The sequence below is a fragment of the Schistocerca nitens genome, chromosome 6 (genome assembly GCF_023898315.1).
Source record: "Schistocerca nitens isolate TAMUIC-IGC-003100 chromosome 6, iqSchNite1.1, whole genome shotgun sequence".
Taxonomy (NCBI): Eukaryota; Metazoa; Arthropoda; class Insecta; order Orthoptera; family Acrididae; genus Schistocerca; species Schistocerca nitens.
This window is the reverse complement of record NC_064619.1, coordinates 231,292,881-231,437,059: the sequence shown is the minus strand read 5'-3', so window position 1 is coordinate 231,437,059 and position 144,179 is coordinate 231,292,881.

The window sequence follows — 144,179 nt, the reverse complement described above, 5'->3', positions numbered from 1 at the left end:
CGGACCGAAACTCGAACTCTGGACCCTTGCCTTTCGCGGGGCAGGTGCTCTACCAACTGAGATACGACTCACGACCCGCCATCACAGCTTCATTTCTGCCAGTACCTCGTCTCCTGCCTTCCAAACTTCACAGAAAATCTTCTGCACTCGCCAGCGAAAGGCAAAGGTCCCGAGTTCGAGTCCAAGTCCGGCGCAGAGTTTTAATCTGTCAGGAAGTTTCATTTTAGTATAATCTGTGTATTGCAACGCAACAGAAGGACAACGTGTCTGGAAAGGAAATAAAAGACTGATTGTCATTTCATATTATAACACTGAAATGAAATGATCGTATGGCATTGTTGGCCGGGAGGCCCCATGCGGGGAAGTTCGGCCGCCGTATTGCAAGTCCTTTTTAGTTGACGCCACTTCGGCGACTTGCGAGTCAATGATGATGAAATGATGATGAACACACAACACCCAGTCATCACGAGGCAGAGAAAAATCCCTGACCCCGCCGGGAATCGAACTCGGGACCCCGTGCGCGAGAAGCGAGAACGCTACCGCAAGACCACGAGCTGCGGACTAACGTGCCGTGAAACACGCTAATGTTACCCTCTGCGAGGATTTCAAGGTTTGACCGTGTGTGTGTCAAATGGAAAGAGGTGTGGGACTATACTTTCGAATTTTGTGAAGTTAACATTAAAGCCTAACTGTTCTTAACCTCGTGAGTTAACAGGTGTGGTAAAATAATAAGCGAATAAAAAAAATGAGCGATCGCCAGCCTAATTAGGCACATCAATTTGATAATATATATTTGAGAAAACTGGATATCAGTTATTGCAGTTACTTTTGTTGAGATTCCCTTTTAATAGTAAACAGGATACAAACTGACACAGTGCGCTTACTACAGTGTCTAGAAGCTGTTACCAATAACACACACACACCCGGTTCCCAGAACTCGTGGAGATAGACGCTGACTATGGACTTTGTACCGCAGAACAGTCCATTTCACTGTTCAGAGATGTCACTAAACCCACCCAAAGATGTAAACTACCATGCCTGAGCAGTGTCTATTAGACGGAGGGGGTCCGACAGCCGATCAGTTACAGTCATTCCACCAGTAAAGAGGTACTCAGCTCGTGTTGTCTGTAGTTCAACCATGCCTAGACGGTCAATACCGTTGTTCGATCACGTCCACATTGTTACCTTGTGCCAAGAAGGGCACTTAACATGGAATTCTCCAGGCGTCTCGGAGTGAACCAAAGCGATGTTGTTCGGACATGGAGGAGATACAGAGAGACAGGAACTGTCGAAGACATGCCTCGCTCAGACCGCGCAAGGGCTGCTACTGCAGTGGATGACCGCTACCTACGGATTATGGCTCGGAGGAACCCTGACAGCAACGCCACCATGTTGAATAATGGTTTTCGTGCAGCCACAGAACGTCGTGTTACGAATCAAACTGTGCGCACTAGGCTACATGATGCGCAACTTCACTCCCGACGTCCGTGGCGAGGTCCATCTTTGCACCCATGACACCATGCAGCGCGGTACAGATGGACGCAGCAACATGCCGAATGGACCGCTCAGGATTGGCACTACGTTCTCTTCACCGATGTGTGGTGCATATGCCTTCAACCAGACAATCGTCGGAGACGTGTTTGGAGGGAACCCGGTCAGGCTGAACGCCTTAGACACACTGTCCAGCGAGTGCAGCAAGCAGGAGGCTCCCTGCTGTTTTGGGGTGGCATTATGTGGGGCCAACGTACGCCGCTGGTGGTCGGCTGTACGATACGTGAATGCCATCCTCCGGCCAATAGTGCAACCAAATCGGCAGCATATTGGCGTGACATTCGTCTTCATGGACGACAGTTGGCTCCCACATCCTGTACATCTATTGAATGACATCCTTCAGGATACAGACGTCGTTCAACTAGACTGGCCAGCATGTTCTCCAGACTTGAACCCTATCGAACGTGCCTGGGATAGATTGAAAAGGGCTGTTGATGGATGACTTGACCCACCTATCTTCTGAGGGATCTACGCCGAATCGCCATTGAGGAGTGGGACAATCTGGGTCAACAGTTCCTTATTAAATTGTGGATAGTATGCCACGACGAATAAAGGCATGCATCAATGCAATAGGACGTGCTGCTGGGTATTAGAGGTGCCGGTGTGTACAGCAAACTGGACTACCACCTCTGAAGGTCTCCCTGTATGGTGGTCCAGCATGCAATGTTTCATGAACAATGAAAAGGGTGGAAATGATGTTTATGTTGATGTCTATTCCAATTTCCTGTATCGGTTCCGGAACTCTCGGAAAGGAGGTGATGCGAAACGTTTTTTGATGTGTGTGTATTTCGCTTGTCTCAAGAAGGAGATCTTAATATCCCTTTCAGACCTGAATTTTTTCTGGATGAATGAATGAATGAAAATTTTTCTTCATGTGGTAATGCTATTACATGATTTTTAATGATTTTATATGCAACGTTTACAGAAAAACATGAATCCATTTTCAAAACATATATTGTACACTTGGCTTCATTTTATGATCTAAAATAACTAATTACGAAAACTTCTCTAATTGTAATAACTAGTAAAATGATCATTGAATAAGTACCATCTAAAATAATAATAATAATATTCAATTACACACTAGGAATACGGCGAACCAACCATATCTGTGTATTCTGGTGTTCGTGAGCTGCTGCGCACAGCTACATCGACTTTCTGATATTTTCATAGCGAATCTCAATTGACAGGACTTGCAAACGATGAATACGCTGAACATTCACAAATGTGTAACTCAGCTTTCCATAGGTGATAAATATTTCGGTTCCAGCTAAGACACAGTTAAAGTTAATGTACATAATTGTAACCAGAGAGTCTGGAAGTGATATACGCCAGGCTCTACACTACTAAATACGTAACTTGGATTGCCTTTCATATTCGTTGGAAATTAGGCAACCCGTCAGGTTGGCCGAGAGCGCTAACGCGCTGCTTCCTGAACTCGTATAGGCGCGCCGGCCGCGGATCGAATCCGCCCGGCGGATTAACGACGAGGAACGGTGTGCTGGCCATCCTGGATGTGGTTTTTAGGCGGTTTTCCACATCCCGCTAGGTAAATACCGCGCTGGTCCCCACGTCCCGCCGCAGTTACACGCGTCGCAGACATTTGAAACACGTCCGCACTATTTCACGATTTACACTTGACACAGACAGTTGTGGTACACTGATTCCGTCCTGGGGGGTACGGGGTGGCGGCAGGAAGGGCATCTGGCCATCCCTAAGAATAGCATTGCCAAATCCGTTGTAATCACGCCGACCCTGCGATCGCTGCAGGACTATGGCGTAAGCGAAAGAGAGAAATAAATTCGTTGGAGATTAGGCACACCCATTGTTGATGCATTTTATCAAATATTACAGTAAATGTGTTTTAGATCCATGGAATGAATGTTTCTACAAACACTTTACCTGATCATTTTGAATAACAGAATGTACTTTTGTATAATGAGCGCTAAGTGGCGCATGTTTTGGAAGCTAATAGAAACTTTACAAGGATTTGCTGACGATATTGTGAAATGTAATTGTTTTCCACAGCACTCCCAGTGTCCTAAAAGGATCCCTGAATGTCGATGAGCAGCATACAGTAGACGTCAAGTGATCTATGAAAGGTATTTATCAGACGAAACTTTAACAGAACTTCTTATTAATCTGTCCGAATGACGCAGATTTGAATCTTTTCTCTCATAATAAAACACGATTTTCATGTGTTTCTCAGTTATGCTATTTTAGCTCTCCCTTTAAGACAATGACAGAAACAAGAGACTAATGAAATGCCATCTGTACCTACAGTCCGTAATTCTGCTGACACCTCTCCACATAAGTTGTCCAAAAAGAATCAGATGTGGTGCATGGGGGCTTAATTAAAATAGAATGCAAATAATTTTAATTTTTTGTTTTTAGTAGCTGTTTGTCCGATTACGAAGTCTCGTAACGGTTGGCCCTGACTAGTATTATTACGCTATCTGACTGCATAGAACAATAACAAAGAATGAAATGGAAATTTTCATTAACACAATTAATTAATTAAGTCCCCAGCAACTATAAAACCTACGAAACCAAAGCACAAGTGTAACTGTTCTGCGTGTGGAAGTATAACTCAACGTACGCATCTGGCACGGTTCTTCTTCAATAACACAAGAAATTTTTAATATCATTTATACTGAATTAATTAAAGAAAATAAAAATACCATAATTACTCAAGAGAACCAGAATTACACTCTAATCCAAGAACACAAGCCAGATGCTTTGTTGACTGAACCTGTAATTACGCATTATTTAAAACATGGAAATAATGAAAAATAAATCAAGTTTCGTTACCTTCATATATTGACCAAAATCACCCTAATCATTACAATATATCTCCACACCGACTCGCTATTACCACATCTCAACAAGAACTTTTCAGTATCACATCTCAGCAAGCACTCCCTACTAGCACATCTGAACACGAACTGACTACTACGAGTCCTGGACAAGCACTGCCCACTACGAGTTCTCAATAATCACTGCCAGTGGAGGCGGCGGAACAATGCTCTCTAGCGATCTCTGGCGCTGTGGCTCAGTGTAGCCACCTTTCATATGCCCTTCCTCCACGGCTAGAATTTGATGGTATTTTTGCCAGCATTGGTGGTGAAAATACCACCAAATTCGTCAAAAAAATACAGACAAAAATAAAAGATAATATTAATACGTAAATATCATATAACTAGATAAAATTTTGTCTTTGCACTGACCTTTCAATAACCTAATATATAAAATACAGTAAGCAATACAAATTCTTTCATACATGTGACTTTACATAACAGTTAACACAAATATTACGTGGTTAAACAGTTCAATCAATAGCGTCAGCAATGGCGAATATGTGCAGGTAAGAGTCTCATAACTTTTCACAAACAGTAATACACAGAAAATCAGTTTATACAAATATTCACATAAACGCTTTCCATAGCTCAAGAATAAGCAGTTGACAGTTCCAGCAGTAGCACCCAGCAATGGTCAACAGGTGCAAAACCAACAAATGACATTTTTTCAATAGAAACAGTCCATCAGTGGCACCCAGTAATGTTGAATAGGTGCAGACACCAACAAGTAACACCATTTCAGTATAAGCAGTTCCATTAGTGGCACCAGCAATGTTGAGCAGGTGCAGACAGCAACAGGTGACATCTTTTCAGTAGAAGCAGTCCATCAGTGGCACCCAGCAATATTGAGCAGGTGCAGACACCAACAAGTAACACCATTTCCGTATAAGCAGTTCCATTAGTGGCACCAGCAATGTTGAGCAGATGCACACAGCAACAGGTGACATCTTTTCAGTAGAGGCAGTCCATCAGTGGCACCCAGCAATGTTGAGCAGGTGCAGACACCAACAAGTAACACCATTTCAGTAGAAGCAGTCCATCAGTGGCACCCAGTAATGTTGACCAGGTGCAGACAGCAAGAAGCAACATCATTTCAGTAGAAGCAGTCCATCAGCGGCACCCAGTAATGTTGAGCAGGTACACACAGCAACAAGTCACATTTCTCAGCAGAAGCAGTTCCATAAAATTCAGTATCACTGATCACACTGTTCATCAGAATTTATAAGCAGAAATTAAACATGTCCTAGTGGCATCATGTAGAAAAGGTACAAGTAACAGTCCATAATTTTTACAATCACTGATCACACAGTTCATCAGCAGAAATTAAACATGACTAAATGTCACACATCATGTTGAAAAGTGCAGCACCATCACTAATCAGACAGTTCAGGCATGAACAATAGTTTGAATACACATACAATGCTTTTACACTAAACATACAAATCATAACAAACACACAAATGATATCAGATAATTGTCCTATTAACTATTACAATACACAAATACCAGTAAACCTATAACATTTATGGGTGTCAGTGCAAGCCACTACCAACAAATAAAATAATATTTAGGAGATAGGTGGGTAGGATTAGGAAAGGAAAACACACAAAACACACTCACTCATCTTTCATCCACATTAAGTACTACTGTGTAATTGAATAGTGTTAACTGTGTAAATGTAACTCTGTCCAAGATTTGATGTTCATCATGTGTACCAAGTAGTAGTGGCAGCAATGTATAACAGTCAATAATAGTTAAGTCAACGTCATAGTCATCATGTCTAGACCAATGTTTGCCAAGCCAGATCAAAATGTACGGTTGCTGAACAACTGTCAGTGAGCCAAGATATGCACATGCTTCCTCTCTCAAAAAAAAGTATATACTGCTTAGTGATTTGACAAGGTGTGTGTGTAGACAATCTTCCTTCTACTTGAGTGTTCTAGTCTGCCATCTTCATCCTCCTTGTTCCATATGGACCAACAAAAAAAAATATGCTCCTCACTTACTTTACCTCTTATCCACCAAAACTCCAATAATCATCAGCATAATCTCAATACTTCACTAATACCTCTTCAATACGTCGATACATATAAACCTTAACATCAATATCATTTACCTTACCTCTTGTCCACGAAAACTCCAATAATCATCACTTAATCTTAATACTTCAATAATACCTCTTCACTACGTCGATATATATAAACCTCAGCACCAATATCATTTCACTTCCATAACAACTCTTTCCTCTAGTCAGTCTCCTCGAACAAGTACAGACAAAATCCTAGTGCAACTTCAATTCATCATCTCATACGATCCGAAGACACAATGTCAACACACAACCTCTCGTGTAATCCATCTGATCCAAATCTGCTACTCATTATAAATTATAAGACACATTTTGTTTACCTTGTCCATCATTAAATAAAAGAAATGCGTACATGACCTCTAACAGACTTAGTTCGAATAACTCTCAGCAATTAAGTACGATTACGGAGTGTGAATGATCATAATATTTCACAGTGTGTACACCACTTCAAGAATCATAGCAGAAGCAAACATGTGGAGTATTTTTTGTGTCAAGTGTCACTTCCTATTTCAATTGCTCACGAAAAATGCCGTGTAATAACTGTCAATGGTCTAAACCTAGTTTTGGTATGTCATGTCGTTAGCTTCCTTCCTATTAGCATAAATTTATACAGCTTCCATAAAACCTCCAACTCATGTGACTTCTATGAAGTTTCTTGTACTAATGTCGTTCGTCGAATTACTGCAGTTCATTTTCTTATCTTAAAATATAAGGCACTGAGCATAAGCAAAACATGCAATAGTGAGTAAATATACCAGTAGAGAACAGAATGTCAACAAGTGGATGCAGCACAATTCCTACAACGAAGCTCTGCCAAGCGAACAATCTATAATTAATACCACAGTGTAAGCTAAACTCTATATTTGTACACAGTATATCAGCATTTCTATATACTAAATTGAAGAGTAGTTATGACAATAAAACAGAAATGTGTAAATATGCAATCCATACGCACAGCAGCAAACATATATCTTACGTAATAAACAAGTCATTAGCATCATATCAGCATAAGCAAATAAATGTTTGTATGTAATCTTAATAAGTAAACATGAAGGCGCAAGCAGAGAAATCACAAAGTGTAACCTACATACATAACCATATCAGCACAATTAATCAGGTGACAATTACAATTTAAATAAATAAGCACAGCAGGCACATAATTAAAAAATATGACATCAGTGCAGCCAAGCAATGCATAATATATACAAATAACAACCCTCTTCATTAGTCAATCATTGTCAAAATCAGTTAATGTGCGCAAGCACGTCGCTTCACTAGTAAATTCATAGAACATGAAATTTAGCACAAAGTATGAATCACGTAATCGCGAGCAGCAAATTACGTCTAAAGTACGTACCCAAGTGGAAATATGTTACCTGAAAAATAAACTCAATTAATCGTTACCTTTTTAGTTTATTAGTTTCATCTTCGAAATTACATTCTTCCTGAAATTTTCTCCATAGCAAGTCCTCTTAACGTCGGACACACATAGAATTTACCTGAAGGTCTTAAATATTTTATACAACCGTATCCTGAAAAATACTGAACGTTAATAACATAATTTATCAAGTCACTATAGCTTTATACTGAATTTAGTCGGAGAAATTAGACTGTGTATTTGTTTACGGCTGTCAGTGCATTCGCACTGAGCGCTCGATCAGCTGTAGGTGCGTGACGTAGGAAGTGATTGTTTGCGGTCAACGACTGCCTTGTGCGGCGCGCAGACTTCACTGTTGCTTTGAGTATCTGCCGCCGCCGGAACACGGCGCGGTATCCTTGCATTCTCCGCATGTTTACGTATAACTGTTGGTTTCTCAAAAGTATGTCATTCCACAAAAATTTTAACGTTAGATATGTGCTGTATTCCCTTAGAGCGCCGAGATTTAAGAGTTTCTACTTCAACAGTGTTATCATGAATAATTTTGCGAATTCTATATGGACCATTATAAAGCAGGAAAAATTTGCGATATAAGCCTTTTCCTTTATGAGACAAACGATGAGACTTAATTAACACCTTCTGACCTACTGACAAGATTTTTAAACGAACAGGACGTTTAGCTGATTTCTCTCTTTTAGCAGCCGCAGATGCAATATTTTGTAGAGCCAGGTTGACAACTTCAGAATGCCGCAGTTTCCGTGAAGGCGGAAAAGGAACGATTTCAGAAATGCGATTTGTTGGTACTTTATTTTTTAATATCAATAGAGGCGGTAAAGAAGTTGAGTCATTAGGAAGTTCATTCAGAATGTTTTGAAAAATATGAAGATACTGATCCCAAGTTCTGTGATTCTGATGACAATAAAGACGGCACAATTTATTGATTTCCTTCATCCATCTCTCTGAAGCATTCGATTGAGGGTGGAAAAGTGAAATAAAAATTGGTTTAATCTTATGACGCCGTAGAGTACGAAGCCAAACTTTAGAGCGAAACTGTGATCCATTATCTGATATAACCTTATCAACATGACCAACTTCTTTAAGAAAATGTTTGATGAAAGCATTAGATACTGAACGAGCTGTTGCTTTGCGTAAAGGTGTAAAACACACATATTTTGATGTCAATTCCACTGCTACGAAAATGTACGCAAAACCATTAATAGAACGAACCACTGGACCGAACAAATCGACTGCAGCCATGTCTTTTAATTTCGCTGGAATGATAGGAAACAACGGTGCTCTGTGAGAAATTGTTGGCGGCTTAGCCTTTTGACATAATTTGCATTTGGCAAGAACAGATCGAATACGTTTTTCCATATTACTGAAGTAACAATTTTCTCGTAATTTACGAAAGCATTTTCTGGGACCAAAGTGCGCATAACTGAAATGTGTAAACGAGGTGTGGCCAAATCATCCAATCTAACAAAGCGTCTAAGAAAATTACAGACACCAAGGAAACTACGAACATCACGTTTTGTGGTAGGAACAGCATAATTACGAATAGCGTCTAGTTTTTCTGGATCAGGAAGAATACCTTCTGTAGAAATAATGTGACCGAGAAATTTCACCTGAGAACGACCATATTCAGATTTTTCCAAGTTCACTGTCATGCTAACTCGTGCAAAAATACGTAATAATGAATCCAAAATTTTGTTGTGCTCACTCCAAGAACGTTTAACAATAAGAATGTCGTCAACATATGAAGTAATATTGTCACGAAGATAAACAGGTAAAATTTCGTTTAAACTACGAATGAACGCTGCTGAAAATATAGTAAGTCCAAACGGTAATTTCCGAAGTCACTTTTGGGTAAAACAGTCAAATCCGGTTAATCTTTACCTACTGTCTAGATAGATGGATAGTAGAAGAATTGTTTTTATAGATGCAAAGAATAGTAAAAGAGTAGGCAGCGGTGCAGAAAACTAAAAGGGAAATAGCACCACTACAGCTCAGGGCCCTATGCTCGCTACGGCACATATTCACTTAGTGTAGTGAATCCCCTGAGGACTTTAATAGCTGCACATAATTTCCAGTTTGTGACACTGTGGCAAATCTGGCGGAAGTGCGCACGTAAATCGATCCAACCATGAACATGGACGTATGTCATTCCTAGAATTGCAAAAGATCTTAAATTTCCGAACAGTCAAGAAGTGTTTACAGTCAAAGCTTCCGCCTCGCGGCGACAAAGACCTACCGCGTCTGTCCCAGTCCCAATGTCGATTATTGTCAAGTTCCCGCACCTGGCGCTCTCTTGTTACATCCCGTAAATGAAACAAATTACTTTCTTCAAAGCCCTCTGCTATCTGTGATACAAAATTTCGTCTGCTGTCTTTCCCTGCGATTTCGCTTTCAATATATTTGTCTTGCTTTTGTAATGCCTCAGATTCCCTTTTGACGTGTTCATTAACTTTTCCCTGATTTTCAACATGCTTATTTATGTTCTGGTACTCTTCGGTTTCTGCAAATGGCAATGGTGCTGTATCATCTGAATCTCTGTCCCCATTTAAGTTAAGACTTGTCAATTTATCTGGAATCTCCTCAACTCTTTCCGATAAGTTTACGTCTTCCATCAGTGTCGCAACTCGGGTTTCGGTATTGTCACATTTAGTAGTTGACTGTTCACACTGTTGCGTTAAGTCATTTGTTACGGATTCCTCGATTCTCTCAAATATTTCTTCCTTATCATGTGCAAGTTGTAAATTTAACTCTGAAAATTTTTGAACTATCACGCAATCCTTTTCTTCCCGTTCTCTGTCCTGTTCCTCTTGTCTGATTTCTGTTGAAATTAAGCTATTATTGTGAGCATTCAAAACCGGTTGTACTTCTTCTCTAATTTCTTTGTTTCATTCATCATTCGTATTTTTGAAACATGTCCCTATTCGTGAGTCTAACCGTGTTGTCATTGCTTTCATCGTGGTTCTAATTGTTCCTATATCTGTTTTAAATTCAGATCGAAACTGCTCCATTGTTCCCATACCAGTTGTAATTATTCCTATTTGTGATCCCTGTGAGTCTAACCGTGTTGCTAAAGTTCCTATCTCTGTTTTAATTGTTTCCATTCGTGCTCCCAAATTTAATATAGCACTCATCAACTGCTCCGTAATAGCCGTTTCGAAATTCTTTTCGCCCCCAACATTTCCCGCGAAACCAACTTCTTTCGTCATGGCTGTAAAGCTATCTGTGTTCGATACTATTTCAGAATCTTCTGTCGTTAATCTCGGATTCTGTGAATTTTCTGATTGAGAAAAATTTTGAAATGGTGCCGGACTATTTTCCCGACTTATTACATTGTTTTCCACTTCATTATCCATCATACTGTTTTCCTCTGTTGGCGAGTTCGCCATGTTAACAATTTCGTCATTCTCACTATCCATCATTTTCGCCTTTTTCATTGATCGCGTAATCATTTACAAAACATACAAAACTCGTCACTGTACGGAAATTATACACAATGACTCTTTATCTCCAACAATACCATTCACTCGAAATGTTTCCCTCAAACACGATTAACGAACAATTGAAATAATTGCACTAAATCGTCAAACGCGTATACAAGACAACAAATCAAATTCAGAGAAAAAAAATACCATTAGAAGAATGACAATTACCAAATCTACACAAGCAAAATAGACTACAATTACTAAATTACAAATTACTACAACAATACTACTGTCTACTATTTTTACAATCAGAAGAATTCCAAGGGACGATCCGAAGCAGCGGTCGCCACGTGCATGGGGTCTTAATTAAAATAGAATGCAAATAATTTTAATTTTTTGTTTTTAGTAGCTGTTTGTCCGATTACGAAGTCTCGTAACGGTTGGCCCTGACTAGTATTATTACGCTATCTGACTGCATAGAACAATAACAAAGAATGAAATGGAAATTTTCATTAACACAATTAATTAATTAAGTCCCCAGCAACTATAAAACCTACGAAACCAAAGCACAAGTGTAACTGTTCTGCGTGTGGAAGTATAACTCAACGTACGCATCTGGCACGGTTCTTCTTCAATAACACAAGAAATTTTTAATATCATTTATACTGAATTAATTAAAGAAAATAAAAATACCATAATTACTCAAGAGAACCAGAATTACACTCTAATCCAAGAACACAAGCCAGATGCTTTGTTGACTGAACCTGTAATTACGCATTATTTAAAACATGGAAATAATGAAAAATAAATCAAGTTTCGTTACCTTCATATATTGACCAAAATCACTCTAATCATTACAATATATCTCCACACCGACTCGCTATTACCACATCTCAACAAGAACTTTTCAGTATCACATCTCAGCAAGCACTCCCTACTAGCACATCTGAACACGAACTGACTACTACGAGTCCTGGACAAGCACTGCCCACTACGAGTTCTCAATAATCACTGCCAGTGGAGGCGGCGGAACAATGCTCTCTAGCGATCTCTGGCGCTGTGGCTCAGTGTAGCCACCTTTCAGTGGCTATAGTTTATTCGATGTTCGCGTAGAGAATGCTAAGTAAGAATAGCTGCTATCAATGATTCCGCAGCTACCATTTTCTTATCAGTACAACAAAAGAAACAAAAGGGGCGGCCAAAGTAATGACGCTGCTACCCGCAGCGAGAGCCACATTCTACCGGCGCTGCCCGACCGCAGCCGAAGTCACACGAAGCTCGCAACAAACGCATTTGATTCGTTCAGTGCCGCCCCGTGCCGCCCTGCTTGTATCGCCAATACAGTCACGGGCACTGAGCATAGAGTAAATATCTCAGGAGTGAGCATTCACATGTGCAGCACAGATTTTGTGTTGTCAACATACATTGGCGGTCTGGTCACGTGATCTCGGGGCGTCATGTGTTTGTCCGTATAGCGCCCTGTATATTTAGAATGTCACTACATCCCTAGTACAGACGGATTATTTATAAATGTTCCGCAGACATTTTATCAGTATCCATTTGATAGCGGGAATAAACCAGCTACGTAAATTTTAAGGGCAAGTGATATTACATCCTGCTTCTTTGCGATAGGTGTCACAGTTCAGATGCACTCGATTTCTGGTATTTTTTGGTATGATGCTGCACGTTATGGTATGACAGAGCCTGACGTACATTTTTGCAGTGATAGTCTTGCAAAACGACTTGACAGTACGCTAGTACTTTTGCAAGTGTCCGAAAAACATCGAATTTGACACACATTAGCGATTATATCCGTGCTAATTCGTCCTTTTTTCTGCTATTTCTGCGTATTTATTTTCTCGTTTTTGCGACCTAAAGCACAATTTTTCTTACTGGTGACACTTTGAAGTATTTATTTAACGCATTTTACGTACTTGCTCCCAGTTTATTAAATAAAGAGTAGACTGAGTAATCTATATACATAATCGACAAGTCACTGATAAATGCATGGAGGATAGTATTTGCTGAAACAACTAACCATTACCTTTCCTGTTCCACTAGCAAATTTACGAGAGGAAGCGATTGTTTGTAAGCTTTTGTACGAGCCGTAATATCTATTATATAGTCATAAAATCGTAGAAAAATAGGTCTACAGAATCAAGCCTTAATTATAATGCGTCTCGAAATTTTAAACATATACAGTGTCTCTTACTAATAAGATAACTATAATTACAGCTACATGGTATGTATCCACGAAAAGTTACTATCCCTCCATTCACATATTTTTCTTTGCATCTGTAGCAACAACAGTAAATCAACATCACTATTACACTATCAACAAACGGTGAAACACAACAAAAACTCTTGATATTATAAACTTCAAACGCTGCCGAAAGCAAACACGCACAGCGAAGTCCCGAAAACACGTGACATTCCTGGTTTAATGTTGACAACATGCGCAGAACACAATGCTCACTCCAGAGATATTTAGTCTATGGCAATGAGCAGCACTGGTTTGTTTCGCCATCGCTGCTCGGCTCGCCGCGCTGCACTGCTCTGATCGTGCCGCGCCGCTCCACTATAACCGCAACCTGAATGTACTTTTGTACTGCACATGGTCGACAGACATTCCAAACACCAAACATGAAAATACGATGTGCAGCGAACCAGTCTGCATGGTTGGTGCTTGAACGGTATTCACTGTGTATACAGCACGAAGTGTTTCGATGTGTGTCGTCAACTGTATGAGATGCTGGTTGAGTATTTTAGCATGTCCTTAAGATGCTATAAGTCCGAAGCCTGGTGAACCTCACGTTCGTCGGCCGTCGTAATTTAATTTATTACTTACTACAGAAATTGACTGGTAATGGTGATTGTTGCCGACTTACGTGGTGGGCCTTAATCAAAACGACATTTCATTCAATTTTGATTTCCAATTAAATGCTTTTGTGAAGTTCTCTTTTTTAACAATATTAATCTTCAGTGAAAATTATTTGTTACGTTAATGAACGTTAGTCTCACTGAATCTTAAAAACATGAGCATATAAGTCGAACAATGGAAATAAACTTTTCACATGAATTTCCTCGGCTAGTCAGCTCACTTTAAAGCAAAAAATCTTTAGTTATTAATTACAATTACTGCCCACACGCGTGCGAGCGTATTTTTTCTTATCTCCGTTAACCATTGCATCGTAGTCGGAGTCCTGGCTCTGGCTCTCGGCTGTGGTACGAAAATAAGAATCTTAAAGCTACGTATTTTCTGTAACGTTGGGCAGCTGTGGATAAAAATGTATATTATGTTAATAGCGGGCGAGTTTTTCGCTTCCGCAAATTTTTATAAGTTAATATCGCCACGTAATGGCGTCGTTGGCTGCATCGGCGGCTGCGATTGTTGCACTGTAAATTACTCGAATGCAGGTTAATTCAAGGAAGGCGGACATGAAATCGGGATCACCTCTTACAAATTAATAGAGAACAATAATATTAAATCAATATATTACCTGCTTAATTAGAACATATATGCTTACATTTGCTAGCACTCGCAACATGTCCGTCTACACGCAACCAAGACTAGAGAAGAAGTGAAGACGACTCAAAAATTAACGAAAGAGCGTATCTTGTCGTCTCTTTAGATTATTTTGCTATATTTCTTTGCCGTCGAAACTTACACAGAGAAATTATTATAATACGGATACATGAGAAAAATGTATGTTCGCCTGAGCGGCTGGTGTCTGCTTAATATTCAATTTTTAAATGTCTCTTTTTTATAAATACTGTTTTTTAAGTCTTTTCTTATTATTTCACTGGGGACGCTATATGAACTATACAGAAGGGAAGCTACCCTTGAGACGACGCAACTTTTAAGGAAATAACAATGTCGCATAACTGAAACATCTAACTGAATGATAATTATTAGGGGTGGTATATCGAGGGTGAAATTATGGATAGCACATTGCTCATGGAGATATTAATGAGAGGGGGGGGCTCATAAATCTGCAATAGAAACCAATTGGTCACTGTAACAGTTGGGCTTATTACCCGCTGAAACAAGTATGTGAATATTTAATAAGTAGGCAAGGGATTGTAATAGCAAAATCTAACCCTAACACAGGTGGGTAAACACAATAAAAGCGTAAGCATGAGAATAAATTTTGTATACGGCCAATTATTCCGAGAATGGTTAGTGGTTTAAAGAAAATACATGGAAAATAAGTCCAGGCACCAGAAGAGAGCCAAAGTGCATGGTGGAAGTAACTAGCTGGCTGCAAACGTGAAAACTTTGCTATAGGCCACTGATGAAAGTTAGCATTGCGTCCCCCTCGTCTTGGTTACATTGCCAGCTCATTCTTATCACATTTGTACACCATGAAGATGGAAGACAGTGGCAGTAACAGCTTGCAATTATGAGCCCAGTTCACCCACTATACTAAGTAATAAAGTGGAGACATCCTTCTGTACAACAGTAAGTCTCGTCTCATTGATTATCTGGCAGCAAGACTTCACTCTCCCGTCTCACGGCATCAGGTGCTATCTGTCTTTAACTTGTCAAACTTGGCTGTTTCTGCCAGTGTAGGAATCTTAGCCAAATGCAGCAGACCTTGCAAGTTACAAAACTATTAATAATCTTGTAAATAAGTTAAACAAACTCCTACTCCTGTGAATTTCGTTATGGTTAAAATGACGCCGTGACATACGTCAGAAGGCAGAAAATCTCTTCCACTCTGTGACAGAAAGCTGAATACTGAATGTCACGAATCAAATCACTTACACGTAGACACATAGTAGAAAGGAAGCGTGCTGCAGAAATAAAATAAAAATTAGGCAGTCAGGGAAACCACCGCAAGGATTTTTAAACGAATATACTTGCATGGTGTGGCTGCCAAGAAAAACAGTGAGTCTTACGCTCCACCGATTTTAAAGGCTATACCTGGCTTAACATTTACTCTTTCTAAAATGATACCTCCTAGTGTCTTGAAGAATACTGTTTAACAGCAAATACCTGGTCTTAAGGACAGAGTTCATCACTGAGCAAATTTATGACTCTCCCACGTTGCGAGACAGCTAGAGAAGCCATCCAAGGCCACAAAAAAGGGCAGGCCTCTCACCATAACAAGAGGAGGAGAAGAAGTAAATTAAGCGGATAGTCACATTAAGTACAGAATACTACCTCAATTTATTAAGTACCGTTAGGCGATCGACTACATTGGCCATGTGCATATATTATTATGAAATATTTTTCAGAACAGTTTTGGCGTAAGCTGCCATGTAATATCTGCAGATCTATAACATGAACATATGAATGTACTGTAAAATCATGGGCAGTCGTCTTATAAAGTAAACTTGTATAGTGTTTTGTGTCGGCAGTGCAGTAAGATGTTTGTCGAGTGGACGGCTTTTGCCGAGCAGAGTAAACTAAGAATTTTCTGAACGTACAGCTTGCAATGGTAACGTGCCGCAAACTGATAACGTGAAAGCTGCCTACTGGGACTGTGAATAGACAACGATGCCCAGCTTATTGCTTTTCATGAAAAGTGAAGACTGAGACCGTGGTAACAGAATTAACTTCTTTCCACAGACTAACATTTCGTGTAAAAACAATCAGAATACGACAATGTTGGAATTGTGAATTAATCTGTTTAACAAGTGAACGATTTTTGAGACACATTGCGGACTGTAATACAGGAAGTTATTCTAGCCACAGCCTGATATGAAACTGCATATTTGAACTGTGACTATAAATAATTAACATGCTCTGTGATATCGGAATACGCCATGTGTTTGGAGGGTGAAGCTCGTCTGGTCTACATCGCCGCCTGCAGATACTTTGATTAAGAGGACACCGTAAAGTCGCATTTTTATGCCGTACCCGAGAGCGAGAGATCTTTTCGGAAGGACAATTAAGACACCTATTATTTTGAGAATGACGCTAATGGATTACGGCCGGCAGCGTAGGACGACAACACAATGACTTACACACGGACTATACTAAATGATAGAAAACAAACATCTCGCGGAAAAATGTTAGAAAGATTTGTAGAATAAAATTATAATTTGTGCTGAATCTGCTTTTGTTTATCATTGTCTCTGCTTTCTCACATGAATGAAACTCCAAAAATTGTAAGTAATGTTTTCCTTTATTTTCAAAAATTTAAAACAGAATTAATTTGATTTGTTAAATAACTTTTAATAACCAATATTACGCTTTTATAAATACTTTATCAATTAAAACTGCCTTCATTGTTATAACATTTATGAGTACTATTATTGACAGCGATATAAAATTTCGCAGTCTTGATTTTTTTTCCGTCTACGAATGTATATTTGCTGTATTTGAGAGAGTTATTCGTGCGTATTGCATGATTTATAGGTCGATATTTGTGCCTTTTATTGTGATGTGCTCGTATAATGCGTGCCTCGTGTAATGTCCTCTATTACGAGTGTTGGCTATAGCCCATCAGAAAACAGTACCTTTTTTTTGATTGGTGAAGCGTTTACATCGAGTGAAAGCTTTGAATCAGACAGCTTCTTGATGCATTGCATTTATTTACGTGTCGGAATTCATCATGTTATTGAAACCGATGGCATTCTAAGGCCTTGCCTAATTCTTCGGGAAATATTAGTATTCATTTCATTCTGAGCAGTATAATAATTAATTAATTCTGGGAACACTTAAAATGTCTTAGTTTTGTTTATTTCAACATTTACATAATTAAATGGGTATGAGGCTTCCTCCGCCTTCGTTCAGTGAGCACTGTAATTTCTGGTAGGTCTAATATTATGGGGATTCCTGTTTTGTCACATACAGCGCAGTGTCGTAACAGGACAGCATTGTTTTTAATGCTGTGAAATCGAAACCTTACAGTCTTTGGGTTCGAATTTCGATATTTAGTGGACGCTGCATGTTGTTTTTATTTGTTTTGCTTATTTTGGGCCTGCAATATGACCATCAAAAGTATAATGGAGTAGCTGTTAAAGAAAGTGAAAGAAATGTTAGCAGTTGTAAGCTCGATTAGAGAGTCTGAAAAAAAATTTATACAACGTGTACAATAAAATGGAAATTTTAAGAACACAATATATTACTAAGCCTAATATGGCGTACGGAAATAGTTGGCATTCAAAACTGCTTCCAATCGTGTCGGAATGGATAAATACAGTTCCTGTAATGTTTTCATGGGAATCGTACAACATTTTTCCTGAAAAATTGTGGCAGTTTCGGGTAATGATGATGGAGGTACTTAGCGACCACACAACCTTTCTCTCAAAGTAAACACCTTAGGCTCAATAATACTGGTGACTTTGCTGGCCATGAGAGATGCTACAATTCATACTCGTTTTCACATACCCATTCCTGGAAGATGTGGACAGGAGCAGTGTCACCTTAGAACACAACATTGTATCATCTGACCGGCCACATCAGCCAAAACGATCACGTAATCCTTGGCAGTAATGCCACCTTGCACAGTGCCACGATATTGCAGCCTAAATCATTACAGGGAACCCCGCCATTTTCTTACCTTTAGCTGCAGGCAGTCTGAATAGAAGACTTTGGACTGGCAGACACAAACACGGCCAGAACTTCGAAACAACAAGAGAGAAGAGTCATGAGACCAAATGTCTTCTTCCATTGCTATATAGTCCACGTTTTATGGCTTTGACACCACGTTTTTCCATTTTTGGCATTTATTTACATAAATGACGAGTGGCTTTGGAATTGCAGCTCTCCCTGCAGTTTCCAGCCTTCAGAGCTCCCTTGGTTTTGTTATGTGCTAACATGGCTCACGAGTGCGACATTCAGATCAGAAGTGACTTCTGCAGCTGTCGTCCTCTTATTTTTCGTCACAGCCCTCTTCAATAACCATTTGTCACTGTAACTTAATTTCCACTTACGTCCACCTTTTCCCTTAACGGATGATGTTTTTCTGCTTAGCCCGTAGGCGGTGTAACTCTTCCATACGATGCGGCCTGAAACGCCAAACACTTCGGCCACCTCTATTACGGAAGCATGCACCATAGGAGCAGCAACAATTTGCCTATGTCTGAATTAACTGCGACATAATGCACTCATAACTACACGGAACACTGTTCGAAGTACGACTGACACGATCAACCCATTGAGGACATTGCGCAGGTGCCGTACCTGGTCGGAGGCAAGAAAGCCACCTGCAGGCTTGGAGAGGAAATGCGTTTATATTCAAGCATGCATATCTCTTAGTGCTTCCATACATTTGTTCGATCCCTGTAGATAAATTATTTGAAGAGAAGGGGAACGATGCTTGGATAAAAGCACTGAAGCCCAAGCTGTTGAGGATAAACATTAGAAAACTGAAGTAAAGAATGATATTGATCAGCCTTTCCGAGAATGTAGTTGAAGAATGACTCAGAAATGGAGTAAATTAAACAGATCACTTCTGAAACTGAGAACAGAGGGGATGATTTAGAAAAGAATGTTAAAATCAAACACTTCTTGGGAGCACTTTCAGCGATGCATGTAAACAGTAATATTAGTTTGAATAATACTGTTGGTGATGGCACTGGAGAAGAACACTTGAGTTCCTTCGCAAATAATGTTAGAAGCCCAGCTGCAATTGAATGGTCATAAAAGAGAAAGCTGAGAATGGATATTTTGGGAGTATATAATCCAGAGAACAGTAAATAAATTAAAGAATTTATCACAGGATGTTTTAGTAAGTACTGGTTCAAGGATTGAAAGAGTGAAGTATTGGAAGTTTTTCAAAAGGCCCCAATGTGTGATAGGAGTACTGGGAAAAGTGCGAAAGAAAATAATTAGAAAGTTAACATACTCAGACTGCACGTCGAGTGAAAGGGATATTGTTGAAGAGTTAACAATGAAGCTGCTTCATCACAAGAGATGTGTGTTGGTGGGTCAGAATCACAGAGTAAAGAATTTCTGGAACAGAGTAACGGAATCCGGTAAATGGCACTCTCACTACGATCTACAAATGACTCTGTGGTCTGGGTATCTACAACCACGATTGTAGTGTTGGCAGAAGAGCCAACACCGTGTTGCTAGAGGAGGCCGAAATGCACGCGTTTAATTACACGCTGACTGGCGTGAGGTCTGGAACAGGACAATGTCTTGAGAATTGCAAATAAAGTACGTAGATGATGTAATACTTAACTTTAATCCATAATTGGTGTACATAGTTCTTGACTATACATGCTTCAATATAAATATCAATTGAATACGGCGCCTTGCTAGGTCGTAGCAAATGACGTAGCTGAAAGCTATGCTAACTATCGTCTCGGCAAATGAGAGCGTAATTTGTCAGTGAACCACTGCTATGAACGTCGGCTGTACAACTGGGGCGAGTGCTAGTAAGTCTCTCTAGACCTGCCGTGTGGTGGCCCTCGGTCTGCAATCACTGACAGTGGCGACACGCGGGTCCGACGTATACTACCGGACCGCGGCCGATTTAAAGGCTACCACCTAGCAAGTGTGGTGTCTGGCGGTGACACCACAACGATAGTGTATTTCGTAGTAAGATCTTCACATACAGCTGTATTTTGAACTAGTTTTATTAAGACACAGCCGGATTTGTGTTGGGTAGTAAGCATCTCAGGACAAAAAGTGTAAAACCTGCCTCTTTCAACCCTGGCAAACTCTATGAGAGGCGAGACATTGAGACAAAGAGAGAAGCCGCCTTTTCCACAACCATGTCAAAAGAGTTTATTGTATCTAGTGTGATGATTGCCTTATGCGTTACGTGTAGCAGAGCGGCCGTGGGCTACATGTGATGTTCGGAGAGCAAGCAAAATTTGATAAGTTAAAGGTCTGCCTCGAGTACCAAGCTACGAGAGTACGGTCACTCTGTGACGAGGATGGCTGAGAATTCAAGAATTTTACACAGGCAGAAAAAAAGTCAGATCCTTAATATATTACAAGGAGCAGAGATTGTGAGTAACATGAAACTGTATCCACAACTTATGTCCAACAACCAGATCGAGCTACGGCATGGGGACATTTTACATAATCTTGAGCGTATAGCAAGAGCCTAGTGGTCCATCAACCTGTTAGATTAGAATTGGTCTGTCTTGTTTACCCCCAAGCATATTATGGTTTTGCGGTATATTTTCTTTACTGTGTATTTGGTCGCGCTACCACTGTAAGTGTAATCCAATTAGCTTTTGCGTCTGGGTATATCCCCTAGACATCCAATACGTGGTAAGTGCTTACTTTGTCAAAAGTGATGTAACGAACCGCCAATGCCATTGTACGCCAAGAGTATAGGGGACGCGGATTTGGTTTATGTCGTCCGACGTCACGGTGGCGCTCTTTCGCCGGCGACTCGTGCGCCACACACTTTGCTTCACCGCCTCGCTCCGTGCGTGAAGTGCGGACGGTGGTTGCTACGGTTCACCGAGTTGTATTGAGCTGCCTTGCTGGTAAGCGCTCTGCTTCCTGCCTCCACAATATGTTGCTTTTTGTCAAGTATCTCACAATCGCTTTGTGGTTATAGGCGCAGCCTTGTTACGTGGCATTCGATGTTTCCTGTTGCCCAATTTTTTATGCATTGATTATTCGTCCTATCAGACACTGTAGTATCAACAATGAGCTTTGAGTCTCTTGTATTCTCCACCATGTTGTTCACCATTTTCAATGTTTGTAAGTACACTTGTGTTTTGATCTGTTCTCATAATTAGGTGCTTATAGCGCTAGCATTACTTAGCTATATAGCGTTTCATACAATATCAGTGTTTATTTCTTGTCGTTTAGATATGAAGCTATTTTCTCTCGCCCAACTTTTCATTCACTGGCTATCCATCCTGCGGACGCTATGGTTTTAACTATTAGCGTTGGGCTTTCAACATTTTTTACCAAGTTGCTTACAACGTTGCAATGTTTGTAAGTACATTTGACCTTTAATCTATTCTTATAATTAGGTGATTATAGCTCTGATATTACTTCCATGCATAGGGGTTCAGTTACTATCACTGCTCATTTTTTTTTTGTTGTTTGTGGTTTCAAGTTAAAGAAAAAGGCAGTGTCTTAAAATTGGTTCAAAATACAACTGTTTTCAGTGTTCTTGCTACACAAAAAAATCTGTGCTATGCAGCGAATTAAAAATTCTGATAAAGGCTACGTATTATTGGAGCCAGGAGGGGAAATCGAACAAGTGGACCTCAGACATGATAGTAGAGAGGCGATCAGCTGTGACAAAACTTATCTCAGAGAATTCGCTATTAATTGGTGAACAAGTGCCATGAGGTGCATGGGCCCCAAACTGCTCCAGTGTTGTTTCTCTCTTTACTTTCAAAAGTCGCTCCCTAATTTCCTGCTATCCCATGTATCTGTCAGAAGAACTATTCAATTATCAGTGCATATAGAGGGAGAAGTGAGTAGATATCAGCTAATGTGACTGGATTCCCAAGACGGACGCAATTTCTGATGATGATAAAATGATAACGATAGGTGAGTGGCTAGGAAAACGCCCACAATAAGAAGTTATTTTATGAACAGTTTTTGTTGAAAATTTGGTAGTACTGATAAAAAGCCAAGACTAGTGTGATGGTGTGACAATATATGAATAAATTTGGTTTGGGCTGTGTAATTTTCAGCAATAATGACCAAGAATTTTGTTGCTGAGGAGGAATAAAGTTTGAAAATACAAAGGAGATTACGGGGAATTCCCACTGTTTTGCTGATGTGTACGACTGGAAGGTAAGAAGTGATTACTGGATGAAGTCAGGAATTTAATGGACAGTGACAAGGAAATGTTTTAGCCACTTAGTAGAACGAAAAAAATATAGATAAATAATACTTAATGGTTAAACGAAAATAAGACGGGAAATGATGATCGAGTGAATAAGAGATAAAACAAAATAACGAAGAGAGATTTTAGATAACAGGAAAAGTGGAGAATGTTGTAAGGAAACGTTGTTAGGGAGCTTGCTATGATGTAGTCCAGAAGAATGAGTGGAATTCAGTAAAGAATAAAGTGGTAGTAATGTGAAGGTGTGTTTTATGAGGTGAGCAAATAATTTGGAAAGTAATGGTTAATGTAGTAGTGTGCATCATGAGAAATTCAAGGGGGTGCATAAAAATGGAACACGGAAAAGAAGTTACACAGTAATAAAAAAATGTAACATTCTAAGCACTGGTGAATCTAAATCACATACAATGACGTAAAAGCTTTTATGAACCCTATGATGTTATGTGGTCAGAAAACAGGTTGTTCAATAATAAAAAATAATCTACAACTTTTCGCAGCAAATCATGGCATTCTTCGAATATAAATAAGGCAGGGTTTTGTACAATGATCCACAATTAGATGTATTTGCCCACGAACTGTTGAAACGTCCCCTTAGAAAAATTAATGAATTACTGTGCTGGTAAGCCCGTTACATTATTTGATTTTCAAACAGCTGAGCAAAACTGAACGTACTCAGACAATACTCTCTTTACTTATTCTGATCAACACTAAACTGACACACAATATTTTTAGCGCAACGCAATCTGACTTTCAATAATCCCTACAAAAGAATGGCCCTGACTAACATTAAACTATACCTTTCACAAATCACTTACCTCACAAAAATCTTCGTTACTCGAACTACTGCAATACAGCGAGCGCCAACACTGCCAGCTAAATAAAAGATTCAAACTACTGAAGGCACTAACTACTGATAAGCATAGTTAGTAAAAGAAAGATTTTGATAGCGAACAAACAATGTATTTACCTTAATAGTGTTCAAAAGTCATAATATACATATCAGTCCATGATATCCAATATTACAAATTTACTGTCTCTGTCCAAAACTCCGCCATCTCACTCCCCACATCCACCACTGCTGGCGGCTCACCTCCAACTGCACACGCGTTACAAATGTGTAGAAACAAAATCCTGTAAATATAACAGTTTCCAAAAAATTTTTGCTGGCATTGTGATACATTCAGGCATATACACACATTTCATAATTCTGAAAGTACGATTCTTGGTTTCCAACATCCTTTTACACAAACCAGAGTCCCTAACCACTATTCATTATTTCTTACTTTATTACACATATACATATTCGTTGACATGTCAATCTTGCATCGACACTTCAGTATTTCATCATAATAAATATGTAGCATAATCAGATTCCTCATATAGCATCAGCTTATTGATCATGAACATACCTCAACAGCATAATACACATTGTCATCGTAATAATAACATCATAACACCTCAGTCAAATCTCAAAGTCGTCGCAGCTTTCTGCAATAATAGCATAACCTAAAAAATTCTCTGCTCATTTCAATAGTGTCATCTACCTCAAACGTACTTTAAAAATCATGTTCCCATACCAAATACATCATTCAGAGCTCTCATAGTATAACAATGGTTCTGAAAAAAATATGAACAGTTCACAAAGTACACACAAAATACAGTTTCATAAGTGTGAAGTTATCCAACTGTGTAATTGTGTAAACATCTGTCACTGATGTAGTAAAAAAAATGTTTATCTCTCAGTTAAATTATCAGATAGCTGTGTAATTTATCTGTTAGAGAAATATGGTACCGATGTGTAAAGTTGTATAAGCAAATACTATATTAGCTAGGGCTCCTTGTGCTTGCCAGACACATGGTACACAAAGTAAGCGTGTACCCCCTGAGGATTAATGTAATTATACCCTCAGGTGTTACAGATTACAGCAATGGAATGAAATATATCACGGAAAGCCTTTGTATCTTTGTAATTCAAAAATATTTAAAAATAAATGTTTTAAGTACACAATTAATCACTCAAATACGTGTACTGTAGCGCTAAACTGTGCGTCTTGTAAGATAATTCAGTCGAAGTGTCGTAGTTATCATACTCTGCAAGCAAAGTTCTGCAGAAGTCAATGTATTTACCTCGTAATAAACAAAAGGGAAATGCTATGCGTATAGATACCGTAGTTATTACATACATGATCGTGATCAAGAAAGTACTGTAATGTAATGTATTGTTGTGCTACGGAAAAGACTGTCTCATTGTAGCTATACCACAAAGTTACTACTTAAACATGTTTTCCTTTCCAGAAGAATTCAGAAAAACTGTGCAGATATGAAACAGATACACCGCAAATGCAACAATGTAAATTGTGTCACACATTAGTAGCGTCATGGTATAATCGTGCAGCTGTCAAAGAAACCAAATACTAAGTCGTCTTTAATCTCACAGAAACTACTTCAAATAAAGAAAGTCTTTTCAAGTAAACCAAAATGTTGCATTAAAATCTCATTAGCAGTGTATGTTCTAAGTATGTGAGCCTTATAGTCGGTATGTGATCGTGCAAATAACAAGCAAGAATGTACAAATAACAACACTGTGTCGTCTGTTCACTATAACAATGCATTCGTAATTTCTGTTTAAGTAAGTTCTCTTGGGTCTTGACTGGATATTTAACTTCAAACATTGTTGCATGTTAACAGTTTCTAAGTCTGACAAAGCATTCTAGTAACGTGAAGTGAAAAGTTTTATGGCAAAGACAAAGTTAATAAGCAGATTATCTTTCAATAAACGGTTTTACATGTGAAATGTGGCGCAATCTTTTACCCTTTCTAGTGCGCAGAATTTCAAGTTAAAAGCAATTATCATGTTGTATACGTCGGTAAGGAATGCTAAAATTTTTCTCATGGTTAGCGTCTATGTTATTTTTCTCTGAGCCAGCACGTGGCTGCCTGCGATGCGAGTCATTGTCTGTCTCTTTGCTGGCGCGCGTCGTTATTAGGATTTGGAGACCTAACTTCTACAAATTCGACTTGTTGGGAGGGCCATGCCTTGTTTGAATCCCACCAGTTCTGATGAAATTCAGGTCTGTCGTTTTGTCGGTAAGTTCTGCAATTAATTTTTTGTCGGTCATCTGAGTCGTACCTGCGCGGTGGACCGTTGTGTCTGAAGTTATTCTGTCTCCCTTGATAATAATTGTTTTGGTTCCCATATTGTCTGTTTCTATGGTTGTCTCTGTCACATTCATTACTACGGAAGTGCGATCTTTCTCTTTAATTATTACTACTATGCCAACGGTTGTGATACGGGTGGTGTCTGTTTTGGTCACGATTTACGTTGTAATAATAGCCATGTCGTGTCCAGTTATTATTTCTTTCATCGCGGAATTGTGACGGATGTGACCTGTAATTGTTGTGATCCTGTTTTCGCGTCCCGCGATTGTCAGTGTCAATTTCCAATTCTTGTAACAGTCCCTGAAAAGCTTCAATGTCGTCTTTGCAACGTCCTGCCAAAATAATATGTCGTAAATGTTCAGGCAATTTGATTAAGCAAATGCGGATGAGTTCTGAGGGGCTGTATGGGTTTGACAGGTACCGATTCTTGTGCAAAATGTCTTCAAAATACTTCACAAGACTGGAAAATTCAGATTGTTCGAAAAGTTTCGTCATTATGATGCTATGTTTTACTCGGTCTTGTGTAGATTGAGACCAATATGCTGATAGGAAGGCATGATAAAATTCTCCTTCACTGTGACAATCGTGAATGACCGATCGCATTCTTACAGCTGGTTCATTCTCTAAATAGCCACACATAAATTCTAATCTGTGCTCAAATGAGCAGTTGGGAGGAAAACAATGAGAGAATTGATGGAGCCACGCTTGTGGATGAATGTCGTTGCCAGAATTCTTAAATGTTTTGAATTTACGTTTAGTAATGAACAGCTTATAGTCAAAATCATCATGTCGGCGAGTCGCATATCGGTCATTGTTACGTGGTGTCGGCGGTTCCATCTCAAAATTCGGTGCACCTTGTCAATTTCTTTCATAATTTCCGAAATGCCCTGTGTTATTATTTTGCCGCTTTTCCGTATTTCAATTTCTTTCATAATTTCCGAAATGCCCTGTGTTATTATTTTGCCGCTTTTCCGTATTTCTAAGTCCCTCTTCCCGTGTTGGAGCGCGAGTGTCCGCTGAAATATGTAATTTTTGTATTACTTGTGCCAACTGATCTTGTACTTCCCGGATTTCTCTTTTGTGTTGCGTATTACTTTGATTCTGATTTTGTTTGAATTTCTTAATTTGTTCATACCCTTCTGTGTCAGTGATGGCTACAGGTCTTGTGTCATTCAGATCATCATCTACCTTTGTAGATAAGTTAGTGAACTGATCCGAAAGTTCGGCTACTTTCTCCGATAGTGTAATTATTTCCTCAGTGTGTTTTTCTGAACCACGTTTCAGAGTGTCCATTTGTGTTGAAATCGTATCTACTGTGTCCTTTAAGTTTTCCTGATTTTTTGCAAGTTGCGTAACCGAATCGGGAGATGCAACTGAGTCACTTTTAGCTTTCAAGGTCTCATTATTTTCATGAACAATAGTTTGCAGTTCTTTTATGGCTGCTTCGTGATTCTGTAATGCATTTTCATGCCGCGAAAAAATAGGTTGGAAATGCTCACAAATTTGTGTTTTTATGTCATTACAGACTTTTTGACATTTCGATTCGATTTTATGTAACTCAGTAGTTAAATCTTCACGTGTTTGTTCAAGCGTGGTGTGAAGATTTTGTTCCATTGCGTCTAACTGTTGCTGTGTTTGTCTCTGGTGTTGTTCCATTGTGTCTAACTTTTGAAAATTTTTTTCCATTGTGTCTAAGTTTTGAAGCTTTTGTCCCATTTATTGCATTAATTGTAATAACAATGCACTGGTGTCTGAAACATGTTCCTCAGTGCTATTCGACAGTGCATTTGAACCGGCAATATTCGCATTTTGAAAAGCAGAAAATGTGTCTTGACTTATTTGAGAAAACGGTGAGGACGCAAAACCCGAATCTACAGTATTTGCAAGATTGTGTCCTGTCATTTCGGATTCCTGAGGCGAGCTGTTGCCGACCGATCGATCGATAATGCTTATCTGTTCACTAATTGTTTCACTCTCTACACCATTATTTGCAGCCCGTTCCATTTCCCTCTGCACAATTACCAAATTACTACTTTGAACATTAGTTAAAGCATTACACGGTGGCGCTAACACACTGCTTTCGTCTTCACTGTCATTTCTTAGTTTACTTTGGAGCCTAGTATTACACACACCATTATTGTCACAATATTTCACAAGATAACACAGAAAAGCACAATTTGAAGAGCAAAATAAGAAAACTCATATGCATAGCACTGAAAATAATATCTAGTTAATTGGAAGCGCAGCTGCGAAATACTTAGTGCAAATCTGCATGCATTCCACAACTGTTTTACTGTACAACAATGAAAAACTACAACTACAAAGGAAATTCTCTCTATAATGACGTGCTAACAATAAACAATAGCTACACTAATTACACAAACTACAAAAAAAATCAGAAGATTCCAGTGAGGTATCCTCGGCTAAGGGTCGACATATGTAACGTCCCCTTGGAAAAATTTATACATGACTGTGCTTAAACTGACACACAATGTTTTTAGCGCAACGCAATCTGACTTTCAATAGTCCCTACAAAAGAATGGCCCTGACTAACATTAAACTATACCTTTCACAAATCACTTACCTCACAAAAATCTTCGTTACTCAAGCTACTGCAATACAGCGAGCGCCACTACTGCCAGCTAAATAAAAGATTCAAATTACTGAAGGCAGTAACTACTGATAGGCATAGTTAGCAAAAGAAAGATTTTGATAGAGAACAAACAATGTATTTACCTTAATAGTGTTCAGAAGTCATAATATATATATCAGTCCATGACATCCAATATTAAAAATTTACTGTCTCTGTCCAAAACTTCGCGATCTCACTCCCCACATCCACCACTGCTGGCGGCTCACCTCCAACTGTGCAACGTTACGCGCTGTTCACATCCAACTGCCGAACACTACAGTAGCCAACAACAATGCAAACCAGCCACCGACTGCACACAGCACAGCCAGTGATTTTCATACAGACCGCTACGTGGCGTTACAAATATAAAAACCTAAACAGGCTACTTACACTGTGTCAGGACGGAATAAATTGAGGTGGCGTCTGCAATTTGTTTTTCAAAAGATAAATGAGTTATTTTCTGTATTTGAAGTTTGTAAGTAACTCGAGGCAGAAGGTGTCTCATAGCTGTAAGTGTTTAATGTACACTCCTGGAAATTGAAATAAGAACACCGTGAATTCATTGTCCCAGGAAGGGGAAACTTTATTGACACATTCCTGGGGTCAGATACATCACATGATCACACTGACAGAACCACAGGCACATAGACACAGGCAACAGAGCATGCACAATGTCGGCAACAGTACAGTGTATATCCACCTTTCGCAGCAATGCAGGCTGCTATTCTTCCATGGAGACGATCGTAGAGATGCTGGATGTAGTCCTGTGGAACGGCTTGCCATGCCATTTCCACCTGGCGCCTCAGTTGGACCAGCGTTCGTGCTGGACGTGCAGACCGCGTGAGACGACGCTTCATCCAGTCCCAAACATGCTCAATGGGGGACAGATCCGGAGATCTTGCTGGCCAGGGTAGTTGACTTACACCTTCTAGAGCACGTTGGGTGGCACGGGGTACATGCGGACGTGCATTGTCCTGTTGGAACAGCAAGTTCCCTTGCCGGTCTAGGAATGGTAGAACGATGGGTTCGATGACGGTTTGGGTGTACCGTGCACTATTCAGTGTCCCCTCGACGATCACCAGTGGTGTACGGCCAGTGTAGGAGATCGCTCCCCACACCATGATGTCGGGTGTTGGCCCTGTGTGCCTCGGTCGCATGCAGTCCTGATTGTGGCGCTGACCTGCACGGCGCCAAACACGCATACGACCATCATTGGCACCAAGGCAGAAGCGACTCTCATCGCTGAAGACGACACGTCTCCATTCGTCCCTCCATTCACGCCTGTCGCGACACCACTGGAGGCGGGCTGCACGATGTTGGGGCGTGAGCGGAAGACGGCCTAATGGTGTGCGGGACCGTAGCCCAGCTTCATGGAGACGGTTGCGAATGGTCCTCGCCGATACCCCAGGAGCAACAGTGTCCCTAATTTGCTGGGAAGTGGCGGTGCGGTCCCCTACGGCACTGCGTAGGATCCTACGGTCTTGGCGTGCATCCGTGCGTCGCTGCGGTCCGGTCCCAGGTCGACGGGCACGTGCACCTTCCGCCGACCACTGGCGACAACATCAATGTACTGTGGAGACCTCACGCCCCACGTGTTGAGCAATTCGGCGGTACGTCCACCCGGCCTCCCGCATGCCCACTATACGCCCTCGCTCAAAGTCCGTCAACTGCACATACGGTTCACGTCCACGCTGTCGCGGCATGCTACCAGTGTTAAAGACTGCGATGGAGCTCCGTATGCCACGGCAAACTGGCTGACACTGACGGCGGCGGTGCACAAATGCTGCGCAGCTAGCGCCATTCGACGGCCAACACCGCGGTTCCTGGTGTGTCCGCTGTGCCGTGCGTGTGATCATTGCTTGTACAGCCCTCTCGCAGTGTCCGGAGCAAGTATGGTGGGTCTGACACACCGGTGTCAATGTGTTCTTTTTTCCATTTCCAGGAGTGTATTAGTAAACCTCATTTCTTTTAAATTTGTTTAAAACATGCTGATGAGAGAGTGAAGCTGCGAAAGGTAACAGTTAAACAAAATAAGCTATGTTTTAGATGATATATGAATTTGTAAGAACTTGTGGTATGGAGTTATTTATGTTACGTTAGTAACAAGGAGTGGGTTGACAAGCTACCTCCAGTTTTTGTTTTATATTGCGGGTATGAACAAACGGATGCAGAAATCTTTTATACGAGGACTGTAGCAACAGGAATTAAAGTTCAGTGGAAAAAAATGTTTGCAGGCAAGCACTAATGCAAAAGTGAGTATGATGACTGAATATAAAACCTGAGTGGCGTTTCTTTTGTTGTAAGGTACATGTCTTTTCTTCTGTCATAGACTGTATCACTCTATAGGTATTACTGCTAAAATACACTGACGGAAAATAATCGCAACACCAAACAGGAGTTGTGCCACATAAACGAAAGTTTGTAGGTGTGTTCATACACCTGAAAGGTGATCTCTACTCCAATTTTGTGCCAGTTGCCACTAAGAGGATGAAAATCACGTTTGTTTCAAATACAAGCGGCAACGATCGTGAGCGTTAGTTACTTTTGAGACTGGATGTAGTGTGTCGATGTCAGTGAAGAAAGCCTTTAAAGCGACAAAGACATTATCAATTCCTCACTGAATTTGAACGAGTCATGTAATAGTGCTACGAGGAACTGGATGTTCCTTCTACGACACTGCAGAAAGGCTTGGCAGGAATATGGCTGCTGCACGTTATTGCTGGCAGTAGTGGTCACGGGAAAGTACGGTTGCAAGAAGACTGGGCTCCGGAAGCCAGCGTAGCACTACCGAGAGGGAGGACCGTCATGTTTGGCGAATGTCGGTGGCCCATCGTACTGCATCCGCAGTAACGATATGAGCAGCAGTTGCCACCCTAGTGACACGACGAATTGTTACAAATCGGTTACTTCACGGAAAGCTCCGAGTCAGAATATCAGTAGCTTGCATTCCACTGACCCCAAAACACGGCCATTTGCGATTTCAGTGGTCTCAAACGGGAGATCATTGGAAGGCTGGGCGTAGGTCTGTTGTGCTTTCTGATGAAATCTGGTTCTGCCGCTGTGACAGTGACGACCGGCTGTTAGAAGGAGACCAGGTGAGAGACAGCAACAAACCTGTATGTAATTCTGCAGGCTTTTGTGGCCGTCGTCACTGAAGTTAAAAATCTTCTGGGTTATTAGGCCACGTCGTATTTCTACTAAAATGATCGACGTTTCGACCCCTCTGCTTTGATCTTCCTCAGGATCTTATGGTGTCCACTACTATGCCGTAAGATCCTGAAGAAGATCCCAGAGGAGGGGTCGAAACGTCGATCATTTTAGTAGAAATATGATGCGGCCTAATACCCCAGAAGATTTTAATTCCAGAAACAAACCTGTCGTGTGGCCAGCAGTACGTGGGCACTGTTGACACAAAAAGGCAAAACTCTGCTCCCACCAGAGGACAGGCATACTCAGCTTCGAAAATTCTAGAAGCCAGCGATGAGGAAGCATTACGATTTACTACATCACAACAAATAAACAACCGAAATTCTTACATGTCCAGAGTATAATTTTTCAAAAAATGACAGAACAAAATTTTTTGTAAACTCAAAAACGAACCTCAAATTAAAAAAAAAAAATTCAGCCTAGCAACAACATCCCCAGAGAGCAAATGACCTCACCCTGAAGGCAGCTCAACAATGGCACTGTCCTCATAATACTATTATATAATAGAAATACACTATGTGATCAAAAGTAGCCGGGTACCTGGCTGAAAATAACTTAGAAATTCGTGGCACCTTTCTCCAACGGTAATGCTGGAATTATATATGGTGTTGGCCCACCCTTAGCCTTGATGACAGCTTCCACTGTCGCAGGCATACGTTCAATCAGGTGCTGGAAGGTTTCTTGGGGAATTCCAGCCCATTCTTCACGGAGTGCTGCACTGAGGAGAGGTATCGATATCGGTCGGTAGGTCCTGTGACGAAGTCGGCGTTCCCAAACATCCCAGAGGTATTCTATAGTATTTATGTCAGGACTCTGTGCAGGTCAGTCCATTACAGGATTGTAATTGTCGTGTAACTTCTCCGCTACAGGCCGTGCGTTATGAACAGGTGCTCGACCGTGTTGAAAGATGCAGTCGCCATCCCCGAATTGCTCTTCAATAGTGGGAACCCAGAAAGTGCTTAAAAAATCGATGAAGGCCTGTGTTTTGATAGTACTACGCAAAACAATAAGGGTCAGCAAAGCGAAATACTAGTGGAAAGAAAAACAGACACAAGTAGTGAAAAAGAGAAAAAATACTGAAACTCTGAAACTAGCTCACCGTCTTCATTAGATGCAGACACTGTAAAAAATTACGAAAATAACGTTCAAGAAGCTATGAAGCTACATGTGTTGGATGTTCTGAAATTTATTACGAAACTAATGAAAATAACGAATGGATGCATCGACTTCCCAGTTCACGTTAATGGTCACATGAGTGTTGTTCAACATTTGGTCGTAAACGTAACTGCTGCGGTAGGAGAAAGATAGACTAATTCGTGAAAAAACAGCAACTCATTAGAAAAGCCAATGTTCAAGAAAGCTATGTTATAAATTGACAATATTGTTTTGTACTAAAATATTTAATAGCATAATTATGTTGCAAAACAATATATTCAAAATAAAAATTAGTAACTTTAATTCACTCTCTTTTTCTGTAGAGCCATTTTTATATGGTCCATCTCTCCCAGTACCCTGGTTCATCTCAACCATACACCTGCGGATGAGACGGACCATTCATGCATAACTTCATTCTACGATATTGCTTATATTTTAAGTGGCAATGCCTCAATAGTATATTGTACCATTCTATGACGTTGCTTATATTTTTAGTGGCAATGCCTCAATAGTATATTGTAGTTAAGTTCAAATGGCTATCTGTATGAGCCTGCTGCCGGAAGTCAAAAAAGGTGAAAAAACACACCAATTTTACACTAAGGAGAAAAGTGGTCCAGCTCTCCCGGGATTAGCGTATACACATGTAAACATTCAGTAACTGCGGAAATTGTGTCGGAATTACTTAACGCACACTAACAAAATCTCTGTACCATACTCACTATCGTAATCACCCAGCTTTCCTATGTTCTACTACAGTAAATACAGCATCATATAAATCTACAGATGGTATGTGCACAGCCTCGATGGAAAAAACGGTATCATTACGAAATCGTCACCTCCTAAAGAACACAAAAACATTGCATACCTTTCTATTATCAAGCTGAACATCACTGAAAATACTCACTGGCTCTGTAATTATATGTGACAAGTTTCTACAAGCTGAGCAATTAGTATATTTCTTTCGACATCTATACTTAAACATTTATCAGGAAATACTCTGCTGCTACATAAGAATCACGCTTATAACGGTGGCTTAGTACATCGAAAACATATATTCATAAAACTGGAAGTTAATAGTTACTAACTCTTTACATCACATAGTAAAACGTTTTGGAGCTGTACATAAAGCAGAGTGTCATTGCTCAAGTGAAAATCAAATTAATTTACACAGGTGAAGTCATCGAGCCAGTTTCGTGCTGGCTTAGTCCCACGTGCGATAGCTCGATTTCATTTTACGTGTGGTATCATTCCCCTAAAGTGGGCGTTTTGGCGTAGCTTCCTCTAGGGTGAATTGAGGCTCCTGCAAGGAGTCGACCCATAAACGGAAAGTCGTACCCTATGGCTGTAAATTCTTCTTGGTATCACTCATTTTTTATCTGTAGAGTTTGTGCTCAAAGTCCTTAAGAAGCGTTGGTTTGTCCGTGACAAAGTTGATGTCCGAGTCTGCTAGTGCAAGGGGCAAACCTCATTCTCACTCCGCTATAGGAAGCTGCATCACTTGTTATTTACGTGACGCGGTGGTGTCCTGGAAGAGCTGAGTCATTTGTTGGACGTCGACCGTTCTTGGTAATTTTGGGACGAGGTGTGGCCTCGTGCACTCTGTAATATGGTGGCAGCAGATGAGGGGCCCGTTTGTGGAAACTGTCGACCCAAACTGCTGGATGCACCGTCTGGCATGAGTTCGATTCATGAACTGTTCGCTTGAAAACGAGCTGTCTGCCTGGGCCATGTTCTCCGGGTGTCATTGGAATTCACCATGAATATCATTTGCATATGTTATTATAGTTTTAAATGTCATTTTCTGATGCCCATTTTGCTCTCTCCTTAACTTCCAAGTAGTTGAACAGAAATCTTTCACAGACTGTAGGTTGTGGAACTTCTTGTTTACCTCATTGTGATCTGTTGTGCAGTATCACAGTTTTATGATCGTTGGTCATTAGTAAATGAGCGGTTTGCTATAAATAATTTGTTTGCTGTGGTGCAGCAACAGAGATATTGACTTTGCTGTGAAGTTTTGCTTTGTTAAATTCATGAGGTTGAAGTTTTCCAGTATGTCAACATCAATATTCGTAATTGTTCATTAGCTACATTTTAGATCACAAGTCTTCAATGTTACTTGTTGTTTAGTCTTTTAAGGTTCCTTGTTTTAAAGATTTGTTATTATATGGAGCTAAATTCAAAGATTTCATTATTTAAGGTCTGGTTGCTCAGTTGTTAAAAGGAATCATTAGAATTTCACCGTCTAGGTTATTTATGGCCGATCCTGGCTGGCCTTCAGTTTTTACGTTTTGCATCTTCTGCAATGTCTGTTTTAGTTTTGCCTTAACTGTGCAAGGGGCGAATCTGAGAATCCATTCCCTGTATATCGGATATGTATTATCGTAAAATTAAATTTGAAGCTTCTTCCAGTAATGAAATGATAAATTTGATAATACGAAGTTGACCTCTTTGTTCATCGATTCACTTGTGCCGGATGTATTAAATATTCTCAGGGATCTGTCAACAGTCTAGTTTTGTTGGCGCAGACGCTTACCGCTCAACATAAGTCCTCGCTCCACACCAAACTGGATAGCTGGAAAATTAAGAACATGAGTCTTTACTGTCGGCCTCAGTGCTTCTAAGCAAAGGGAAGAAAAGTTTTGGAATATATTGCCCCATCTATACGCACAGAAACCTGGTTCTAAGAGTTTATACCGCGAGGGCGAGCAACATAAGTAAACACTGTCCGAATAATGGTTCAAATATATTAGTTAGCAAAGATGAAAGTTTATTTTTTTGTATAAATTTAGTAAAAGAGGCAGAAAATGTGATTTTTACAGTTGGAAAAGCATTTTGACATAAACAAACACAAGATGAGATCAGTTTTCTGTACTGGAACATTAGCAGAACCATGTTATATTTTTCCTTTTATTTTGCCACACAGCTCTTTGAACAACAGGCACACTCACTTACAGGTGGTCCTAGCAGCTGGTTTTGACGTTTACTCTGCTGCTAGAAAAGCCGTTGCTAGCACGATCGGTCTGCGATCATCAAGGCATTGCAGCAGAGTATTGTTATTCTTTTCGGTGGCTGGCTATACCGGTGAAAGTCGGCGACCACTCTGTTGTTAAGAAGAAATTTAAAGAGAGCGAGCGCACAGCCCTTCTATAACGCAAACCCACCCCCATCCCTCCTCTCTGCCAAATCACCTTTCCTGGCCGTCGTCTACAGCAAGCGAGGCACAGGCAAAGGTCATTTCACAACACTCACTTTCTGCAATGACGTCATACGCAGTATCGAAGACAGATAGAGCTGTCTATCGACTTTCACGATGGTACGTTTCAGAACACGTGAGGCGTAAAGGCTTTCAAAACAATAACATTAGCCTTACAGATAAATGGAGGTTACGCTTTTTCTTTGCTGTATGGTATGTTAGGCGTTGTTTATAAATATGTAAAGTTCTCCATTAATGTAGACTAGACTGTGGACAAGAAAGAGATCAAAGTGTTTGCAAGAATTAATTCCGAAATAATTGTATCGTTTTACCTAATACGTCTTCATCAAACACCCCAGTGTGAAACAACTTGTTGATTTACAATCAAAAAGCGTGCTGTAACTAGTCAGCCCTGAACTCATTTGTACCTTCAGTGTGATTTGTTAAGGGGTCTCAACGACATAGGGTTATTTTTAGAAACTCTGAAAACTAGTTCCAGGAGTTGGCCTCTAACTAAAAAGAGTGGTTAGCCATTCCAGCAGTTGAAGCTGCAACTCATTTAACTTACATTAAATTCGTAGGCTCCCACGGCCGGCTTCACGTTGGATAAAATAATTCTGGGAGCCGTGTCGCGTCATTTAACCTCTCTGAAGAGCACCGCAGCAAGTCAATCGAAACGTCGGCAATTTAGCTGTTTCAGTAGTTACACAATGATGCGGTGCAGCACTCAGAAATACACTCCTGGAAATGGAAAAAAGAACACATTGACACCGGTGTGTCAGACCCACCATACTTGCTCCGGACACTGCGAGAGGGCTGTACAAGCAATGATCACACACGCGGCACAGCGGACACACCAGGAACCGCGGTGTTGGCCGTCGAATGGCGCTAGCTGCGCAGCATTTGTGCACCGCCGCCGTCAGTGTCAGCCAGTTTGCCGTGGCATACGGAGCTCCATCGCAGTCTTTAACGTGAACCGTATGTGCAGTTGACGGACTTTGAGCGAGGGCGTATAGTGGGCATGCGGGAGGCCGGGTGGACGTACCGCCGAATTGCTCAACACGTGGGGCGTGAGGTCTCCACAGTACATCGATGTTGTCGCCAGTGGTCGGCGGAAGGTGCACGAGCCCGTCGACCTGGGACCGGACCGCAGCGACGCACGGATGCACGCCAAGACCGTAGGATCCTACGCAGTGCCGTAGGGGACCGCACCGCCACTTCCCAGCAAATTAGGGACACTGTTGCTCCTGGGGTATCGGCGAGGACCATTCGCAACCGTCTCCATGAAGCTGGGCTACGGTCCCGCACACCATTAGGCCGTCTTCCGCTCACGCCCCAACATCGTGCAGCCCGCCTCCAGTGGTGTCGCGACAGGCGTGAATGGAGGGACGAATGGAGACGTGTCGTCTTCAGCGATGAGAGTCGCTTCTGCCTTGGTGCCAATGATGGTCGTATGCGTGTTTGGCGCCGTGCAGGTGAGCGCCACAATCAGGACTGCATACGACCGAGGCACACAGGGCCAACACCCGTCATCATGGTGTGGGGAGCGATCTCCTACACTGGCCGTACACCACTGGTGATCGTCGAGGGGACACTGAATAGTGCACGGTACATCCAAACCGTCATCGAACCCATCGTTCTACCATTCCTAGACCGGCAAGGGAACTTGCTGTTCCAACAGGACAATGCACGTCCGCATGTATCCCGTGCCACCCAACGTGCTCTAGAAGGTGTAAGTCAACTACCCTGGCCAGCAAGATCTTTGGATCTGTCCCCCATTGAGCATGTTTGGGACTGGATGAAGCGTCGTCTCACGCGGTCTGCACGTCCAGCACGAACGCTGGTCCAACTGAGGCGCCAGGTGGAAATGGCATGGCAAGCCGTTCCACAGGACTACATCCAGCATCTCTACGATCGTCTCCATGGGAGAATAGCAGCCTGCATTGCTGCGAAAGGTGGATATACACTGTCCTAGTGCCGACATTGTGCATGCTCTGTTGCCTGTGTCTATGTGCCTGTGGTTCTGTCAGTGTGATCATGTGATGTATCTGACCCCAGGAATGTGTCAATAAAGTTTCCCCTTCCTGGGACAATGAATTCACGGTGTTCTTATTTCAATTTCCAGGAGTGTATTTTATCCAAAATCATTTAACCGATGTTCAATAAATAAATGCTACTTCAAAACACCGTCACATTGAGACTCTCTTGAAAACACGTACGTGGTGGTACAATTTGTTAGAATAAAATAACATAAAATGTAATTTTGTTGGCTAAAGATGTAGTTTAACTGAAGAAATTTTTGTTTGGTAAAGAATTGACCATAGAAGAACCAGCTCGTAAATTTTATTTTAAACTTCATAGATAGGTGACACTAAGTTAACTTTTAATTCTTTTGCAAATGGGGAAGTGTTTTCTGTGCTTATTATTACAAGCGATAGTTGGTTTTACTGGATGACCAACGTGTGACAGTGACAACACACTTCTGAGAGAGCACTCTTATATGGGTAAAAATATTGGACCAAACCTGCATTTTTCAGTATGGCGTGGACGTAAAAATTAGCATTCGCTACCGGTTAATTTATTGCCGCAACCTGTTTTTCGGCTTTCACATTCACTGGCATCGCCAGCTCATTGCCTGATTATCACGTTCCCACCTAACCTAGACCTCGAGGTGCACTACAGATCAATCCGTCACCGACAGCAGGATTTTCGTCGGAGGGGGTTGGGCGGGATTAGGGGGGGGGGGGGGGGGGAGCGGGGGCGAAGCTCCAATGCGTAACTCAAGCTCGCCTCCGTAGCGCATCGGTGCGTTACCGTCTACCACGAAAGGGTGCACGGGTTCGATTCCCGTCAAGGGACTGGGTGTTGTGTGTCCTTCATCAGCATTGACACGCAAGTCGCCGAAGTGGCGTCCACTAAATACACTTGCAATACGGCGACCGAACCCCTATGAGGACATCTCGACCAATAAATACCATAACATCATTTCATTTCAGTTCTTATAAGTATGTAACAGCGAGTATTGCAGAGCATACTTCCGTTAAATTAGCAAGGAAGTCAGACAATATTTCGAAGAGGGAAGAAAATTAGGAAGGAACAAGACGCGAACCAGCAACCAGCAATCTCCCACTGCACGATTCCACACTCACGATGAGATTACGGACGTTTGGACACTTTTCTGTAACTCACGCCTCATAAAACTTTAACCACCGATATGTCATTATGTGACGTTTAATTATAATGCTAATTATACTAAATTGTACCAAGAACGACGTACTTTATGAATCTTCGATGCCGTGTGTGACATCAAAATGACGTCTAGTGTGCACAAATTCTTGTGAACAGTCACCCATGTGAGAGACACCCGCGTCAAATCCTCACGAAGTCGAAAGCGGTTCCTGCGGCTGTCGATATTTAATACAACGTTTCCAGGAAGTCCTGTGAAATGAGCGTTACCCGCGAGACGCGGTGTGGCACTGAATTGTGTGTCACCGGAAACCTACACTTTGCAGCATTCGGTAATGCAGCGAACCTGGAAATAATAGCGTGGGTCAGTGTCTTCACTCACGGGAAAAACTCAAAATTTGAGGCGGATAACGTTCTTAGGCTCTCGATAGGTTTTGCAATTAAAAGTAAAGAAGAGGGAATTATATTGTTCGCAAAAACGATAGTCCTCATTGCTGCTAGCACTGCATGTACAATACGCCACCACAAACTGTAGGCCCAAATTAGACAAATCATTGTACACAAATGTTTGACTGTTATATATATTTTGGGGGCGGCACTAATTCGTTGTTGCCTTACATCATGCCCAGTAGCATCGATGTCGACAGTCTCTCCCCCTCGACTCTATATAATATTAACGTCCTTGTAAGCATAAGTGCGATGACGCGCCGCTACAGGTCCGTTTATTCGGCTTTGCGGTTGACCTGAGCTCTGCGTACTGCTTTCCTTCCACCTCCTCCTCTGTCACTGTCTGTGATTACGAGACTCGTTCAATGAATAATGCAACAAATTCTATTCCTCGGACGATTTCGATTGAAAAATGCGGAATATGTTGGGGCAATCGTGTAATATTCCCGATTCAACCCATCTAGTTTCATGAAGCTGCAATAGGGGCGGCGCTGTACGTAGCCTTCAAAATGACGTTGTAATAGAGGGGCGTTCCAAGCAGAGCGCTTTCATTTCTTTTGGAAAAAGACGGGAGCATTGCAGATACTCAGAGGCGCTTATAGAATTTCTATGGAGACCTAGCAGCGAAGAAAAGCTTTGTGAGTATTGGACGAGGTGTCTGCCATAATTGTAACGAGATTGTGCAATATATACATACTAAGATGGTATCTGTTCTTTCGGACGTGTCCGAAAGATCAGATACCATCTTAGTATATATATATATATATATATATATATATATATATATATATATATATATATATATATATATATATATATATATATATATATATATATATAAGGCTCCCCGGCCACTTGACTACTCTACACCTCCCACCGCCTTGATCCCCCTCACCCCCTGGTTGCTCCTCTTGTCTCCCATCCCCGCCCCCTGTCACGCAATCACTGTTATGTCCCCTCTACCCTCCATCTCTACACCCTTCATCTCCTTTCCCAAGGTGGCTTCCATCAACTCCCCCTCCCAGATGATACCCTCTCTCCCTCCATTTATCCCTCCTATCAACTCTGATCCTAACCCCCCTCCTTTCCTCCATCCTTTTCTTGGGCTCCCTCTCCCCCTCTTCCTTCCTCTTTTTTCCCCACCTACCCTCTCTCTGCCCCCCTTCTCTCCCCCGAGTCCTTTTGCGTTTCCCCCTTCTGCCTTTTCCCATTCCCTCTCACGTCTGCCCCCCCTTATGAGTCTTCTCCCTCCTTTGGTTCCCCCCCCCCCTTTCGTTTCTCCTCTCCTCCCTACTTTTTCCTTCCCTCATCTGTCCAGGTCCCCCCCCCCCCCCATCTGCCCTTGGCTAGAGTATGTCATCTCTGTGCTGACATTTTCGTGCAGTGTTTACAGTGAGTGTTCAGTGTTGTGTGTGTTTTCGAAAGTGTTGCGAACGGACATCATACTGTCGCTGGGTGTGATTTTTATATCTCTTGCGAACAGAAACCAGACTGTCGCCATGTTTTTTTAATTGTCTGTCTGCTGTCTTACATGTCTGATTTCTGTGTATTTTATTAGCATTGACAACCCTTTGCTTTATGTTTTAACTTTCCCCACTTTTTCCTCCGTTTTACAATTTAAGTCAACGTTTTATCGCCTTTTTATTGTTTCTTATCTTCTTCTTACGTTTCAAATAGTCTGTAGACTGCAGAGCAGCACAGTAAACTGCTGCCAGCCCGCCCCCTTCGGGGGGAACCGAAATTCAATAAAGGAAAAAAAAAAGAAACGACCACTTGACCATCTTCTTCTTCTGTGAAAATGCACAAACAGTGCCCGAACTCTTACGGGAATCGGCAACGCGCCGCGAGTAATGAGTATAATGCGCGGGGGCACTACGAATGTAGTGCGGGATAATACGTTGAGAATGTGGGTTTCGCGGGGGACGCGCCAGAGATAAATCCCTGCAGTCGCGCTATCCTCTGTGTCCTCGGTGGCTCAGATGGATAGAGCGTCTGCCATGTAAGCAGGAGATCCCGGGTTCTAGTCCCACTCGGGGCACACATTTCCATCTGTCCCTGTTGACGTATCTCAACGCCTGTAAGCAGCTAAGGGTGTTCATTTAAGGGTTGTGCAAACCGTCCGATCTACCGCATGTCGACCAGCAGTACACAGCTCTGACGCCCGCAGTGTTGGAACGTTCGAACAGTCTCATTAACGTGTGAAATGACTGATCAACCAAAAATTGTAAACACTTCTTGTGATCCGTTTCTGCTGCCTTTGCTTCAATTTACTGTTTTCAGTGTATTTTCATAATATTTGATAGAAGTGTGGTTGCAATTATTAATGTAGTTTTTCCGGTTTGCGACTATGTTTGAAAATTCCGACTCAGTGCGTCGAAACTAGTTACGAAAACCTTTTAAAAAATTCAGTTCTTTAGTGTCTGTGACTCGACGACCGTTGGTGGTGTCAAATAAACATTTTAAATTTCATTCAGTCACACTCATTGATGATCAGTGCGGCTCTCGCAGCCGAGCGAAGCAGACGTGCAGTGTGTGCTGTCCGCCATTAGCGAGGGCCCGCGCGCCTTGTTTACTTTCTTCGGCCGGCACTAACGTGACGCCGTAGCGCTACAAGACCATAGCAAACCAATACAGAAGATCAACCTTGAAATTCACATTTCGGAGCGACTTTACCCAACCAAAGGCGCTCAAAGTTGAACGCTTTTTAAAAGAGGAAGCCAAGATCCCGGCTGCCAACAATGTCGGCATTCACTTTTCGATCGTCAGTAGCACGGTCTATGTAAAGCTCATAAACGAAACTACATGCGACAAGGTGCTTCGTGAGATGAAACAAGAACTCCGCTTCTACCACGCCGATGGAAATGTTGGCAACGTCGAGTTCTGCCATGCCGCAATGGGACTGCGGACTATACGCATATTCGAACTTCCATTTGAACTCCCGGCGGCAGAAGTTGTAGCGGCGCTCCGCCCCTACGGCACGGTACACGAACACGTGGCTGAAAAATGGACCCAGTTTAAGACGTATCCAATACTCAATGGAGTACGCTTAGTGTGCATTGATCTCCAACGACACGTGCCATCCTACCTATAGATAGGAGGATGCCGGGCCATAGTTATTTATGACGGCCAGCCGAAGACGTGTTCCGGATGCGGCAAGGAAGGTCACCTTCGTTCCGAGTGCCTCCAGCGTCGGATCACACAACTCCCACCGAAGGACATTGCACCACCAGCGACGAAAACTATTCTACCAGTGACTTACTCGGCGGCGCTCACGACGTTCTCCACACAACAGACACAGCCGACGGTTCCAGCGGTAGAAGAATCACTTTCCACGGACAAAAAACTGGATGATCCGCCGACCTGGCCAGTGGTGGAAAATAGTACTACGACTCTGGAGCCACCGAACGAAACAGACATTGACGACAGCAAAATGGCAATTGATTCCGTTATTGTACCGACCGAAGCGTTTGTCCTGGCGGAGCGTGAGTCAGTGCCGTCTTTTGACAATGAAGGTCATGTACGGAAACAGCGATCACCGAAACGCCGAAAGCGCCGTCGTCGGACCGTGTCGGAACACGGCGGTTCGCATTCGGCCGGTGAAGAACAACTGACCACTCAAGAAGCCAGCTGCGAAGCTGAGGCTGTTTCCACTGACTCCAACCTTGCAGAACAGACAGCAAAACATGCAGCTTTCGACCATCAGCCCATTAACATAAACGGTGAACAGCGGGAAAGTACCAGTGCAGGCAGCGAAGTCGCCCGGTCTCTTACTATCAAACATTCCGAGCCTATGGAATATGAACAGACATCCGCGCCCGCTTCGTGGGCCGAGGACGTCGAGACACAAGATCCCGATCAGCGGCCAGCTGAGGCGCCGCCGGATTATGCAGCATAAGCAGCACAAGGAGGACCGTATTCGGAGGGGGGTGACATCACTTCCGATGTTCGCTTCTCTCCAACATCAACATGGATAACCTCGCCCAAACAACGCGTTGCCAGGCTTACCACCTGGCGACAACGAATATCAACATGATAAGTTCTCCTGTCAAGATCCTACTTTTGAAAGAAACAATACGAGCCATGGGAGTTGACTTTGCTTTCCTACAAGAAGTGAAAACGACTGCACTCCCGAACATTTACAGTTACGCCACATATGTGACGCCCGGCAGCCTGCAGACACCGGAGTGGCAATATTAGTGCGTGATGGTATTGAAGTTACCGACGTCACGTATCTTCCCTCTGCGCGAGGAATAGCATTTACGGCGCTCAACACCCGATTCATTAATGTTTACGCGCCGTCGGGTACCACAAGACTTCACGACTGCGCCAGATTCTACTCCACAGATGTCGCTCCCCTTTTCCTTGCACGATACGACCACAGCGTCTTCGCCGGCGATTTTAATTGCGTACTTCACCCCAGGGACCAAACCCCACATTACATGCCCTGTCCGGAACTGGGTACGATGATCCAAGAACTTCACGTGTGCGACACGTGGGAAAAAGTCCACGGTAACCGCTCTGGCCACACTCATCTTACCAGTCATTCTGCCAGCCGACTTGATCGCCTATATGTGTCACAAGATCTCACACAAGGTGTGGTGGACGCCGAACTATGGCCTCAGGCCTATTCCGATCATAGTGCCTATGTCTGCACTATACACCTACGCCCCCAACAAGTCTGGTGCAGCAGTGGCTTTTGGAAGCTCAACATAACTCATCTCCAGGACCTGGATTGCCGTCGACAAGTTGCAGCAACGTGGACTGACTGTGAACGCCGCCACCCACGATACACCTCGACCCTGAAGTGGTGGTTCCTCTGTGCCAAACCAGCAATCCGTAGGACACTTATGCAATATGGCAAGGACGTGACTGCGTGGCATCGACAGACCCTCGATTTTTACTACGCGGCACTCAGGGACCTCGACGCCTTACCCTCTTCCCCGGAGAGACAACATGACCAAAGCAGAATCAAGACTCACACACTATTATTGACGAAGCGCCGACTAGAAGGTGCAGTAGTCCGCTCGCGACGCACGACCGAACGGTTGCAGAGGAACCCACTATGCACCACGTTGTGGCGGATAAGCGCCGACAACGCCAACATTTAATCACACAACTCAGGACACACGACGGTCGCTTATGTACGACCCAAGCAACCATAGTAAAGGCGGTGGAGGATCATTTTCGTCATCTTTACCAGGAAAGAACAGTCGATGATGAGGCCACTACTGAAGTGTTACAGAAGGTAACACGTACTATCGACGAGGCTACCGTGAATGCACAAACAGAGGAAATCTCACTCAAAGAAGTAGAAGACGCCGTGGACAAAGGTGCGGCCAATAAGTCTCCTGGACCTGATGGATTGCCCATCGAATTCTACCGGACTTTCCGTGACATCATGATGCCTCGCTGGGTTATAATGTTCCGCGAACTTATGTCTCCAGACTGTGTTGTGCCGCCAGCGTTTGTCGAAGGACTTCTCATACCGGTACACAAGCCAGGTGGAGGGCTATCGATTAATGACTATTGGCCGCTTACAATGTTGAACGCCGATTACAAGATTTTCGCCAGGATTATGGCGAGCCGTATTAAGACGACTTTGCCGATGATTCTCGCTCCAGAACAGACGTCGCAGGGGGGAGAAGCCAACATACACATGGCCACCGGTGACTGCAGGGACTTAATAGCGATCGCTTCTGCGTGCCGACTGAGAGTGGCGATCGTCTCCATCGATTTCAACCGCGCCTTTGATAGAGTGCACTACAACTTCCTCCTACGAGTGACGGACTGTATGGGATTCCCCCCGGGCCTCCTCGACACCCTACGGCGTCTTTGGACCGCAGCCAGCTCACACGTCCAGGTCAATGGAAGGACGGTAGGACCAGTACCCATTAAGAGGTCTATACGACAGGGTTGTCCCCTTTGTACCTACCTTTATGCAATCGCACTCGAGCCACTCCTAGGGGGCTTTAATCACCGCCTATCTGGCATCACGCTGCGGGACGTCACCTTTCGCTATAGGACATACGCTGACGACCTGCTACTGTTGGTTCGTTCCAATGACGAAGTTCAAAGCGTACTAACCTGAATTGAGCGATACGGACAGGCCACAGGCAGTTTTCTGAACATCAACAAGTCGGCGGCGTTGGATATTGGGCGTGGACTCGGACCGGAAGCCCTCGCTCCCCGCCCACCAGTTTCTGATCTGCGATATTTGGGAATCACGTTCAAGAACGATGTACGTAAAACAGCTGCAGCAAACTACCGACGGTTATTACAGATCATACGCGCAATGGTGCAACAGAACCTGCTCCGGGACTTGAATCAGCTACAACGTGTTGAATACCTAATCCTCTACGTGGCATCAAAACTCAACCACGTGGCACAGGTCCTTCCACTACCGCTGCAGATAGGTCGCCGGCTTCAGGTGGCCTTTAGTTACTACGTTTCCGCCGGTCATGTATTTAAAGTACGATACGACACTCTTACCCTCCCAGTACACAAAGGGGGGCTGGGATTGGTCAACGTCAGGGCGAGAGCAGCTGCCCTTTACATGAGCAACATGAGGAAACGATGGAAAAGTCAACATACCTCTCTCACGGGTCGTTTACTACAGGTTCTAATGCCGGGGTCGGTTGCGCACGACGCACCACAGCTCTCCCATGTGTCGACCTTCATTCTTGATTACAGCTATGTCAGCTCAAACCTCTCCGCCACACGTCCACCAAAGGCGAAAGGTTTTTATACCAACCTTCTGCGGGCTGTTCCCCATAACGTGGTGGAAAACAAGTACCCTACGGTTCACTGGCTAAGAGTGTGGAAAACGATACACCACAACTCTCTGTCATCCACGGTGCGTTCGAAGTGGTATCACATCGCCAACAAAAAATATGCCACACGACAGCGAGTTCACACTATTGGACTGGCAGACTCACCTTTTTTCCCAGATTGACACCTCTTGGATACCGATGAACATCGTTTTACTTGCGCATCATCGTCCGGAGTTTGGCGACTAACACACAAGATATTGTCTTGCTACCTCCGGATCACACTTGATATGATTGACCCTCAGACCCTACTCTGTCCAGATGAAACTTACTTTCCGGCCGCCAAATATCATGGTTCAAAGGACTTACCGTCGCCTATATCTTTAGCGACGGAGAGAAAGAGCAGCTTGATTACTTGTGGTTCCTACAAAATGCTCACAATGACCTCGAACGCACACCGAAATACCGTGCGCTCTTCGCCAATTATTTACGCAGCGTTTTCCTTAATCTCCCACTCAGCTGGGGAGTGCCAAGCTGCGGTTAATGTTCTGTGCCGCATCACACTAACGGCTGAACGTTCTGCCTTGTCAGCCATGAGCGAAGGAAGAGACAGGCTACTGCAAGGATGCTGTTTTCCTTGAGGCACTAGCGAAGCAGAATGCCTCCGTAGCAGATGCCCTTCAAAAGCGCTGTTGGAGATACCAGATAACGATGGCGAAGCACCAAGTGGAACCAGCTACATTTATTGAAGAACCTTTTAGTTGGAATTGCATCATTGATTTACATTTTTATTTTTTTGATTACTCTTTTATGCCACCATTGTTGTTGTAACACTTACTTGTAACACTTAGTTACTAGAATTCTCATTGTACACGTTTCCTAAATGTAATCATGTAAAAAAATAAATAAATACATTTAAAAAAAGTGGTAATCGCCGTGATTTGTAAACTTACGGTCGCCTGTTCGAGTCCATCTGCATTTTTCTTTTTTTTTTCATTACAAAAAAAAAAAAGAAAGATGGATAGAGCGTCTGCCATGTAAGCAGGAGATCCCGGGTTCGAGTCCCACTCGGGGCACACATTTCCATCTGTCCCTGTTGACGTATCTCAACGCCTGTAAGCAGCTAAGGGTGTTCATTTAAGGGTTGTGCAAACCGTCCGATCTACCGCATGTCGACCAGCAGTACACAGCTCTGACGCCCGCAGTGTTGGAACGTTCGGACAGTCTCATTAACGTGTGAAATGACTGATCAACCGAAAATTGTAAACACTTCTTGTGACCCGTTTCTGCTGCCTTTGCTGCAATTTACTGGTTTCAGTGTATTTTCATAATATTTGATAGAAGTGTGGTTGCAATTATTTATGTAGTTTTTCTGGTTTGCGATTATGTTTGAAAATTCCGATTCAGTGCGTCGAAACTAGTTACGAAACCTTTTAAAAACTTCAATGTTTTAGTGGTGGTGGTGGTTAGTGTTTTAACATCCCGTCGACAACGAGGTCATTAGAGACGGAGCGCAGGCTCGGGTTAGGGAAGGATTGGGAAGGAAATCGGCCGTGCCCTTTCAAAGGAACCATCCCGGCATTTGCCTGAAACGATTTAGGGAAATCACGGAAAACCTAAATCAGGATGGCCGGAGACGGGATTGAACCGTCGTCCTCCCGAATGCGAGTCCAGTGTGCTAACCACTGCGCCACCTCGCTCGGTCCAATGTTTTAGTGACTGTGACTCGACGACCGTTGGTGGTGTCAAATAAACATTTTAAATTTCGTTCAGTCACACTCATTGATGATAGTTATATCGAAATACACCTCATTCGAGCTGAAATACACCTCATTCGAGGTGATCGACGGATCACAAAAGTGCTTCAAATGGCTCTAAGCACTATGGGACTTAACATCTGAAGGCATCAGTCCCCTACAACTTAGAACTACTTAAACCTAACTAACCTAAGGACATCACACACATCCATGCCCAAGGCAGGATTAGAACGTGTGACCGTAGTAGCAGTGCGGTTCCGGACTGAAACGGCTAGAACCGCTCGGTCACAGCGGCCGGCGACAGATCACAGTCAAACATCTCGCTGCATCGCTAGGCGTCTCTGATGGTAGTGCTGACACACTCGTCCGCCAATTGGGGACCTGAATTGTTTGCCCTCTCGGTTCCTTGCCGCATAACACAAAACATAAACATCATCGAAGAGCTATCTGTGGAGAATTTCTTGCGCTTTACGAGGCTGATCGTGAGAATTTGTTGACGAACATTGTTCCAGGCGTTTAATCATGGGTTCGTCACTTAGAACTGGAAGCAAGATGGCAATCCATGGAGTAGCGCCACACGAAGAAAAAGTTCAGAGCCTCAGCATCAGTTGATAAAGTTGTGGCGATGGTCTTCTGCGAATTAGAATGTATTGTCCTATTTCATGTCCTCCTTCAGGGTGCAACTATCGACTCTGAAGTGTATTGTGGTTCACTCAGGAAACTGAAGAAATTCAAACGAACGTCTCCTACTCCATGACAACGCAATGCCCAAAACAAGTCTGCCCACTCACAAAATTTCATAGGACTATTCTTCCTCGTCCACCCTACGGATCTTGCATCTTCCAAGTTCCACCTGTGTGACCCAATGAAGAATGCACTCTGCAAGAAGCAGTGCGTGGATGATTGGGGCGTTATTGATACAGCAAGACGTTGGCTGCCGTCGTCGACCATGTGGGGAAACAGGTCCTCCCATATAAGTCTTGGTTTGCTTCCTCTACCTGTGTCCTCTTGGATGCCCTTTGCTTCATCTCTGGTTTTGTGACAATATTCGTATCTGCTCTTCAGATTCAGTTTTTGTGCCATTCAGTTGCCTAAAACCTTCGCACGGTAATGTTGCACCACTCATCAGACCAAGTAACGTTCCTCACTCTGAACTTTCAAATATTCATGTCTTTCTAATTTCTTTTCCGAAATTTCTGAGATCGCTCCATCGTATCTCTACTTTTATGAACGGTTACTTTTAGAATTTAAAATCTTATCTTGTCTGCTCTTAGACATTTTTAATGGAAAGTAACTGCCTGGTATCGGTGGATAAACTTGAAACTTCGATACTGCACTGCAATATCGTATTTGTTTCTCTAGCTTCAAAGTCAACATATCTTCCTGTTGCTTCTCACAATGTAACTAAATCTCACATTTTACTACAAAAACTTCTTTTCGTATCATAAAAGTCTCCTTTGGTTTGTCTGTGACAGTAATAATCTCATCTCCTACTTCAACTTACACTTCAAAGTATGTACCTCGTACACTGTCTGTTTCTCTTCACATATTTTCGCCATTTGCTCTCGACCATCCTTAAATACTGATTGTAATTCATTTGCAAATTTCTCTTGACTTCCCTTAAATTTTTTGAAATCCTACCCAGATCCCAAAACGGTTTTGTCTTGACCTATTTATACAGTTTTCTCTATCGCACTGAGTTGCCATATTAGATACAACTGACTCATACGTAGAAGTGGTTGACATTAGGTTTTAGTACTAGGCGAGGAGCCCTCCACTTCTTCCTAGATCTGTATTTGGGCCACTGAAGTTTTATTTGGGCTTTATTTCGTAGATTCTGCCTTAGTCACGTCTTCAAAACAGGAATATTAGAATCCTGCAACATCGCATTCTCCCTATTTGCCAAACTGACCTCTCACAGTACTATGTACGGGTACTTGTTCTTTTACTGGCGACGTTCTTACAACAGAAAATAAAAAGCATAAAACACAACTCATACTAACTTGAACTACACACAACTCGTCACACGTGAAATGGTTCAAAAGTTTCATAGCAACATATTCAAAGTACCCCCTATTGGCATTCTTGCGACACCTACGTTTCGTTCCGCAACTGTTGCTCGCACTTCCGTGATGCGACGCTGCAAACTGCGCAGCTCCCTGTGTGTTGTTGATACGGTTGTCTCGAAACAACAGCAGTCAAACAAGCAGTAGATTCCCACTCACACACGATTTCCTTTGCGACGACAAACTCTTTTATACTCGCTGCACGTGGACTTGTCACTTTATTGTTCATAGTTATTTCTCATTACTGCGTTGTATTACTCACCGTAAAAGCAACAGTCTTTGAAGGGGACGCCAACTGTAAAACTCCTCTCGTTAGTATTTGGTTTATTAACTTTGCGGTTACTAGACTCGAGTGCGGATGCTTTACAAAAAAAATGGCTCTGAGCACTATGGGACTCAACTGCTGAGGTCATTAGTCCCCTAGAACTTAGAACTACTTAAACCTAACTAACCTAAGGACATCACACACATCCATGCCCGAGGCAGGATTCGAACCTGCGACCGTAGCGGTCTCGCGGTTCCAGACTGCAGCGCCAGAACCGCGCGGCCACTTCGGCCGGCTGGATGCTTTACAGACCGAACGGTATTTGTTACTAAATAAACCTGGTAATTTGCCTAATACGAAAACATGTCTCTTAGACTTTTCAAAGATAAAAGTGCCATACTTTTAAAATGGCAAATGTCACCTTGAAATTAAAACTGTATTAATTAATATTACTTTGTTTTATTATTCTACCAATGCCTGGGATCGTCCACTCTCGTATAACAGTTAAGCTCATTTTACATTCTTGCTGAAACAACCACTGCTGCGTTTTATTTTCAAATTACACTCCTGGAAATTGAAATAAGAACACCGTGAATTCATTGTCCCAGGAAGGGGAAACTTCATTGACACATTCCTGGGGTGAGATACATCACATGATCACACTGACAGAACCACAGGCACATAGACACAGGCAACAGAGCATGCACAATGTCGGCACTAGTACAGTGTATATCCACCTTTCGCAGCAATGCAGGCTGCTATTCTCCCATGGAGACGATCGTAGAGATGCTGGATGTAGTCCTGTGGAACGGCTTGCCATGCCATTTCCACCTGGCGCCTCAGTTGGACCAGCGTTCGTGCTGGACGTGCAGACCGCGTGAGACGACGCTTCATCCAGTCCCAAACATGCTCAATGTGGGACAGATCCGGAGATCTTGCTGGCCAGGGTAGTTGACTTACACCTTCTAGAGCACGTTGGGTGGCACGGGATACATGCGGACGTGCATTGTCCTGTTGGAACAGCAAGTTCCCTTGCCGGTCTAGTAATGGTAGAACGATGGGTTCGATGACGGTTTGGATGTACCGTGCACTATTCAGTGTCCCCTCGACGATCACCAGTGGTGTACGGCCAGTGTAGGAGATCGCTCCCCACACCATGATGCCGGGTGTTGGCCCTGTGTGCCTCGGTCGTATGCAGTCCTGATTGTGGCGCTCACCTGCACGGCGCCAAACACGCATACGACCATCATTGGCACCAAGGCAGAAGCGACTCTCATCGCTGAAGACGACACGTCTCCATTCGTCCCTCCATTCACGCCTGTCGCGACACCACTGGAGGCGGGCTGCACGATGTTGGGGCGTGAGCGGAAGACGGCCTAACGGTGTGCGGGACCGTAGCCCAGCTTCATGGAGACGGTTGCGAATGGTCCTCGCCGATACCCCAGGAGCAACAGTGTCCCTAATTTGCTGGGAAGTGGCGGTGCGGTCCCCTACGGCACTGCGTAGGATCCTACGGTCTTGGCGTGCATCCGTGCGTCGCTGCGGTCCGGTCCCAGGTCGACGGGCACGTGCACCTTCCGCCGACCACTGGCGACAACATCGATGTACTGTGGAGACCTCACGCCCCACGTGTTGAGCAATTCGGCGGTACGTCCACCCGGCCTCCCGCATGCCCACTATACGCCCTCGCTCAAAGTCCGTCAACTGCACATACGGTTCACGTCCACGCTGTCGCGGCATGCTACCAGTGTTAAAGACTGTGATGGAGCTCCGTATGCCACGGCAAACTGGCTGACACTGACGGCGGCGGTGCACAAATGCTGCGCAGCTAGCGCCATTCGACGGCCAACACCGCGGTTCCTGGTGTGTCCGCTGTGCCGTGCGTGTGATCATTGCTTGTACAGCCCTCTCGCAGTGTCCGGAGCAAGTATGGTGGGTCTCACACACCGGTGTCAATGTGTTATTTTTTCCATTTCCAGGAGTGTATTGTAACCAGGTATCACTGTTCACAGAAGACGTTATTATTTTTTTGTTCTACTGACGATATGTTTCTCCAGCGGAAGTTAATAACAGTTATGATACTGTTTCAACCACAATCATCGCAGATATTTCAGGGAGCCTTTCTGTGAATAAACCGAATCACTAAGAAACTGTTATATTTCGACATGACGTACTACTTTCTACTGATAACCAAACTATTTAGCAAACTCTCCAGACATGTTTTGGGCATTTCGATTGCATGCTACCGCTTCTTACAGAACAAAGACAACTGCTCTCTGTTCACATACACATGCGGCAGTACATGGGCAATGTTGAGGAAAACAACGCACTCACCAGAGAAAAGCCATGCTCAACTTCGATAATTATAGAACCCAGCGATGAATAAGTAGTACGATTTACTACGTCTGAGACACAGACAGCAGTAGGGCCTACTCCTTACCAATGTATCACTATAACGAAAACATGACTCCTTGTTAATTATACAATTGGTGTTTGTTGGAATTTTTATAGCCAAACGAAGAGTGGGAAATGGATAAATGAGGAACAAACTGACGAGCATGAAGTGCAGCTATGGAAAAAGAAGTTGCCCGAAAGTAAGCAGGGTATCTAAGAATAACTTAGAGATATGAGGGATAACAGCACCATGGATTCCTCACCGAATGCTCATAGTCAGACGAAGAATGGGAAATGGAAATACTGTGTATGAAATTTATCAGCGTGAGTTCTAGTTTAGAAGTGAAACATTTAAGGGTTTCGTGGCTTGAAAGTAATTAAGGTGGTTAGGAAAAATGTATTTACTGATTTCAGGGAAATTTTTGCCCGAATTTTCGTAGCCAAATGTACAGCGGGAAATGGACTATTGGGGTATGAAATAGACCAGCGTGATGTGTAGTTCCCTAAAAATAACATGTAATTTCTTGAATGGGAACAAGTTACTTACAAAATATTTAATTACTGATTTGAGGGAAAATGGAGATATTTCATGAACAGATAGTGCTCACTGTGTAAATGAAGTGTCATAAAGTTAATCCCTCCAAAGTCTAGCCATTTTGCACATAAAAATTACATGGTGTGATACTCAACTGTCAAACAGCGTTACTTCGAATCAAATATTAACTTTAGGATATTTAAGGAACAGAAGACGCTAGGAAAGGAAATGTGTGAAGATGTTCATCTCTCCCTTCAGTAGCTATTTTGTGTGAAAAATGTCGCGTTAGATTGATATTTCACTTTAAAAATGCCTTCCTTTGAATCAAGTGCTAAATGTAGGACATTTTGAGAACAGCCTTCTGAACAAAATTTGAAAGTAAAAAATAGAAACCGAAGAAAGACCTGTTGGAAGTAGGCTGTTTAGGTTTTTATGTTGGTAACGCCACGTAGCGCTCTGTATGAAAATCACTGACTGTGCTGTGGTTGGCATTGTTGGAATATTCGCAGTTGGATGTGAACAGCTTGTAACGTTGCGCAGTTGGAGGTGAGCCACCAGCAGTGGTGGACGTGGAGAGAGAGATGCCAGAGTTTTGAGCGGACGATCTGGACGTGTGTCCGTCAGAAAAAGGAAATTTGTTTAGTTGGATGGCGCTCGCTGTATTGCAATTCTTCGAGTAACGAAGATTTTTGTGTGGTAAGTGAGTCATGAAAGGTATAGGTTATTGTTAGTCAGGGCCATTCTTTTGTAGGGATCATTGAAAGTCAGATTGCGTTGCGCTAAGAAAATATTGTGTGTCAGTTTAGTGATGATCAGAATAAGTAAAGAGAGAACTGTCTGAGTAAGTTCAGTTTTGCTCAGCTGTTTGAAAATCAAATAACGTAGAAGTTTACCATCACAGTAATTCATAATATCCTAAGGGGAAGTTACACTGTCAAATATTTTGTGAAATGGTTTGTTTAAAGGCAATAAATCAAGTTAATTGGAGGAACGCTTGAGGTGCCTTTGTATGGCGCCGCACCCTTACAAAGCCGTACCCTTACAAGCTGTTTGCTGAGGCTGGCCGAGAGTTCAACAGCGGCACCCAGCGGCAGCCGCCTAGTAACAGCACCGCACAACGTCAAAGGTATCGACATGCGTGATACCTACTACTAACAAAGCCTACCCTCGCATGACCTGTCGCAGGCAGCAAGACATCCGCTACTACTCTTACTATCGCAGAGGTTTTCTTCCCTTGGCTCTTGCCGTGGCACTTTCTTTCCTCTGCCCTTCAAACCGCTACCCTTCGTTCGACTTCGACCCAATCTATCTCCAGATGAGCGAGCATTAATGGTTACCCTTAACCAGACGCATGCAAACATCGCAGTACCCACATCCTGCGACACCTCACTTTAGTGAAAATAAACCTTTATGCAAAGATGGCAGTATACCTTTTGAGTTGGCCATCATGCCGGTGTGGGCGTGGAGGGGCTATATCTCTATTAAAAAAAATAAAAGAAACGTTCCCAAGTTTCTTCTTCATATGATGTTTCTGTTAGGTTAAAAATAATTATGTTATAACACATCACTTTTGCGACATACGGTTTATTGTATTGCCAGGTTTTATAAGGTAGCGTCATCTAGACTAGTTCTCCCGATGCTATAGTCAGTGTATCAGTGTAGTTCGATTGTTTACAGGTACCACAACAGTTTTCCAACACTGAACTAGTTTTGTTTGAGTTGTACTGTCTGACGTCCATTGGCTAATGTACAAATCTTCATTTATTTTTATCTCTGATATTATACTCTTTGACGATCTTAGGTTTGTGTATGAGCTATGTGCTTGATAGCCATAAGCAGTCTTTATGCAACCTGTTATGCAATGAACTGTAACCCTCTTGTGTGACTTATAGCATTGGTCAAAAAATGGTTCAAATGGCTCTGAGCACTATGCGACTTAACTTCTGAGATCATCAGTCGCCTAGAACTTAGAACTAATTAAACCTAACTAACCTAAGGGCATCACACACATCCATGCCCGAGGCAGGATTCTATAGCATTAGTCCACACAATTGTGGAACATATTTGGAATTCTGATGTGTTATTTGGGCAGTATACTTTTCTGATCCATGTGCTACTGCTTCTAAGTACTGTTTGAGGTTCTGATGTAGATAAATATGAGATTTTTCGTTCTTTTTGTCTGTGTTCTGTTGTTGTTGTTTAGTGTTTCAATGATGATGGTTATAAAAACTGAAACAGTTGAAGAATAAATTTGAATGGGTACCGGAGATGGCTACAAAAATGCTTTTCTTCAAATTCTTAGCAGTTGTAGCAAGTTGCCTACATAAATTAAATGCTCCTTAATACTTCTGTCTGTACGATTCCATTTCGGCAGCTGATGTAGCTGTTGCTATGGGTCAGCAGTACTGACACTATTTCTCTAAGCGCAAGCGGGTGTCTCCGTTCCAGTACGATTGGTTGTGGAGTTTTTCACTCGCAGTTGACGCAGCCAGGTTACTAAACGTTCACGGTTCTCCAGGGACTCGAGTGACTTCGAAACTTTTAACCCTAGCACTGCTCCATTCCATCCTATCCAACGGTAATGTATCTTTGCATTCATGTTTGTGTTGAAACATGAAAAGAGTTACCTGGGCAGTTGTCGTGATCGAAGCACAAACACTGTCGCTTGTCCAGCCGTACCTTTTCTAGAAGAACATTCAGAATGGTGGTAGGAAAGTGTGCATAAATGTTTCTGTTTGACACCTTTAGAATGAAGTAAGGTGCCACAACGGTATTTCTTATGATGCCACACCGTATGTTCGTATTGGGGAAAGAGGGCTCTATGCCACTTTTGATACCAAATTGATATGCTAATTCATTAAACTTATGATGCAAAGGTTAATTATAGTTATGCTAATCGTTTTATGACTCCCGGGGCATACCTATTGTCATGATAATTGATTTTTGATTCCCTGGGGATAATCCATCCTTCTAAGAGACATCACGCCCTGCCCCCTCCCGCACTCAGTCCCTACCCCTCTGGGAAAACGGATTGTCACCATTCCCCAGTTATTTTCTGAGCACTTTCCTCCGTCCTGCGCAATCCCCCAGCCGACCCCTACCCCACTCCTTCCCACATTGCCCACATCTGAAAATTCGCGGGGGAAAAAAAAAAAACTCATTTCATGCTAAGCTGCTGCAGCCGAAGGATCTCAAGACACGAAATTCAAATCACTAATTGACATAATAATATACTGTTCAGTTCAGTTTGCATACTTTCATTTAATAAGTTTGTGGGGGACAGAGATCCTCCCCTCCCCTCCCCCATCTGGAAAATGTGGGAAAAGTCTGAGCCTATGCTGAGTTGCCGGACTGGGAGGATCTCATGACAAGAAATTGGTGGTAGATTTCAGTTATATATTGTTTATTTATTTAAACATTAATTAAGTTTTTTAATTAAATTCTTGGGAAATACTGGACTGTTATTCTCTTTATTTGGGCAGGGAAAAGAGCCCATTCATGTGACGTTACAATTGCGATATCAAAAATGGCCGACAACGGACAATTTCCACTACCATATCTAAGTAATTGTTTAACAATTTACAGGAGACATGGTAATGAAAAAAACTCAGAAAGGTGTAAGTGAATAGGATTGGCTTAAAACAATCACCAACATCTTACGATGATTGTTCTTCGTAATAAAAAAAAATTTTAACATTTGAAAATTACACACATACATTTTACAAATCAAGTAATTAAATTTCAGCCACAAATAGATTATAGCACAGAACATATCCCAGGCCTTCTATGCACCGACCTTTGAGACACAAGTGTTCTCCTCCACCACAGTGTATTCACTAAACTCATGTGGTGAAAAGAAAATTGTACTCACGAACCTGTAGGATGTGCCCTCTGCCGACCACAAGACTGTCGGAAAAAAAATGGTTCAAATGGCTCTGAGCACTATGGGACTCAACAGCTGTGGTCATAAGTCCCCTAGAACTTAGAACTACTTAAACCTGCGACCGTAGCTGTCGCGCGGTTCCGGACTGCGCGCCTAGAACCGCGAGACCACCGCGGCCGGCGACTGTCGGAAGCGGAGGCCACTTTGGCCGGGATAGGGCTAGATACATGCACCCGTGTCGAGCATATCGGCAGTTGTGCGCCCATCTCCTGGTACTCTTACGCCAGCCGTACCACATGCTCTGAGACTGGAGAGACTGTCACTGTGACCGTCTAGGAGTCAACCAATGAGTTACCGTGGGGTGGAATAATCGCCAGGTACAAACGCTCGCGATATTGATTCTTCTCAAATTTCCACATAAAAATCGGAGAATACCCTCTAAACACACGCGTTCACTTCTGTCGACGCTCAATCAGCACACTGGTTAGTTCACTATTCAGACACAAAGAGGGTGCCGTTAGCACCGCCTCCAGGACTTTTCCCCACGGGTGCAGGCAAGACCCGACTAGCTGGAGCCTTCCATTGTAACTAATCAGTACGCACAAGCTAGGCTTCGACTTCTGGTATCCCAAGCTCCTTGATTGCCCCAGCCGCTGGCTCTGACACACTGCGAGATCAACAGGCACGACGTAATGTATGGTTCTAATCCCAATTCGACCACCAAAATAGACTGCCCTCCATTTAAAACAAAACAATTTTTCCCAATCCGAGACTGGGATGTTGTTGTCCAGACATCTCGAATTTCTCATACGCACTGTAGATTCCTCCGTTTTATATTCGCTATTTTTGAAGACAGGAGAAATCGGAGCGTACTCACATTTTCACACCATTAAACTATCGTTACTTGTGAAAATCCTGTACAACAGTACAGACGGCATAGGCTATATTTTCTTTAAGTTATGTATTATCTGGCAAATGAAATCTGTTCTGATCAGCTTAATATCTGTTACGTTCTGCATCACAGGACTAGAATATTAAACTTATTTTTCGCTCACGATGAAGTGCTAAAGGCTTTCTCTACCTCTGTTACAAGTTGTATCCTCACTTTCTCTCTTAAGACAAATGGCTCAAATGGCTCTGAGCACTATGGGACTTAACTGGTGAGGTCATCATTCCCCTAGAACTTAGAACTACTTAAACCTAACTAACCTAAGGACAACACACACATCCATCCCCGAGGCAGGATTCGAACCTGCGACCGTAACGGTCGCGCGGTTCCAGAATGTAGTGCCTAGAACCGCTCGGTCACTCCGGCCGGCTCTCTTAAGACAGCCAGATGCCTTGTCACCTATGAATCTCCTTGAAGTAGGGGCAACAGACGAGATGTAAATATCCAGTTTACACTACATACCACTTCATAAATTCGGTAATATATCTAATTTAATTACGATGACCATCTCTCCCTGTGTAGGTGGGTGATTGAAATTTCATTAGCAGATCTCGCCTCACCGAATAAACTCTTAATTAACACCCCACCTCACAAATCATATCCGTGGTATTCCCGCCTTCTGTTGCACTCATCTGGCGGCACGTCCCTTATATCAGATTGATTGACTTCTTAATTAAATTTTTCACGAGAGTCCCTTTGCATGGTGAGTAATATTTTACCTGCAGTCGGTTTACTCTCATGAGGTAACAGTTACAGACGCTTCTATGAAGTGTCTAGAGACTTTCCACAGGCTAGGAAGTCGTTTCCTCCGATGCCAAAATATGTAGTAACCGTTGCCAAATAGCTGAAGATATCCTACGCAAAGTACATTCTGTCTCTCGGTTGCTTTGTCATGTTGGTGGAAGAAAGTCACTTAGAATCCCGATATTCTGTTCCTGAGCTATTCCTCCTGAGAAGTGTCAGTGTATGCGGGCGAGAATATATTCCACTCTCTTCTCAACCACCGTGACGCCTTTGCCTCATCCCAGCAAGCTAACAGCTGCCACCACCGCCACTGTGTTGTGAACCTCCGCCCGCACATTAGGACTGTGCCGCTCCCAGCCGACAAGTCACCACTCGCCATGCAGGACAGCTATTACTGATTCCATAATCTCAAAAGTTGCCCCAGCCTAGTCAGAAGGACCAGGTGATTAAGTGACGTTGGATTAAACACTAAGACGTTGAACATTACGCTACTCCTCCGTCCAACTGCAAATTGAAACTTTCTGAGATGTATTTACGAAACATGCCAAGCCAGTCATCAACAGCAAAATACCTGTCAGCTGACCATCGTACGCTATGTGATCAAAAGTATCCGGACACCTGGCTGAAAATGTCTTACAAGTTCGTGGCGCCCTCCATCGACAATGCTGGAATTCAGTATGGTGTTGTCTCACCCTTAGCCTTGATGAGAGCTTCCACTCTCCCAGACGGACTTTCAGTCAGGTGCTGGAAGATTTCTTAGGAAATGGCAGCCCAGTCTTCACGCAGTGCTGCACTGAGAAGAAGTATCGATGTCGGTCGTTGAGGCCTGGCACAAAGTCGGCGTCGCAAAACATCATAAACATGTTCTATAGTATCAAGGTCAGGACTCTGTACAGGCTAGTCCATTACAGGGATGTTATTGTCGTGTAACCACTCCGCCACAAGCCGTGCATTATGAACAGGTGCTCGATCGTGTTGATAGATGCAATCTCCAACCCCGAATTGCTCTTCAACAGCAGGAAGAAAGAAGGTGCTTAAAACATCAATGTAGGCCTGTGCTCTGATAGTGCCACGCAAAACAACAAGGGGTGCAAGGCCTCTCCATGAAGAACACGACCACTCCATAACACCATCGCCTCCGAATTTTAGTGTTAGCATTACATACGCTGGCAGATGACGTTCACCGGTTATTCGCCATACCCACACGCTACAATCGGATCGCCACATTGTGTACCGTGATTCATCACTCCACACAACGTTTTTCCTCTCTTCAGTCGTCCAATGTTTACGCTCTTTACATAAAGCGAAGCGTCGTTTGTCATTTACCGGCTTCATGTGTGGCTTATGAGCAGCTGCTCGACCATAAAATCCAAGTTTTCTCACCTGCCGCCTATCTATTATAGTACTTGCAGTGGATCCCGATGCATTTTCGAATTTCTGCGTAACGGTCTGGATAGATGTCTACCTCTTACGCATTACGACGTTCTTCAGCTGTCGGCGGTCTCTGTCAGTAAACAGGCGAGGTCGGCCTGTGCGCTTTTGAGCTGTACATGTCCTTTACGTTTCCACTTCACTATCACATCGGAAACAGTGGACCTAAGGAAGTTTAGGAGTGTGGAAATCTCGCGTACAGACGTATGACACAAGTGACACCCAATCACCTGACCACGTTCGAAGTCCGTGAGTTCCGCGGAGCTCCCCATTCTGCTCTATCACGATGTCTAATGACTACTGAGGTTGCTGATATGGAGTACCTGGCAGTAGGTGGCAGCACAATGCAGCTAATATGAGAAACGTATGTTTTTGGGGGTGTCCGGATACTTTTGCTCACATAGTGTATCTCAAACGTGTGTGAGCCTGCACACCTCGGTTTCCCTCAGAATGCTGCATTGTAGAAATGTTCTTATTGGCTCTTGCCAAATTAGTGGGTGAATACTTCGAAAACTGAAATGGAAGTCCTTGGAGGGAAGGCGATGTTCTTTTCGAGAAACACTGCTGAGAACCGACGTCTGAAGGTGACTACAGAAGGATTCTGCTGATGCCAACATACATTTGGCATAATGACGACGAAGATGAGAGACGAGAGATTAACGCTCATTCAAAGGCATAAAGAACTTCTTTTTGCTCCTTGATCTATTTGCGACTGGAATAGGAAAGGGATGACTAGTAGTGGTACAGCGTGCCCTCCTTCGCATCGTACCATTGCTTGTGAAGTATGCATACAGATGTCAATCCATTGATCTATAGGCACTAAAAAGTCAGGGAAAAATGTTGTCTCTTGTTTGTTGAGAACCAAAAGACAGATCTGCTTCTGCTGATTGTCTCTCGGTACAAATCTTCGTAGTAGTCCCTAATTTTCTCATTGCTATCACTTCGTGAGATGATTGGGTGAGATTGTAATATAATAGCCCGCAAGTGGTGCAGAGTGCATCTCTCAACTACCCTTTCATCGAAGTATCCATTATCTAGCATATTCTCACAAATCTTCCCGTCTTCTATATGTAGCATTTGAATCCAACTGATTTCTATGAGTAAGTGGTGACCCCGCCAAGTCATTAGCCACAGCTAATTCTCTAAAAATCTAATCACGTTCTGACAGCACTGTTCCACTAGTTAGAAGGCTGTCTAGTCCTCCACTCATCACTGACTAGGTAGAGAGCTATTACAGCGAGAAAAATAGCACACTAACGAGCACGAGGAAAGCCACAGCTACTCACAGTATACGTAGATTACACAAAGAAAATCAGAAACATAACACCTACAACTCATTGATATCGAATGGTTGTCTATAAATATCTGCCTGTACGTGTCCTAATCTCCTTTATCGTAGTCCTGTGATTACTATGACAGAAATACGACAGTGTTTGGTGTCAGAGGACGTGTCCTCGATGGTGGACAACCATGATACTGTAATCCATCTAGAGCAGAATATATCCACAGGGGTAGTTTGCATATCGTAATGCTAGTTATTTATTTAGAAACAAACCCAGTAATTACACTCTTAACCGACTATCGTACCTTGTGCGCCAGTGTCAATGCTTCCTCCAGCAACTGCCGTCGTCTCTGTACTTCTCACCGCATTGTAACACCACAGTTTCTAGTTGACGTACATACGAGATTTTCTGTCACTCGTCACCTGCACTGTCACAACTTAGTGGACGGATCACACCCCATTAGAAATGTCGCAGTATCGCAGTACCTGCCAGTTCTCACAATTCTCTTTTCTATAGCTTATATTAATTTTCTTAGAATTTGAAACACTTATTCACCACCACACTGGAAAGCCGCCCTCCTGGCAGCGACTGTGTCACAGACTCTTCCCAGTTCTGCAGGAATACGATAGGAAGATCCACCATAACTGTCATATGTTGGAAGAATGTGTGAGAAGCCGTACCAGAAAATATAGATCTTAGAACTTTTGGGGGTAGAGGCATAGGAGTGGATGTAGGTCAGAAATAGCATGCTGCACCTAAGTGGTTGGAATTTCGCACACGTATAGAAAGTTAGGAAAAGTGATGACTCTGCCTGATATTGTAACAACTGAACTGTTAAATTCCACTTCGCTTAAATTGTGCCGGGGGGAAAGCAACTTTATATAAAGACCCTCAATCAAACCATATAGGTTGGAAATGGCTGATTCTATTGGAGCAGCTGTCTGGTACACCACAGTAGCTGCCATTTATTACAATCCTTCTCCCTGTTGCTTATGCTCTTAAGCGTTCTTAGAATTTCAGACATATCAATTGAACGAAAGCTAGTTGCTACATATACTATGATTTACATTGTTAACTCTTACAAATTATATGCTTACTACAAGTTAACCACCACACACCCTTTAATGATTAAAGATGAATTAACTGTTATTGTTTATATACCCATTGCTAGATCAAAGCATAATTTTTAAATGTATTAGATTTATACCTACCCTGCGAAATGGAGACAGGCAGGTATTCATATTAAGTGCATGCTAAATGATAATCTACATATCAGCAAGGATCGATGATATTTTGTGTCCCTAAATGAAAACGATTTGGACATGTGCAAACATAGTCATAAGTTTATTTGCACTAAATCGGCAGTATTCTTAGATAGTAGAGTGTACAGCTGTGAGAAAGAATTGTTTATGGATCATCCCCCGTAAAAATTATGATACACCTGAGCTACCCTTTACACTCAAATTGAATAATAGTGGATTAATCTTGAATGCCACACATTGCGATTTATCGTGTGAACTATTCGATGTGCCTAGTGTATTGTCAACTACATTTCATGCAACTCGAGGTTTGCCATTAACGAGAACGTTATCTGTTTGTTACAATGAGTCATACATATTAACATATGGAAAGCATTCCTTATATTTTTTTCTGAAGACATTGATTTAATTAAGGATACCCACGACAATGTAATTTCTTCCAATAATGAGTTAAATTTCACTGAAGCAGCAAATAGAATTAAGTCCTTCGATTTATTTGGTAATGTTAATGCATACTTGATTGTCAGTATTGTGGTTTTATCGCTTTTATTAATTTGTCATATGTCAACAGCATTTGTCATGTATGAAATTGTCATCCTGAAAGCTCGCTTCTCTATACCGAGCGTTACTGTGTCTGAAAATTAAATACATGTTGCAATGCTTTCTGACGCCAAGAATGGCGAAATAGATTCATAACGCGCAGGAGATCATTTTGAGCCACCTTTGGTTGCTCTTTTCCTCTGGGGAGAGCGATGTAAGGGATGTAAGGGTCTACGGGTTGGCACATAGCCGTACAGTACGTAACACGCGCTCGCCAGCCGACCTATCTTGGAATGCTGACAATTATTTGCTCAGTAAACGTGTGTCTGGCCGCAGTGCGCCACATGAGAGTCAGCCACTGGCCGCCATCCACAGAGCGGCCTCGGGAGCGAATATGTCTCTTTTCTTGGTTCACCACGGAGCCTTTCGATACGACCGTAATTAGCCGGTGTTAGGATGTCAGACACAGTGATGATGGGTGCATGTGGCGTCTGTGTTTTATAATCAGTCTTTTGTTAATAAACTGTTTAAACATACTTCTCGGTGTATGCGTATGCTGTACCTCAGGGACCAACTGCTTACGAATCCTGACAAGTATTTCGTGTAATTATCATCCGAGCGTAACAACACAAGCAACCTCCTTATACAACCATGCATGAGCAGCGCCTGTTAGATGGAAGGGGTCTGACAGCCGATTGGTTGCAGTCATTCCACCAGGAAGGAGGCACACGACTCATGTTGTCTGTAGTTTAACCATGCCTAGATGGTCAATAACGCGGTTCGATCGCGTCCGCATTTTTGCCTTGTGCCAGGAAGGTCTCTCAACAAGGGAAGTGTCCAGGCGACTCGGAGTGTTTGTAGATGGAGGAGATACAGAGAAATAGGGACTGTCGATGACATGCATCGCTCAGGTCTCCCAAGGATTGCTACTGCAGTGGATGCCGTCATCCTACGGATCGTGGCTCAGGGGAACCCTGACAGCGACGCCACCATGGTGAATAATACTTTTTTTTTTTTTTTTGCAGCCACAGGACGTCGCGTTACGACTCAAACTGTGTGCAATAGGCTGCAATATGCGCAACTTCACCCCCGGCGTCCATGGAGAGGTCGAGCTTTGCAACCACGACACCATGGAGCGCAGTGCAGATGGGCCCAACAACATGCCGAATGGACCAATCAGGATTGACATCAGTTTCTCTTCACCGATGAGTGTCGTATATGCCTTCAGCCAGACTATCGTCAGAGACGTGTTTGGAGGCAAGCTGGTCAGGCTGAACGCCTTAGACATACTGTCCAGTGAGTGCAGCAAGGTGGAGGTTCCCTGCTGTTTTGGGGTAGCGTTATGTGGGGCCGACGTACCCCGCTGGTGGTCATGGAAGGCGCTATAACGGCTGTACGATACGTGAATGCCATCCTCCGACTCATAGTGCAACCATATCGGCAGCATATTGGCGAGGCATGGACGACAATTCGCGCCCCCATCGTCACATCTTGTGTATGACTTCCTTCAGGATAACGACATCGCTTGACTTGAGTGGGCAGCATGTTCTCCAGACATGAACCCTATCGAACATGCCTGGGATAGATTGAAAAGGACTATTTATGGACTGCGTGACCCACCAAACCCTCTGAGGGATTTATGCCGAATCACTGTTGAGGAGTGGGACAATCTGGACCAACAGTGCCTTTATGAACTTGCGGATAGAATGCCACGACGAACACAGGCATGCATCAGTGCAAGAGGACGTGCTACGGGGTATCAGAGGTACCGGTGTGTACATCAGTCTGGACCACCACCTCTGAAGGTCTCGCTGTACGGTGGTACAACATGCAATCTGCGTTTTTAATGAGCATTAAAAAGGGCGAAAATGATGTTTATGTTGATCTCTGTTCCAATTGTCTCGACAGGTTCCGGAACTCTCTGAACCGTGGTGATTCAAAACTTTTTTTGATATGTGTATAACGATTTTTACCGAGAGACAATCAGCAGAAGCAGTTCTTTTGGTTCTCGATGTATAAGAGACAGCATTCTTCTGTGAGTTTTGTGTGCATATAAATAGATGGACTGATTCTTAATAGGTAGACTAAATTCACACCTACAACTGTAAGCATACTTTCCCAGCCGTTGTGCGGTGCCTGAGGGAGGGTACTGTGTACCACTACTAGTCATTTCCTTTCCTAGTCCACTTCCAAACATAGCGAGGGGATACAATGACTATCTATGTGCCTCCATATGAGCGTTAGTTTCTCGTTTCTTACTCTCCCATGGGGCACCGCCTTATCGTAGCACTATCCGTGTGGGTGGGAGAGTTTGTGTGCTCCAAGGAAGCTGAGAGCTACATCGGCGGTAGCGTAGCTACTGGCAGGTCCAACCTAGACGGGCAGGTCTCAGCAGAGGAGCCAGACAAAGCGTGCCTCGCAAAGACCCATCTTATATCCAATATCCTATATACCCGATTCCCTACCCTATCCTCAGTTACCATTCCTTTTCTTTCTCTAATTACCGTAACACACCATTGCCTTTTGGTTGGTCTCGGGAGGGATGAAGGCTAAGGGAGAAAACCCTGAAAGAAAATCTGGAGTAGGGCCCCAAAGGCGGTTGGAAGGCTGCTCCTTCAACCGAAGTGATACCAGACGTGTTGGCTTGCCTTTCCTCTGGATATTATCACTTAGGTCGAGAGGGATACCGTGATGATTGGGCAACTCACGAGTCTTCATATTTATCGCTCAGCCTTGTAGCATCCTGGAGAGGACACTTCAGCGACGTCCACGGACTTCGGCACAACACGGGAAGAGGCAGTTACCCGTTATAAGCTCTGTCTGATTGGCGTAAGACTCTAGTGCCAGGGGCCACTTCCGACGGTGGGAGAGATCATTGCATCTCAGTGGACAGCTACCGCCCGCCTCAAGCTGAGCAGCCCCCAGCCAATAACGTGCTGTCCCGCCATATCCGCCTGCTTCACGGGGTGTGTGGAGCTTAGGTGTAATCTTCGACAAGCGGGTTGATATAGTACACGTATTAAAAACAAAAATGAAATAATAAAGAAATCACTATTTCATATTGCCACCTGGAATGTTAGGACCATGTGTCCAAGGTACATTGACGATGCCCAAGAGGCTGATTTCATCCGTAAGACTGCCGTAGTTGACAGAGAGATCCATCGTTTGAATTTTGACATCGCGGGACTGCAGGAGACGCGGCTTCCAGATGCGGGCTCTCTCAGGGAGGATAATTACACATTCTTTTGGCAGGGGAAGTCTCAAGAAGAGCCAAGACTTCATGGCGTACGATTTTCTGTTAAAAACACCTTCCTGGACTGTACTGTGCCACCATCCGGTGGAACAGAGCGAACTATTGCTTTAAAAATATGCTCCTCAAGCGGCACTATCAACTTCCTAAATGTGTACGCTCCCATCTTATCATCCAGCATGGAAGAGAAGGATCTGTTTTATGATTTACTCAGCGACAGAATAGCCAAGGTACCTAGCACCGAGACACTGTATATTCTAGGTGACTTTAATGCTAGAGTTGGATCAGATAATGACATATAGTCGAATTGCCTGGGATACCATAGGGTGGGAAAAATTAATCAAAATGACCTGTTTGCTGCTTTTATGGACTCTGCATTACAAACACATATTTCCACTTTAAGGATCAGCACAAGGTGCTCTGGAGACACCCGCGCTCTCATCACTGGCATTAACTCGACTTAGTCATAGCTAGGCGTACTGGTCTCAAAAATGTGCTACTGACACGAAGTTATAGTGCTGATTGCAACACTGACCACGCCCTGGTGGCGTGCACATTGAGGCTCGCTCCTAAGAAACCGAGAGGTCATCCCCGTATCAACACAGATCATGTTCATGACACACAAAGAAAGCAGGATTTTGCCAGTAATTTTGAAAGTGCTTTCCCAGGAAACGTGCAATCAGAAAGGAATGTTGATGAGAAATGGGCAAAACTCTCGTGTGCAATCTACAACTCAGTGGTATTGGCCTATGGAATAAAAGGAAAAAGAAATATGGACTGGTACGAGCAAAATTTGGAAGAAATGGAACCAGTCACTGAGGCTAAACGGAAAGCCCTGCTTGCTTACAAAAGAAACCGAAATGAAAGAACTCGATATGACCTACGAAAAGCAAAGAACAGGACACAGTAAACACCAAGGAGATGCGCAAATAACTACTGGCTGAATTTATGTGCAGGTATACAGAAAGCGGCCGATTCTGGGGATGCTAAGGCAATGTACGACGGTATTAAAAAGCAATTGGACCAACTGTTAGAAAAACAGCTCCTCTGCAGTCCAAGACGGGTGAAGTCATTACTGATGAAGGCAAACAAATTGAACGCTCGGTTGAACACTACCTCGAGTTGTATGCAGCCGAGAATGAAGTTAGCAATGATTCATTTGACGCCATCAAACTAATGCCAGTTATGGAAGAACTAGATGCAATGCCTACTATGGGAAGAACTCAGTAGAGAAATAGATTCTCTTGCTAACGGAAAGGCCCCAAGTGAAGATGGGAGCCCTGCAGAGGTTATTAAGTATAACAAGTATGTTCTTCTCAAATATTTATATTCACTTATCACAATTAGCAGGAAAGAAGGTTATGTCCCGATGAGTATGCGGAATTCGAGGAAAGTTACTCTATATAAACAGAAAGGGAACAGAAGTGACTGTAACAATTACCGAGGCATTTCATTACTAAGTGTAGCCGGGAAAGTTTATGCAAGAGTCATCCTAATGCGATTACAAATCTTAGCTTCCAGAATCTACCCAGAATCTCAGTGTGGCTTCAGGCTTGGCCGATCAACCGTAGATATGATCTCCTTGAGACAGCTACAAGAGAAATGTCGTGAACAGCAGAGGCCACTATATATTGCTTTCGTTGACCTTGTTAAAGCGTTTCATTTACTGAGCAGAAATGGGCTTTTCAAACTGTTGCAGAAGATTGGATGCCAACCTAAACTACTACAAATAATTGTTTCTTTCCATGAGAAAACACAAGCAGCAGTCTGCTTCAACGGTAAAACATCAGAAGCATTCCCTGTTAATAGCGGTGCGAAACAGGGGTGTGTGTTAGCTCCTACATTATTTGGGATTTTCTTTTCCCTTCTGCTCAGATTTGCCTTTGAAGACTGTGAGGAGGAAGTGTATCTACATACGAGGCCTGATGGAAATCTTTTCAACATTGCTCGCCTCAAGACCAAGACCAAAGTAAATACAGTTGTTATTCGTGAGTTGTTATATGCGGACGATGCAGCTCTAGTAGCGAACACAGAAGATGAGCTGCAGTATATAATTAACTATCTATCACATGCCTGTGAAAAATCTGGTCTACTCATCAGCCTTCAAAAGACTAAGATCATGGTGCAGAGCACTACCAACCTTCCATCCATCAGCATTGATGGAAATCCTCTCCAGGTAGTTGATGACTTTACCTACTTGGCATCCACAATATGTAGCAACTTGTCCATGGACACTGAAATTACTAACATAATCGAAAAGGCGTCATCTGTCATTGCTAGATAGAAAAACAGAGTGTGGAACAACGGACTGCTTACCACAAAAACTAAATTAAAAGTCTACAACGCTTGTGTTATAAGCACCCTTCTCTATAGCTGTGAGACATGGACAACTCTTTCTAAGCATGAATCTCGACTCAACAGCTTCCATCTCCGCTGTCTCCGGAATATCCTTCAGATCTCTTGGAGAGATAGAGTACCCAACACGGAAGTCTTTCATCGTGCAAGCACAACCAGCATATTTGCACCCCTGAGTCATCGATGTCTAAGATGATTGGGACATGTCAGGCGCATGGATCCTGAACGGATACCGAAACAACTGCTGTACGGAGAACTTAAGGAGAGTGTGAGGCCAGTGGGACGACCGCATCTTCGTTTCAAGGATGTCTGCAAGAGAGACCAGAATCAATCCAAGTCGCTGGGAAAGCATTGCAGATGACCGCGTGAAGTGGCGAGTAACTGTGCGCAACGGCGTCAAGCTCTCAGAGGACGAACGCACACAGGAATAAATCAGAAAGAGGGCAAAGCGAAGAGACAGAGCGGCTTCTGTTCGAAGTCCCTCAAATTTCACATGTACAAACTGCAGTAGGGACTGCCACTCTCGAGTGGGACTTTTTAGCCATAGCAGACGCTGCAGACTCTGAACCAGGCATGTTACACCATCATCCCTCAAGGATGGACGGATGCCATTATATTTTTGAGGCACTTAAGCGAAATGTATGTAGGCAGCAGTAGAATCCTTCGTTCTTCAGCTTCAAATGTCGGTTCTCAGTAGTGTTTCTCGGAAACAAAATCAGCTTTCTTCAGGGGATTCCCATTTGAGTTCTCAAAGCATCCACCCACTAAGTAGCAGGAGCCAATAGGAACGCTTCTACAGGGCTGTATTCTAAGGAATACCCAAGTCTGAAGGCTCATACAAGTTTTGGATTGGGTGGTCAGCAGACAGGTATTTTGCTATTGTCCTTTGCGTCTGGCTTTCCGGCATATTTCGAAAACACATCTCAGATCCTTTCAGTTTGCAGTTAGAGGAAAGATAACTTATTCGTCAACACATTGGTATTTGGTCCGGTGACGTTTAATCGCGCAGTCCTTCTGCAAACGATACGACAACTTTCGCATTTATGGATTTATTAGCATCTGTCCCATACGGTGAGTGGTGGCTTTTTGGGCCAGGAGCGGTACAGATCTGACGTGCACGTAGAGCTTCACCACCTGGTGATGGTGGTGACAGCTGTTCACATGGGGGATGTGGCCAGAGTCGTCGCGGGGGTGGAGAAGAGTGTGAAATATCCTACTGGCCCAATATACCGACATGTCTCAGCAGGATTAGTTTTGGAGCTGTATAACAGGCCTCTAAGTGATTTACTTCCACAAACATGACCAGCCAACCGACAGACGGAACGAAAACAACGTTGGCTATCTTCAGCTATTTGACAATGGTTACCGCTCATTTTCGTATCGGAGGAAGGGATTACCTAGCCTGTGGAAAGCCCCTAGATATGTAACAGAAGCGTGTGTAATGGTTAGCTGACGAGTGTTATTCGACTGCCGCCGAACGAGTGCACACGAGGGCGAAATATCACAAATATGATTCGCCAGTTGAAGCGGTAATCAGGCGTTTTTTCGTTGCTACGAGATCTGTTAACGCTACTTCAGTCTTTCACTTACAGAGGGAGAGATGGCCATCGTAATTACATCATATATATTAAAGAAACTTTTCTACGTAATATTAACAGGATACTTACATCTCCTGACTACTTTAAGAGACTTCATAAGCCGGCCGTTGTGGCAGGGCGGTTCTAGGCGCTTCAGTCCGAAACCGCGCGACCGCTACGTCGCAGGTTCGAATCATGCCTCGGGTATGGATGTGTGTGATGTCCTTAGGTTAGTTAGGTTTAAGTAGTTCTAAGTTCTAGGGGACTGATTACCTCAAATGTTAAGTCCCATAGTGCTCAGAGCCATTTGAACCTTTTTTTTTTTAACCCATAGTGCTCAGAGCCATTTTTGAAGACTTCATAAGAGATGAGGCATCTGGCTATCTTAGGACAGTTAGAAAATGAGGAGGCATCCTCATGAGCCAAAAATACGTTTAATGTTATAGTTCTGTGACGCAAGATATAACAGATATTAAGCTGATAAGAACAGATTTTCTACCACATAAGAGAATGTACAAAGGAAATATAGCCTATGCCATATTGTACTATTGTACACGTTTTTCACAACATGTAAAGATCCTTTAGCGCTGTGAAAACGTGCGTATGCTCCGATTTCTTCTGTCTTCAAAAATAGCTCGTGTAAATGGGAGGAATCTACATTTCGTGTGAGAAATTCTAGGTGTTTGGACTACAACATCCCTGTCACGGATTACACAAGGTGGATTTTGTAAACTGGGAAGAATCCACGTTGGTGGTGGAATTGGGATTAGAACTTTTCGTCGAAGCCACGGCTGCTTGCCACCCAGGGTGCCGCAGCCAGCTGCAGGGGCGGTCACGGTGCGTGGCAGACCAGAAATCGAAGCTTAGCCTGTGCCTACTGGTTAGTTACAAAGGAAGGCTCCAGCTGGTTGAGTCTTGACCGCAGCTACAGAGACAAGTGCTCACGTTGACCTTTAGGTGGCTGAATAGCAAACTAACCAGTATGGTGGCTGAGCGGGCTGGCCGGGGTGGCCGATCCGTTCTAGGCGCTTCAGTCTGGATCCGCGTGACCTCTACGGTCGCAGGTTCGAATCCTGCCTCGGGCATGGATGTGTGTAATGTCCTTAGGTCAGTTAAGTTTAAGTAGTTCTAAGTTCTAGGGGACTGATGACCTCAGAAGTTAAGTCCCATAGTGCTCAGAGAAATTTGAACCGTGTTTTTGGCTGAGCGGCGACTGAAGCGGACACGCGTGGAAAGTGTGTATCCTTCTTTTAGTGATGATATACCTTCTATATTCATCGATATGATGGTCAACTGTGGTCCTGAAAGGGACCAAGATGAAGTTTCTGGTGTGAAAGGATCAGCCGCCAGAGAAACCTGAGGCCCAGGGTACGCCCGATTGCAAGTCTTATCTTGTTCGGAAATCATTGCAATCTTCGCGGAGGCTCCTTTCGTGTGAGAAATTCGAGGTGTATGGACAACAACATTCCTGTCAAGGATTAGTCACTGATAAGCTCTACTGCCTGGCTGGAATAGCGCCACCATGGGTACGCAGAACAGTGGCTGCCAACAAGGAGAGACTGAAAGTGGCACAGGTCAGTGCCCATGCACTGCACGGACATAATCCACCACAGCAGCGGCTGAGATCGCGAAAGAGCTTCCTGATAACATCCGAGAAGCTCACCATTTCACCAGAGAAGGCAATGTTGGAGTTATGGAAGAAGTCGACGCCTCACCTGCAGACGCCAGAAGCTGCAGAACTACCACCTGGACTCAACGAGAGCTGGCTGGTGTGGAAATCCTTAAACAGATTACGATCAGGAGTTGGACGATCCAGAGACAACCTGAAGAGATGGGGCTTCATAACAGAAGATACGGCCTGTGATTGTGGACAAGAACAAACCACAAGCCACATGCTCCAGTGCCTTTTGTGCCCTACATCCTGCACGAAGATTAATCTCCTGCAAGCCACTCCAAGCGCCTAGGAGGTTGCAAAGTACTGGACACGTGTAATATAAATAAAATTTATATATATATATATATATATATATATATATATATATATATATATATATATATATATATATTGATGTGTATGGCTACTGTAAATTTGTATGTTTCTGACTCGAGAATAAAAAAAGTGTTTATTCTCTAATTTTTACGTGGTAGTTTGAGAAGAATCAATGTGGAAAGTATTAGGACTGCACGATTATCTTCCCATGTAAACTGATTGGTTGACTGTTAAACGGTCACGGTAAAATTCTCTTCAGCCTCTGGGCGTCTGGTATGGGTGGCGTAAGGGCACTCCGAAATGGGCTCACAACTGCAGGTGTGGCCAACATGGGTGGAGGTCTCAAGCCCTCTCCTGGCTGTCTCAACCTCGGCTGATATGTTCATTCGCCAGAGGAAACATTGTGGTGGAGGAGGGTGCCTGTGTTGTGAAACGTCGATGTGTAGAAGAAATCAGTTATATTTAGCGCTACGATCTATTTGTGGTTGAAATTAAATTACTTGATTTTCAAATTGTATGCGTGCGAGTCTCAACGTTGAAAATATATTTTGTTACGAAGAAGAATTATCGTAAGGTAGTGCTGAGTTTTTTAAGTGATCTGTAAGTATTTCACATACACTTTCCAGAGATTTTTTCCCTACCTTGTCTCCTGTAAATTGCTAAATCATTAATTTGATATCTCAGTCGTGATATCATACGAATGGACTGTTTTCCTGCCCAAATAAAGAGGAATACAGACCAGTATTTCCTACCAAATTATTTAATTAATGTTTAAGTAACAAAACAATATATTTCTCGAATTTACCGCCCATTTCTTGTCATGAGATCCTCGTAGAATGGCAACTCAGCAGATACTGAGTCTTTTTGCCATCAGTTTCCAGATTGGGGAGGGGTGGAGCCCTATTTCCTGCAGTCTGATTAAATGAAGAACATGCAAACTGAATTGAGCAATATATTATTATGTGAGTTGACATTGATTTGAATTTCGTGTCATGAGGGCCTTGCTCTCCAACGGGTAATTGCAGGCTGGGTGTTTTCCAGGCAATTTCAAGATGGTGGAGGGAAGGAGGGAAGTGGCGAAGGGGAGGGCTGAGGGATTTCCCATGAGCGGCAGAACTGAACTGGGTAGGTGTGACAATCCCTTTTCCCAGAGTTATTCCCAGGGAATCACAAATCAGTTAGGATAACAATATGTTAAGGGAATACAACGTCAATTTAATTAATTAGCATATCAGTTTGCCGGCCAGTGTGGCCAAGCGGTTCTAGCCGCTTCAACCTGGAATCATGGGACCGCTACGGTCGCAGGTTCGAATCCTGCCTCGGGCATGGATGTGTGTTGTGTCCTTAGGTTAATTAGGTTTAAGTAGTTCTAAGTTCTAGGGGACTGATAACCTCAGATGTTAAGTCCAGTAGTTTTTAGAGCCGTTGGAACCATATTTTTAATTAATTAGCGTATCGGCTTGATATCGAAAGTGGAGTGAACCACATTTACCCCAGAACTTACGTTTATGCCTTAAGATCATTTGTTCTGTAACTGAGGAAACCAGTGTGGGTTTTCAGACGCCCAGTACAGCATGTTATGTAAATTTAAATCACTGCGATTTGTAATCGTTCCTCCCTTGGCAACGTTGGAAAAACGAGGAGTCGTCCTCCAGGAGCTGCAGAGCAAACCGAAAAAAAAATTTATGACCTTCGAAATCACGTCCTCAGAGTGACCGATGCAGTGACAGAAGGAAAGGGGCAATGTCAATACAACATGCGAATGCCTTTCTTCTGGCTGATCCCCACATTCCGTGCCACCATGTGGCTTGATGAGCGCCGTAACCAGAACAGCTTCTTCATGCGCTCTGTCACTTGCAGTCTTCGACCTCGTCCTCTGACGTCGAAGCAGCCTGATCGCACTAGTGACATAATAATTCGTGCACGTTCGTGGCGTCAAGGACAGCCAAGTTCAGACGTCCCTATTCCGAGGTACAACTTGGACTGCATATCTTTGACGTTCGCAGCATGTCTAACTTCTCCTCATTAGTGTACATATCCGCATGAAATAAATGTTGAAGCAGAAATGACTTGCCGATAGACGACACAGCCCTTGCTAGTCCTGGGATTCAGAAACGAAAACAGTCGAAAGGCTTGATAAAAGGAAGCAGCCTTGCTCGAGTGTGTTTACAGCGCAATAGCCGATTGCTGCCGACTTGTCTTCTAGTTTTACAATATTTCTCAGATTCTTTTGCGAAGGGTTTCACCGTCAGAATTAAGAAGCGTTGTATCACAATACTTATATTTTCAAGCGCCTGAAGATGCCGTTAAAAAGTTTGCCGTTCTAATGATCAGTAGACCTGCATTCCGGCAGACGCGGTCGCAGTGGTAAAAGTCAAATATCGGGCAGGCACTCACTTTATTGCTCATATATGCATTTCGTAATTTATCCATGAGCAGATATCTACAAAACATCAGATACAAAATATAAATATAAAACATAATAATGGATACCTCCACTTTGACTGACCTCACCTGGCACTTTACGTCACATTTATATTGTATCATTCTGTTTTAAATCTCATACTTGGTTCAATATCTCCATCGATACAAGACGTGAGACCCCTTCTCATATAACAAAAATACGTGCCCCTTAGCATACCATTTTTTGTCGAAAATCTTGTGTCGATATTTAGAACTTTCACGAAATAAATTGAGTATTATATTTTAGGAGACCCACCCTGTATACATAGATGCACAATAAAACAAAACAAAAAATGCTGTTTACCAGAAGTAATGTGCATATGTTGCTCTGCGTGTGGGAGAATAATGCTGAAAAATACACGTTTAGTGTTTCTTTTAATTTCAGACATGATCAAAAGAACACAGGTACTAGTTTCGTGCTGCTCCTCTCCCCACCCTCATTCCCTGCGCTATCCTCGACCTCATTCTTTTGCTTTGCCTGCTTGCGGTGGTTATACGCTGAATAATTCAACCAGAAAAGAGATAATGTCATTCCTCTATAAGAGCGAACGACGGTGTCCCACAAGCAACGAAACACCTCTACCATGTCTACTGGAGATAAACACGCTGGTCTTTAATGAGGTCCCTTTGATCTTTCTCGTTTGCGTTATTACCGACTGCGTAAAGAGGTCTCCTTAGGAAAAGTCGCTCTTTGTATGGAAACACCAAAGTAGATTTTTCGCATATTCATACACGATGAAACATCTCTTCAGTCCTAAAGTTCGGCGAGAAGGATGAACACACAATATGTTTCAAGGCTGGCATTTTCCTAACTGTAACTCATCAGATTGTGAATGTGACGGCAGGACAGCATGTAGCTAGCTGTTAGTGAAATGTTGCAGCATTATTTGATCTAGTAGTGATTCAGAAGAACTATCAATTAAACTAATGAATTCTTCGTTACGTCACGCCCATCGGAGCACTAACAAGTGAAGTCTGTCGGCTCGCACAGGAATTCGATGTTCCAGCTGCATTTAGAAGCTTTGCATACCATTGTGGTTAAGACGGTGAGAGCAATCGATCGTGTCACTCTTTGTTTGCTCACTATCTGACTTCCTCAAGAAAATGCATGAAACGAAATGAAGAATAGCAATAGGTAAATTTGGCGGAAACAGTAAGTGGACAATCCTCATAAACACGTCCATGAACTGCAAAACCAAACGCCACTTTAATTACATTCTTCAATTGAGCAACATGTGCGACAGTATTGTACCTAGTCGTTTGCTAGGAATATTGAAACATAGGCTGATACACTAGAGCGTGCAGCTGGTTGTGAATACTGGAATGTATGTTTGTTATGGAAACTCTATCTTGCTTGCATATGTTGTATGTTGCCGGAAAAATACACATCCAAAGACTGTTCACATTTTATTGTTTCTAGCGGAATGTTCACGTATTCATTGTCTTCACCCGGAAATAAATCATTTACTATTGTTGTGTCTTTGTGAGCACTCAAAAAACCACGAAGAAGTATACGCCTCTGGTTATTTACGACATTGTCATTAAAAACATTCTCGAAAAAGGATTTTAAATGGTCTTTTGACATTGTCCCACTTATGCTAGCCTCTAACAGTATGTCTGGGGAAAAAGTCTTCAATAGCCTTTTTAACATTCGGGAATAAAGTCTTTCCCTGAACACAAATACTCAGATTTTTGGTTGGGTGTCCACTAATCGAAAGTCAGCATCTGTTGTATAGCTAAAAGTTGCTTTGTGTGCAGACTGGACAGAGTCAGATGCTGCGTTTTCCAAATTTTTTACGTAGTATTGCACCAAAACTCAGTTCATAATTAAATATACCTCGGTTAGTGTTCCAAATGCAGTGTAGTTGTATCTGGAGGACCGATAGGATGTTCGCTAGAATGTGCTGTATCACGCAGCCGTCACGTACGGAGAGTGAAGAACAGTCCTATTTGCGACAACCCAGTTACCCACACGGAGCTTGCAACAATGTCTCGGTCACCACAAACTGTTAGCACAGCTTCTATTGGCGCGCAAGATGAGAGAGGTGCTTTCCCGGGGTAGGCCGAATGAGAAAACATAAGTTTCGTTTCTTTTTCTTTTAAGCCATATCGTGGCGCTACCTACAATACCACCATGGCCGTATCCGTGTGTGTAGGCTCAGAGGAAAGCAGACGTTGCCATATTGCATTTGTCGTCGTCATAGTGGCCAAGTTGCTAGCGAGATGATATGGGCTGGGTCCATTCCACATAACCGGTAGTTTTGAAAGAAACCCCTACATGTACGTCCTGGTAAGACTGGTGCTGTGTCAATTCTTCGAGATTTCTGTGACGTTCTCTTTCAACAAGATACCGCAAGACCTCTTGTTGCCCGTGCTGTCCTTACTTCGATAAATTTACATATATGTCTATGCTCCACAAGACACTTTACGGTGTGCCGTAGGGTACTTCGTGTACCATTGTCTCTTCCCTCCTTTCCTGTTCCTGTCGTGAACAGATAGCAGGAACTAACGCCAGCCGGTAAGCCTCCGTGTGGGCTCCAATGTCTCCAGTTCTATCTTCATGGTCTTTTCGCCTAACATACATGGGAGAGAGCAATATATCTGTTGACTGTAAGCTCTCGGCACTTTGACAATAAACCACATTGGTATGCAGAACGCCTGTCTTGTAGTATCTGCCGCTGGAGTTTGTTGACCGCCCCTGTGACTCTTCCGTGCTTTCTAAGTGAACCTGTAACGAAACGCGCCGCTCTTCTTTGGATCTTCTCTGTTTCCGCTGCCAGTCCAATATACTACGGACCCATACTGACGACCTACACTCAGATACTGGTCGAACGAGTGTCTTGTGAGCTACTTCTTTTATTGATGAACTGCGTTTCTTCAGAAGTCTTCCAATGACTCTTAATCTGGTATCTGCCGTACTCGCGATTAATTTTGATTCGTCGTTCCATTTCGAATCGCTCGGTGCGCATACTCCTACGTATTTTATGGAATTAACTGTTTTCGATGATTGCTCTTCAGTTGTATAGTCATGAAATAAAGGTTCTCTTTAAATAAGTATTTGCAATACGTTACATTTATTTATGTCGAGGGTATATTGCCAATCCCTGCATCAAACGTCGACCCTCTGCGTTTCGCTATAATTTTCTACCGTCGCGACTTCTCTGTATACAACAGCATCATCCTCGACGAGCCTCATGGAACTTCTGATGTTATCTACTAAACCGTTTATATGTATTGTGAAAAGTAACGGTCTTAAAATACTCCTTTGGGGCACGCCCTACGTTACCTTTACGTCTGAAGACTTCCCTCCGTTGAGAAAGAAATACCGTGTTCTGTTTGTTCGACACTCTTCAGTCCAGCGACACAGTTGGTCTGATATTTCGTACGCTCGTATTTTGTTCACTAGACAGCAGAGCGGAACTGTATCAGCTGCCTTCCAGAAGTCAAGGAACACGGAATCTACCTGGGCACCTGTATCTACAGCTTTCTGGGCGTCGTGGGCGAACAGAGACAGCTGGGTTTTACACGTTCATTATTTTCGGGACCCATGTAGATTCCTACAGACGTGATCTTCTCCCTCCAGAAATGTCCGAATATGATAGTTTAAAACATATTGCAAAATTCTACATCTGACGTCAGAGATATATGCCTATAGTTTTGTGCTTCTGCTCGACGATCTTTCTTGAAAACGGGAATGACCTGTACTTCTTTCCAATCACCAGGAACACTGAGCCCTTCCTAAGGTCTGCGGTTCGCTGCTGCCTGATTAGGGCAAATTCTTTCACGTACTCAATGTAGCATTCGGCTGGTGATCCGACCAGCCCGTTCTCTAGATTCCTCAGACAGTGAAAGCATTTCGTCATGAGTTGCCAACACACTGGCGCACCACTACTCACCGGACACCACAACTAATGAACTATGGCAGAGCTCAAGCAGCGTGAAATGACCCACCCTTATCTGTCATCCGAACTTATTTCAACTCGATGCGAGCCGGATTAGATCCGTAGTAGCTGGTAGAGGTGACAGTCCTGTGTCCTACATTTCGCTCCCTGTTTGTCCCCAAAATCACCGAAAAATTTACCCAATTTTTTTCCTACTTTGCTCTATATGCTCATAAGAAAAAACATGTTACTTGCTATCCTTCCTGGCGTTGCAGTTTTTTAAAAAAATACTCGTATGTGACATGTAGCGTAATAGTTCAGCGCATCCTTAGTATTTCTTCAGCTAGACGTTTGTATCCGACAGTGCTAAGGAAGAAGCACTCACGAAGCTCAGTGCCCAGGTTTGTCGAAGCCAGGGACACTGAGCTCGTGAGCTGAAGAACACCATCAGGTCTCCGTAGCTGTATGATCTGTGCGTGCTTCAGACACATCACGACTATCAGATGTTGTGCTTTTCTGTGAAAAGGCATGTCAGTTTAATATATCAGATGCTAAAACCCACTACAAAAAGTCTCATCCGCAGATGATGCTTGAAGTCGATGAGTTGGATGGTTAGTGAGACGAAACACTCGTTGGGGTAAACCTGTTTCGGATTTCTCAGGTATTCGGGGCTCTGAGTAGACATCTGTTTTCCTACCGGCTCATGGAGCACTCATGGAAGAAAAACAGAGAGAGAAGATGGAAGTGCAATTAAGTCATTGAAAAGGTCATGTCTGGATAAGTGTTAAAGTTTCCAAACTCCAATATGCTTGGCGAATATTGACTGTAGAATGCATTAAATTCTTAAACCCCGTCGCGTCACACAGTTCTTCAGTGAATGACGATCCTGATGAGCTACAGAAAATATATCTAATGAAGGACTTACTGACGGATGTATTATTCAGAAAATGGTGAATGAAAACCTCTGAAGTACTGCAGCCTTCATTTTGACGTCATTTTCCAGTATATCATGAACATGTTAAAGCTGACTTTTAAAATTTTGACCATTTCTTCCAGAGCAGTTGCAATTATTCAGGTGCCAAAATTTTAATGCTAACATACCTGCATCTACCGGTCAGTAATGGAAAATGTGGCTACGCAGCTCATGGGTCTCATTCAGGTTCAACCTACCTATCATCGTGTAACCGTCAAGTAATAGGAAGTAGGCCGGCACTGAACCGCGAAGCTTCCATCATTTGCAACATTCGTGAAGAAGTTCACATTTAAGATTACTGTTTGAACACAGGCGCCATTCATGAAAGCATCAACTGTTTTCCCCCGCCTTTTATCATACACACCTGTACCCTGCAGCTGACAGTTAATTTTCAATTTCTCTTTGTGTCCATTGACCCCATCGGCAACGTGTGTCAGCCTCTAATATTCCTTCTGAAACGTCTTTGTAAGAATCATTTCATGATAGTTTGCATGGTGAATCTTGTTATTCTTGCTGTGATCTTCTGTACGAAGACTGATTTGCTACAGATCTCCATGCCACTCTATCCTGTCCAAGGACATTTACCCTCGAATAACTACTGTAAGTTACATACTTCTAAATCTGCTTACGTATTTGTCTCCTTGTCTCCATCTACGATTTTCACACCAGACACTTCGCTCCTATACCACTATGGTGGTATCTTGATGCCTCAGAATCTGTCCTATCAACCCACCCCTTCTCCTAGCCATGTTGCGACACAAATTTCTTTTCTCCCCAATTCTAATCATTACTTACTTAGCTTCATGATCTACCCACCCAATCATCTGTATTCATCTTTAGCAACACACATAGAAAGATTCTGTTCTCTCCTTGTCTACAAATACCTTCATAAAAGGCTTCCTAATACTTAAATCTCTGTTCGATGTTAACAAACTTCTTTTTATCGGAAACGATTTTCTTATCATCGGTAGTCCAAATTTTATATCATTTCTTCTTGGCCATCATCAGTTTTTTCCTACCCAAATAGCAAAACTCATCTACTGCTTCGCCTTGTTTCCTAATCTAATTCCCTCAGCATCAAGCGATACAACTCCACTCAATTGCATTATTCTTGTCTTGCACTTGCAGATATTCATCTTACATCCCGCTTTCAATACACTGTCCATTCCCTTCAACTGCTCGTCCAAGTCCTTTCCTGTCTCTGACAGCATTCAAACGGCATCGACGAACCTGCTTTATTTCTTCTCCGTGCACTGTAATTCCTACTACAAATTTTGCCCACAATACAGATGCAATAACATCGGTTATAGGGTACAAACATTTCTCACTCATTTCTCAACCACTGCTTCCCCATCACGGCCCTGAACTCTTATAATTGCCGTTTGGTTTTAGTAAAAATTATAAATAGCCTTTCTATCACTGTATTTTACCAATGCTACCTTCAGAAATTCAAAGAGGGTATGCCAGTCAGCATTTTCAACGCTTCCCCTACGTCTACAAATGCTATAAATACAGATTTCCTAATCCTTAACCTGTCTTCTAAGAGAATTCAAGTATTGCTTCACGTCTTCCAACATTTCTCCAGAATCCAGTTCTACCAATTTATCCATTAATCTCTAAGGAATTCACGTTAGTAATTTGCAAACCATGGCTTTTTAAAGTGATAGTTCGATAATATTCGGACTTGCCAGCGCCTGCTTTCCTTGAATAGTAATATTACGTTATTCCTGGAGTATGGGAGTATTTCGCTTGTCTCATACACCTTGTACACCAGATTTTGTAATGGCTGGCACTCCCGAGGCTGTCAGTAGTTCTGACGGAACGTCGTCTACTCCTTCGGGTATGTTTCGACTTAGGTCACTCAGCGCCCTGTCAAATTCTTAACATCTCTTCATCCTCTACATCTTCCTTTCTTTCTGTAATATTTCCTTCAAGGTTATCTCCCTTGTGTACACCCACTACATACTTCTTCCTACCTTCAGCTTGTCCTTCTCTGCTTAGTAGTATTTTTCCTTTTGAGCTCTTTATACTCACACAAATGCTTCTCTTTTCTCCAAAGGCCTCTTTAATTTTCCTCTAGGCTGTATCTATCTTTCCCCCAGTAATATGTGCCTCTAAATCTTTACATTCGTCATATAGCTATTCCTGCTTTGCCATTTTGTACGTCTGGTCAATTTCATGCTTTAGACGTTAGTCTTCCCTTTTGTCAGCTTCATTTTCTCTGTTTTTTGTATTTTTTCCTTTCAGTAGTGACATTCAATATGTCTGTGATAGCCAAGCATTTGGCGCTAGGCCTTGTCTTATTACCTGTTTGATCCTCTGCTGCCTTCACTATACCATCCCCCACTATACAATCCCATTCGTCTTCTGTTGTATTCCTTCCCCTGTTCTAGACAATGCTGCCTAATCCTCCATCTGAGACTCTCAACAGTCTCTTGTTCTTTCAACTTATTTAGGTCCCATTTTCTTAAATTCCTATGTTTTGCTATTTCTTCAGTTTAAATCTACAGTTTATAGCCAATAAATTGTCCACGTACGCATCAGCCCTTGGATATGTGTTAAATTTAAAATCTGGTTCCAGAATCTCTGTATTACCATTAAATAATCAATGTGGGACCTCCCAGTGCCTCAGCCTCCCGATGTCTCCAGGTCTCTTCCACATATGCAACCTTCTTCCTTAATTCTTAAGCCAAGTGTCATCAATGGTTGAATTATGCTCTGCGAAAATTCTAGCAGGCAGCTTCCACTTTCTTCCGCCAGCCAACCTTCACTTATTACTTTTTCTTCTCTTCCTTTCCCTATTATCAAATTTCAGTCTACCATCACAATAAAATTTTCGTCTCCTTTAACTCTCCGAATATTTCCATTCATCTCATTATAGATTTCTACAATATCTTTTTCATCTGAGGAGTTGGTTGACTTACAAACTAGTTCGAATAAGATGGGTATTTGCTTGTCGTCTATCTTGGCTACGAGAATGTATTCACTATGCTGTTCGTAGTAGCTTACTCGCGTTCCCATTTTCTTTTCCACTGTTAAACCTATACCTGCATCACCCCTATGTGATTTTGTATTTACAACCCTGTATTCATCTGACCAGAAGTCCTGTTCCTAATGCCACCAAACTTTACTAATTCCCATTATATATAACTTCCGCCTACCGATTTCCCATTTCACATTTTCCAACCAACCAGCCAGATTAAATGATCCAACATTCCACGCCCCGACCCGCAGAACGTCTGTTTCTTCTGATGACAGCCTCCTGAGTAGCCCTGCCCAGAGATCCGAAAGGGGGACTATTTGACCTCTGGAACATTTTTGCATGAGGACGCCGTTACCATTTATCTGTACAGTAGAGGTGCATGACCTTGGAAAGAATTACGGCTACAGTTTCCTGGCCAGGCGGTGTAGCCGCGCGGAATCTGGCGTCTTGTCGCGGCTCCCCCCAGTCGGAGTTTCGAGTCATTCCTCAGGTATGGGTGTGTGTGTTTTCCTTAGCGTAAGTTAGTTTGAGTTAGACTAAGTGATTCATAAGCTTAGAGACCTCTGCAGTTTGGTCCTGTAAGACCTTACCACAAATTTCCAGAATTATAGTTTCCCATTGCTTTTAGCCGTTCTCAGTACCAGCACAGCAAGGCCGTTTGGGTTTATGATACAAAGTCAGATCAGTCAATCTTCAAGACTATATCTCCTGCAATTACTGAAAAGGCAGCTGTTCCTCTGTAGGAACCACACTTTTGTCATGTTCCTCAATAGATACTTTTCTGTTGCGGTTGTACCTACCGTACGGTTATAGCTTAGGTACGCAGGCCACTCCACCAATTAAAAGCTCCATGGTTCATGGAGGATTTTTACCTCGTTATTGGGTCTGATATCGGCACCTCTGATTTTCGCTGCACTTTTTTAACTGAACATGCGATGAGATAGAACCTTGGAATATATTATTTCAACCATAGTTCACGTTATGACGGACAAGTCATGTGTTCTGTATGAGTTTAAACCATGTTTCTGTACATATAATTATTATCCATTGTTTTCTACGTGACCCACACCTTTATTTTATATTGCTTGTATCTTATATTCCTAAGTTCTTTCATTTCCCTATCCTCTTCCACGAAAGAACGAATGGATGTGTCTGTCTGCCTTGTATTTCCAAAGTGAATAGCGTAACGTTCTCTGTCTTCCTTGGCGACAATATGACCAAGGTTGAGTAGCTTCACTAAGGCAAAGAGGTTGTTAGGTTGATGGTGGATGGGACCCCTTCAGTCACTTCTGTTTGCCTGGGTGGTTCGTTGGTCAGCAAACGTGCATGGGAACTCCGCTGCTGGGATTTGGTGAGTGAAGATCGTTGATTAAGCGCGATTTGCTTAACTTAGAATCGTGATTAGGTTGCATAATCCTTCAGCCTAAAGGAAGTATTCAATCATTTTCTCTTGCAGATTCATTTTCGGAATCATTTTTCACGATTTATTTGGATTAGGAAATGGTAAAAGTGGTTCCACATGTATTCGAGATTTCTTTGTGTGCTTCATCCGCTTGCTTTGTCTTAATGGTCTCAGGTGTTCATATTTCGTTAAGTGAGCATTGAGTCCCAGCTTTTACTCTTTCCAGTCGTAGTCTTTCTTTCTTTTGAATAAGCTGTATTTAAACTTCATTTCCGTGTGCAATTAAGCTTGCATTTTCTCTGTTTCTGAAACTTGCTCTGTTCGCATGACCCTCGTGTTACTACGAGCAGCGGTTCCTGTTCAGTATTTCATTCGCCACTTCTGTATTTCCCTGTATCTTTTTCGAACGTGTGTCGATTACACGACTTGAAACAGTCCATTGTAATCGACGTGCTGGTTACCTTTGTTAAATTACTCAGCCACTTGGACTGTTTCTTTCGTTTTTGCCTGTAAATGTTTCTGGATCATTTATTACATCCGTTGTTAGTGCTTGTTTTATTTACTGTCGGTACGAATTGCTTTGCCATAATTGTGTGTGTATTGTGATGATCTAATTTCTTCGCATCTTTAACCTTTTCTGTGTGAATGCAGTGACGAATGTGCTAATCCATCCTTTCCCTTTCCTGAATATCATGTGTTAATCAACGAATAGAAGCCTTTTTTTGCATCGATTGTGATTTTAGTTACATGTTATTTCATGAGTAAGTCAGGCGCTAGCAAACGTTTACGTTATGAATGTTCTTCTTTGTATGTAAACCAATTTTCATAGAAATAAAAGTGACAATATGAAATTTAACATTTTCTCACCACGTAGTTTCTCAGTTTTCTCTACTGAACTTCCAAGCCACCATTAAAAGTGTTACTAAAGCAGAAATCATGATAAGCCAATTGTTTTATGTTTTTCACTGAGAATTTAAGTGACTTATTATAAATGTGCTGAATGAAGCAAGAGTTTGAATACAGTGATAACCATCTAGTTTACCTTACCCCACAAGGAATAGTAGTGTACTATCAGATGTCGACTGTTGTAACGAGGCTCATTCTCTTATTAGATTTTCAATGGGATAGCCGTGTGGCTACACTAATAATTTTTCATCCATTTAATCTATGCAAGTTGTTACTAAAGTCGTATAACATGGCGCCTGTAGTTGACTTCACCACTCAGAAACAGTAATATTTCATTTAACTTTTGCCACAGCCAGCCAAACACATCGCAGTCCACCGCACACCAACTACAACTATACACTGTCCAGTCTCTTTAGTGGACCACCTGTCAAAGATCTGAATAACGACCATTTGCAGCCTCGACCGGCACGAGGCTCGAAGGAAGAGTTTCCGTGAGGTTCTGGAAGATACTAACAGGGATTTGGGGCCTTGCCGAATTGTTCTATGGCCAGCAGCGCTAGGTTTTTCGCTTGAGGATTCACGGCACGAACAGCTCAAACCAGGTGATAACACATATTCTTGATTGGGCTTAAATCCAAGTAGTTTGTTGGCCAAGGGAGTACGGTAAACTTAACGTGGCGCTCTTAGAACGACGCACGTACTCTGCAAGTTGTGTGACATGCTGAAATGTCCGCTGGTAGATACCATCGTGCCTAAGGAAAAAGAATTGTAAGTAAGGGTGGGCATGGCTCCAAAGATAGATGCATACTTGTGTTGACTTACAGAATGTCGAAATCACCCAGGCAATGTCATGAAGACATTCCCCTGACGATGACTGTCCCTCCTCTTGCCTGGCCCTTTTGCTTTCTAGCTTTTCACGTCGTCAACGCCAACGGCCATCTGTCCAATGGAGCATGAAACATGATTAATTTGAAAAGGTCGCCGGTCGCCACTCACTGGACCTCCAACTGTGGTAATGGTGTCCAATTTCCAGCCTTCATCAACTATGAACAGCAGTCAGCATGGGTGGATAACCCAGGCACTGATGCGGAGGACGTTCGCTGAATGGTCATTGAGGAGACATTGTTGGTAATCCATAGGTTCACCTGGAAGGTCAGTCGCCCAACAGTTGCACGTCTATTCACCCGTACACATAACCGCAGCAGTCGTTCACACCCGTTATATATCGCCAATGGTGTGCCACAGTGCGTAGGCGCTGTTTATAGATAGCACCATTTTGCTGTGCACGGTATACATGATCCACGGAATCACGCGAACAGTTAACAAAATTTAGCCGTTTCGGAAATGCTTCCACTCTTGCCACAAAAGCCAATGACGATGCCAGTTTCGACATCAGACAACAGCTCCATTTCCACATTATGACAACGACTGCACTATTTTCCGCGTCCACACGACAGTCTTTATATACCGTGCACTGTTAGTGCTGCCACCTACCATCTGCGAGTGATTATCCCTAACTGACGTCGAATATAGGAGTAGGTCACGTTAATGTGACCGGACCATGTATAACTAATCACTTTTGTATCACTCACCGTTGTCACGTTTGTGATGTCAGTTGAAGTTAGAACCTGAAGTACAGGAGGAATACGCTGTTAAAATGGGATCTAATTTCTTCCCAGACATAACTGCACGTGTTGATTTTATCTTGCTTATTCTGTTTGTAATTTTGTGTATGTTTAAAGGATTCGACGATGTCTTGAGTCTAGTATTTAAGAGAAACTGAGTTGGCTGCCTTTCTTGAGGGAATACCAATCCTTCGTCGAGCATTTTTGTTGTAGGAGACCTTCTATCACCAGCTCGTGTTCAGAAGCAGGACAGCCGCCACTATACATTCGGAGAACACTACGTGTGGCCAAGAAAGATTGCATCTCCGATGTGTACTGTCCAGATATTAATATCCATACCGCCATTGAGTCAATGTGTGAAAACTCTTGACGAGTGACAAAGGTGATTAGAATATGAGCAAAAAAAATCATTATAAGTGCAGGTGTGGCATTCATTACAGAACCGCTATGTTGTTTGGTGCCCCAAAATTCCAGCATTCTTAACGGGATAAAATAAGCAGACACAAAAGTAAATTCACGAGTTCGGCTAGAAAGTATTGTAGGACCGTTTCTGTCTGCAATATGTGTAAATGATACAGTGAATAATGGCGAAAGTTCCATGAACCAGTTCGCTGATGGTAATGTTGTCTACAGGGTAGTTGCAACGCCAAAAGCCTATTGAGAAGGGCATGAAGGCTTGCTATGCAACTCCAGTTGTTGGAAGGGCTGTCTAATTGACAAAGTTCTTGCGCCACCGCTAATGGAAGACACCAGTGACCGAATCAGCAGACAGATGCCATTGCGCAAGAACCTTAGTGGTACACTGATAATTTTTATTTCAGATGGAGCCACCCATGGTAAATTTTTTGAATGATGCTGCCACTATTTGACTGTAATAATTTTTATTTTCTTGTTGTACCATCCAGATATCGGCCTTAGGTGATTTTCAAGTACAAAATAGTGTCGCGCCCACCTGTTTATTGGTGAGAACTTGTAGCAACTGTGCTGTAAGGACCAGAAATGAAAGTCTGCATATATTCAGGCGTTTTAGAGATGTTCTCGCTTTTACTAATGACAGATATAGCCTATATGACCAGATATGCTTTTTCGAGAAGGACTTGTGTTTCATGCCAGTCTGATGTCTTTAGATAAGTAAATAAGTTTTTAACTTGTGCAACAGTAAAATATAATTTGTTACAGTCGAATGGCGGTAACGTTATCACAAAAATTGTGGTACATGTTCTTGCGCAAGAAGCCATGTTCATACTACGATGACATTGCGAAAGCTGTCACCTGAGGTCTCCTGAAAAGCGAAGTTGTGACACCACAACAGCACAACAGGGCTTCAATACCTCTGATATCGCGGATGGACTGCGATACAGAGCCACTGTTACTTTGATTGCCCAGGACTACACCTCGCTCATCGGGTCTCACGGAATCGCTGCCATTTATGCAACAGTGGCAGACCACTCTTACACAAATACTGGCCGTTTTAGACCGGTAATATCAGTCGCTGCTGGAGCCGATTACAAGGAAAAGTCTACGCAGGTCAACGTCCCAAAATGAATAACAAACTGTCACCGCTAGATGACGTCTTCCCTAGCTGGAGGTCAACGAGTCATGTGTAAGTCCGAATGATGCTGACTTGGTGTCTTCCGGCTGGAAGGACAGCTGCCTGCTAACTTTCACCAGGTGCAGGTCTCAAATAATGCCTCCCTGGTTCGTGTCTGTTCCTCCCCAGCTACCTCCTGCTGAAAAACTCTACTCTGCTGCCGGCCGGGGTGGCCCAGCTGTTCTAGGCGCTACAGTCTGGAACCGCGCGACCGCTAAGGTCGCGGGATCGAATCCTGTCTCGGGCATGGATGTGTGTGATGTCCTTAGGTTAGTTAGGTTTAAGTAGTTCCAAGTTCTAGGGGACTGATGACCTCTGAAGTTAAGTCCCATAGTGCTCAGAGCCATTTGAACCATTTTTTCTACTCTGCTTTTCGCTCCCTGCATGCAGACTGCTTGGCTGCCGGACTGGTGCTACCACTCGCACTGGGGCCCATGGTTCAATTCAGCACGGCTTGGCGCATGCCATACTGAGCCTCGCATCTGCCCGCGTAACGTGACCAACTTAGCGGAGTATGTTGCAATGCTGCGCCGACCCACTGCTCGGCAGCTGATGCGGCGCTGCACCGCTGGAGTGCTAACAATGTGACCTCACCGCCTGCTGGGCGAGGCGACGCAGCACACTGGCCGCGGCAGGACACCTATTGCTGATTTAAGCACGATTCACCGACTGGGATCACCGCGGCCTTGGGGACGCTGACCGCCAATTAACGCCTCCTCGACTGATGTTTTCTGGCATGAAGTAAATGAATGTATGACATTTTTGTTTCTATCAGTGGACGTCGGACATCCAGCTACTACCTGCACAGCACACTACTGCAACCACGTCCAGGGTGGAGAGCTGAAGGCCTTCCTCCCACTAGCAGCCCAGCCCCACCACCTACCTTAGAGATCCTTCACACCTGACCTCCAGAACGTCAATAACCATAACATATTGCGCATAAATAAGGGGAAATTTCAATTAGAGTTCAATTAGACTATAGGTGACAAATCACTGGAGACAAAAACAGTCCCAAAATATATTCATATTTGATGACGAACTACAGTTTCAAATACTGAAATTTATGCCTGAAACGTAACTTAACTCTAATGGATACAGATGTACTATCTAATGCTAAATATGGAACTTAGTGCCTGACTGGAACCGCGAGTGGTTGCGCTGCCCCCTAGGCACCCAGAGCATAATCCCCAGACCGAAACAAACATCCATATTGAGCCGTGCACGGCTCGCGTTTATCCCATTTATTGTTTGTCATTTTCTATTACGTTACTGCCGCCTCGTTTTCTTATTCCGTTTACAGGCGTCACTAACTTCCTGCCTTACTTGCCCTTGAGCGGTAGCAGCAGCGCATATCGATAAGTGCACTGTCGCACCATCTCTGGAGCGACCGATAGTAATCCGGGTCGTTGTGTGTCTGGCAGTCAGTCGGACACGGACCAGGAGGGCGGTAGGCTCAAATGGTTCAAATGGCTCTGAGCACTATGCGATTTAGCTTCTGAGGTCATTAGTCGCCTAGAACTTAGAACTAATTAAACCTAACTAACCTAAGGACATCACACACATCCATGCTCGATGCAGGATTCGAACCTGCGACCGTAGCGGTCGCTCGGCTCCAGACTGTAGCGCCTAGAACCGCACGGCCACTCCGGCCGGCGGCGGTGGGGACGCAGCAGCAGTGCAGCCGAGGACAGATCCCCAGAGAGGTCCGCACAGGCAGAACCAGCGGGACGAGCGTTGGGTGGATACCTTCCTGTGCAGAAATGTCGGTTGTGTTCCCCCTGCATGGTTGGGTCCGAGCCAGTGTCTCCGGGACTCGTCCGTCCGTAGGAAGTCAGTCAGTTGGAGACGAACCAGCAGTGTAGTCGGGATGAAGCAGCAGTGAAGTCGGGGATGGAGCGCCGGTGAGGTGCCGACAGCCAGTGCTTGCCGACTGCTGGCGACACACATGAACTGTCCGACGGAAACAGATTGGAGCGGGACGACCGTTGATTCGTCGTTCGGTTGGTCCTTTCACTACTTCCGGGCCTGGTAGTTGGTCAGTTGGCATGGAGCAGCGAGGAAATCTCCGAGGCATGTAGTTTGGCTGGGCCCACTGGCTGCCTCTGTGCGGTGTCGGAATGTGTGGTGCTGTTCCACTTGCTACGAGGTTCGTGGCTCACCGATCCTAGACATGAAAGTTGAGTTTTGACTTAATCTACCAGCAAGTCATGACTCTTCACATTGTGCCGTTGCCGGCCGAAGTGGCCGTGCGGTTAAAGGCGCTGCAGTCTGGAACCGCAAGACCGCTACGGTCGCAGGTTCGAATCCTGCTTCGGGCATGGATGTTTGTGATGTCCTTAGGTTAGTTAGGTTTAACTAGTTCTAAGTTCTAGGGGACTAATGACCTCAGCAGTTGAGTCCCATAGTGCTCAGAGCCATTTGAACCATTTGAACCATTGTGCCGTTTGGAGTTCGTTGTTGGCTGTTGCGATATTCCCGCGAGCAACAACGTGTGTTTTCAAGTTGGCAAATTTCAGCCGCCCTCCGGTGGCATTTAGCTGTACTTGGTTATTTGAATTGAAGTGCACCAGTAGAATCTTCTGCCTTGTAGGCGTTAACGTTCCGGTTACATGCCCTGGCCGTTTACGTAAATTCAGGCAGTGTATTGTCCTCATCGTGTTGTCACTGTCCAGCATGGTGTGTAGTTTGACAGCTCAATGTACGAGTATAATTGGTTGTGGGCGCCAATACCTTCAATTTTGTTCCGTTGTATTCCCTGTTGTTTGCAGGTCGCGTAAAGCGGAGGTTATCTTGTCGGTGGGTCCGTTGACTGTCTGTCGGTTGGGTTGTCGTCGGATCGACAATGGTCGGTCGGACTGCCTGTCTCACCTATGTAAGTGTTAGTGTATGAATTCCAGGCCGACCCTCGGAACTTCTGAGTGCCCTTGTGTGTACTGCCTTTCTTGTTTGTTCTTGTTGTTTGTACTCGTATTGCTTCTAGCCGATTTTTAGAGTAAGGTTGTTTCGCCCTTATGGCGTCAGATGGTTTGGGCCGTCAGCCCAATTTAAGAACTGTTTTAGGTAAAGCGTTTTGCATGTTATTGAGTCTTAAGTGTTGGGCCTTAAGCCGATTGTGAATTTAAGTTGTTTGCTATTAAGGTGTCAGATTCTTTGAGCTTTCAGCCTAATTAAGGAACTGTGTTAGGATAAGGCCTTGCCTTTTAAATTTCTGATTTTCGTTGAGCTTTAACTTATTGGCTCCCAGCCCTTTTTATATTAAAGTGGTCTTGCCCTTAAGGCATGAGATTATACTGACCATTCTGCAGCTAATTAAGTTCCTAAACTGAAACTGTGCTTTCTTTAAAAAAAATGTTCAGTAAGTAATGAAACAGGGTTCTTTTTCCCTAAAGAAAGTTGGTTCTATTCAGGATTCCAATGCACCATAGTATTCCCCACTCCTTTGGCTACAAAAACCTATTTTTAGCCATAATCTCTGTTTAATGCTACGGCGTTACGCCACTTTAGTGGGAGGGAGGGCCGGTTTACCCACATGGTACTAATCTACTGGTCGACGCCGGAGCAAACATCTTGCTGCACCAATAACCTCCACTTCATTTACGTATTGTGTCCTGTGGAGCACATCTTTCAATGTGCGACTGGACTGTAGGTTGGTTGAGGAATAACACTCCAATGAATTTTTGTGAGCTCCTGTCGGGTGCGCAGACTTTTGTGAGGCGTAGCACTGTCATGGAGATGGGAAAGTTTTTGTGGCGACGAACACCCTGAAGTCGTTTCTTCAATTTCATGAGGATAACACGATACACTTCATAGTTGATCGTTACACCTTGAGGGAAGACATCAAACAAAATAACCCCTTCAGTGTCCCAGAAGACCGTCCTCCTGACTGTACCGGCTCAGGATGCAGCTTTGAACTTTTTCTTCGGAGGAGAGGTTGTGTGGGGCCACAACACGGATTGAGGTTTTGTTTCCAGTACGAAGTAAAATACCCATGTTTCATAGCCTGTGACGATGTTCGAAAAACAATTGTCACCATCAGCGTCGAAATGCGCCAGGAATAGCGCACAGGTGGCCCTTCGTAGCCCTTTATGGCCTTCTGTTATCCGGCGAGGAACCCAGCGGGCACACACCTTTGAGTACCCCAACTGGTGGACGAGTGTTTCAGCACTACCAGCAGACGTCCAGTTAAGCAGCGAGGTGTTTCATTGTGACCCATCGATCACCTCGAGTGAGAGTGTCCGCACGTTCCAGAATTGTAGTAGTCATTGCTGTGTGGGCCGGCCTGCACGCTTATCATACCTACCTTCTCCTCAACTTTTCTATGTCCTCCGTCTTCTTCGCAGTTCTTTATTCTCTTCTGAAAACTGTGGGTATTGTACACAAATGTTGACCTTGACGTATGTACGACTACAAGAGCGATAGAATGAAAAATACGGCCTCCAATCCGTTAATGTTGGAAAGATACAGCGTTGTTATCTGTAACATATATAAATCGCTGAAGCCACTGACAAGGCTAGTTGTAGGTTACGTTCAAATCAAATGGCTCTGAGCACTATAGGACTTAACTTCTGAGGTCATGAGTCCCCTAGAACTTAGAACTACTTCAACGTAACCAACCTATGAACATCACACACACCCATGCCCGAGGCAGGATTCGAACCTGCGACCGTAGCGGTCGCGCGGTTCCAGACTTAAGCGCCTAGAACCACTCGTCCACAGCGGCAGTTTTTGCTTACACGAAATCACCGTTCATTTCTAAGCACTTGTAACGTTAGACGAACTTCTTCAAACCCTCTGTGTAGACGTTTCCTGCCTTAGAATTGATCTTGTTGACTACTGCTATCTTGATTTCGTCATGATTTTCAAAACTATGTCAAACATTTCTGTTTGTGTAGAATTTTCACGTCTTTTCGATCACAACAATCAGTGAAAGCAGGTCTTCTCCATTTTGTCGATACCGATGCAAAATCTTTTGCCCGTTTGACACTTTATGTTATTTGTGTTGTTTGGTAACTGTTTCTCTGTACCGACATTGCATACAGTTTCTGATATTAAAGTGTCCAACACTATAACATTCATCAGCCAGACGAACAGTCGTCACTCGTCAATCTGATCGTAGTTTTTATCCACTGTTTACACAATTTAATAGATTCTCAGTGCTAGAGTTGCTAGTCTGTACTTCATTACTCGCAACTGTACGGCCACTTTAAAGTTACGACAATATTATCTAACGTTTCCTCCACCCATTATTGTACGCCCATTATTAGGTATAACTTCTGAATCAATTCTGCACACAAAATTCTCACTACACCAAGCACTTCACAAATGCCAGGAGCAACTACTTTTGAAGCGATTATTTTGTTTTCACCCACAAGCAAACAACAGCCTAATCAAATCAATGGCATAGGTCACTTCTTAAAGGATCAAGAGGTGGCTATCCATTCGCATAACGTTTTCGCAACAGACGACCTTTAAATATGAACTAACGACGCTTACAATTAGAATAAGTTTCATATCTCTTTCTGAATACGTTAGAATCATCTTCACGGATTATAAACATCGCAGAAAAGTTTAGTCTTCAATTTCAGATAGCAGACGTTCCAGAACAGTTAAATAAATCTATTATTTCCGTCTACATGCATCACGCTAACTGCCAATATTATTACGCGTGTGGAAACTGACGCATGAGCAGAAGCATACGGGTAGTCCACCTTCCCCTGCATTGTAAGTGTATGATGTGGGAAGTGGAGAAAATTTAATACTAGTGTACTACCACCAGCTATTTCCCCTGAGCTTACCTTGTATTCCGGGGTGTAACAGTATATGGAATAATGGTGCCCTGGGTATGCCGTACCTTCGGTGTGATCCCGGTAAAACCCTCCGCGTAGACACGTTGTAACCTGAAATAATTTTCTCTGTTGCCGCCGTACGTGCGCTGTGGACGGAGTGCCGGCGTGTTGATATGGGCGACACCTGGGAAATTAGCGACCTCAGCTTCCTGTACGTGCCGCCATATATGCAAAGCAACCACTTAAAGGTAGCCTGCCGCTCGGGAGGGCTAAGCTGCCGTCGCTGAACGCTTCCTGCCCACTTGACAGCAAAGCTACGTTGTAGCATCAGAATTATAAAGAAGAGCTTAGTTCAGAATACGTAATCACTGAATAATAGAACTAAATGTTAACTGCTGATTGAGTCTTGGTTTTTAAGGGCAGAAATACTAATATGGAAGAAAGGGCAATTCCATTTCAGTTTCAACATGAAAGGAGACGTTTGATGTAAGTCTAGTCTGTGGCGATGCGAGAACTCTTTTAATTATTGGAATTTATGTTAAAAGTTGGAAGAAAGCAAAACGATACCACTGTTGCATTACGAATGGCTTAATAAAAGGTGCACTTCACTCATTGTTTCACATTAATCCTACAAATCCATTACGAAACCGAAGTAAAGTTAGAAATGTATTAAATGATTAAACTGATTTCAACACACTTAGCAGATGGAAAGAAACATTCCCTGTAATACAATTATCTGTCGGTATTGTAATGATGGAGAGAGTCGTGCAGTGTCGGAGAAATGTCACGAAATTAGAGAGCCTAAATACAATATTTTAGAAATGATGTAAGGTGAACGTCGTGCAGTAACTGTAAACTGTGTGTGCAAGGTGAATGGCAATTGTTGAAGCACCTGTCCTCGATCTGAATCGCGTACTTTTCGCACTGATAACGGGAGACCTCTCTGCCTTTCTTTTCCGATTGTGCATTGATCGATTTAGATATTTATTTTTGCTCCGTGGAAAGTATGTGAGTTTTACTTGTGGCCTTTGGAGTCGGTAGCTCGGCCAACAAAAGGCTAGGGCATGATCGTACCACGTGACCACATAAATTTGGGAGGAAGAAGAAGAGGTGGTTGTACAGAGTCGGTGACTCCGTCATGAACAGACGTAGGTGGTCTCGCCATGTAACCTACATCCACATTTACATACGTACTCTTGCAAGCAACTGCATGATTCGTGGCTGAAGGTACACTGTATTACTACTAGTAATTTCCTTTCCTGTTCCACTCACAAAAAGAGCGTCGGAGAAAACACTATCTATACGCCTCCGGCGACAATAGGATCGTTCTGCAGTCAATCTAAAAAGCCGGTTCGATGAATTATCTCAATAGCGCTCCTCGAAAAGAACGCCGCTTTCCCTTCAGTGATTCCAGTTTTATACTGCGAAACGTCTCCGTAATACTTGCTTGTTGTTCGAAACTACCAGTAACAAACCTAGCAGCCCTCTCCTGAAGTTGCTTGTTATTGTGAGTTGGGCATGTTATTGAGAGTTTGTGGGCGCTGAGTAATTTTGCGTACGAAGGGCCTGTTATTATCCGTGCGAGCAGGCAGCACAGCGCCGGAAGAGGCTGTTTGGAAATTGTTTGTATCAGAAAATCTGTGGTCGAACACTTTATTTCTATATTTCCCACTCAGGAATAGAGCAGAATATGATTTTGTGAAGTATAGCAGATGAATCGTGTTGTATTAATACGAGGCTTGGAACTTAAATATTGCCAACACTGCTGTGGAGACACTATGCAATGGAATCTATTACTAACGCTGATAGCTCACGTTGTTGACATACCTACCTTACCTCCGAGCAAATAGACTCACCCGTCCCACGTCACCGGCGTGCGCACAATCGAAGGAAACACAGTCACTTGTGAGCGAGCGGTGTAACGTAACGGTGTCACTATGTTTTCGAAACAATAACAACGTAGTTGGATCAAAATTGAATGTGCCAGAGGTCGTACAGCACGACAGTGTCATCAAAGTCTTCAAGAGGCGTGCGGTGAATCGGCATTGCTTTACAGAACAGTGGCACGTTGGGTAAAAGCCTTTAAGGAACGTCGGCAAACTGTGGCAGACATCCATCGGGCAGGTCGTCCTAGCGTCTCCGAAGAAAAAGTGCATGTTGTTGCCGCGTTAGTGGACAGTGATCGACACCATACGATTCTTGAGCTCGACCACGAAACCGCATTAGTGCATATGACTGTGCTCCGCGTCCTGAAGGAATGCCTGGGCATGCGAAAAATTGCATCACGGTGGGTTCCGCATGACTTGACGGAAATGCTGAAATGGATACGTAACGACGCTGCTCAGACGCACTTGGAGCGCTATGAGCGCGAAGGAGAGGCTTTCTCAGGCCGTATCGTAACACTAGATGAGACATGGGCCAGCCGCGCGGGATTAGCCGAGCGGTCTCAGGCGCTGCAGTCATGGACTGTGCGGCTGGTCCCGGCGGAGGTTCGAGTCCTCCCTCGGGCATAGGTGTGTGTGTTTCTCCTTAGGATAATTTAGGTTAAGTAGTGTGTAAGCTTAGGGACTGATGACCTTAGCAGTTAAGTCCCATAAGATTTCACACACATTTGAACATTTTTGACATGGGCCACATCGTAAGAGCCAAAACTGAAACGGCAATCCAACGAATGGCGTCATTATGGGTCGCCTCGAAAGTCCAAAGTGCGTCAGAGCTCCAGTATGGTCAAAGTTATGGTGATTCTCGTCTACAACTGTGATGGTGTTAACGAATTACGTTCCTCCACGGCAGACTGTCAATGCACAGTACTACTGTTCGTTTTTGGAGCATCACCTGCGACCAGCCTTGCGAAAGAAGCGGCGACACTTTCTGGGCAACCCACTCATCATTTTGCACGACAATGCGCGGGCGCATACAGCGCAAGCTGTGGCTGCTCTGTTCGGTCGATGGGACTCGGAAGTACTGTACCATCCACCTTACTCCCAGGAGTTAAGTCCTTGTGACTTTGATTTGTTTCCGAAGATGAAGTAACCACTTTGTGGCATTCGCTTCAGAATTGTTCCACAGATTCGACAGGCAGTAGACCGCTCCATTCGCAACATCAACTGGGCTCTGCTAACGGTATACCACGCCTTCCACATCGCTGGAACCGGGTTCTACACAACGCTGGTAACTACTTTGAAGGACAGTAACAGGTGCAAATATGTAACTATTTTTTATCGGTTGTGAATAAATATTGCCACTATTTAAGTTCCAATCCTCGTATATGTTGTAAGTAGGCTGTTTATGTTTTCTTATTGGCAACGTTACGTAGCGCTCTGTATGAAAATCACTGGCTGTGCTGTGTGCAGTCTGTGGCTAGTTTGCATTGTTGTCTGCCATTGTAGTGTTGGGCAGCTGGATGTTAACAGCGCATAGCGTTGCGCAGTTGGAGGTCAGTCGGAGGTGAGCCGCCAGCAGTGGTGGATGTGGGGAGAGAAATGGCGGAGTTTTGATATTTGTAAGAATGGATGTTATGAACTCTTATATATACAGGGTAATTCAAAAAGAATACCACAACTTTAGGAATTTAAAACTCTGCAACGACAAAAGGCAGAGCTAAGCACTATCCGTCGGTGAATTAAGGGAGCTATAAAGTTTCATTTAGTTGTACATATGTTCGCTTGAGGCGCTGTTGACTAGGCGTCAGCGTCAGTTGATGCTAAGATGGCGACCGCTCAACAGAAAGCTTTTTGTGTTATTGAGTACGGCAGAAGTGAATCGACGACAGTTGTTCAGCGTGCATTTCGAACGAAGTATGGTGTTAAACCTCCTGATAGGTGGAGTATTAAACGTTGGTATAAACAGTTTACAGAGAATGGGTGTTTGTGCAAAGGGAAAAGTTCTGGACGGCCGAGAACGAGTGATGAAAATGTAGCACGCATCCAGCAAGCATTTGTTCGCAGCCCAGGAAAATCGACTCGCAGAGCTAGCAGAGAGCTGCAAATTCCACAATCAACTCTATGGAGAGTCCTACGAAAAAGGTTAGTTATGAAACCTTATCGTCTGAAATTGGTTCAAGCACTGTCTGCAGCACTTCATCACTGGCCTCCAAGAAGCCCTGATCTTACCCCCTGCGATTTTTTCTTATGGGGGTATGTTAATGATATGGTGTTTCGGCCACCTCTCCCAGCCACCATTGATGATTTGAAACGAGAAATAACAGCAGCTATCCAAACTGTTACGCCTGATATGCTACAGAGAGTGTGGAACGAGTTGGAGTATCGGGTTGATATTGCTCGTGTGTCTGGAGGGGGCCATATTGAACATCTCTGAACTTGTTTTTGAGTGAAAAAAAACCTTTTTAAATACTCTTTGTAATGATGTATAACAGAAGGTTATATTATATTTCTTTCATTAAATACACATTTTTAAAGTTGTGGTATTCTTTTTGAATCACCCTGTATATATATATATATATATATATATATATATATATATATATATATATATATAATGACTTTTGATGACTATTAAGGTAAATACATTGTTTGTTCTCTATCAAAATCTTACATTTGCTAACTATGCCTATCAGTAGTTAGTGCCTTCCATAGTTTGAATCTTTTATTTAGCTGGCAGTAGTGGCGCTCGCTGCATTGCAGTAGTTCGAGTAACGAAGATTTTTGGTGAGGTAAGTGATTTGTGAAACGTATAGGTTAATGTTAGTCAGGGCCATTCTTTTGTAGGGATTTTTGAAAGTCAGATTGCATTGTGCTAAAAATATTGTGTGTCAGTTTAAGCATAGTCTTGTATAATTTTTCTAAGGGGACGTTTCGATGTGATATGTCACCGTAATTATTCTAGTATATCGGAAGTTTATTTCAAATTTCCATTTCCATTTCCTTAGTTAGACTAATGTTCCTATATCGTGTTATTCGAATCAATAACAAATAAACATTATGTTATGAATGCTAGTTCGAATTTTTAACTTGTTTCTGCCTATGTAATATGTGTTTGAGAACTCAGTATTGCATAATAGGGTCAATTTTGTAAATGTATGGTACGTCACACTGCAGAGCGACAAAGCTGCGCCTGCCGAGCCTTTATGTAGTTCATTTCAGGTGTTGTGGCGTTGTATTTCCTTGTTTGAGATGTATTTATGTTTTAGTTTCTTTATTCCACATGTAAGGATAGTAAATGGTCGTTAGTGCCCACACGAGAATATCTTCAAAGTCATACTAAATGCTACCATGGCGCAATGTATGTACTAGCGTCTCTTTAACAGTGCTTTTTAAAGCCAGATGCGTTCCATAACATTATTAGACTATTAACAAGAACATAACGCCTGAATACTGGGCGTTAGATGCTAATAGCAAATTTTGTTCTGGAAACCAGTGATTGCTCGATGCGGAAGCAACCACATTCTCTATAGCAAAGTAATAAATTTTAAAGAGTTTACTACTATCTCTATTGGAGTGTACTTATTAGAAGTTAAGACCATAGGCTTTATGCGATAAAATATCTCACAGTCTATAATTTCTCAGCTCCATACAAACAAATGAAATTTGAAGTTATTTTCAGTCTGTAATATGATACAGTGTAGGCTGATTTAAAGATTTATTGTGAGTACGTATTTTGTGCATACATTCAAAAGTGTTGTCTGTTGTCCATGACTAGATCATATTTTCAGATGTTCCTCCAATAATCACTTTAGTGTAAATGTAAGCTAGTCAAACCCAGACTCGCAGAGGTATACACCAGTGGCCTACTAGTAACAGTGTTTAGCGAGGAAGACAGTAAAGGCGTGAAACGCTTGTATTGGTGTGTTAGTTGTCCAACCAAGAGTCTGCAGGTGTCTGCAGCTGGGATGCAAATCATTTCACCATAAAGGGTAAATGGTGCAAGTCTGGGTCCAAACAATGAATTTTACTTGCTGAGTGTTACGTCTTAAATGGAAGCCATTTAGAATATTTGATCAAGATGACATGGAAGTACAATATTAGCCGTAAAAGCTGGCCACCAGCCGGCAGCCTCAGAGACGAAGTCACTTACGGCAGCCAATATTCCATGCCACCTCTCAGAATTGTTAAGTCCGGCCACATCCACGTTCTCGCAGCACTGTAGGATGCAGAAGTGTATGAATTTCCGTCAGTCTTCCCGAGATGTTGCGGAAACGTATCTACTGGTGATGTTGTGGTAAGCTTCGTGCTCTCTAAACGTAAAGTCGAGTGTTCGAGTCCACTCCATTACTAGTTCCTTTAAATAGCATGTCGGATATCTGCTAAAGTTATCAGTCTTAAACATAATTCGTTTCATTTCGTAATTCACCTGCAATAGTAAATAGTTTCAGAGACATTTCCGCCAAACAGCTCGTGGATGCGGCAATATCATAACAGACTTCGCGGAGAGTTTCGTCGCCCCACAGCAGCTACCAGCTACTGACCATACGGCGCCCGCTGCCAACGTCGGGCGCCTCCGACTACGGGCGCTAGGAGCCTATTTATCAACGGCCATTTTCTTATTTGAAGTTCTCGTAATTATCTTGCAGCTAAGATTTGGATTTTATATGCCTGCAACTTATGAACGTAGTTCACGTGTGATAAAATATAGACGCAAACGGAAAGAGGCCTAACATTTGGATTTGGTTCATATTATTCGCTTTGGGTTTAGTAGAGAGGTGAAGGCAACAGCGGCAGCTCTGAACGTTTGTATTGTGTGTGGGACGACTGCTTTGGGCAAAAGACGTCAAAAAATGACTTTATTGCTTCAAGAAACATCGTTCTGGCATGATGAGTGTAAAAGAAAGCCTCAGTAGCAATGGAGTGTTACCATTTAAGCGTTGTGCGACGTTTTCTTTCAACAGGCAAGGTTCAGAAGTCGGGAGCAGTAATACTGCATTCTCTAGTTTAAAAGTTAATGCACGTTTGCTTGATCGTCATCAGATGGCTCACTGAAAATTCCGATGAGGTATTCCTACTGGTGATTGGTTATGATGCCTTTATATTAACTTTTTAAAGAGAATAACGTTTGAGTCCTAACAAAAGACATGCATTCTAGCAAAGGGAACATAATATCTTGCCTGTGGTGGCTCAGAAAGGATGTTACACATTACGAAAACGTCCCCAGGTGAGAGTATATGGCAGCTGGTATCTTTTGCCAACAACTGAGACACATACCGGCCGCAGAAAAACGACCTACAAAACTTCATCACTTATTAATACTACAAGATGACGCACTCTTCCAGTTTCACTAACAAAAATCTCTCCAGGAGTTTGAAAAGTCATTCGTCATGCACTTATTTTTCTGAGCTTACGCCCCTTAATGTTTATGTTTCAAGCTCCTTATCGAAAAACAGTCAAAAAATTACTCTCTGGACGAAAATGCATTTCAGACCAGATTCGACGACGCCTTTAACTCAGGTCCAGTAGGTAGGCGAGGAATCGGCAAACTACCTGAGCGTTGCGACTCTTCAAGCTTTCCCGGCGGATTTGTTGTAAATAGTCCTCACGGGTTTGCCACCGGATCACGTTGTGCAAATTCCATATTTCCTCGGAGCAACTGTCGACATCTTCAGGTGGATCAACCTTGCCGGTGGCTAGGTACGACTGACGGTATCCGCACGTCGACGCCCTGTTTCTAGAACACGCGCACGAAGAATGCGCAGGCGCGGATATGGCGCATGCGCAATTATTTGCAGATATATGTTGCCATATTCAAACTCCCATCCGCTGTAGAGGGAATTTCTCTTTCTGGAAACAGCCCCCAGGCTCTGGCTAAGCCATGTCTTCGCAATATCCTTTCTTTCGGGAGTGCTAGTTCTGCATGGTTCGCAGGAGAGCTTCTGTGAAGTTTGGAAGGTAGAAAGGTAGGAGACGAGATACTAGCAGAAGTAAAGCTGTGAGGACGAGCCGCGAGCCGTGCTTTGGTAGCTCAATTGGTAGAGCACTTGCCCATGAAAGGCGAAGGTCCCGAGTTCGAGTCTCGGTTCGGCACAAAGTTTTAATCTGCCAGGAAGTTTCGTATCATCGCACACTCCGCTGCAGAGTGAAAATCTCATTCCGGATATCCTACTTTGTTGCCAAGATTCGGTTATCCTTCTAGCAGGAAATACCAGCCTAGTACGATATGAGCAATGACCACCGTTCGTTTCTCAAAGACTTGGTGGCCGAGTGCCGAAATACCCGAAGTACATGTCGGTGAACCTTATTTGCGACCCTGTCACTGGGTTTAAGGAGTACAGCGGCGACACCAAACCAAACAACACAAATCACTGACTATCAATATTATTTGTGTTTTTCTTTCTTAAGCGTACTGAAATCAAAAATCTTAGACATGTTTAATTTTTAGAACATCTCCAGTAGTCATACTGTAAATGTTATGAGTAGGCAACATATCTGTTTTATAATAACAGCCTTGGAAAATATTTTTCTGGATATCGATGTCAACAGCACTATCCATGAAAGACAGGGAAAAGTATGAAGATGCAACAACACAGCATCGATTGCAACACGTAACATCCTGAGCGAGAGTTCGTAGGCTGGTAATAACATGAAGTTCAAGATCAAGGAAAGGTGTTTTGCAGAAAATCATAATAAATGACAGAAAGTTCATGGTCCACATTCCGTTGAAAATCAAACTAGCGAATGTATGAAGCGCTACCTCGATTTCAGCTTCTGCTAACGCGAAAGGAGGAGCAGTTGTTATCAGAAAGAGGAACACGGAACACCAAACGATGACAGTAATGTCTAGAATAAGTCATATTCGAGTAAAACTGTCATTCAGTCCGCAAATGCTAAAAAAACACACAGTTCTTGTGTTCATTATGATTGAAATGTATCGCCCTCTAATGCTCTGTCAATAAAAGCGAAAAGTGCTTTGTTGTAAAGCTTTTGAACGTGCAGTACAGTTAAAAGACAGAGAGAACCCGAAATAACGACAGGTTCATCAAGCCGGGCGTGGTGCTGAGATTCTATGCATCGCTTGCGCAGAATGTTATTAATTTAGCAACATTTTAATATTAACGACGCCTCTTCGCTACTACAGTAGTCATATGAGATTTATCGAGTTCTATTCCGGCGGCACAAATGGGCAGACGCTTCTAGTATTTGCTTAGACTATTCATATGCTGCTGAATCATTGCGCCAAGCTACCACTACATCAGATTATAGGCCATACTTAATTTCTATCCGTGACAGACTTGCTCAACAGTGCTTGACTAGCATCAGCACCACTAACCCTCACCCTACACATAATAGAGTCCCATTATATGCCAGTTAATCGCTGCAAAATACTCTGTGCTCACATCTTTCTGCCAACGACGCAGGACTCTCAATCCCTTACGGAGGCGATAAACAGGTGTTATGGTCTACCACACCATCGTTCATGTCCCCCACCCCCCCATCCGCCACACCGACTGTGTTTGTCTCATACATTATGACACTTAACGTTGATTTGTATCTAAATTAAACAGCTCCTTATTAGCTTTTCTGATTGGGTATTCTGCCATTGCTCTGAAGAGAAACACTTAAGGTAAATACGAATATTATGTATTGCGACCATCCAATTTTTCCATTCTTCCAGGTCCTTTATAGGAAAAATTGTGAAATTAAGTGACAGATAAGCACCTACGAAATCATAAATAATTATCAGTGAAATGTGGCATACTCCATCAGTCACCTGGCGACAGTGAAAAATTGCTTTTTGAGCTACACGGCACTGCAATATAAACTTGAGGCTTTCGTAGGAATCTGTTAAATAAATTCGTTGCGGTATTTATCAGGAGAAGACTAACATTAAATACACTGTTCCAGCGAAATTTGAGCCTATGGCTACAGCTTCTGTGGTACTCAGCTACTGAGGAATGAATAACGTGAAAAACATTCCCTCATTAGTGTAGCACAGACTAAGGCAGGGACACGTTGTTCAATTACTTGTTTTATGTTTAATATAACATACTGCAACGCATTTCAGGCATGTTTCGCTCATCATCAGGCACTTTTCATACAGAAAACTGTTCTATAATGATAAATTATTTTAATCTAACTTAGCATAGAACTGTTCTGTTTACTGTTAGCAGCTGGAGCGGCTGCTGGAGTATTTGGGGTGGGGGTGTCAGGCAGTGGCCTAAAATCAACCTCCAGTGGTGCCTTTTGCTGGCGCAGAGCTATATCTCGTTATGATTGCTACCACAGCCTATTTGGGAAACAGATACTTTTGCAACAGTTATTGTGGTGCGGTATCGTGTGATACACTTTTCCTATATCAGTTGCTCACTTACGATCTAGACTTCCCAATCTTCGTTTTTGGTAATCTAGGGAAGCTGTGTCGTAACATTACACTGTCGCACTGCTTAATCTGCCACTAATTTCGATGTAATTATGCCACAGAATCCTGGTTCCTAAACTCATCAAGTGTGGCAACTATCAATGAAGAAAAAGTAGGTTTTCCACAGAATTTTACACGTTCTTCGAGTAGCCAAAGTGAAACTCTGTACGCATACCTAACCGAGCAAGTGGAACCAGTATCATGACATTAGAAGCCAGCATCTTAAACAGTTTTTCCTTTACCATCTGCGTCCTTCCTGTCCGCCTCTCCTCCACCCTCACTTACTTTGGACTCACGATTGACCGTCACCTCATCTGGATCCCTCATCTCCACACTATCCAATCCAAAGCCCACAACCACCTCCATCTGTTTAAACTCCTCTGTGACCGGACAAGGTGGTTGAACCCCTCTACCATCCTCCACACCTACAAATCCTAAATCCATTCCTTCCTGTGTTATGCCAGCCCCACATAGATATCCGCCCCCCCCCCCCATTCCCAAATTCTACAAGTCCCTCCAGATCCTTGAGCGCCATGCACTCCACCTTGCCTTCCATATACACCTGCTGTCCTCCATGTGGATCCTCTATGACCTGATTTCTTTCCCCATCTGGTCCTTCTCCTCGAACATATCATAGTTCTCTACACCTCCCGCCGACTTGACTCCCCTCATTCCTTGGTTGATTATTTCCCCTCCAACCGCCCCCCCCCACTGCCGTGCCTTCGCCGCTGTGTCCCCCCCCCTACCCTCTGTCTCTACATTCTTCATCTCCTTTGCCAAGGTGGCTTCCATCAACTCCCCCTTCCGGATGATACCCTCTCTCCCTCCATTTATCCCTCCTATCAGCTCTGATCCTCACCTCCCCCTCCCTTCCTCTGCCCTCTTCCCAGGCTCCCTCTCCCTCCCATCCCTCTTTTTCCCCACCTACCCTCTCTTTGACTCCATTCTCTCCCCCAAGTCGTTTTGCTTTCCCCTCCACCGCCTTCCCCACTCCTTCTTGCGTTCGCCCTAATCCCCCCCTTCTTTTCTGTGTCCTCTCCCTCCATCGGCTCCCTCCAATCCTGCTTTTCCTCCTCCCTTTTCTTCCCCCTCATCTGTCTGTTTTCTCCCTGCCCCTCCCCCATCTGCCATCATCTGCAGTATTAAATGAGTGTTCAGTGTTGTGCATCCCCTTCCAGTGCTGCGAACAGACATCATACTGTCGCTATGTGTGCTTCTTAACTCTTCCGAACAGAAAACAGACTGTCGCTGTGTTTTTTTAATTGTGCCTGTCTACTTATTTTGTGTCTTCCTTCACATTGTCAACCCCGTGTTTTTATATTTTAACTTCCACAACTTTCCACCATTGTACAATTTTTTTTTAAATTTCACCTTTTTATCGCCTGTTTTTATTGTTTGTTATATTCTCATTCTGTTTTTTAACTCTGCTATAGGCTGCAGAGCGGCGTATTAAGCTGCGGCCATAAACTAAAAAAAAAGGCCTTAACCAGTGACAATGCTCACTCTCTTTTGTCTTCAAGAAAAAAAAAACGTTCCCAAAAGTAACATGAGGCGACACCAGAATTTGCGTAGTACGCAAAAAATCTGAGAACGATTTCTGCACTTTATAGTAGTACACAAGGAAATTCCTTTTCTGAGAAGCACATGAACAGATCTTCTTCCCATCTGGTAATACCAAGTCAAGAACGTGAGATTGCACCGTAGTTCAGAATCTACATTATAAACACTACATCCCTTCGCCACTAGTGGGGAAGAGCCGGTTTAGGGTGGGCCTTAGCAGTGGCGGAAGCCGCGGAAAACAGGAACATTGCCCCAGCAAGCTTCCTTACACTATAAAATTTATTTTCTTTAATCAACGAATGGTTATTTGAGGTCACAAGGCTCTTATTTTATCTGAACTTGAGACGCTGAAACATTTGGTAATGGACTGCAATTCGAATTCGTATCTCCTCTTTCGTTGCATCTGACCCACATGAAATGATACAGTTCGATCATTTCGTTTTTTTCCCCAAGATGGAAAACGTCTCTAGGTCTTCGGTTACAATCACGGTCCGGCACAGAAATATTGTTGTTTCATTTCAAGCCCTACCACTTTCACACCAAACTAGTGGCAATAAAAATATTCATAGTAATGTGCCTTTATGTGATGTCAACAATAACGATAGGTGCCGTTATTTCTAGTCATTCACACATCTCACAGTTGGTGAACAAACAACTCGTGGATAGAAAACCACGGCGGTAGGTGCCGTGTTCGATTCCCAATCAGGCAAAGAAATTGCATCCTCATTTCAAATTCAAACGTCTCGATGCTGGTGAAAAACTTCGATATTTAACATCTGATTTTACTTAGTTAACAATGTGATTACGTGCTGGGATCCAGTCCCCATCACAAAACTTTGACGTTTATTTTTAAACACGTGCACACTTTTTCACTTGAAATCACGTTAAACTTTTCTCGTGGGTGGCTGGCAGGAAGATAAGAGTCTTGATAGGATTCCGGGCCGAGCTGAAAAATTTTCAAGTTCAGATTTGCTAACTGGTAGTAGTGAAAACTAAAATATTTCTCAATTATTTATGCGTAGTCACCAACGACGAACGTTGCTATGGTCGAGTGTTGGTCAGGCATGAAAGCTTTGCTTAGTTACAATGGCTATAGGGTTTGGTTTAAAAGAGATACAGAACAAAAAAGTTCGTCATGTCGTTTAAAGTTCAAGCATGTGTACAAATAACTGCTCAATCATGAGTACAAAGAAATGACTGTTGGAACTATGTTAGTTTTAAGATTTCAATAAAGCGCTTGCCGCTCTTAATCAAATTGCTTTTGACAGATTGTAACGCCGGAAATGCATATCCTCCTATTTTCATCTATTGTACTATAAATTTTTTTCCTTATTTTGTTACCTGAAGATACGACATTTCTGTGACTTTATATATTGTAATTGTTACGATGTATAATTGGTTTGTTTTGTAAATGTTATTTGTAATTTTACGCTGGGTCTGGCCTAGGGAAAACTATGCTATCGAACGATTACATCGATAGGTCGTGTGGGAAACCAAAGTGTTTAGGATCTTAAGTAGTGTTAACTCTGCCGCGTGGAGCGCGGTGGCTGGGGTAGGGCGGTGGAGCAGGTGTGTTGTGTGACGCTCCCGAGGGTTGCCGCGCTTTCGGGGTTTGGCAGCATGTAATTGCGCTCGACTTGCTATGATAGTTTCTGACACGGTGTCGCGGACGGGAAGCATTAGCTGGTGCACATCAAGAGCCCGTTTCGTCTGGTGACCGTGTCGAGAAGAAGGCGCGCCAACATCCAGCTTCTGCAACAGCGACGGCCACCTCCTCGATCGACGACTTCAAACCTTCAATCGACCAGCAAGGAAGACTGGAAGCACGTAAAGTTTTAAAACTGTATGGCAGACCTTAGCTTTTAAAATTGTTCCATTTGCCTCACAAAATTACAGCATTGTCCCAATTGCATTACCAAGTAGGGTCCCTTCCTTTTCCGAAATGAACCCGACTGTCGAAATTCAAACGCCAGCATTAAATTAATAGCATTCCATTTCACTGCTTTAATTTCAAAGTTCAGTCAAAGTATTCATAGCTGGCTACAATATTTAGATTACACAAGCACAAATTAAGAGTGCGAGTTTTGTTACCATATTTTAGCTTACCTGTGACTGCAGCTCAGCTTGGTACGTACTAAATTTTACTATTGTTAATTGTTCACAATCATTTCATTCAAGTTCAAAGTTAAATCTCTTATTTCTTAATTGCGTACATTCAAGTAGCTTTTGAAATGATTGTTGAGGTAGCCCAAGGCTAACCTTGTTGTTGTTGTTGTGGTCTTCAGTCCTGAGACTGGTTTGATGCAGCTCTCCATGCTACTCTATCCTGTGCAAGCTTCTTCATCTCCCAGTACCTACTGCAACCTACATCCTTCTGAATCTGCTTAGTGTATTGATCTCTTGGTCTCCCTCTACGATTTTTACCCTCCACGCTGCCCTCCAATGCTAAATTTGTGATCCCTTGATGCCTCAAAACATGTCCTACCAACCGATCCCTTCTTCTAGTCAAGTTGTGCCACAAACTTCTCTTCTCCCCAATCCTATTCAATACCTCCTCATTAGTTACGTGATCTACCCACCTTATCTTCAGCATTCTTCTGTAGCACCACATTTCGAAAGCTTCTATTCTCTTCTTGTCCAAACTATTTACCGTCCATGTTTCACTTCCATACATGGCTACACTCCATACAAATACTTTCAGAAACGACTTCCTGACACTTAAATCTATACTCGATGTTAACAAATTTCTCTTCTTCAGAAACGATTTCCTTGCCATTGCCAGTCTACATTTTATATCCTCTCTACTTCGACCATCATCAGTTATTTTACTCCCTAAATAGCAAAACTCCTTTACTACTTTAAGTGTCTCATTTCCTAATCTAATCCCCTCAGCATCACCCGATTTAATTTGACTACATTCCATTATCCTCGTTTTGCTTTTGTTGATGTTCATCTTATATCCTCCTTTCAAGACACTGTCCATTCCGTTCAACTGCTCTTCCAAGTCCTTTGCTGTCTCTGACAGAATTACAATGTCATCGGCGAACCTCAAAGTTTTTACTTCTTCTCCATGAATTTTAATACCTACTCCGAATTTCTCTTTTGTTTCCTTTACTGCTTGCTCAATATACAGATTGAATAACATCGGGGAGAGGCTACAACCCTGTCTCACTCCTTTCCCAACCACTGCTTCCCTTTCATGCCCCTCGACTCTTATAACTGCCATCTGGTTTCTGTACAAATTGTAAATAGCCTTTCGCTCCCTGTATTTTACCCCTGCCACCTTCAGAATTTGAAAGAGAGTATTCCAGTTAACGTTGTCAAAAGCTTTCTCTAAGTCTACAAATGCTAGAAACGTAGGTTTGCCTTTTCTTAATCTTTCTTCTAAGATAAGTCGTAAGGTTAGTATTGCCTCACGTGTTCCAACATTTCTACGGAATCCAAACTGATCTTCCCCGAGGTCCGCTTCTACCAGTTTTTCCATTCGTCTGTAAAGAATTCGCGTTAGTATTTTGCAGCTGTGACTTATTAAACTGATAGTTCGGTAATTTTCACATCTGTCAACACCTGCTTTCTTTGGGATTGGAATTATTATATTCTTCTTGAAGTCTGAGGGTATTTCGTCTGTCTCATACATCTTGCTCACCAGATGGTAGAGTTTTGTCAGGACTGGCTCTCCCGAGGCCATCAGTAGTTCTAATGGAATGTTGTCTACTCCCGGGGCCTTGTTTCGACTCAGGTCTTTCAGTGCTCTGTCAAACTCTTCACGCAGTATCTTATCTCCCATTTCATCTTCATCTACATCCTCTTCCATTTCCATAATATTGTCCTCAAGTACATCGCCCTTGTATAAACCCTCTATATACTCCTTCCACCGTTCTGCCTTCCCTTCTTTGCTTAGAACTGGGTTGCCATCTGAGCTCTTGATATTCATACAAGTGGTTCTCTTCTCTCCAAAGGTCTCTTTAATTTTCCTGTAGGCAGTATCTATCTTACCCCTAGTGAGACAAGCCTCTACATCCTTACATTTGTCCTCTAGCCATCCCTGCTTAGCCATTTTGCACTTTCTGTCGATCTCATTTTTGAGACGTTTGTATTCCCTTTTGCCTGCTTCATTTACTGCATTTTTATATTTTCTCCTTTCATCAATTAAATTCAATATTTCTTCTGTTACCCAAGGATTTCTATTAGCCCTCGTCTTTTTACCTACTTGATCCTCTGCTGCCTTCACTACTTCATCCCTCAGAGCTACCCATTCTTCTTCTACTGTATTTCTTTCCCCCATTCCTGTCAATTGTTCCCTTATGCTCTCCCTGAAACTCTCTACAACCTCTGGTTCTTTCAGTTTATCCAGGTCCCATCTCCTTAAATTCCCACCTTTTTGCAGTTTCTTCAATTTCAATCTGCAGTTCATAACCAATAGATTGTGGTCAGAATCCACATCTGCCCCTGGAAATGTCTTACAATTTAAAACCTGGTTCCTAAATCTCTGTCTTACCATTATATAATCTATCTGATACCTATTAGTATCTCCAGGATTCTTCCAGGTATACAACCATCTTTTATGATTCTTGAACCAAGTGTTAGCTATGATTAAGTTATGCTCTGTGCAAAATTCTACAAGGCGGCTTCCTCTTTCATTTCTTCCCCCCAATCCATATTCACCTACTATGTTTCCTTCTCTCCCTTTTCCTACTGACGAATTCCAGTCACCCATGACTATTAAATTTTCGTCTCCCTTCACTACCTGAATAATTTCTTTTATCTCGTCATACATTTCATCAATTTCTTCATCATCTGCAGAGCTAGTTGGCATATAAACTTGTACTACTGTAGTAGGCATGGGCTTTGTGTCTATCTTGGCAACAATAATGCGTTCACTATGCTGTTTGTAGTAGCTAACCCGCACTCCTATTTTTTTATTCATTATTAAACCTACTCCTGCATTACCCCTATTTGATTTTGTATTTATAACCCTGTAATCACCTGACCAAAAGTCTTGTTCCTCCTGCCACCGAACTTCACTAATGCCCACTATATCTAACTTTAACCTATCCATTTCCCTTTTTAAATTTTCTAACCTACCTGCCCGATTAAGGGATCTGACATTCCACGCTCCGATCCGTAGAATGCCAGTTTTCTTTCTCCTGATAACGACGTCCTCTTGAGTAGTCCCCGCCCGGAGATCCGAATGGGGGACTATTTTACCTCCGGAATATTTTACCCAAGAGGACGCCATCATCATTTAATCATACAGTAAAGCTGCATGTCCTCGGGAAAAATTACGGCTGTAGTTTCCCCTTGCTTTCAGCCGTTCGCAGTACCAGCACAGCAAGGCCGTTTTGGTTAATGTTACAAGGCCAGATCAGTCAATCATCCAGACTGTTGCCCCTGCAACTACTGAAAAGGCTGCTGCCCCTCTTCAGGAACCACATGTTTGTCTGGCCTCTCAACAGATACCCCTCCGTTGTGGTTGCACCTACGGTACGGCCATCTGTATCGCTGAGGCACGCAAGCCTCCCCACCAACGGCAAGGTCCATGGTTCATGGGGGAAGAGGCTAACCTTATTTTATTGAATTTCGTAGTGCTTCAGAAACAAAGTTTACTATTAATTTCAGTCACTAAATTAACTTTCAATTTTCCGATTTTATTAGTTCTTTTGCTAAATTAAGTAAGAGTGTATCGAAATTTATTACTTGTGACAAACATTCCGTTTTCACACAACACGTGTCAACCTTCAGTTGCCACGCTTTTAGTGCTAATTATATGTGCATTAATCTTTCATTTTCAGTTATTATAGTAGTTGTCCATAGACTGGCGAACGTAATTTTCCCCAAATCTCAAATATCTAATTAACGCCAACTAATTGTTAACGTAACGGCCACACATTTACTTTCTTTATTAATTTTACACTTTTCTCAAAATTAATTTCCACCAATTTCATTTGCATTTTTCCTTTCATTTAGATGTAACCCTTTCCTCCCTCTTTACCGACCAGTTAACTTCGGTGACGATTGTTTTTTCCGTATTTCCATTAGGTGCACGCGGTTTAATTTTTCACTGTCATTAAGGTCGATAAGTTAGGGGGAGGTTATAAGGTTAGTTCAACAGCCAGTCTATGGCAAACCATTCGTGTCAGGAACGACGTTTCACAGTTGAAAGAAAACATTTTAAAGAGCAAAAATGCTTCGTGCTGTTATAGAACTTCAGGAGTCCACGTATTGCCTCAATATCTCTTGTAATTAAAAATGTTTAATTTTGTTTAAAAATTGCTCGGAATGACTTTTGTGACGGACATCCTTAACTCAAATTCTAATGAGTGTCATAGTGACTTTCAAATGTCACTCACTGTAATAAAATTTAGTTTGCAAGCGTTAAGGACTCTCGAATCTCCAATGACGCATTTGCTAGTATTGACAATAATGTGGCATTGATGTATATCTGGGCTGATTACCTTAAAGAACAGTGTTCTGTAGAGACCTGTTGTGGTATTCATTTTGTATAGTCAAACGATTGTACTGCAAAGAGATTAGAAGACCTGCAAGACAGCTAAGGTATGCGGGCTGCATTAGGTCAGGCGAAATGCGATTCAGGTCGTTCGGACACCTCTAGGTATCACAGCACCAGCAATTAATATTTGCAATGGCTTATCCCGCACTTAAATTATCCTGTAGTCTTGAAAAGTTAATCTCTTAAACTTGTTAGCGACACAAAGGTACTCCCGAAATTTCTTTACTCTAGGTTAATTACTTTTTGGTGTTGCGATTCTTTTCCGTCAGAGTACGTTTAAGTTTTGGTAATGTTAAGAACCACTGTCACCTCGCCATTGTGTGAGTTTTAGTTTGCTACTGTGGGATGCATTCTTCTTTTGTTTGTTTTGATATTGGTGGGAGCGCCTCCTATCTCTCTGTGAGGGTTTCTTTTATCCGACTACGTCGTGTGTGTGTGTGTGTGTGTGTGTGTGTGTGTGTGTGACATGAGCTATAATATTCGTTGTGTGAGAGTTAGAGGAACATATCTCCAAAAACGTGATACGTTTGAACCAAGCAGATACCATTACTGTTGTTTTGCATAATACAATATTCCTGGATTTGTGCTCTTTTTTTCTGTTTGCGAAACAGAAATATATGTTGTCTAGCAGCTAATAACAAAGTTTGAGACGCCAAGTGGAAACATGGCATCACATCGCACTGCTCAATCATTTGTCTGTCCGTCAATTTTCGAAACACTTTAGGTACGAGGTTTCAAGCTGTTGCATTTCCCTTGCAAAGGTCAGTAAGTGGAGAAACGTCAGACCAAATAATGAGTGCACTTTCTAAGAATTTCGAACGCAGTCACATTGTTTTCATGGTCACGTCACATTTTGTTCAGTTTCTTGAAGTATTTACTGTGAAGAGGTGTATGTTAGTGTGCGCTTTCTGTTAGATAAAAATTGATGTCACCAGCAGGGAGAATGTTTGAGCTAGTGATGCAAAATTACCGCAATGAAAGGAATTCAACAACCGATGAAGGTAAGACGAATTAATATTGATTTTATGTACGACATAAGTCACCCACGGAGGTACACAAAGTTAGTTTGATTCACTTGGTTCATATTCATTGTTTACACTTTTTAGAAATTACCGAAACAGAAGAAAATAATGATGAAACATCGTCTGTAATACAAAATGTTTCGATGTGGAACAATTGCCAGAATTAAGTGAAGAAAAGTTTATTGAATTCAGAGCACTTGGTTCGGGTTCATCAGTTAATTACATACCCGAAAGCAACACGGATTCTTCATCATCAACAACATCAAAATCTCCGAGACCACAGAAAAGAAGAACTGCAGTTTAGCAGAAAACGCAGCAATCTTTAGAAAATCTAAGTAAGTAAAATGGTAATCTGTTTCCGCTTTGAGTCCTGCTTAACATTTCAAATGCTAATTTCTGAATCATTAATTATTTTAAAATGTAGTTAAATGAATATAACAAAAACAAACAATACATATACACTGATATGCTGAGACTATCGTTTTAATGTGGTTGTGTGTACACTTTTCCTTAGTGGCCTTCGATTAGATACTGATTTATTTCTTCTCCTAATTGAGATGGTAGTAAAATAATCACACAAGTGCATTTCAGTAGACCTAAGGCAACATTATTTTGTCTTTTGGTGAACTGGTATATTTTTTGTGATTATCGTACGTTATAAACTTCATAACGCAATGACACTGTGTGAGATCCACAGTTGATTGATGTAGTTTATAAAATTCGATAAGGCACTAACGTCAATATTATAAGTTATTCCATTCCAGGCAATGTCGCAAAGGCGATTAATTGAGTAAATCCCCATTAATCGACAAATCAGCTATTCAGTCCTGAGTCCAGTTTGTTTAGGTCACATTCTGCAGGTGCGCATTCTCGTTGAAACGTGACAAAGAAGATCTTTCTCGCGAAAGATTGTTGTGAAGTTCAAGTGTGTCTAGGATTTTGCTTAGCGCTTTTAACGTATCAGAAACATTTGTACGATCCATACAGAAGAAAAGAGACAACAGCAACGTGATTCCGTCCGCTGACAAGAGGGGTCATCATCGTCCAGGTATAAGAAGATCCGACGAGGTGAGGGAGAGAACCAGGAACCATATAAAATCTTTCCTACTGCACCATCGCGTTACTTCCGACAGAGCACTGTGCGACAGTTCTTACCAGGAGATCTGAATATACAAATAATGCACCAAATATATAAGAAACGTTGCAAAGAGGAACAGGTTACTGCTGAAAAATATTGGTTCCCCAGAGGAATATTCAATACAGAGGTTCACTTAGGCTTTCATTTACTAAGAAAAGATGTGCGCGACCACTGCTATCGCTTTCAGAATCTCTTCGAAGAAAATCGCTAAGCAGAGGAAGACACTTAACGAATAAAATTGCTACACCACGAAGACGACGTGCTACAGACGAGAAATTTAACCGACAGGAAGAAGATACTGTGACATGCAAATGATTAGCTTTTCACAGCATTCACACAAGGTTGGCGCCGGTGGCGACACCAACAACGTGCTGACATGAGGAAAGTTTCCAACCGATTTCTCATGCACAAACAGCAGTTGGCCGGCGTTGCCTGGTGAAACGTTGTTCTGATGCCTCGTGTAAGGAGGAGAAATGCGTAACATCACGTTTCCGACTTTGATAAAGGTCGGACTGTAGCCTATCGCGATTGCGTTTTATCGTATCGCGACATTGCTCCTAGCGTTGGTCGATATCCAATGACTGTTAGCAGAATATGGAATCGGTGGGTTCAGAAGAGTAATACGGAACGCTGTGCTGTATCCTAACGGCCTCGTATCAGTAGCAGTCGAGATGACAGCCATCTTATCCGCATGGCTGTAACGGATCGTGCAGCCACGTCTCAATCCCTGAGTCAACTGATGGGGACGTTTGCAAGAGAACAACCATCTGCACGAACAGTTCGACGACATTTGCAGCAGCTTGGACTATCATCTCAGAGACCATGGCTGCGGTTACCCTTGACGCTGCATCGCAGACAGGAGCGCCTGCGATGGTGTACTCAACAACGAGCCTGGGTGCACGAATGGCAAAACGTCATTTTTTCGGATGAATCCAGGTTCCGTTTACAGCATCATGATGGTCGCATTCGTGTTTGCCGACATCGCGGTGAACGCATATTATAAGCGTGTATTCGTCATCGACATACTGGCCTATCACCCGGCGTGATGGTATGGGGTGCCATTGGTTACACGTCTCGGTCACCTCTTGTTCGCATTGACGGCACTTTGAACAGTGGACGTTACATTTCAGATATGTTACGACCCGTGGCTCTACCTTTCATTCGATCCCTGCGAAACCCTACATTTCAGCAGGATAAAGCACGACCGCATGTTACAGGTCCTGTACGGGCCATTCTGGATACAAAAAATGTTCGACTGCTGCCCTGGCCAACACATTCTCCAGATGTCTCATCAGCTGAAAACGTCTGGTCAATGGTGGGCGAGCAACTGACTCGTCACAGTACGGCAGTCACTACTCTCGATGAACTGTGGTATCGTGTTGAAGCTGCATGGGCAGCTGTAACTGTACACGCCATCCAAGGTCTGTTTGACTCAATACCCAGGCGTATCAAGGCCGTTATTACGGCCAGAGGTGGTTGTTCTAGGAATTTCCCCTAGAAGCCATAAGGCACTGTCCACACGTAGCAGCTAAAGCTATTTTTTACCTAGGAAGACTGGCTGTTTACAATATCACGTGTGGCTAAACACGGGTCAATTGAACTAGCGTTATGCAGGGTGTTACAAAAAGGTACGGCCAAACTTTCAGGAAGCATTCCTCACACACAAATAAAGAAAAGATGTTATGTGGACATGTGTCCGGAAACGCTTAATTTCCATGTTAGAGCTCATTTTAGTTTCGTCAGTATGTACTGTACTTCCTCGATTCACCACCAGTTGGCCCAATTGAAGGAAATGTTGACTTCGGTGCTTCTGTTGACATGCGACTCATTGCGCTACAGTACTAGCATCAAAAACATCAGTACGTAGCTTCAACAGCTTAGTGTTCATCACGAACGTCGTTTTGCAGTCAGTGCAATGTTTACAAATGCAGAGTTGGCAGATGCCCATTTGATGAATGGATTAGCACGGGGCAATAGCCGTGGCGCGGTACGTTTGTATCGAGACAGATTTCCAGAACGAAGGTGTCCCGACGGGAAGACTTTCGAAGCAATTGATCGGCCTCTTAGGGAGCACGGAACATTCCAGCCTATGACTCGCGACTGGGGAAGACCTAGAACGACGAGGACACCTGCAATGGACGAGGCAATTCTTCGTGCAGTTGACGATAACCCTAATGTCAGCATCAGAGAAGTTTCTGCTGTACAAGGTAACGTTGACCACGTCACTGTATGGAGAGTGCTACGGGATAACCAGTTGTTTCCGTATCATGTACAGCGTGTGCAGGCACTATCAGCAGCTAATTGGCCTCCACGGGTACACTTCTGCGAATGGTTCATCCAACAATGTGTCAATCCTCATTTCAGTGCAAATGTTCTCTTTACGGATGAGGCTTGATTCCAACGTGATCAAATTGTAAATTTTCAAAATCAACATGTGTGGGCTGACGAGAATCCGCACGCAATTGTGCAATCACGTCAACACAGATTTTCTGTGAACGTTTGGGCAGGCATTGTTGGTGATGTCTTGATTGGGCCCCATGTTCTTCCACCTACGCTCAATGCAGCACGTTATCATGATTTCATACGGGGTACTCTACCTGTGCTGCTAGAACATGTGCCTTTACAAGTACGACACAACATGTGGTTCATGCACGATGGAGTTCCTGCACATTTCAGTCGAAGTGTTCGTACGCTTCTCAACAACAGATTCGGTGACCGAGGGATTGGTAGAGGCGGACCAATTCCATGGCCTCCACGCTCTCCTGACCTCAACCCTCTTGACTTTCATTTATGGGGGCATTTAAAAGCTCTTCTCTACGCAACCCCAGTACCAAATGTAGAGACTCTTCGTGCTCGTATTGTGGACGGCTGTGATACAATACGCCATTCTCCAGGGCTGCATCAGCGCATCAGGTATTCCATGCGACGGAGGGTGGATGCATGTATCCTCGCTAACGGAGGACATTTTGAACATTTCCTGTAACAAAGTGTCTGAGGTCACGCTGGTACGTTCTGTTGCTGTGTGTTTCCATTCCATGGTTAATGTGATTTGAAGAGAAGTAATAAAATGAGCTCTAACATGGAAAATAAGCGTTTCCTGACAGTTTCCTGAAAGTTTGGCCGTACCTTTTTGTAACTCCCTGCAAAAAATGTTAATATCTACTAATGCTGCTGTTCAGACTGCTACAAAACAAAGACTATATGAAGTTTCAGAAATGGACCAGAAGGACTTCCTGGATTTTGGTGCCATGCAAAAGGAAAATATTGTAACTGACAGCGACGGAAATCAAGTACAGTGGCTTAAAGTGACAAAACTTCAATATTGCGGAAGTGATGTTAATTACATCTTTTTCAAATATTTCCATCGTTAACAAGTCAGAAGTTTGCCAGTTTCCAGAACATCATGAAATTCGGGACAATCTTCCAGTTGGGCCCGAAATTCCAAGGAGCACTAAAACTTCAGGAACAGAAGGTAAAAGACTTCCTGGATCTGTGCCACACCTGCATTGTCAAGGAATGGTATCACGCATTTTAAAACAGTCTTTAAGAAGTGAAACCTAGAAGTTCAGAGTGTGGTGGCAATGGTTGTGGTGAGTTAGCTAGTAAGTGAACATTCATTGGTGATGTTGGTACAAAAATCGATTAATATTCTTTTATTTAAACTGTAACTGACCTGTTTTAGCCAATAAATTACGTTCTTATATTATAGTTTGGCAAACCAATTGCCTGTCTCCAAAATGTAAAACCTCTGTGTACATTGATTGACTTATATTCATACTGACATATCTCCTTAGCATTATAGTAAACAATTAACAACGGTAAACCATTAAGGACTATTTTTGAAGATATATTACCACCTGACAGCTTTTGAAGTGTATTCTTCAATAGTGTAGAAATTTTTAATAAAGTTTGTATTACATCACTGAAACACGATATTTACATCTTAAAATACCTTTTTTCATCTCTCCTGTAAAGTAGCTGAATTGAGTTACGTTCCTCTGATCGTCACACAGTGAATTTTTCTAACTGCTGTGTGTGTAAATTATAGCATTACCATGGTACAGTGGTGGATGGCCTAGATCGTGGATGTGATATATATTATAAACGCTTACAGAGCGATAAAAAAAATATGCCCACACAACTACTACAAAAAAAACCAAAGGGGCCACATCCCGCAATAGCAAAAGGTAGCACATAAAATGGCGAAATGACTGTGGTTTTTCACAACACAAAAACGTGAATATATTTAGTCCAGTAAAAGTGCCACGAGCTAAAATCCAACACATGCATGTGGTAGAACAGGAAGAATAAACGTTGTCAATGTAATGACCTTCTACCTACGTATGTCAACGTAAGGACCAGAAACACTTTACATGCAGCTCTGAGAGCAAAGTCACTAGATCAAAAATCCAGGCTTGCAAGTGAGATTAGAACATTATACATAAAAAACGCGAACAGTATCACAAATTTTATGAAGCACACTTGTAGTTAGTTGACTCTATAAATAACAGCATCTTTCTCTGCTATATTCTGCATAAATCTGAAGAACACATCTGTAATGCCACAGAACAGTTAAAGTCAGGACATGATAAGCAGTTGAAGACACTTACAGATAAACATATGCAGTCAAAACCCCCAAACCGGCAGAAACACACATCAATTCTATCTATGTCTCATAAACCTCACAGACATCAAACGTTCAGATGAAGAAACACAGTTACTTCAGTAACGTTTAAAACACAGTCAAACAAAAAAGTAAATGAACATTTCGTAGAAAATCTGATCATAGAATCTGAGAACACATTGCCTCAAGAATAGAGGAAAGGCACAAGCACCATGAAAGTAGACCTTACTAGAGAATTAATGGGCAAAGAACTTTAAAACTCGCAGATATAAGGTATGAGCACAATAAAGCAAGAGAGTTATCCACAGAAGCTAAAACTCTGAAAATCCTTAGAGGAAAAACGATGCAGAGAAAGCATAATCACAAGGAAGGCAGTCAATGGGAATACAGTTGTACTTATGGATAAACAAGAATGCAGTTACAAGGCACAAGAAATGATTTCATACAGAAAAATTTGAAGCCAGACCCAACAAACAGGTTCCACACCAAAATGAAGTACATGCTACAGAAAACAACATGCACAACTGATTATGGACAAAAAACTTTTATGATACCTGTGGAATCTAATGCCCCAAAGCACCAGAGCCAACAACAGCTTCAGAAAGTAAATAGTCCTGTGAGACCCATCATAAATTAGAGAAAACACCGACACATACCTTCGCCAGATACATGCTAAAAATAATCACACCACAGTATAAAACACAAAATTCCAGAAGAGTGAAAGCTTTGTAAGGCCTAATAAACCGCATAAAAGGCTTACATTTTATAGATACAGTAATGTCAGTCTCGTTCGATGTATAAAATATGTACTCCACAACCCCAGTCGAAGAAACAATCAAGATAAAAGAACAAGACCTAGATATTTACCACAGGAACACATAAAGTAAGCGTACTCCTACTCCTCATTACTCATCAAAAGTACTCTGAACTCCACAAAGAATTTCAATTACAGCAAAGAGCATTACCAATGAGATCCTCAGTTTCAGGAAAGTTTTCAAGCATACTCATAAACAGAAATAGAAAAATGCAAAGTACTGTACTGGTAGAGATACATAGATGACATCCTAGGCTTCGCAGATGAACCAGAAAGCAAAACAGAACACCTACATGCAGAAACAAACACATTACACAAAAACATAAAACTGACATTACACAGGAAAACCAGGCCAAATAAACGTCCTAGATATACCCATCACGCAGAAAACAACCAATACTCATTCAGTATTTACAGGAAAACACCACAATAGATACAATATTACATCAGTCATCTAATCTCCTACAAGCCAAAAAAGAACTTGGCATAATATATGATCCATAGATTAAACACAGTACCCCTAGAAAAACATAACTGCAATAAGGAGCTGGACATAATTATTCAGATAGCAAAAAATAAAAGATACCGTGGATCGCTAGTAACAAAACTGAACAAGAATATTAAAAAAAAACATGAACAAAGCATCAGACAAATCCAGAAACCCTCAACACACACACACACACACACACACACACCAACAAAACCGAGGGAACAACAAACATTCAATAGGCAAGATAGTACGCATTCACATACGGAAACAAACTGACACGTAGAGGTGGGAACATCCTCAGGAGACAAAGAATAAAAATAGCATATCAGAGAAATACCTTTATACAGGAATGTCTAAGAAATGAAGATCACACAGACTTCTACCGAACTTCAATGCAACAGTTGTGATGCTCTATACATAGTGCAGAGAGGCAGAATTTTTGAAATCAGATATATGGAATAGAACAGGGCATGGAAAGACGGCGCCAGTCATTCAGCATCTGAAACAAAATCTCCAGCTAGAAAACTAGAACCCTACCACAATAGGAAAAGTAATGAAAATAATCAGAGTTAACAACAGGAAACGGTTCCTAAACTTACAAGATAACTTCCAAATTCAAAAAGCAATAACAGAGAAGAAACACACAATTAAATTAGCAGACAAACATCAGCAACCAGACACTATGTAAACTAGAAAAGCAGCACCCTCGACACCACAAAATAACGTCACAAACTAGGCAACATCCCCAACCTAGACCATCCACCTCTCCACCACAATAAAGCAATAATTTACACACACTGTAGTAGGATATTCACACACGCACACACACGCACACACACACACACACACACACACACACACACACACACACAAACGACAGTCAGCCAATGTTTAAAAAATAATGGAAATTTAAAAAATAAAGGAAACAAAAGACTTGTAATCGTACACAAAAATACACAAACAGCTTGGTGTATGATATGTACAGGGCGAACATTAGTAAAATCAACAAACTGCAGGGACGGATCCTGACTGGAAGTGGAAGAAAATATTCCTAAGATCATGTGTCTGGAAACGCATCGTTGCCACGGTAGATGGCACTGAACAATGTAAGTTCCTCTGACCACTCGCCCTATATCGTTGTGGGTTGCAGGCTGTGTGATTGATGCGGCATACTGTAAACAGCAGAACGGTGCACCAAATATGGTGTGCACACAGTCCGCATCATCCCTGCCCGTTCGTCAGTCTGAAAGGACCCATTATCACACAAACACCCAAAATGAGCTTTAAATATTGTGCGGCGTGGTTGGTGTCTGTGTGGGTACTGTGCTGCCTGTGCACCGTTTACATCTGCCTGGTTGTACGTAAACACCATCTTGGCTTGTTTCCGACGAGTATACCGTACCATTTTGCTGCTCAAAGTACGCAGCATCAATTACACCACCTGCAAAACGCAAAGACCACATGGCATGTGATCGAAGGAAGTTTCATTCGTCAACGCCATCTACCGTGGTAACGATGCATTTCGGGACACGTGGTCATAGAACCTTTTATCTTCCATTTCCAGTCAGGAAACCGTCCCTGTAGTTTGTCGGTTCTATTACATAAACACTCGCCGAGCGATAGCAGATGCTCCCACCACTACCTAAACAAACAAAAGACGAATGGATTCTGCAACAGCAAAAAAAGAAAACACATGAAATGGCGAGATGACAGTGGTTCTTCACAATTCTGGGCGCTTCAGTCCGGAACCGCGCTGCTGCTAGAGTCGCAGGTTCGAATCCTGCCTCGGACATGGATGTGTGTGATGTCCTTAGGTTAGTCAGGTTTAAGTAGTTCTAAGTCTAGGGGACTGATGACCTCAGATGTTAAATCTCATAGTGCTTAGACGCATTTGAACCATTTGTTCTTCACAACACGGAAACGTGATATAGTTACTGTAGTGAATGCGCTGTGCGAAAAAATTCAACACATACTCGTGGAACAGGAGGAAGAATGAAGTAAACAACAAAAACCGTGAGTGGAGATAAGAATTAACACATTTTGTAGTAATAAGTAAAGCAATCTAACCGTTCATTATCTTAGCAAAGAAAATTGTTACAGTGACCACTGAAGGTGCTTTAGACTACAGCGAAACGCGTTTGGTCTTAATAAACCTTTCATTTCAGTTACTAAAGACGTCAGCTATAGAACTTATACATCAGCAACCGTGGAAAAAAGAGGCCGAAACACCAAGAAGACATCAGAGTATGTGCTATGGGTGCTCCTTTTTTTTACGTCAGGCAACGTACGTGTTCCATAATTCTATAACAATTTGATGTCAGCGATATACCATGACCTTTCTAGGAAACGAGAATGGCTCGCTCCTTTTTCCTATTGCTCTGAACGGTTCATTACTTAAGGGATAAACGATAAACTGCTGCTACAACGGAAAGACGTTCACTCCGTGTAGAACAGTATATTTATCCCTTCGAACCCAGATGCGTGCCTCTGACGAGTGATTTTATTCAATTTCCTTGTAACAATTTATCTCATTATCTGTGATTTCGGAATTCGTGTCTTGCTCGGTAGCGAGCGTGTACTGTAGATTGTGTTCGATGTGGAGCTTGACTGGGGCAGCCTCGGAACTCCTAGCTTATTGCCGCAGCATAACCGGGACGACGGTCAATACCGTAAGCAGTGAACCGTCCTCCTCACACAGAGGATGTCTCGCCAAGCAGTTCAAACAGTAGCGCTGACGCACTCCAGATTTCATCTGCGTCAAAGCGCCGTGCAGGGGGGGACGGATGGGCTCGCGTGCGTCAGCCCACAGCAGCGTAGCGCGGAGCAGTGTTGACACTCTGTTCTCTGTCATCGCAACGAATGTCCTACAGACATAGTTATTGAATTGTTCCTCCAAGAGGTCAGGAGCGGAAGGAGGAAGGAGGTCGAGTCCCAAATCAGCGGACAGATGGTGGCGATAATACGAGTTTCAATTGTAACAGATTTTTATTGTATAAGGCCATCGACTATTCAGTTGACGTAATAAGTTTGTTATGAACAACTTGATGGCGTACAACGAACATTAGACGTTGGCAACCTGAGTCAAAACGTGCTAGGTGCATTTGCTGATGGTCTTACATGACGACATAACTGGCTGTATTTTTCAGTAACTCTTACCACTGTTGCTGTTGTTTTTCTCGTCATTTCTTACTGTTAATAAATATTTAAGTTGTCAATTTATAGATCTCATGCTTCACCTGCCAAACTTCACTTTAGTCAATAATCAGACTCTGTAATTTAAACGACTGTCGGCATTCTCCACTTTTTTTCCGGTTTGCCTTCTTCTCTAGACAAGGATATTTCAAAAAGTGTAATCCTGATTCAGAAGACTCTATCCACAGTGCTCTATTGGTATTCACTGCAAACATTTGAACGGTGTCTGGCAGAGGGCGCTTCCCATTCACCAGTTACTAGAACTACTTTTCCTTCCAGTCACGTGTGGAGCACGAGAAGGATAACGGTTAAGATGCCCATGTGTGTGCTGTAATTACTCTAATATTGTTCTCATGATTCACACGGGAGCGATACGTAGGGAACTGCTATTACTAGATTTATCGCTTAAAGCTGAGTTTTTGAATCTTTGTAAATAGTATTCTCGGAATAGTTTGCGTCTACCTTCCAGTATCTCCCAGTTCAGTTTTTCGGGAATCTGTGTAACGCTCTTTTACGGGTAAAACAAGCCTTTCATCATTCGTACTGACGTTTTCTGTACACCTTCGATTCCTTCTATTAGTCCTATCTGGAACGGCTCTTACACAATTGAGTATCATCAAAAATTCAAATGTTCGAATGTGTGTGAAATCTTATGGGACTTAACTGCTACGGTCATCAGTCCCTAAGCTTACACACTACTTAACCTAAATTATCCTAAGGGCAAACACACACACCCATGCCCGAGGGAGGACTCGAACCTCCGTCGGGATGAGTCTTACAGTCCATGACTGCAGCGCCTGAGACCGCTCGGCTAATCCCGCGCGGCTAAGTATCATCCCAGGATGGGATGCACGAGTGGTTTCTAAGCATACCCCATCCACACTCTTTGCATTTTCTTAATATTGTACCAATGAATTGAAGTCTGCTACATGCGTTACCTACGACTGAACCTATATGATTGTTTCATTATCCATCCCTAAAAAGTGTTGCACACCAGAATTTATCGATTCCCACTGTGACTCGCTGATAATGTAGCCGTAGGATGCGAAATTTTTTCGTCTGTTAAAGTGCATAGTCTTATGTTTCTGAGCATTTAAAGCACGTTACCATGAACATAGACGCTTAAAATTCGGCCTACGCATAGGACTACAAAGTTTTTATTTTGAAATGCTTTTATTTACGTTTAGGATTTTTAAAAAAATTTCATAGGACTTTCACAAAAGTTCGATTTTGCCTCCTCCTCCCCTTCCCATCCACCTCTCCCCCAATCCACATAAACCGGTCGCACAACAAACAGCCAGACGATAGTCGAAGATGAACTATACAAGGATTCACAAATGGTACAATACAACTTCCATGTGTTATAGCACCAAAACTATTTAACATATTCACATGATGTTTAGCTTATGCAACAGATAAACTCAGAAAGTTCTGTTTGCGTGTGTTCCAGCGTATGGTGAGTGAACCATAATAAGAACGGTTCAAGAAAAAGCTCAGCGTATGGAACGGTTTATTCAGACGAAATCGGAACTTCAAAACACGTTACAGGAGGCCCCTACCCTTGTCGACGTCATTACGCCGGAGGTACAGAAATTTTATGCCGACAAGAAGCGTTGATGTGAAGTATCAGGCACAAGTGAAACCGACACAGAACCGATACGGTTGGCTTTTTAAAGTTCACCGTTGTAGTCTATTCGGAGAGCGTCGCAGGAGCTTTAGGTCCCTAGATCGATCATGCATCAGGTCTTGGAAACGTTTGCAGATGTAATCCATTAAAACCAGAAAAGTCACAACTTATGCAATTCTCTGTGGACGTTTTCACAGCTTAGAGGAAGATGGAAATTTTCTAAACGTTCTCGCATATTCTAGCAAAGCAACAAAGAACGATGTGGTAGGGTAAAAAAGCGGAATTTTCGCACCTGGGGCACAACCAGCCAACATACCGTGACAGAAGAGGTACGTGACAGCCCGAAAGTGTGTGTGTGGTGTTGGTTGATGGTTGATCTCATTGTCGGACCATTTTATTCTCAGAAAATACAGTTAATTTTAATAGTTACCTTAATATGCTGGACCTGGTTGCGCTTCCGTTACTGGCTGACACTGTCGTCTACCAACAAGATGGCGGACCGCCACGTTGGGCTCAGACTGTTGGAGAAGTTCTGGATCAAGTGTAACCAGATCGCTGGATTGGCAGCGGTCATTCAATTCCTTGCCCTCCTAGGTCGCCTGACCTTACACCATGAACTTCTTTCTATGGGGGTATGTTAAGGTCAGTTGTAAGTAGGCTGTTTAGGTTTTTATGTTGGTAACACCATGTAGCGCTCTATATGAAAATCACTGACTGTGCTGTGTGCAGTCTGTGGCTGGTTTGCATTGTTGGAATTTGCTATTGTAGTGTTGGGCAGTTGGATGTGAAGAGCGTATAGCGTTGCGCAGTTGGAGGTGAGCCGCCAGCAGTGGTGGATGTGGGGAGAGAGCTGGCGGAGTTTTGAGAGCGGATGATCTGGACGTGTGTCCATCAGAGACAGTAAATTTGTAAGACTGGATGTCATGAACTGATATATATATATATATATATATATTCAGAAACAATAGACTACAACAATTACCGTATCTTTAAAAGTAAAACAGACAAGAAAATTGGCAAAGGAGCTGCAATATTTGGCATGGCTTTTATTGTAAATAAGGACACCCTTGACTCTGTTATAGACATAAATCAAATCAGTAACAGACTAATGATCATGCGAATCAAGCACACCAACAAAATATATACATTTATTAATGTTCATGCACCTACCAACATTGCCAACAAAAAAGAACCGGAGAAGACAGAAAAATTTTGGGAAAAACTCGAAACTGAAATGTCCAAAATTCCAGAGGAGGATGTAAAAATTCTTCTAGGGGATTTCAACGCGCAAATTGGCAAAGAGAGGAAATATAAAAAAACAGTCGGTAATTACCCTGCACACAAATTCACAAACAAGAACGGCATGAGACTCACCGAGTTATGTCAGCAAAACAACCTAAAAATCGTGACAACATCACTTCGAAAAGACCCCAAGAAACAAAAAACATGGAGATCACCAAACCTTCACCTTGGTGAATTTCAAATAGACCATGTTGCGATCTCCTATGACTTCCAGAAAGAAATACACGACGTTCAAGTCCGCAGAGGGGCAAATATAGATTCTGACCACTACCTTACCAGAGTTAAAATTAAATTCACTCCAAAAAGGAAACGCCAAAGGAAATCACCACTAATTCCCAAATTTGACTTGAAAAATATCAAGGAATCAGAAATTACAGAAGCATGGGATAAACAACCAACAAACAACTGGAAAGATTTCCGAACGAAAATTATACAGAAAGCAAGAGATTTGATTCCGTTAAAGAAAATATCCAAGCATCCATGGTGGAATTCGAATTGTGATAACGCATTAGAAGAGAGACAACAAGCCTTTTTAAATTACAATTGTGACAAATCAGAAACCACACAACAAACATTTTTCAAAGTGAGAAAACAAACAGCTAAAATACTTAGACAAACTAAAAGAAAATACCTTAATGAACAGCTAAACACAATTGAAGAAAACTTTAAGAACCACAACACTCAAGATTTTTATAAAATATTCGCAAATCAAATCAAAGGATACACTCCACAAAATCTCTGCTTCCGGAAACAGAATGGAAAATTGGCACTAACTAACAAAGAAAATTGCCAAGAACTAGCTAAATATTTCTCACAACTCCTAAATTGCCCACAACCAAGTACAAGATTCCCCAGATTACAACCAGAACACACGAATGACACTTCACTACCACCATCTCAAGAAGAAATTTATAGTCACATTAGAAAACTCAAAAATAATAAATCATCGGGAGAAGATGGAATTGTAGCTGAACTACTGAAAAACCTTGGTCCAAATTCGTTAAAAGAGATCACTAGCATCATCCAAGAAATTTGGCAGACAGAAAATATCCCAGAGGAGTGGAAGTGTGCACTAATTCACCCATTGCACAAAAAGGGAGAGAGATCAGACGTAAACAACTACAGAGGCATTTCACTTTTACCAGTTACCTACAAAATTCTATCTGCATGTCTCCTAAAGAGGGCACAAGAACAACTAGAACATACAATTTCAGATTACCAAGCAGGCTTTCGTCCTAATAGATCATGCCCGGAACAGATATTCAACCTCAAAACTATTTTAAAGATTAAAGCAATCAGGTCAAAACCAATAATCTGCACATTCGTTGATTTCAAAAAGGCATACGATTCCATAGACAGACAGTCTCTATGTCACATTCTCGAAGAACGAGGCCTAGACACTAAAACCCGAAAACTAATTGAACAAACACTAACAGAAACCAAATCAAAAATTAAATTCAGAGGGGAAATTTCGGAACCATTCTCAATTAAAACAGGAGTAAGACAAGGAGATGGGATCTCACCACTATTATTCAATATAGTTTTGGACAAAGTTATGAAAGAGTGGGAAGTAACACTAAGGAAACAAAGCTTGTGGAAGCCAATTGAACTAGGAAGAGGTAAAGGAAAATTGAACATCCCTTATTTAGCGTTTGCAGATGACTTGGCAATTATAACTGACAGTGAAGAAACAGCAGTAAGACAAATTGAGACACTTAAAGAATGTGCTGAGAAGGTTGGCCTGCAAATCTCCTTTGAGAAGACAGAATTCATCTGCTCAAAATTAGATATTTCGAAACTAAAAACAAAGTATGGTGAAATAACTAGAGTCAAGCACTTTAAGTATCTCGGTGAAGTCATTGAACCAACAGGACTTGAGAAAATAGCACAAAAAACTGATTACAGAAAATCAAGAAAGCATTCGGACTTATTCAAAATATATATAACAAGAAATGTCTATCAAAAGGCACTAAAATCAGACACTACAACACAGTCATCAAACCAACAGTCACATATGCAAGTGAAACACTCTCCCTGAATAGAAAATTAGATTTACACGAAATTAAGAAAGTAGAGAGAAAAATTATTAGAAAAATCCTAGGACCACGATACACACAAGATGGATACAGGCTGCAGACTACCGAGACAACCGAAAAAATATCAAACATCGAGGCAGATATCAGGAAGAGGCGGATGAAGTTTTATGGACATATAGACAGATTACCTGGAAACAGGTTAACTAAACGTCTATTGGACTATATGACATCACTTAAGGCAACAATACCCTGGGTAACTGAAGTTAAGAAGGATTTGAAAAAGGCAAAAATTGACATAACAAACACATCAGACCGGGATACATTCAGAAGAAAAATCGACAAGTGGAAGTTTACTCCAGAGACGGAATCTAAACCTTTCCGACCAAAGTGGACCGAAGAAAGGAAGAAGGCCTTTGGGGAGGCAATGAAGAAATACCGGGAAAATAAGAAGAACATTAAGAAATGTTAATCACCTGCTTATCGTTCTCCCATGGGGACATTCGCTAATAATAATATATATATATATATATATATATATATATATATATATATATATATATATATATATAATGACTTTTGAACACTATTAAGGTAAATACATTGTTTGTTCTCTATCAAAATCTTATTTGCTAACTATGCCTATCAGTAGTTAGTGCCTTCAGTAGTTAGAATCTTTTATTTAGCTGGCAGTGTTGGCGCTCGCTGTATTGCAGTAGTTCGAGTAACGAAGATCTTTGTGAGGCAAGTGATTCATAAAGGGTATTGGGTATTGTTAGTCAGAACCATTCTTTTGTAGGGATTTTTGAAAGTCAGATTGCGTTGCTCCAAAAATATTGTGTGTCAGTTTAAGCACAGTCATTTATAATTTCTCTAAGGGGACGTTTCACAGTCTACCAAACACCTGTCAACCACGCGGAAGATTTAAAGAACAGAATCGTTGTTGCGATTGACACAGTTCATCCAGATATGTTGCGGTGAATGTGGATAGAGCTTTAATGCAGACTGTCTCTTACGCATGCCACCAAAGGTGCACATGTTGAAATTGATTGAATGGCACAAAAGCTTTGTGAGATACTGTCTCAAATACATCAAACACAGCGTCATTATTGTGGAAGAGAGGCGTATTCGTGGATTCTTAGGCAAATCCACACAAAAAAATGCAATATAGTGAGGTTTGGGTACCTGGGAGATCAGTGGTGCCGTGTGGCAGTTGGACGCCCCTCACGGTCCATCCATCCTTCCAGTGCCGTACTCTCCACGACAAATCACGCAGTACAAGTGTAACTGAATACCGCCTGTAGAAACGGAGCACGCAAAACACCTTTATATCCTGTGTTAACGTCATCTCGTGTCGGAGCTAATTAGGTAATATAGCTACGAGTGAGCTCCATGTTCCAGAGATTCACTACCTAAATCACGTGAACAGGCATCTTACAAATGACTACAAAGTAATTTTCGTTACGATGCTTAAGACAAAATTAATCGGAAATTTCTCTCCTAATCCAAGTAGAACACATATTATGGTAAAGTCGGATGAATCTTTTAAGGCATCCTGTAATACATTAATCAAGAAACGTTTTGCGTCACCTCGGTTCCGAGAGTTCCGGAACCTGTACAGAAAATTGGAAAGGAGATCGACATAAACATAATTTCCGCCATTTTTATTGCTCATAAAAACCATATATTGCATGTTGTATCACCATACAGCGAGACCTTCAGAGGTGGTGGTCGAGATTGCTGTACACACCGGTACCTCTAATATCCGGTTGCACGTCCTCTTGCCTTGATGAATGCCTGTATTCGTCGTGGCATACTGTCCACAAGTTCATCAAGGGACTGTTGGTCCAGATTGTCCCATTCTTCAACGGCGATTCGGCGTAGATCCCTCAGAGTGGATGGTGAGTCACGCCGTCCATAAACAGCCCTTTTCGATCTATACCAGGCATGTTCGATAGGGTTCATGGCTGGAGAACATGCTGGCCACTCTAGTCGAGCGATGTCTTTGTCGTGAAGGAAATCATTCATAAGATGTGCTCGATGGGGGGCACGAATTGTCGTCCATGAAGATGAATGCCTCGCAAATATGCTGCCGATATGGTTGCTTTATCGGTCGGAGGATGGCATTCACGTATCGTACAGCCGTTACGGCGCCTTCCATGACCACCCAGCGGCATACGTCGGCCCCTCATAATGCCAACCCAAAACAGCAGGGAACCTCCACCTTGCTGTACTCGCTGGGCAGTGCGTTCATCATGACCCGGCTGCCTCCAAACACGTCTCTGACGATTGTCTGGTTGAAGGCATATGCGACAATCATCGTTGAAGAGAATGTGACTCAATTCATGGGCGGTACATTCGTCATGTTGTTGGGCCCATCTCCACTGCGCTGCAGGGTATCGTTGTTGCAAAGATGAACCTTGCCATGAACGTCGGGAGTGAAGCTGCGCATCATGCAGCCTATTGCGCACAGTTTGAGTCATAACACGACGTCCTGTGGCTGCACGAAAAGCATTATTCAACATGGTGGCGTTGCTGTCAGAGTACCTCCGAGCCATGGTCCGTAGGTATCGGTCATCCACTGCAGTAGTAGTCCTTGGCCGGCCTGAGCGACGCATGTCATCGACGGTTCCTGCCTCTCTTTATCTGCTCCATGTCCGAACAATATCGCTTTGGTTCACTCCGAGACGCCTGGACACTTCCCTTGTTGAGAGCCCTTTCTGGTCCAAAGTAACAATGCGGACGCGATCGAACAGCCGTATTGCCCATCTAAGCATGGTTGAACTACAGACAACACGAGCTGTGTACCTCCTTCCCGGTGGAATGATTGGAACTGATCAGCTGTCGGACCCCTTCCGTCTAATACGCGCTGCTCATGCACGGTTGTTTACATCTTCGGGCGGGATTAATGACATGAAAGAACAGTCAAAGGGACTGTGTTTGTGATATAATATCCACAGGCAACGTCAATCTTCATTAGTTCTGGGAACCGGGATGATGCAAAACTTTTTTTGATGTGTGTGTAAGGGGCGATGAAAAAGTTCCCGCTTGAGGAAGTTGCTGCAGAATATATGCAACGTAGGGCCATTCCGATGCAGGTTTATTATCACCATGTAGGCAAGGGATTAGTGTGACATTCGAGATTTTTCTACGCGCGTGCGGTAAACGCAGAAACGTGAACTATTGCGACATTACCAAATGCGTCCAAACAGGACAAACGTGTTGTTATTCTTTTTATGACTGCCGAAGAACAAATACCGGTAGACATACATCGGACAGTGATGAACATGTATTGGGGAGCATGTCTGTTTAAAACCACGGTTGTGGAAAGATATTCTAAGCTACGCGCTGGTCGCGATACGACACAAGACGCCAGCCTCATTTCAGGTGAGAAACACTCTCAACGATCATCTCATAGTCCCGATCCCTCCCCTTGTGATCATCACGCCTTTGGTCCCTTAAAGATGGCCTTCTAGGATCGACGATTACTGTCGGACGAGGACGCGCAGCTGGCAGTTACGGACCTCCTCACACACCGGGACGTGCTGTTTTATGAAACGGGTATCTTTAACCTGAACAATATGAAATGATCGTGTGGTATTATTGGCCTGAGGCACCAACCGGGGAATTTCTGTGGCCGGGTTGCGAGACTTATTTCATGGGACGCCACAATGGGCGACTTGCGCCCCGGTGATGATGAGGACAACACAACACAACACCCAGTCCACGGGCGGAGAAATATCTCCAACCACTTCCTTTTCTTGTATTCTGTTCCTGATTGTTCGTTGTGTTTGGTCGTAGCGGGCGTCACGTGACACCCGTTGATGATCGGTGCTGATACCTTGACTCAGGTGGTTTTTTTTTTTTTTTTTTTTTTTTTTTTTTTTTTTTTTTTTACTACAGACAGCATGAAGCTCTCTGACCGAACACTCGGCTAAGCGAGCAGACATTTAACGGTATATGTCCGATAGAACAGATACCATTGTTGATCTTACAGCTCTCAAAGAATGAAATCACAATGAAATCCAGACCATTAGTAGCTTAGAGGTGTTGATAAATATCAACGGGGACAGTTGAAAATGTGTGCCCTGACCAGAAGTCGAACCCGAGATCTCCTACTTGCATAGCAGACACGTTCCCCTAATCAGCCTTAGAGGACACAGAGGATAGTGCGACTGCAGGCACTTATCTCTGGCACGCTCCCCGTGAGACCCACATTTCCCACTTACTGTCCACACACTACATATGTAGTGCCCCTGCCCACTATACTCATTACTCGCGACAGTCAATCTACTGATTCCCGTAAGAGTTCGAGTAATGTGAGTTCATCCCTACTGAAGAAGATCGTTGGCCGGTGACACTTATCTATATATCCTAAAGACCGGAAGCCACCTTCATATAGATAAGGCTTACCGGCCAATGATCTTCTGCAGTACCAATGTACTCACATTGCTCAAACTCTTACGGGAATCGGTAACCTGACGGCAGCGAGTGTTGAGTATAGTGGGCAGGGGCACCACTACAAATGTAGTATGTGGACAGTAAGCTGGAAATGTGGGTCTCACGGGGAGCGTGCCAGAGATAAGTCCCTGCCGTCGCACTATCCTCTGTGTCCTTTAGGCCTCAGTCGGATAGATCATCTGCCTTGTAAACAGGAGATCCCGGTCAGGGCACACATTTTCAACTGTCCCCGTTGATACTTGTAAACGCCTGTAAGCAGCTAATGGTGTTTATTGCATTGTAATTTTATTTAATGTGGTATGTCGGTGGGCTGATTACCTCAATGCTCACGGCGATTTTCCCTGAACGCCGTACTGGTTCTGGACTGTGAGGCCTTCGAACGGAAAGTTTCTGATTGCTCCTTACACGTATGTACATTTATCCACGACAAATGTGATGCTGTTCGGGCCACACTATCTGACAGATAGTGTGCATCCAGAAAGTAGTTCAGTTTCGTAATAAAAGCAAAAAAAATGTCCCCTAGACTTAGAACTACTTAAACCTAACTAATCTAAGGACAGCACACCCATCCATGCCCGAGGTAGGAATCGAACCTACGAGCATAGCAGCAGCGCGGTTCCGGACTGACGCGCCTAGAACCGCTTGGCCACAACGGCCGGCAATGAAATCAAATTTAGTAATGTGGAAGAAAAACTGGTAAAAGTTACAAATGTTAATCAATCCTTCTACATAACTCTCGCCATTGTGTAAACACTTGTAACAGCGTGCATCAAACTTGTACACCCTTTCCTCGTAGAAGATACCGAGCTGGTTGGCGCAGTGGCTTACATTCTGAAATTTCATTCCGGAGGACGACGGTTTCCTGATTTACGGGGTGACAGTTATTGAACTATACGAAAAAAATGTAAATTAATTACATACTACGGCATGCACACAATTTATTCAACATGTAAACGTCACTACAGATATTCGAATTTAGGTATGACATGTTCGATATGCCTGCCATCATTGGCGATGATGTAGCGCAGACGAATAGCGAAATTCTGCATGACCTGCTCAGGTGTTGGAAAGTCGATGCTGTCGCTGACCTCCTGAATGGCTATTTTCAACTCAGAAATGGTGTTGAGATTACCACTGTACACTTTTTTTTTAAATATATCCCCATAAAAAAGAGTCGCATGTGTTCAGATCCCCTGGGTACCCCAAAGTGTTCCTCCAGGACGTCAAACACTCTCCTACTTCGATGGGGTCAAGATCCGTCTTTCATGAACCACATATTCTGATATCAGGATCATTTTGGATAATGGGAATGAAATCATCTTCCAAAACCTTCATGTACCGTATGGTAGTCGCCGTGCCATCAAGGAATATTTCACCGATTACTCTGTGACCGGACACTGCACACGACAGAGTCATCCGGTGACGGTGAAGAAGCTTCTCGATCGCGAAATGCGGATTCTCAGTCCCCCAAATCCACCAATTTTGCTTATCTACGAACCCATCCAAATGAAACGGGGCTTCAGCAAGAAGGCGTGTGCGCTTACGTGTACTAAATCACGTCATGCAAGCGGCTAACCGTGCAATTTGAACGTCCTAACGCATGCTGTTCCGAAGTTATGACGATTTTGTTTCATATATTTCAATTGTTGTCACCCTGTATGTTTTCTGTGGCTCCAGACAAATCCACAGCAAGCGCACCCGCCCATCCTCTGTCACCAACGTCGCCAGACACAAAATAACATGACGGCACCAGGAAGACACCTGACAGGGCCAGGTAAGACAGAGGAAAGTTAAACGCTTCGTTTAAAAATTCTTCTGGCCGTACAACTGCACTGGACTGCACTACACTGGACCGAACCATACCGAAGGCCCCTTTCCTGCAGTCATTGTTGTCAGTAGTTTTCTTATTCCTGGTATGGCTATTTCCCTGAATCGTGGAGATAATCGGAACAAGGAGATTTTCAGCTCCCTATCGACCTCCTTTGTGCAGGCTTTTACTATACTACTTCACTGCGGCAATTGAGGGTCGCTTTTGTTCGTTCCCATCATTCCAATGCGCGTATAACTAGTGATGACAGCAGCCGGTATTTAACATTGATCTTGAAGTAAGTACAGCCCTTCTTCCTATCGACTCTGAAGTCACTGCATGAAGCTGAAAACTAACATTTTATTTTCATCAGTTACCGCCGTAATTCCTATTAACAGTTGATCCTCAGTTTTAGTGCGAAGGGAAGCACTGTTGTGACAGTATCATTATCATACACATACACACACACACACACACACACAAACAAACACACAGTGCCCCGCCAAAATTCTCTTCGTTGCTAGGCATGGATGCAGGTTGCTTTAATTAAACGAAACTGAAATCGTTATTTGAAAACCCATTGGGAAACGTTTCTCGTTAATTAAGCCTAAGAATATGATTGTAAACATGTGTATAACCTACAGTCTTCAGCGCACAATCCCCTGGAAAAAATGGTCTACCAGGTAAAACCGTCGTTTAAAAAAGAAAGATCGTGAATGTTAGCTTCAGGCCGACTGGATTTTTGTTACAAGAGCACAGAGGCTGTCAGAATAAATAATTGCTTGCATTTAAAAGTCATGAAAATTTATTGTGCTCCATTAAGGTTGAAGCATGTAATTCATTTTCTACTTTACCGTGTCAATTGCAAAATCTGGTGGATCATGGTTTTGTAGGAGTGTAATTAGAGATCCCACTTTGGTCAACCGGTGCCTGTTCTTTTGGACACTTCCAAAATGAACTACAGACATTGACTGCGGATGGGCGTTGATTTATCTCAACGGGGAAAGTTGAAAGTTTATGCCAGGCTATGATTCGAGCCCGGGTCTCTTGCTTACTAGGCAGACGTACTGACTACTTTGTCTGAATGGGGCACTGGTTAACGCATCTAAGCCCGCTCGCAGCCTGTGCCTCCAATTCCATTGTCTCTCAAAAGAATACTGTCAGGAAAGAGCAGTTTGCCACTGTCGGAACACTGCTGGGGAAGTGATGATATCGGTATCTATTGCAGTTCCGATAGGTTTATATCCACTGACTATACCTGGTAATTTGGCTAGTATCTTTTTTCGTGAACAGCAAGTCACAAGTATCCTAATAAACGGTGACAGTTTCTACGATGTCCATGTGTATCGGATTGATGTGGTCCTGCAGCGGTTTTTTTTTCATTGATTAAGATAGTTATGTCCCTTGTGTGGTATACATTGCACGAAGCGTTCCATATTTATTCAACTTTCCCCCTTGATGTAAATCAACGCCTGCTCACAGCTAATACCTGTAATTCCTTTGTGTCTTAGTTCGTAGTGGCTGCCGGATCAAAATGGTGCCCATTCTTTAGGACATCTCTGAAAGAACAGACACCGCACACATATATAACTAAAGCGAGACGGCCATACATTTCACACCTTTATACCACCACCCCCGCGGTCAGTGGTTGAATGTCGATAGGATTGTCACCAACCAGTCCAGCAACCCTGAAAACTATGTCCGTCATTAAAAACGTTCTATTGCCATCATTATTCAAACTCTTGACAGTTATAATATCTGTGTTTATGCGCTGTCTGTATCTTCACATTACAATGTCCCTCAGACATTCATGCATGTCTAAAAGAACAGACAACTCAGCTGCTTACGACACATGTAAATTTGTGCCGGACTGAGATTCGTACCCGGATTACCCACTTATCGTGAGCGGTCGCCTTAACCACTTCGCATATCCGAGCAAAAATTTTCATGTGTTGCAAATAGCTGACGTTAATCCGGATTCACGAAATGCGAACCAGTTTCGTTGTATTCTTCACACATACCCATGCCAGAGGGTACTATGGGTGTCTAATTCCAACAGAGCATTATCGGACGTAGTAGGTATTATATTTACAAAATATGGTTGAAATTGCTCCAAAATTCGGAAGCCAGGCTTAGGTGTATTCCTACCTCGACAAATGAGAGAACAAGGAGTATCTCACTTGTACATTAGTAATCCCGTGCTAGTAAATCATACTTCTGTGTACTTAGTTTCACTGTATTTGCTCGAGGCGCTACCGACAAACAGTGAGACCCACTCAATCAGATACACTACAACTAGCGGTAGGCAATTCCTCCAAAGATAAAATTCACAATAAACTTTATTCAGTGGAACGTGTTAAAAATAGCTGCATGTATGTCTTGATGAAGGCCATTTACCGTTGTTTAATGACTAATTGTCTCTACTCAAGATTTCGTCTGTGGAACAGAAAGAGCTGTTAAGCAGAAACCAGTGTAATTTAAATTTTAGAACACTTTTGCTATTTGTCAGATACTTTATTTACATGGGAAGTTTGTTAACGAGTTTATACAGTGAAAAGCCAAAACATTACGACCATCGTCTACTGCGAAGTTGGATGCCGCCTGGTAGCGTTGCAGGCACGTGATGCGGTAGCAAAAGCAAATGAGAGGAGCAGACATGGACGGGGAATCACCGATGATATGGCCTGCAAATGGGAAAACCGATTCAGACAAGCGACTTTGACAAAGAGAAGATCATTATTACCCAGAGGCTTTGAACAAGTACCTCGAAAACGGCGAAGCTGGGCGAATGTTCAAATTCTACTGTCATGAGAATCTACGGAGACACGTAGAAGGACACTGAAACTACCACTAAGCGAAAAATGACTGGACGTCAACGACTCCTTACAGAACGTGGGGTTCGGAGGCTTGTCTGCTTGTAAAGTAGGACAGATGGTGTTCTGTGTCATGTCCTCCGAGAGAACACAACGCTGGGGCACTCACAATTGTTTCAGAGCACACCGTTTATTATGCATTGTCGAACATGGAGCTTCGCAGCAGACCACCTCTACGTGTTCACATTTTGATCCATCGACATTATCAGTTACGTCTGCAGTGGGTACGGACCATCTGTATTCGACCGTCGATCAATGGAAACATGTCGGCTCTTCGAGTGAATCACATTTTTGCAACATTAGGTCGGTGATCGTTTCCAGAAGCGCCGCCGTGAAGGTGGATGACGGCTTGAAATGTACACGCGCCACGGACACAGACTGGTGAGATCAGTATTATTTTATGGGAAACATTCTCCTGCGCTTGCATGGGACCTGTGGTAGTAATCGATGATATTTTGAGAGCTGCAAACCATCTGCATCCCTTCATGCGGCGATGTCATCTTCCAGCTGTATAACTGTCCGAGTCTCGGAGCCAGAAACGTGTCTCAGTCGCTTCAAGAACAGCGCCGAAATTCGTCTGCTGTACTTGTAAATGCTAAGGAACACATCTAGGTTGCTATTGGGCGCCATCACCTCGAACGAAAATCAGCGGTCAGTTATTTACGAGAGCAACATGATCAGTGCGTCGACATCTAATGCCACATACTTTCACAAAACTTACAACAAACTGTCAGATCCCAGATACGCTGAGTCAGTAATGTATTTCGTTCCCAAAACAGGAAAACAAGCTAATTAGCAAGTGGTCACAATGTTTTGGCTCAACAGCGTAGATGCATATTTCACACTTGCTGTGGCAAAGTTGAATCCGTTAAAGGGTAATGCAGACCATTTTTCCTTTCAGTGTTGTACATCTGAATATCTCTGTTACTATCAATCTTAGAATAATTGTTGATAAAAATTTTATAAGTAAATGAATATACTTTGAGGCTATGGTTAATATTCACACCTGCTTTAAAAGATACCTGCAAGGCAGACGTATGTGACTTCAGCACAGTGGCAAAAGGGAAGGAAGGCACTGGAACATTTGTGGCAGACCAGGACTCGAACCCGGATTTCCAGCTTCACGCTAGGGGTCAACTTAATCGCTATGGCTATCCGTGCACTACTCCCGGCCAGACCCACAATTCCCAATGTCGTCGTTCCTGCGTCACAACGTGTACTCGTACACACATTATGTGATTCCCGTACATGTGAGGAAATTTTAATGGAAAGTCATTGTGTGATATCGGCGGATAAATGCAGTTTTGTATTGTCTGTGTTGTTAAGAAGAACGATGCAGTGTTTCTTCCCAAGGAACTTCGTTTTGTTGTCCTTAACAACAGAGGCACTTCAAAGTCGTGTTAATTACTTTTGTTTGCGCAATGAATAATTTTTGCCTAAGCGATGAGTTACCCCACACTATTATTCCATCAGGTAATAGTGAATAAAAATATGGAAAATATGTCAACATAGTGATATGTATAACTCCAAAATTAGCAATTATTTTGAGAGCAAAAGTAACTAGACCTAAACGTTTTAGCGAGTGTACTATAAGATTTTTTCAGCTTAAGTTTTCATTGTATATGCAGGGTTCTCCAAAGTTCCCCTTACAAACTTCTAGGGCTTATAGAGGTGACTAGTAGGCAATATTTTGAATTGGAACCCACGTCCGGAAACGTACCACTTTCGTGCTACAGCCGTTTGAAAACATGTAGGTATGCAACAGGGTAATTATGGTGGGCGGTGCTTACGTTGGATCGGCTGTCGTACGAGGTTCGAGCCTCATTCACTCTCGTGTGAGTGTTAGGGCAACATGATTGAGCACACCGATATTATCCTTCTGTAAGGCGAAGCGCCCAGTAATGGAAGAGCTGCTCGCCGCATTTGTCAAGATCGTTATCCACAATGTCCGACTTCATCACATACCCTCTTCGTCACAATCACGCAAACGGCTTCGGCTTCCACCGTCAGCAGGCGCGTTGTAGGGTTCAAAGCAGACGCCGCACTTCCAAATTCAAATTTGAAATGTTTGTGAAAAGTGAATAAGTTTCCATTTCTTTATTTGGTTGTTAACGAATTGAATTGTAAAACAAGTAATTTAATGGGTCACACCTAACAAATTACTTTTAAAAGTGATCACGTTACCCACATGTTTTCAAATGGTTGTATCATAGAAACGGTATGTTGCCGGAAATGGATTCCAATTCAAAATAGTATATTCTCAATCCCATATACGAAGCCCAGAAGTTTGTGTGGATTGTACTGGGAACTTTAGAGCACCCTATCGTATGCTGTGAAGTTCCCCACTCGTATACACACGCATATATGTCTGTGTCGCCTGGCCGCCAAGAGCTGTTGCAGGACGATTTGATTCACGGAGCCATGGATTCATGGCTCCTTCCGTGTATAGCGATTTTACGACTATGACGAGTCGGGCCTGAAGGTGGCATCAATGTACTGGTAGCACATAGAAGTTCATAAAATAAAATAAATTTCTACAATACATACGGCTGTTGGTAAATTATTGCATCAAGAACTACATGCCAGCCGTCATCCCACGGTCCATGATGGATCAACGAAGATCAGTTAGAATGGTGAGTATTATCCAGAAGAGACACCGCCAGCTGTGCCACTAAATGAACACGACAGACGTGTGATCTGCCGTGATGTAGGACTTTATAGCCGCGCAGAGTGGCCGCGTGGTTACTTGCGTCGTGTCACGAATTGTGCGGCCCCCCTTGCCGGAGGTTCGAGTCGTCCCTCGGGCACGGGAATGTGAGTGTTGTCCTTGGCGTAAGTTAGGTTAAGTAGTGTATAAGTCTAGGGTCCAATGACCTCAGCAGTTTGGTACCTTAGGAATTCACACACATTTGAACATTTGTAAGACTTTCTGCAGGTCAGAATAGACTGACCAACACCATCATTATTATTGGCGTTATTTACCTTCGAATCGACATGTATTAAATCAAAAGAATCCGGTATGGACATGAAGTGCTCTCTAAGTTTGTCACTGGAACATGGATTAACTTTTATGTCCACAGGCATTCGCAACACATATTTGTACGAAATAGGATCATCGAAATATATAGTTTTATTTAAAAACGTTTAAGACTAATTTCGAAGGCTGGCTTGTCTACTACGGAATGGTTCTGGGCTAACACTTCGTTACCGTGTCTTTCTTGTATGTGATTTGACGAATTCTTTGACAAGAGCAGTTTCTCAAATTGCTCATAGGTTGGACAGCTTACAGCCATTCTATTAGTGAAATGTATCTTCTGTTGATTCTGGTCAAGTGATAGGCAATATTCCCCGAAAAGATTTTATCAACACAACGGGATGAATATTTTTCTTAGTGGTGTGACGCGACAAAAGTTTTTGAATGCCATCGCGGAGTTTGATTCGCTTCAGCAAATTAACTTAGCGGTTGACAAGTCTCAAATACGTGACGAATGGCTATAAAGGCATACATGTCCTGTAACTAACGTCTCTATGTGTGCAAATATTGTAGAAAAGCGAGGTTTGGACCGTGCTTGGTAGAAGGAGCAAGTTGCGACAAAGAGTCTCTTTGCGCGGCCGGCAGCTGGCCGCTATCCAACGAGAACCGCATAACTTACATTTAAATGTTAGAAGTAGTGGAAATGTGAAGTGATTGTCTGAATTGATTCCCCTATTGCTTTGGGATTTAGAAGTTCAGTTCTGATTTGAATTTTGTTAGAAAAGCCTACACTAGAACCGGTACGTGCAACCTCTAATTAATTATCATGTCTGATAGTCACCGAGAAAGACAATAGACCGCAGATCTAGGTGGGATCGTGGCTAATAAATTGGGTGAGGATATCGTCAAGATGTATTGAATTATTGAGTTCGTAGTATTCGGTCGGTGTTGCAAGACGTGTGTAGCTGTGTATTTGCTTCAATGTATATTGTTCTGCGAGAGAAAGTAGGTTACGTTGAACTAATTTACTTTAGTTTATGTTGGGTCGTAGGGCACAAGAGATTATTGCTACCATCAGATATGTGGAGGTATTGATTAACTGACTCTGCAATAGCATGGATAAACTTTATTAGTGTTCACGTGTTGTAGGAAGGAAAAGTTAATGTTTGAAGGTGTTTTTCACTCACTGGACTAGACTTACAGTGCGATTAGTGGTATTCCTGGTACAAGACTCTAGAAGTCGTTGCGGCTTAAGTTAGCAGATGCTGTAGTCACGCACGCTCTAAGGTAGTTGAGAGGTTGTGGTATTGTGTGATTCTGGACGCCCACTCTAAGGTAGCTGAGTGTTGAGCGGTTTATTTTAGTGTATAATTTGAGTACTTACTACGGGGTTACAGGCGTAATAATTGTGATTTTGTGTATCTTTGGGCTTAAGTCTCAGTTGGTATTTTTTTATAAAGCCAGCAATAAGGATCGGCAAGGCTTATGCAAAAGAGGGCACACTTTTTTTTGCCCGTAAAATTCGTGACACTAATATTGGGAAATAGATTTCGTACCCTAGTGGGACCAATTATCGTTATTCTACGATATTCAGTTCCATTGCTTGGCACGGTGACGAGTGGCAAATTTATTTTAGCAACTGTTAGAGGGAACGCGATTGCCAACATCTGAAGTGGATGAGCCTCGAGTGCTCTAGTAAAGTTAGTACGAAAGTGGTGGTGGCACATAAGACTTTTGTTTGCGTTATTGTTTTGTCTTTTCTATACTGATTTTTGTGGGGTTTAGATTTTTGAATGTCACTCGTTCACGTGGAAGATGTATGTCAGATAATAATTTGACCCTAATAAAGACAAGTTAAACTAAATTCTGAGTTCGGAGTCTAATTCTACAGTGGAACGGATTGAACCCCCGCTGAAGGACACGCAAGTGACTTAATTAACAAAGAGCTACATTGATGTAAAGTAGGTACAAGGCAGTCTTGCTAAGCTAATCGGTTATTCCAGGTCAAAGAAATAGAGTCAAAGAATCAATGCCATACTGAGATTTTATTACGATTTAAAAATCGGTTACTAGGGAAAAATATGACTTAATTATAATTCATTAAAGAAAAGGCCAAGTTGTTAACTCCTTTATTACTTAACGGTTATTCCAAAATTAAAGCGAAAGTAATAAGGAAAACGCACAACAAGAAATAACGTTTACAGATCGTAAGAGAACTGATAGTATCGCAGAGATAGCTATCACTATATGCTGGTCTGCAGTGAAACTATAACTTTGGTTGCTACGTTCCGAATTATAGTACTAAGAAACGATTTATTAAATTTAACTCAACAAGGATGTAAGAAGTAGACATTTAGTGAAGGTAAGTGAAACTTTGGTCACGGTAAATATTACTACGCGTTTTTAAGTGATTTTGTTTTATAGAAGTGAGCGAAAGATCTTCGCATGGTAGACTATACCGATCCTTAGCGTGAATAACGTACATAACCAGCGACAGCTATAGTTATTTCGTATTTTAAAGTTGTTTGATGTCAGTAAGAGTTCTTAATCATTTAAATAACTACTAATAAAGCCATAACCGGCGCAAGTTATGAATTGTAACGTTCGAAATTTTACTGACAATTGTTGAACGGTTGCCTGCCGCGGTGGTCTCGCGGTTCTAGGCGCGCAGTCCGGAACCGTGCGACTGCTACGGTCGCAGGTTCGAATCCTGCCTCGGGCATGGATGTGTGTGATGTCCTTAGGTTAGTTAGGTTTAAGTAGTTCTAAG